The sequence below is a fragment of the Ranitomeya variabilis genome, chromosome 4 (assembly GCF_051348905.1).
Source record: "Ranitomeya variabilis isolate aRanVar5 chromosome 4, aRanVar5.hap1, whole genome shotgun sequence".
NCBI classification, from domain to species: domain Eukaryota; kingdom Metazoa; phylum Chordata; class Amphibia; order Anura; family Dendrobatidae; genus Ranitomeya; species Ranitomeya variabilis.
In genome coordinates this window covers 274,602,840-274,747,018 of record NC_135235.1, presented here as the reverse complement: position 1 = coordinate 274,747,018, position 144,179 = coordinate 274,602,840, and the positions used below count along the sequence as shown (strand labels likewise).

The window sequence follows — 144,179 nt, the reverse complement described above, 5'->3', positions numbered from 1 at the left end:
GATGCTGCACAAGTATGCAGCATCCAACCCGCATCATTTACTTATTGTGTGCACCTACCCTTACTCTGGCTGAGGAAGAATGATTGGTACAGATAGTCCACGATACAGTACAATGCAGTTTCCATATAATACATATAGTAAAATGCACTCCCCATGGTCCTCTATAGAGTATAATGTAGCCCGCCTCAGAGTGTAATGTAGTCCCCACAGAGAATAATGCAGCTCCTCTTAGAGTATAATAGAACCCTCAGAGTATAATGCAGCCCCCTCAGACTGTAATGCAGTCCCCCACACAGTATAATGCAGCCCTTTCAGAGTATAATGCTGCCCCCTCAGAGTATAATGCAGCCCCACACACAGTATAATTCATCCCCCCAGCAAACACACACACAGAACAGTACAATCCCCTCACACACAGTATAATGCAGCCACCCTTACACAGAATAATGCAGCCCCCCACTCCAAATACAATGCAGCCCTTTCAGAGTATAATGTGGCCCCTTCAGAGTTTAATGCAACCCCCTCAAAGTATAATGCAGCCCCCTCAGTATAATGCAGGCCCACCACACACAGTAAAATGCAGCCCCTGCACAAACACACACAGTATAGCACAGATATGGTGAATGCATGATGGGGGGGTGCGCCGGGTCCCTCTTATTCAGGGGCCCCATAGCGGCTGCGTGATCAGCTGCTATTTTCGGCACGCTAATACTTAAACCTCCCACCAGTAAAATATAAAAGTTTAAAATCATCCACCTTCTCCTTTATTGCAAATAGCAAGTTAAAACTAGATGGGTATTTCCTGAAGGAACTACAGATAGTGCTTTGGAATGGTGCCCGGGCTGCCCCTGCAAGACTTTCACACTTGGGTGCCCCTCAGGCGCTGGTTTGGTAGTTGTAGCCCCTCAGGATTGAGGCCACTCTGGGTCCGATTTGGTGGGCCGGGTCACTCTGGGTCCGATTTGGTGGGCCGGGTCACTCTGGGTCCGATTTGGTGGGCCAGGTCACTCTGGGTCCGATTTGGTGGGCCGGGTCACTCTGGGTCCGATTTGGTGGGCCGGGTCACTCTGGGTCCGATTTGGTGGCCCGGGTCACTCTGGGTCCGATTTGGTGGCCCGGGTCACTCTGGGTCCGATTTGGTGGCCCGGGTCACTCTGGGTCCGATTTGGAGGCCCGGGTCACTCTGGGTCCGATTTGATGGCCCGGGTCACTCTGGGTCCGATTTGGTGGCCCGGGTCACTCTGGGTCCGATTTGGTGGCCCGGGTCACTCTGGGTCCGATTTGGAGGCCCGGGTCACTCTGGGTCCGATTTGATGGCCCGGGTCACTCTGGGTCCGATTTGGTGGCCCGGGTCACTCTGGGTCCGATTTGGTGGCCCGGGTCACTCTGGGTCCGATTTGGTGGGCCGGGTCACTCTGGGTCCGATTTGGTGGCCCGGGTCACTCTGGGTCCGATTTGGTGGCCCGGGTCACTCTGGGTCCGATTTGGTGGCCCGGGTCACTCTGGGTCCGATTTGGTGGCCCGGGTCACTCCGGGTCCGATTGTGTGAGCGGCGCCACTCCGGGTCCGATTTGGTGGGCGGCGCCACTCCGGGTCCGATTTGGCGGGCGGCGCCACTCCGGGTCCGATTTGGCGGGCGGCGCCACTCCGGGTCCGATTTGGCGGGTGGCGCCACTCTGGGTTCGATTTGGCGAGCGGCGCCACTCTGGGTCCGATTTCGCGGGCGGCGCCACTCTGGGTCCGATTTGGCGGGCGGCGCCACTCGGTCCGATTTGGCGGGCGGCGCCACACTGGGTCCGATTTGGCGGGCGGCGCCACTCTGGGTCCGATTTGGTGGGCGGCGCCACTCTGGGTCCGATTTGGCGGGCGGCGCCAGTCTGGGTCCGATTTGGCGGGCGGCGCCAGTCTGGGTCCGATTTGGCGGGCGGCGCCACTCTGGGTCCGATTTGGCGGGCGGCGCCACTCTGGGTCCGATTTTGCGGGCGGCGCCACTCTGGGTCCGATTTGGCGGGCGGCGCCACTCTGGGTCCGATTTGGCGTTCGGCGCCACTCTGGGTCCGATTTGGCGGGCGGCGCCACTCTGAGTCCGATTTTGCGGGCGGCGCCACTCTGGTTCCGATTTTGCGGGCGGCGCCACTCTGGGTCCGATTTGGCAGGCGGCGCCACTCTGGGTCCGATTTGGTGAGCGGGGCAATAATTATAATAAGACTACAGATAGTGCTTTTAAATTGTGCTGTGCTATCACTTTAAGAGCTGATATTATCTGGCAAAACTGTGCTGGGGTCATGTACAGTTCGCAGGCGTTGGCATAGTAACTGGGCCTGACTGCACATATCAATGAGCTAATCAGCCAGGTGGCAGGTACATTTCAAATTGCCTCAGAAACCCGGCCATTATAACCTATGGGAAAATTTCCCTATTGAAATGCATTACAATGAGGGGAAAAAACATTTTCAAACGCAAATTGCGCCAAAACTACAAATCCGATCGACACGAAAAATACTTAGCACACCTCTTGGGGACGCTGGCTTCGAAATGACACCTCACTGGAGTCTGTGAGTGAAGCGGTTCGGGCCGCATTACGTGCGGACTGAATAATAATAATAACTAGATGGGTATTTCCTGAAGGAACTACAGATAGTGCTTTGGAATGGTGCCCGGGCTGCCCCTGCAAGACATTCACACTTGGGTGCCCCTCAGGCGCTGGTTTGGTAGTTGTAGCCCCTCAGGGTTGAGGCCACTCTGGGTCCGATTTGGTGGGCCGGGTCACTCTGGGTCCGATTTGGTGGCCCGGGTCACTCTGGGTCCGATTTGGTGGCCCGGGTCACTCTGGGTCCGATTTGGTGGCCCGGGTCACTCTGGGTCCGATTTGGTGGCCCGGGTCACTCTGGGTCCGATTTGGTGGCCCGGGTCACGCTGGGTCCGATTTGGTGGCCCGGGTCACTCTGGGTCCGATTTGGTGGCCCGGGTCACTCTGGGTCCGATTTGGTGGCCCGGATCACTCTGGGTCCGATTTGGTGGCCCGGGTCACTCTGGGTCCGATTTGGTGGCCCGGGTCACTCTGGGTCCGATTTGGTGGCCCGGGTCACTCTGGGTCCGATTTGGTGGCCCGGGTCACTCTGGGTCCGATTTGGTGGGCCGGGTCACTCTGGGTCCGATTTGGTGGGCCGGGTCACTCTGGGTCCGATTTGGTGGGCCGGGTCACTCTGGGTTCGATTTGGTGGGCCGGGTCACTGGGTCCGATTTGGTGGGCCGGGTCACTCTGGGTCCGATTTGGTGGGCCGGGTCACTCTGGGTCCGAGTTGGTGGCCCGGGTCACTCTGGGTCCGATTTGGTGGCCCGGGTCACTCTGGGTCCGAGTTGGTGGCCCGGGTCACTCTGGGTCCGATTTGGCGGGCGGCGTCACTCTGGGTCCGAGTTGGTGGCCCGGGTCACTCTGGGTCCGATTTGGCGGGCGGCGCCACTCTGGGTCCGATTTGGCGGGCGGCGCCACTCTGGGTCCGATTTGGCGGGCGGCGCCACTCTGGGTCCGATTTGGCGGGCGGCGCCACTCTGGGTCCGATTTGGCGGGCGGCGCCACTCTGGGTCCGATTTGGCGGGCGGCGCCACTCTGGGTCCGATTTGGCGGGCGGCGCCACTCTGGGTCCGATTTGGCGGGCGGCGCCACTCTGGGTCCGATTTGGCGGGCGGCGCCACTCTGGGTCCGATTTGGCGGGCGGCGCCACTCTGGGTCCGATTTGGCGGGCGGCGCCACTCTGAGTCCGATTTGGCGGGCGGCGCCACTCTGGGTCCGATTTGGCGGGCGGCGCCACTCTGGGTCCGATTTGGCGGGCGGCGCCACTCTGGGTTCGATTTGGCGGGCGGCGCCACTCTGGGTCCGATTTGGCGGGCGGCGCCACTCTGGGTCCGATTTGGCCGAACGGCGCCACTCTGGGTCCGATTTGGCAGGCGGCGCCACTCTGGGTCCGATTTGGCGGGCGGCGCCACTCTGGGTCCGATTTGGCGGGCGGCGGCACTCTGGGTCCGATTTGGCGGGCGGCGCCACTCTGGGTCCGATTTGGCGGGCGGCGCCACTCTGGGTCCGATTTGGCGGGCTGGGTCCGATTTGGTGAGCGGGGCAATAATTATAATAAGACTATAGATAGTGCTTTGAAATTGTGCTGTGCTATCACTTTAAGAGCTGATATTATCTGCCAAAACTGTCCTGCTAGGGTCATGTACAGTTCGCAGGCGTTGGCATAGTAACTGGGCCTGACTGAGCATATCAATGAGCTAATCAGCCAGGTGGCAGGTACATTTCAAATTGCCTCAGAAACCCGGCCATTATAACCTATGTGAAAATTTCCCTATTGAAAAGCATTACAATGAGGGGAAAAAACATTTTCAAACGCAAATTGCGCCAAAACTACAAATCTGATCGACACGAAAAATACTTAGCACACCTCTTGGGGACGCTGGCTTCGAAATGACACCTCACTGGAGTCTGTGAGTGAAGCGGTTCGGGCCGCATTACGTGCGGACTGAATAATAATAAGAATAAGAATAATAAGAAGAAGAAGTTATCCACGGTGGAATAACAGTATAGTGCTTTGTTCCAAAGCACTGTAATAAGAATAATAAGAAGAAGAAGTTATCCACGGTGGAATAACAGTATAGTGCTTTGTTCCAAAGCACTATAACTAGATGGGTATTTCCTGAAGGAACTACAGATAGTGCTTTGAAATTGTGCTGTGCTATCACTTTAAGAGCTGATATTATCTGCCAAAACTGTCCTGCTAGGGTCATGTACAGTTCGCAGGCGTTGGCATAGTAACTGGGCCTGACTGCACATATCAATGAGCTAATCAGCCAGGTGGCAGGTACATTTCAAATTGCCTCAGAAACCCGGCCATTATAACCTATGGGAAAATTTCCCTATTGAAATGCATTACAATGAGGGGAAAAAACATTTTCAAACGCAAATTGCGCCAAAACTACAAATCCGATCGACACGAAAAATACTTAGCACACCTCTTGGGGACGCTGGCTTCGAAATGACACCTCACTGGAGTCTGTGAGTGAAGCGGTTCGGGCCGCATTACGTGCGGACTGAATAATAATAATAACTAGATGGGTATTTCCTGAAGGAACTACAGATAGTGCTTTGGAATGGTGCCCGGGCTGCCCCTGCAAGACATTCACACTTGGGTGCCCCTCAGGCGCTGGTTTGGTAGTTGTAGCCCCTCAGGGTTGAGGCCACTCTGGGTCCGATTTGGTGGCCCGGGTCACTCTGGGTCCGATTTGGTGGCCCGGGTCACTCTGGGTCCGATTTGGTGGCCCGGGTCACTCTGGGTCCGATTTGGTGGCCCGGGTCACTCTGGGTCCGATTTGGTGGCCCGGGTCACTCTGGGTCCGATTTGGTGGCCCGGGTCACTCTGGGTCCGATTTGGTGGCCCGGGTCACTCTGGGTCCGATTTGGTGGCCCGGGTCACTCTGGGTCCGATTTGGTGGCCCGGGTCACTCTGGGTCCGATTTGGTGGCCCGGGTCACTCTGGGTCCGATTTGGTGGCCCGGGTCACTCTGGGTCCGATTTGGTGGCCCGGGTCACTCTGGGTCCGATTTGGTGGGCCGGGTCACTCTGGGTCCGATTTGGTGGGCCGGGTCACTCTGGGTTCGATTTGGTGGGCCGGGTCACTGGGTCCGATTTGGTGGGCCGGGTCACTCTGGGTCCGATTTGGTGGGCCGGGTCACTCTGGGTCCGAGTTGGTGGCCCGGGTCACTCTGGGTCCGATTTGGTGGCCCGGGTCACTCTGGGTCCGAGTTGGTGGCCCTGGTCACTCTGGGTCCGATTTGGCGGGCGGCGTCACTCTGGGTCCGAGTTGGTGGCCCGGGTCACTCTGTGTCCGATTTGGCGGGCGGCGCCACTCTGGGTCCGATTTGGCGGGCGGCGCCACTCTGGGTCCGATTTGGCGGGCGGCGCCACTCTGGGTCCGATTTGGCGGGCGGCGCCACTCTGGGTCCGATTTGGCGGGCGGCGCCACTCTGGGTCCGATTTGGCGGGCGGCGCCACTCTGGGTCCGATTTGGCGGGCGGCGCCACTCTGGGTCCGATTTGGCGGGCGGCGCCACTCTGGGTCCGATTTGGCGGGCGGCGCCACTCTGGGTCCGATTTGGCGGGCGGCGCCACTCTGGGTCCGATTTGGCGGGCGGCGCCACTCTGGGTCCGATTTGGCGGGCGGCGCCACTCTGAGTCCGATTTGGCGGGCGGCGCCACTCTGGGTCCGATTTGGCGGGCGGCGCCACTCTGGGTCCGATTTGGCGGGCGGCGCCACTCTGGGTTCGATTTGGCGGGCGGCGCCACTCTGGGTCCGATTTGGCGGGCGGCGCCACTCTGGGTCCGATTTGGCCGAACGGCGCCACTCTGGGTCCGATTTGGCGGGCGGCGCCACTCTGGGTCCGATTTGGCGGGCGGCGCCACTCTGGGTCCGATTTGGCGGGCGGCGCCACTCTGGGTCCGATTTGGCGGGCGGCGCCACTCTGGGTCCGATTTGGCGGGCGGCGCCACTCTGGGTCCGATTTGGCGGGCGGCGCCACTCTGGGTCCGATTTGGCGGGCGGCGCCACTCTGGGTCCGATTTGGCGGGCGGCGCCACTCTGGGTCCGATTTGGCGGGCTGGGCAATAATTATAATAAGACTATAGATAGTGCTTTGAAATTGTGCTGTGCTATCACTTTAAGAGCTGATATTATCTGCCAAAACTGTCCTGCTAGGGTCATGTACAGTTCGCAGGCGTTGGCATAGTAACTGGGCCTGACTGAGCATATCAATGAGCTAATCAGCCAGGTGGCAGGTACATTTCAAATTGCCTCAGAAACCCGGCCATTATAACCTATGTGAAAATTTCCCTATTGAAAAGCATTACAATGAGGGGAAAAAACATTTTCAAACGCAAATTGCGCCAAAACTACAAATCCGATCGACACGAAAAATACTTAGCACACCTCTTGGGGACGCTGGCTTCGAAATGACACCTCACTGGAGTCTGTGAGTGAAGCGGTTCGGGCCGCATTACGTGCGGACTGAATAATAATAAGAATAAGAATAATAAGAAGAAGAAGTTATCCACGGTGGAATAACAGTATAGTGCTTTGTTCCAAAGCACTATAACTAGATGGGTATTTCCTGAAGGAACTACAGATAGTGCTTTGGAATGGTGCCCGGGTTGCCCCAGCAAGACTTTCACACTTGGGATCCCCTCAGGCGGTCCGATTTGGCGGGCGGCGCCACTCTGGGTCCGATTTGGCGGGCGGCGCCACTCTGGGTCCGATTTGGCGGGCGGCGCCACTCTGAGTCCGATTTGGCGGGCGGCGCCACTCTGGGTCCGATTTGGCGGGCGGTGCCACTCTGGGTCCGATTTGGTGGGCGGCGCCACTCTGGGTCCGATTTGGCGGGCGGCGCCACTCTGGGTCCGATTTGGCGGGCGGCGCCACTCTGGGTCCGATTTGGCGGGCGGCGCCACTCTGGGTCCGATTTGGCGGGCGGCGCCACTCTGGGTCTGATTTGGCGGGCGGCGCCACTCTGGGTCCGATTTGGCGGGCGGCGCCACTCTGGGTCCGATTTGGTGGGCGGCGCCACTCTGGGTCCGATTTGGCGGGCGGCGCCACTCTGGGTCCGATTTGGCGGGCGGCGCCACTCTGGGTCCGATTTGGCGGGCGGCGCCACTCTGGGTTCGATTTGGCGGGCGGCGCCACTCTGGGTCCGATTTGGCGGGCGGCGCCACTCTGGGTCCGATTTAGCCGAACGGCGCCACTCTGGGTCCGATTTGGCGGGCGGCGCCACTCTGGGTCCGATTTGGCGGGCGGCGCCACTCTGGGTCCGATTTGGCGGGCGGCGCCACTCTGGGTCCGATTTGGCGGGTGGCGCCACTCTGGGTCCGATTTGGCGGGCGGCGCCACTCTGGGTCCGATTTGGCGGGCGGCGCCACTCTGGGTCCGATTTGGCGGGCGGCGCCACTCTGGGTCCGATTTGGCGGGCGGCGCCACTCTGGGTCCGATTTGGCGGGCGGCGCCACTCTGGGTCCGATTTGGCGGGCTGGGTCCGATTTGGTGAGCGGGGCAATAATTATAATAAGACTATAGATAGTGCTTTGAAATTGTGCTGTGCTATCACTTTAAGAGCTGATATTATCTGCCAAAACTGTCCTGCTAGGGTCATGTACAGTTCGCAGGCGTTGGCATAGTAACTGGGCCTGACTGAGCATATCAATGAGCTAATCAGCCAGGTGGCAGGTCCATTTCAAATTGCCTCAGAAACCCGGCCATTATAACCTATGTGAAAATTTCCCTATTGAAAAGCATTACAATGAGGGGAAAAAACATTTTCAAACGCAAATTGCGCCAAAACTACAAATCCGATCGACACGAAAAATACTTAGCACACCTCTTGGGGACGCTGGCTTCGAAATGACACCTCACTGGAGTCTGTGAGTGAAGCGGTTCGGGCCGCATTACGTGCGGACTGAATAATAATAAGAATAAGAATAATAATAAGAAGAAGTTATCCACGGTGGAATAACAGTATAGTGCTTTGTTCCAAAGCACTGTAATAAGAATAATAATAAGAAGAAGTTATCCACGGTGGAATAACAGTATAGTGCTTTGTTCCAAAGCACTATAACTAGATGGGTATTTCCTGAAGGAACTACAGATAGTGCTTTGAAATTGTGCTGTGCTATCACTTTAAGAGCTGATATTATCTGCCAAAACTGTCCTGCTAGGGTCATGTACAGTTCGCAGGCGTTGGCATAGTAACTGGGCCTGACTGCACATATCAATGAGCTAATCAGCCAGGTGGCAGGTACATTTCAAATTGCCTCAGAAACCCGGCCATTATAACCTATGGGAAAATTTCCCTATTGAAATGCATTACAATGAGGGGAAAAAACATTTTCAAACGCAAATTGCGCCAAAACTACAAATCCGATCGACACGAAAAATACTTAGCACACCTCTTGGGGACGCTGGCTTCGAAATGACACCTCACTGGAGTCTGTGAGTGAAGCGGTTCGGGCCGCATTACGTGCGGACTGAATAATAATAATAACTAGATGGGTATTTCCTGAAGGAACTACAGATAGTGCTTTGGAATGGTGCCCGGGCTGCCCCTGCAAGACATTCACACTTGGGTGCCCCTCAGGCGCTGGTTTGGTAGTTGTAGCCCCTCAGGGTTGAGGCCACTCTGGGTCCGATTTGGTGGCCCGGGTCACTCTGGGTCCGATTTGGTGGCCCGGGTCACTCTGGGTCCGATTTGGTGGCCCGGGTCACTCTGGGTCCGATTTGGTGGCCCGGGTCACTCTGGGTCCGATTTGGTGGCCCGGGTCACTCTGGGTCCGATTTGGTGGCCCGGGTCACTCTGGGTCCGATTTGGTGGGCCGGGTCACTCTGGGTTCGATTTGGTGGGCCGGGTCACTGGGTCCGATTTGGTGGGCCGGGTCACTCTGGGTCCGATTTGGTGGGCCGGGTCACTCTGGGTCCGAGTTGGTGGCCCGGGTCACTCTGGGTCCGATTTGGTGGCCCGGGTCACTCTGGGTCCGAGTTGGTGGCCCGGGTCACTCTGGGTCCGATTTGGCGGGCGGCGTCACTCTGGGTCCGAGTTGGTGGCCCGGGTCACTCTGTGTCCGATTTGGCGGGCGGCGCCACTCTGGGTCCGATTTGGCGGGCGGCGCCACTCTGGGTCCGATTTGGCGGGCGGCGCCACTCTGGGTCCGATTTGGCGGGCGGCGCCACTCTGGGTCCGATTTGGCGGGCGGCGCCACTCTGGGTCCGATTTGGCGGGCGGCGCCACTCTGGGTCCGATTTGGCGGGCGGCGCCACTCTGGGTCCGATTTGGCGGGCGGCGCCACTCTGGGTCCGATTTGGCGGGCGGCGCCACTCTGAGTCCGATTTGGCGGGCGGCGCCACTCTGGGTCCGATTTGGCGGGCGGCGCCACTCTGGGTCCGATTTGGCGGGCGGCGCCACTCTGGGTTCGATTTGGCGGGCGGCGCCACTCTGGGTCCGATTTGGCGGGCGGCGCCACTCTGGGTCCGATTTGGCCGAACGGCGCCACTCTGGGTCCGATTTGGCGGGCGGCGCCACTCTGGGTCCGATTTGGCGGGCGGCGCCACTCTGGGTCCGATTTGGCGGGCGGCGCCACTCTGGGTCCGATTTGGCGGGCGGCGCCACTCTGGGTCCGATTTGGCGGGCGGCGCCACTCTGGGTCCGATTTGGCGGGCGGCGCCACTCTGGGTCCGATTTGGCGGGCTGGGTCCGATTTGGTGAGCGGGGCAATAATTATAATAAGACTATAGATAGTGCTTTGAAATTGTGCTGTGCTATCACTTTAAGAGCTGATATTATCTGCCAAAACTGTCCTGCTAGGGTCATGTACAGTTCGCAGGCGTTGGCATAGTAACTGGGCCTGACTGAGCATATCAATGAGCTAATCAGCCAGGTGGCAGGTACATTTCAAATTGCCTCAGAAACCCGGCCATTATAACCTATGTGAAAATTTCCCTATTGAAAAGCATTACAATGAGGGGAAAAAACATTTTCAAACGCAAATTGCGCCAAAACTACAAATCCGATCGACACGAAAAATACTTAGCACACCTCTTGGGGACGCTGGCTTCGAAATGACACCTCACTGGAGTCTGTGAGTGAAGCGGTTCGGGCCGCATTACGTGCGGACTGAATAATAATAAGAATAAGAATAATAAGAAGAAGAAGTTATCCACGGTGGAATAACAGTATAGTGCTTTGTTCCAAAGCACTATAACTAGATGGGTATTTCCTGAAGGAACTACAGATAGTGCTTTGGAATGGTGCCCGGGTTGCCCCAGCAAGACTTTCACACTTGGGATCCCCTCAGGCGGTCCGATTTGGCGGGCGGCGCCACTCTGGGTCCGATTTGGCGGGCGGCGCCACTCTGGGTCCGATTTGGCGGGCGGCGCCACTCTGGGTCCGATTTTGCGGGCGGCGCCACTCTGGGTCCGATTTGGCGGGCGGCGCCACTCTGGGTCCGATTTGGCGGGCGGCGCCACTCTGGGTCCGATTTGGCGGGCGGCGCCACTCTGGGTCCGATTTGGCGGGCGGCGCCACTCTGGGTCCGATTTGGCGGGCGGCGCCACTCTGGGTCCGATTTGGCGGGCTGGGTCCGATTTGGTGAGCGGGGCAATAATTATAATAAGACTATAGATAGTGCTTTGAAATTGTGCTGTGCTATCACTTTAAGAGCTGATATTATCTGCCAAAACTGTCCTGCTAGGGTCATGTACAGTTCGCAGGCGTTGGCATAGTAACTGGGCCTGACTGAGCATATCAATGAGCTAATCAGCCAGGTGGCAGGTACATTTCAAATTGCCTCAGAAACCCGGCCATTATAACCTATGTGAAAATTTCCCTATTGAAAAGCATTACAATGAGGGGAAAAAACATTTTCAAACGCAAATTGCGCCAAAACTACAAATCCGATCGACACGAAAAATACTTAGCACACCTCTTGGGGACGCTGGCTTCGAAATGACACCTCACTGGAGTCTGTGAGTGAAGTGGTTCGGGCCGCATTACGTGCGGACTGAATAATAATAAGAACTAGATGGGTATTTCCTGAAGGAACTACAGATAGTGCTTTGGAATGGTGCCCGGGCTGCCCCTGCAAGACTTTCACACTTGGGTGCCCCTCAGGCGGTCCGATTTGGTGGGTTGGGTCAATCTGGGTCTGATTTTGTGGGCGGGGTAAATCTAGGTCCGATTCGGTGGGCGGGGTCACTTTTGGTCCGATTCTGTGGGCGCGGCCACTCTGGGTCCGATTCGGTGGGCGGAGCCACTCTGGGTCCGATTTGGTGGGCGGGGCACCTTAGGGACCAATTTGGTGGGTGGGGTCACTCGGTCCGATTTGGTGGGCTGGGCACCTCAGGGTCTGATTTGGTGGGCTGGGCACCTCAGGGTCCGATTTGGTGGGTGGGGTCACTCTGGGTCCGATTTGGTGGGCGGGGTCACTCTGGGCCCGATTTGGTGGAAGGGGTCACTCTGGGTCCGATTTGGTGGAAGGGGTCACTCTGGGTCTGATTTGGTGGAAGGGGTCACTCTGGGTCCGATTTGGTGGGCGGAGCCACTCTGGGTCCGATTTGGTGGGCGGGGTCACTCTGGGTCTGATTTAGGGGGCGGGGTCACTCTGGGTCCGATTTGGTGGGCCGGGCCCCTCGGGGTCCGATTTGGTGGGCCGGGCCTCTCGGGTTCCGAATTGGTGAGCGGGGTAATCTACTATCTAATTATCTAAGGGCACTTCCGTCTTTCTGTCTCACAACACCGCTACGTCATCATCTCGTGAGACCGCAATGCACTCTTGGGACCGGAGCGCGCAACAAGCATCGGGTACCGGCCACTCCAGGTGCAACAAGCATCGTGTACCGGCCGCTCTAGGAGGTGCAACAACCATCAGATACCGGCCGCTCCAGGAGGTGAGTATGTAACTTTTTTATTTTAATTCTTTTTTTTTTTAACAGGGATATGCAGTATACTATGTGACTGGACAATATACTACGTGACTGGGCAGTATAACTACGTGGCTCTGCGCTGTATACTGCGTGGCTCTGTGCTGTATACTGCGTGGCTCTGCGCTGTATACTACGCGGCTCTGCGCTGTATACTACGCGGCTCTGCGCTGTATACTGCGTGGCTCTGCGCTGTGTACTGCGCGGCTCTGCGCTGTGTACTGCACGGCTCTGCGCTGTGTACTGCGCGGCTCTGCACTGTGTACTGCGCGTTCTGCGCTGTATACTGCGCGGCTCTGCGCTGTATACTGCGCAGCTCTGCGCAGCTCTGCGCTTTGTACTGCGCGGCTCTGCGCTATATACTGCGTGGCTCTTCGCTGTATACTACGCGGCTCTGCGCTGTGTACTGCGCGGCTCTGCGCTGTGTACTGCGCTTGTCCGTGCTGTGTACTGCGCGTGTCTGTGCTGTATACTGCGGGGCTCTGCACTGTATACTGCGGGGCTCTGCGCTGTTTACTACGCGGCTCAGCGCTGTATACTGCGCGGCTCTGCTCTGCATACTGCGTGGCTCTACGCTGCGTACTGCGCGGCTCTGCGCTGTATACTGGGTGGCTCTGCGCTGTGTACTGCGCGGCTCTGTGCTGTGTACTGTGCGGCTCTGCACTGTGTACTGCGCGGCTCTGCGCTGTGTACTGCGCGGCTCTGCGCTGTGTACTGCGCGGCTCTGCGCTTTATACTGTGCGGCTCTGCGCTCAGTACTGCGCGGCTCTGCGCTGTGTACTGCGCAGCTCTGCGCTGTATACTGCGCGGCTCTGCGCTGTGTACTGCGCGGCTCTGCGCTGTGTACTGCGCGGCTCTGCGCTGTGTACTGCTCGGCTCTGCGCTGTGTACTGCGCGGCTCTGAGCTGTGTACTGCGCGGCTCTGCGCTGTGTACTGCGCGGCTCTGCGCTGTGTACTGCGCGGCTCTGCGCTGTGTACTGCACGGCTCTGCGCGGTATGCTGCGCGGCTCTGCGCTTTATACTGTGCGGCTCTGCGCTCTGTACTGCACGGCTCTGCGCTGTCTACTGCGCGGCTCTGCGCTGTGTACTGCTCGGCTCTGCGCTGTGTACTGCGCGGCTCTCCGCTTTATACTGCGCGGCTCTGCGCTTTATACTGCGCGGCTTTGCGCTGTGTACTGCATGGCTCTGCGCTGTGTACTGCGCGGCTCTGCGCTGTGTACTGCACGGCTCTGCGCTGTGTACTGCACGGCTCTGCGCTGTGTACTGCGCGGCTCTGCGCTGTGTACTGCACGGCTCTGCGCTGTGTACTGCGCGGCTCTGCGCTGTGTACTGCACGGCTCTGCGCTTTATACTGCGCCGCTCTGCGCTGTGTACTGCACGGCTCTGCGCTGTGTACTGCGCGGCTCTGCGCTGTGTACTGCGCGGCTCTGCGCTTTATACTGCGCGGCTCTGCGCTTTATACTGCGCGGCTCTGCGCTGTGTACTGCGCGGCTCTGTGCTGTGTACTGCGCGGCTCTGCGCTGTGTACTGCACGGCTCTGCGCTTTATACTGCGCGGCTCTGCGCTGTGTACTGCGCGGCTCTGCGCTGTGTACTGCGCGGCTCTGCGCTGTGTACTGCACGGCTCTGCGCTTTAAACTGCGCGGCTCTGCGCTGTGTACTGCGCGGCTCTGCGCTGTGTACTGCACGGCTCTGCGCTTTATACTGCGCGGCTCTGCGCTGTGTACTGCACGGCTCTGCGCTGTGTACTGCGCGGCTCTGCGTTGTGTACTGCACGGCTCTGCGCTTTATACTGCGCGGCTCTGCGCTGTGTACTGCACGGCTCTGCGCTGTGTACTGCGCGGCTCTGCGCTGTGTACTGCGCGGCTCTGCGCTTTATACTGCGCGGCTCTGCGCTGTGTACTGCGCGGCTCTGCGCTGTGTACTGCGCGGCTCTGCGCTGTGTACTGCACGGCTCTGCACTGTATACTGCGTGGCTGTGCAATATACTACGTGGACATGCATATTCTAGAATACCCGATGAGTTAGAATCGGGCCACAGTCTAATAATCATAAGACTACGGATAGTGGTTTGGAATTGTGCTGTACTGTCACTTTAAGAGCTGATATTATCTGACAAAACTTGTGACCTGGTGAGCTGATGTAGACTTCATAGGCGTTGGCATAGTAACTGTGTCTGACTGCGCATATCAATGAGCTAATCAGCCAGGTGGCAGTTATTTTTAGAAATTGCCTCAGAAACCAGCCCATTATAAACGTATAGGAAAATTTCTCCATTGAAACGCATTGAAAGACTTTTTTCAAACACAAATTGCGCAAAAACTACAAATCCGATCGACACGAAAAATACTTAGCACACCTCTCAGGAACGCTGGCTTCGAAATGACACCTCACTGGAGTCTGTGAGTTTAGCGGTTCGGGCTCCAGAGGAAGAGGCGTGGCTATTGAACAGAGGGTCGGCTGTGTGCTTGGCTGTGGACCGTGTGCTCCTGGGAAGGGAGATTTTTCATCTGGGACTTTTTGCCTGCCCCTTCCCAGGAAGCAAGGACTGTTCCTGGGACTGAGCTTCGGGGCTGAGCCCCTGGCTCCCACCCCCCGGTGCAAGCCGGCTGGGGGTGGGAGGCCTTGCATATCACCAAGAAGCCCCGTGTACCATCTAGCCAGTCCCAGGACCAAAAAGCCATGGGAAAAAGTGGCAAAAGCTCGGGGGGCCGCAGGCCCCAGAAGACGGGGACCCCTAAGGCCGTGGCTGTGGCGGTTCCTCCTCCCGGAGGAGGAGAGGCGGCCAGTGGAGGTGCGGCGGTGAGCCCCCAGATATGGGGCTCTAAGGCGGCAGGGGAGCCGACTACCACCTACGGCTCCCGAATACGCGCGCACGTCCACGAATACGAGGAGGCCGCCAAACAGCTGAGGATACTCCGGGAGGAGTTGAAGGGAGCCAGGGCAACTGCTAAGTGCAAGCTCCCTGCCTCAAGGAGAGCAGAGGTCGCCGCCACGGTGAAGAGGCTGAGGGGGTCTATAGTCTCCCTGGAAGACCGTAGAGCGGAGATCCTGGCGGGAAGCGGCCCCTTTGAGGAGAAGCTAAGAAATGACGACCGGTTTAGGGCCATGACCGGTGGGTCTCCTGAGGGGTCAGGAGACCCCGACCAGGTGGAGGAAGAGGAGGAAGATGGCGGTCCATCTGCGCCATATCCACCTGAAGGCCTGGGGAATAACAGCACCCAGGTATCGTATAGCGGGATAGCCCCTGAGCAAGTGGCCCTCCCGTCGGACTCCAGTAACTCGGAGGAAAGCGGGAGCGAGGGGGAGGATGGCGGTGGTACTAGCAGTCAGGGGGGCTGCCTCATCCTGCAGCAAGTGCGGCAGATCGAGTCCCCAGCACGGTTTGGCGAGCTGTTGTTTGGGGATGAGGTCTGCGAGGATGAGGCAACCGGGAGGGGGAAAAAGCGTAAGAAGGCAAAAGCATCAGTGGTGGAGAAGTTTGTCTACGCCCCCCTTCCTGGGGCTCCCCTGTCCCGTTGTGCGGAACCCGCTACCCACCCCGGCTCGGGCCCTGTTGTGGGTCCGCAGCGAGGGAGCGGGGAGAGGAAGGTCTGCCCGGATCGGGGCACCATGCCTGGTGGTGGTGTCTCGGATTCGGGCAGTGATATGGAGTGCGGTGCCGGCAGTGCCGGGGTTAATGGTGGTGGTGCTCGGGCTAAGTCCCCTGTGGCAGGGGGGGCTGGCCCGGCACCTGGTGTGTGGGCAGCCGGGGCCGCATCTCCGGCGGCGAGAGCTGGGGTGTCCGGGTCCCCCACATGCGGATCCGCTCAAAAGGCTGGATCTTTTTTGGGGACCCGGAGACCAGGAAAGGGCGCGATTAAAGTAAAGGCACAATGCAAAGTGCTGGTCGCTCCCCTGGCGGTGTCCGTGGCCAGGTCGGGTGCCCCTGTGCGCAGATCCAGCGATGGGTCTGTGCCGGAGGTCCCGCCGCCGCTGGACGCCGAGGGGGAGTGGCCTGTGCTGAGGGGGTCAGCGGTGGTGGCGGCTGGTGCGGGTGCCGTGCCCCTTGGCGTCAGTACCGCGGGGGGCCCTGGGCGAGCCCCGGGGTCTCCGGTGCGGGTGGCGTCGGGGGGCGTGGCTTCCCCAGCTGCGGCCCCAGTTGTCCCCTCCATGCCTGTGCCTGCGGTCCGTGAGGGGGGCGTGGCCTCCCCGTGTGTTGCCCGACCCGCTGTGGTTGTGGCATGCGGGGGGGGTGTGCCCTCCTCGGCTGCTGTCCCACCCGCCGCTGTGGTTGCGGCCGGCGGGGGGGGCGCAGCCTCGGTGGTCGCGGGACCCCCCGCTGTGATCGCGGCCGGCGGTGGGGGCGTGGCCTGTGCGGCTGCGGCCCCGCCTGCTGGTGCTGTGGTCGGCGGGGGGGGCGTGGCCTCGGCGGGTCCGCCGCGAGTGGCTCCGCCCACTCGAAAAAACAACAGTACAGTGGCAGCTAAAGCCGGCAAAGGGGTGCCGGAGTCCCCTGCCCACTTACCGTCATCTGGTGGTGCGGGGGCTCCGGTGCCTGAAGATAAAAGTCCTGACTGTGGTCCCGGTATGGAGCGGGGTCCGGTGGCAGAGTCCGGCCCTGCTCCAAGTAGTAATAAAGTTAAAAAAACGGCTGCCGCAGAGCGCTCAGGGGATGCTGCTGCTCCTGGGCTCAGGCGGGGCGGTGTGACTGTTGAGCACTGCTCTGCGGGCCTTAAAGGGGCAGCGGCACCCCTGGGGACGACAGTATGTGCTGCACCAGGAAGTGTGCAGCAGGAGCCCCCAGCAGGAAGGAAGGTTAGGGAAAAAAAAAACATCTGATTGTTAATAAAAATGATACTGGGATAAATGTGGCCGTGGCGAATGTGGAAATGAATGACGGTATGGATGGTGTGTTGTGTGCTGGGGATGTGGGGGAGGGTATGAATGGTGTCACAAGTGTTGCAAGTGCGAAAGGTGTGAATGGTGCGGATGGCGGTACGGATGTTGGTGGTATAGATGGCGGTGCGGGGGGTGGGGGGGAGGCTGGTCCATCTGCCCCCCCAGTCGCTCCCCTCCCCCTTTCTTTTGCGAGGGTGGTGGCTGGGGCTCCAGGGGGTTCACGGGGGGATCGGGGGGTCTCCTCGCCTCTGGGTTCCGGGGACGGCGTTTTGCAGCGCCGTTTTCTGGAAGCCCTAAAAAACGGAGAGCGGTCGATCATGGTAGAGGGAAGAGAGGTGGACCTGTCTTTCTGGCTGGAGAGACATGGCCTGGCCGCCTTCCAAGATAAAAGGGAAGGGGAAACTGTATGGTCCCTCCCGACAGCCGGGCAGGGGGTGGCGAGGAGGAATGTAGTCCGTCTTCGCTGGAGGGGCAGTGAAGCTTGCCCACCCAGGAGCAGGGTGGTGGAGCTCCTCATGAAGATGGGCTTTGGGGTAGTTGATATCTTTGCCCTGATTCATCCTGCGGCCACCCTCTTCTTTGACATCAGTTTCGTGCGGCCAGAGGGGCTTGAGCTCTTTTGGTCGAATTACGAGCTGGTGAAGGGGGAGCCCGGCTGGCGAGATTTCGCTGTCCAAGCGGTATCTCGCCAGAATGGCGTGAAGAGGGTGACCGTTGTAACATGTAACGAGTCACTCTCTGGTGTTGACATTCTGACGTGGCTTTCCCGCTATGGGGAAGTCACGGACGTCCCAAAAAAAAATCTGGACGAATTTGGTATTTGGTCAGGGGGCTGGACCTTCATGATGAAGTTGAAGGTCTCAGGGGGTACGGTCACCCACATCCCTTCCTCTGCGTTCATTGGAAGGGACCGGATCCTGATCTTCTATCAGGGGCAGCCGAAGGTCTGTCACAGGTGCGGTGATCCCCGCCACTTCAGCGCAAGCTGCAAGGTGCAGAAATGTGCCTTGTGTGGCGGGGTAGGCCATCTCGCTGCATCCTGTAAGGATATTCGGTGTAACCTGTGTGGTGATCTGGGTCACCCGTACAGCCGCTGCCCTCGCTCTTTCTCCAATTCTGCTGCTGGCCGGGTGGGGGGAGGCCGTGAGGGGGAAACCTCTGGCGGTTCGACCTCTGCCGCGGTAGGTGGTAGCGGCGGGGGAGGGGCTGAGGGGTCGGTGAAGAGAGACAGAGCCCGGAATCCTGCCTACCAAAGGAGGCAGGAAAGGCGCCGCGGGGGTGGGGGGCAGGGAGAGCCTCAGGCAACTGGGGTAATGTCTGCTCCCCCCTCTGAGGCATCGGCTGTTGTCACTGAGGCCCCGGGGGAGGCGGAAGTGTGCGAGGAGATCAGGAGGATGGAGAGGGAGGATAACAGGGCTGACTCCGACAACTCCTCCCAGTATGAAAGTGTGGATGAGGAGGTCACGGATCAGCCGACAGTAAAACAGGGTGAGAAACATCGTACCAAAAAAGGGGGGAAGAAGAAAAGGAAGGTTACTAAGCCTTCTGGTCCTTCGCCCCCTCCCCTGACCGTGGTTGTGCCAACGGAAGGGCTCACCGGCTCCCCTCTGATTGCCCTCTCCAACCGGTTCCAAGCCCTCGAGGACTCTGCTGAGCCGGAGGTCGGGGGTGAGGGACCGGGGGCGGCACCTGGGGGGCTTTCGGGGGGCGGCGCAGTCTGTCCTCCGGAGGACGTTGTTTCCTCTGGGGGGGGGACTGACCCGGAACCCAGAGGCGAGGATACCAAAAATAAAATGGATACCTCATCCTCTTTAAAGAGGAAGAACATGTCTGACCCAGTCCCTTCTTCGGGGGGGAGAGGTAAAGAGGATGGGGTGGGGAAGAAGAAGGCTGTCTAACTCAATCACCCATGATGGCTGAACTCTCCCCGTTGACTCTGGCGTCGATTAATGTCGCCAGCATAAAGTCTGATGCGGCTAGATTTGCGGCCTTTGATTTTTTCACCCGAATTGAGGCTGAAATTTTGTTTTTGCAGGAGACCAGACTAACGGACATGGGGGTCATCCACAAGGCAAAAAAGGAGTGGAGGTGTGGGCCCTCATACTGGTCTCTTGCGGCCGAGCCGTATAGCGGGGTGGCGGTCCTTTTTAAGACCGCTGAGGTGGAATGCCGACGGGTTATTGAGATAGAAATGGGGAGGTGCCTGGTCTTAGACATCTTCATGAGGGGACAGGAGCTTCGGCTCATAAACATCTATGGCCCACAATCTAAGTGGGACCGTAAATGTCTCTTCATGAAGATCAAGCCCTTTCTTTTTACGAGCCGGCAGGTGGTCTTCGGTGGGGATTTCAACACCATTACGAGATCCCGTGATAGGGGAGGTCCCGGAGGCCGCCTGGCTTATGATAGCATAGCCCTAAATAGTCTAGCTAGTGAAGCTCGCCTGGTGGATGTCCACATACGGCACACCCCAGGTCACGAGGGTTTCACCTTTCATAGAGGTAGCAGTAGGTCTAGAATAGACAGGTTTTTTTTGAAGGAGGACGCCATCTTTTCTGCAGTGTCCGCCGTTGAGGTGGAGTTCTCCGATCACTGTTTAATTTTCTTTTCTCTGAATGTTACAGAGACCCCCCGGATGGGAAGAGGGCTGTGGAAGCTGAATTCATCCCTTCTGGAAGAGGCGGAGGTGAGACAATCCTTTGAGGCTTTTCTTCAGAGCCAGGTACCGCTTTTGGATCTCTGTAGTACTAAGTCTGAGTGGTGGGAGATCTTCAAGAAAAGGGTGGCGGGGTTCTTCCGTCAGCTCTCGAGCCTCAGAAGTCTGAACAGGCATCGCTTGTATCAAGACCTGAGGAGGAAACTCGAGCAGCTCGTCTCGACTGGAGGTGACCGAGAGGAAATCTCCAGAGTGAAATCTTTGCTCAAGGGGTGTCAGTATGATAGGCACGCATCTTTGGTTTTTGAGAGGGATTTCGGGAAGTACCGCTCGCCCGACCCTTACAGAAACTGTAAGATGTCAGTGAATTGTAAGGTGGTGACAGGACTGATCGATAGTACGGGTTCCCTGAACAGATCCAAATCAGGGATCCTGGAGGTGGTCAGGTCCTTTTACTCACGCCTCTTGAGGAAGAGGGATCTGGATCGAGATGGGATGTCGGCTTTCCTGGCTGAAACTGTTCCTGAGCCAGGAGATGACCCCTCTCTTTATGTTTTGGCCGAGGTAATCAGGGAAGAGGAAGTGAGACTGGCCATTGATGGGCTCCGGCCCAAAAAATCGCCAGGTCCGGATGGCTTAACATCCGAGTTTTACAAGACTTTTAGGGACTCCTTGGTCCCCCTCTTGACTGAGGTGTTTAATGAGTGCCTCTCCTCGGGTGCTCTTCCCAGTTCAATGAGGAAGTCGGCCCTGATTATTTTGTCAAAGGGTAAGGACTCGTCCCGTATCGAGAATTGGCGTCCCATAGCGCTCCTCGATACGGACCGAAAGATTCTGGCAAAGGTGTTGTTTAATCGGCTGGTGAAGTTTGCACCCCGGCTCCTTTCGGGGGCTCAGCACTGTTCTGTTCCAGGCCGCAGTACTTTTAGTGCTGTGCTCGGTGTCCGAGAGGCAGTGGAGCAGGGCATTGCGGGTCGCTGGAAGGGGTACTTGCTGTCCTTAGACCAGGCAAAGGCTTTTGACCGGGTGGATCATGAGTACCTCTGGTCTGTCCTTCTGAGGTATGGTCTGCCGGGGAGGTTTGTCAATTGGTTAAAGACCTTGTATGAGGGGGCTGAGACTTTCCCGCTCGTGAACGGTTGGGTTGGTCACTCTTTTGAGGTGAGCTCCGGGGTCCGTCAGGGCTGTCCTCTGAGCCCACTTTTATACGTGTTCGCGATCGATCCCTTCTTAAGGAGGGTAGATCGTCGACCGTTGGTGGGAGTCGGGATGGACCGGGCGGAGCCGGGGGCCACTCTGAGGGTGGTAGCGTACGCCGATGATGTCTCCCTTTTTGTATCCTCGAGAGAGGAGGCGGATTGGGTCATGTCTGAGGTCGTGCGCTACTCGGAGGCATCCGGGTCCATGATCAACCGGGAAAAGTGCGAGAGTCTCTGGCTGGGAGGGGGAGATCCAAGTTTTGATCTCCCGGACACCCTTCCAGGGCCCCAGTCCTCCGCTAAGATCTTAGGCATCAATTTTGGCCCAGGGGACTATCCCCAACAAAATTGGGAAGGCAGGCTCAAGATTGCCGCCCAGAAGGTGGACCAGTGGAAGGGTTGGTCTTTAACCCTGAGGGAAAGGGTCAGCTTGGCCAAGGGTTATTTGCTTCCTTTGTTAATTTACTTGGGCAGTGTCTGCATCTTGCCGGAATCTCTCTGGACGCGGGTCTATAGCCTGTTCTTCCAACTGTTATGGGGGAACAGGCTTAACCTAATCAAGAGGGAGGTCACGTACCGCACGAGGAGACTAGGTGGGTTGGGTATGGTCAACCCAGTGGTGTTCTTAGTGAACACCTTTCTTAAGACCAACATTGCCAACCTCTGGACAGAGAGGGCTCCTCCGTGGGTATTCTCCTGCAGGGGATGGTTTCGGCCTTTCTTCCAGGAATGGGAGACAGGAGGGCAGGTGAAGGACCTACGAACACCACATGGACATCTCCCGGCTTATGCTACCCCGGCTCTGAAGGTGATCCGCCGGTGGGGTCTGGGAATGTGGGAAATCAGGACCATGTCGAGGAAATCCCTTGACAGTAGGGTCCTGTTGACCCATTTCCAGAAGCCCCTGGTGCTCAGAGATTGCCCAGGCCGGGATCTGGAGGGGGGGCTCGGGTTGTTAAATTCTCCACGGATCCCCTCGAAGTTTTGGGACTTGGCCTGGCGCTGCTTCCATGGGAGGCTGTATGTGAGGGACAATCTGAAGTTCAGGAACTCTGATGATCGGGGTTGTCCCCGTGAAGAGTGTGGCGACACGCTGGAAAGCATGGAGCACTTCCTCCTTCAGTGTCCCTTTAATACAGGGGTCTATAACCGGGTGGGTGCTTCCATAGGCTGGCCTAGGTTGGCATCCCTTTCCTATCCGGAGTGGGCTTATGGGGCATTCAGATCCCTTGGTGGCCGAGATCGGGGCACTTTATTCCTAGTTAGTGTAGTTGTTAGGTTCTACACCTGGAATGCACGGTGCCTAGTTTCAATACAGCATAAAACCCTCCCCCGGGATGAGGTGGTTAGTAACATCTTGGGTGACCTGGGTAAGGTGCGCTCTTTGGAGTTCGGGAGGCTGGGTGCGAGGAGGGCCTCTTGGCTTTGGAGGGGTCTCTCCTTTTAATACGTACCCGAGGGAAAGCTTGGTTGAGTGATTAGGGGCTTCCTAGGTGTTTGGGAGGCTGGGTGGGAAGAGGGCCTCTTCACTTTTGGAGGGGTTTCTCTTCTTACTCTAGGGACAGATTGGTTGTGTGACTGGGAGAGGGAAGGATAAGGTGGTGTGGGGTGTTGAGGGACAGTTATATAGGGATAGATAGGGACAGGGAGGGACAGTCTAGGGATAGGTAGATAGTTAGTATTGTTAAGTTAGGTAGAGTAGGGATAGGTAGGGGCATGTAGGGACAGATAGGGTCAGCTTTTTGAGGGGCAGTTTTAGTTGAGTAGGGACAGGGTGTTTGTGTCGGTGTTAGGGTCAGGGCCTCTTTAGACTCCTATTCCCTGGTGGTGGGCTGATGTGTGGCACGCTTAGTCTTTTTGTTTTGTTTCTGGTAGAATTAATGGATATCGGGCTTGAAGGTGCCGAACTTGGGCCTTACAGGTTAAAGCTGTTGTTTTGGTATTGTGGTATTTTGATGTTGTGTTAGTAAAGTTATGATCTGTAAATAAAATTTTGTATGTCTGTATTTTATCTTGTGGTATGTATAGTTAGTATGTTGTGGGGGGTGTAGTTTAGGTTGGGTGGGGGGTGTTTGTTGGGGGGTTGCATAAGGGCATATGGACCCTGGAAACAATATAAGGGCATGGAAACTTTCATGGACCCGGAGGAAAAAGTGTGGTGTATTTTTCAGAGGGCATGAACTTGCATGGACCCGTGGTGGCAGTGTGGGTGGAGGGAAAAAAAAAAAAAAAAATAAAAAATAAAAATTTAATTGCTGTGTTTAGAGTGTTATAGACTGTTTAGAGTGTTAAGTTTGTTTAGCTAGGTTGGCTTTTTCTTTTATTTTTTGGGCAGCATGGGCCAAATTTTCTTTTCTAGTTTTATATGTATATATGTATTAAATAGTGGGGAGTGTGAGTGTATGTGTGAGTGTATGTGCGAATGAATTTTTCTTTACTTTAAATTTTGTCTATTGGATAGGAAAAATGGATGTGATGATTTTCCTGCTGGGGGTTTCCTAAAGCTGCAAAGTTAAGAGACTCTGAGGCGTGGGAAAAAGAATTCTTAAATGCTGGTTTTATTTTTGTAAGATATGTTGTGTATTTCTGTTTTTGTTTGTGTTTTGTATTTTTTATAAATAAAAGAGATCCTGAAGGAACTACAGATAGTGCTTTGGAATGGTGCCCGGGCTGCCCCAGCAAGACTTTCACACTTGCGTGCCCCTCAGGCGGTCCGATTTGGTGGGTTGGGTCAATCTGGGTCTGATTTTGTGGGCGGGGTAAATCTAGGTCCGATTCGGTGGGCGGGGTCACTTTTGGTCCGATTCTGTGGGCGCGGCCACTCTGGGTCCGATTCGGTGGGCGGAGCCACTCTGGGTCCGATTTGGTGGGCGGGGCACCTTAGGGACCAATTTGGTGGGTGGGGTCACTCGGTCGGATTTGGTGGGCTGGGCACCTCAGGGTCTGATTTGGTGGGCTGGGCACCTCAGGGTCCGATTTGGTGGGTGGGGTCACTCTGGGTCCGATTTGGTGGGCGGGGTCACTCTGGGTCCGATTTGGTGGAAGGGGTCACTCTGGGTCTGATTTGGTGGAAGGGGTCACTCTGGGTCTGATTTGGTGGAAGGGGTCACTCTGGGTCCGATTTGGTGGGCGGAGCCACTCTGGGTCCGATTTGGTGGGCGGGGTCACTCTGGGTCCGATTTGGTGGGCGGGGTCACTCTGGGTCCGATTTGGTGGGCCGGGCCCCTCGGGGTCCGATTTGGTGGGCCGGGCCCCTCGGGTTCCGAATTGGTGAGCGGGGTAATCTACTTTATAATTGTCTAAGGGCACTTCCGTCTTTCTGTCTCACAACACCGCTACGTCATCATCTCGTGAGACCGCAATGCACTCTTGGGACCGGAGCGCGCAACAAGCATCGGGTACCGGCCACTCCAGGTGCAACAAGCATCGTGTACCGGCCGCTCTAGGAGGTGCAACAACCATCAGATACCGGCCGCTCCAGGAGGTGAGTATGTAACTTTTTTATTTTAATTCTTTTTTTTTTTTTTAACAGGGATATGCAGTATACTATGTGACTGGACAATATACTACGTGACTGGGCAGTATAACTACGTGGCTCTGCACTGTATACTGCGTGGCTCTGCGCTGTATACTGCGTGGCTCTGCGCTGTATACTACGCGGCTCTGCGCTGTATACTACGCGGCTCTGCGCTGTATACTGCGCGGCTCTGCGCTGTGTACTGCGCGGCTCTGCGCTGTGTACTGCGCGGCTCTGCGCTGTGTACTGCGCGGCTCTGCGCTGTGTACTGCGCGGCTCTGCGCTGTGTACTGTGCGTTCTGCGCTGTATACTGCGCGGCTCTGCGCTGTATACTGCGCGGCTCTGCGCTTTGTACTGTGCGGCTCTGCGCTATATACTGCGTGGCTCTTCGCTGTATACTACGCGGCTCTGCGCTGTGTACTGCGCGGCTCTGCGCTGTGTACTGCGCGTGTCCGTGCTGTGTACTGCGCGTGTCTGCGCTGTATATTGCGCGGCTCTGCGCTGTGTACTGCGCGGCTCTGCACTGTGTACTGTACGGCTCTGCGCTGTATACTGCGGGGCTCTGCACTGTATACTGCGGGGCTCTGCGCTGTATACTACGTGGCTCTGCGCAGTATACTGCGCGGCTCTGCGCTGTATACTGCGTGGCTCTGCGCTGTATACTGCGCGGCTCTGCGCTGTATACTGGGTGGCTCTGCGCTGTGTACTGCGCGGCTCTGCGCTGTATACTGCGCGGCTCTGCGCTGTATACTGCGCGGCTCTGCGCTTTGCACTGCGCCGCTCTGCGCTGTGTACTGCGCGGCTCTGCGCTGTGTACTGCGCGGCTCTGCGCTGTGTACTGCGCGGCTCTGCGCGGTATACTGCGTGGCTCTGCTCTTTATACTGTGCGGCTCTGCGCTCTGTACTGCGCGGCTCTGCGCTGTGTACTGCGCGGCTCTGCGCTGTGTACTGCGCGGCTCTGTGCTGTGTACTGCGCGGCTCTGCACGGCTCTGCACTGTGTACTGCACGGCTCTGCGCTGTGTACTGCACGGCTCTGCGCGGTATACTGCGCGGCTCTGCGCTGTGTACTTCACGGCTCTGCGCTTTATACTGCGCGGCTCTGCGCTGTGTACTGCGCGGCTCTGCGCTGTGTACTGCGCGGCTCTGCGCTGTGTACTGCGCGGCTCTGCGCTGTGTACTGCGCGGCTCTGCGCTGTGTACTGCGCGGCTCTGCGCTGTGTACTGCGCGGCTCTGCGCTGTATACTGCGCGGCTCTGCACTGTATACTGCACGGCTGTGCAATATACTACGTGGACATGCATATTCTAGAATACCCGATGAGTTAGAATCGGGCCACAGTCTAATAATCATAAGACTACGGATAGTGGTTTGGAATTGTGCTGTACTGTCACTTTAAGAGCTGATATTATCTGACAAAACTTGTGACCTGGTGAGCTGATGTAGAGTTCATAGGCGTTGGCATAGTAACTGTGTCTGACTGCGCATATCAATGAGCTAATCAGCCAGGTGGCAGTTATTTTTAGAAATTGCCTCAGAAACCAGCCCATTATAAACGTATTGGAAAATTTCTCTATTGAAATGCATTGAAACACTTTTTTCAAACACAAATTGCGCAAAAACTACAAATCCGATCAGCACGAAAAATACTTAGCACACCTCTCAGGAACGCTGGCTTCGAAATGACACCTCACTGGAGTCTGTGAGTGAAGCGGTTCGGGCCGCATTACGTGCGGACTGAATAATAATAATAACTAGATGGGTATTTCCTGAAGGAACTACAGATAGTGCTTTGGAATGGTGCCCGGGCTGCCCCTGCAAGACTTTCACACTTGGGTGCCCCTCAGGCGCTGGTTTGGTAGTTGTAGCCCCTCAGGGTTGAGGCCACTCTGGGTCCGATTTGGTGGGCCGGGTCACTCTGGGTCCGATTTGGTGGGCCGGGTCACTCTGGGTCCGATTTGGTGGCCCGGGTCACTCTGGGTCCGATTTGGTGGCCCGGGTCACTCTGGGTCCGATTTGGTGGCCCGGGTCACTCTGGGTCTGATTTGGTGGCCCGGGTCACTCTGGGTCCGATTTGGCGGGCGGCGCCACTCTGGGTCCGATTTGGCGGGCGGCGCCACTCTGGGTCCGATTTGGCGGGCGGCGCCACTCTGGGTCCGATTTGGCGGGCGGCGCCACTCTGGGTCCGATTTGGCGGGCGGCGCCACTCTGGGTCCGATTTGGCGGGCGGCGCCACTCTGGGTCCGATTTGGCGGGCGGCGCCACTCTGGGTCCGATTTGGCGGGCGGCGCCACTCTGGGTCCGATTTGGCGGGCGGCGCCACTCTGGGTCCGATTTGGCGGGCGGCGCCACTCTGGGTCCGATTTGGCGGGCGGCGCCACTCTGGGTCCGATTTGGCGGGCGGCGCCACTCTGGGTCCGATTTGGCGGGCGGCGCCACTCTGGGTCCGATTTGGTGGCCCGGGTCACTCTGGGTCCGATTTGGTGGCCCGGGTCACTCTGGGTCCGATTTGGCGGGCGGCGCCACTCTGGGTCTGATTTGGCGGGCGGCGCCACTCTGGGTCCGATTTGGCGGGCGGCGCCACTCTGGGTCCGATTTGGCGGGCGGCGCCACTCTGGGTCCGATTTGGCGGGCGGCGCCACTCTGGGTCCGATTTGGCGGGCGGCGCCACTCTGGGTCCGATTTGGCGGGCGGCGCCACTCTGGGTCCGATTTGGCGGGCGGCGCCACTCTGGGTCCGATTTGGCGGGCGGCGCCACTCTGGGTCCGATTTGGCGGGCGGCGCCACTCTGGGTCCGATTTGGCGGGCGGCGCCACTCTGGGTCCGATTTGGCGGGCGGCGCCACTCTGGGTCCGATTTGGCGGGCGGCGCCACTCTGGGTCCGATTTGGCGGGCGGCGCCACTCTGGGTCCGATTTGGTGGGCGGCGCCACTCTGGGTCCGATTTGGCGGGCGGCGCCACTCTGGATCCGATTTGGCGGGCGGCGCCACTCTGGGTCCGATTTGGCGGGCGGCGCCACTCTGGGTCCGATTTGGCGGGCGGCGCCACTCTGGGTCCGATTTGGCCGAACGGCGCCACTCTGGGTCCGATTTGGCGGGCGGCGCCACTCTGGGTCCGATTTGGCAGGCGGCGCCACTCTGGGTCCGATTTGGCGGGCGGCGCCACTCTGGGTCCGATTTGGCGGGCGGCACCACTCTGGGTCCGATTTGGCGGGCGGCGCCATTCTGGGTCCGATTTGGCGGGCGGCGCCACTCTGGGTCCGATTTGGCGGGCGGCGCCACTCTGGGTCCGATTTGGCGGGCGGCGCCACTCTGGGTCCGATTTGGCGGGCTGGGTCCGATTTGGCGGGCTGGGTCCGATTTGGTGAGCGGGGCAATAATTATAATAAGACTATAGATAGTGCTTTGAAATTGTGCTGTGCTATCACTTTAAGAGCTGATATTATCTGCCAAAACTGTCCTGCTAGGGTCATGTACAGTTCGCAGGCGTTGGCATAGTAACTGGGCCTGACTGAGCATATCAATGAGCTAATCAGCCAGGTGGCAGGTACATTTCAAATTGCCTCAGAAACCCGGCCATTATAACCTATGTGAAAATTTCCCTATTGAAAAGCATTACAATGAGGGGAAAAAACATTTTCAAACGCAAATTGCGCCAAAACTACAAATCCGATCGACACGAAAAATACTTAGCACACCTCTTGGGGACGCTGGCTTCGAAATGACACCTCACTGGAGTCTGTGAGTGAAGCGGTTCGGGCCGCATTACGTGCGGACTGAATAATAATAAGAACTAGATGGGTATTTCCTGAAGGAACTACAGATAGTGCTTTGGAATGGTGCCCGGGCTGCCCCTGCAAGACTTTCACACTTGGGTGCCCCTCAGGCGGTCCGATTTGGTGGGTTGGGTCAATCTGGGTCTGATTTTGTGGGCGGGGTAAATCTAGGTCCGATTCGGTGGGCGGGGTCACTTTTGGTCCGATTCTGTGGGCGCGGCCACTCTGGGTCCGATTCGGTGGGCGGGGCACCTTAGGGACCAATTTGGTGGGTGGGGTCACTCGGTCCGATTTGGTGGGCTGGGCACCTCACGGTCTCATTTGGTGGGCTGGGCACCTCAGGGTCCGATTTGGTGGGTGGGGTCACTCTGGGTCCGATTTGGTGGAAGGGGTCACTCTGGGTCCGATTTGGTGGAAGGGGTCACTCTGGGTCTGATTTGGTGGAAGGGGTCACTCTGGGTTCGATTTGGTGGGCGGAGCCACTCTGGGTCCGATTTGGTGGGCAGGGTCACTCTGGGTCCGATTTGGTGGGCGGGGTCACTCTGGGTCCGATTTGGTGAGCCGGGCCCCTCGGGGTCCGATTTGGTGAGCGGGGTAATCTACTATATAATTGTCTAAGGGCACTTCCGTCTTTCTGTCTCACAACACCGCTACGTCATCATCTCATGAGACCGCAATGCACTCTTGGGACCGGAGCGCGCAACAAGCATCGGGTACCGGCCACTCCAGGTGCAACAAGCATCGTGTACCGGCCGCTCTAGGAGGTGCAACAACCATCAGATACCGGCCGCTCCAGGAGGTGAGTATGTAACTTTTTTATTTTAATTCTTTTTTTTTTTTTAACAGGGATATGCAGTATACTATGTGACTGGACAATATACTACGTGACTGGGCAGTATAACTACGTGGCTCTGCGCTGTATACTGCGTGGCTCTGCGCTGTATACTGCGTGGCTCTGCGCTGTATACTACGCGGCTCTGCGCTGTATACTACGCGGCTCTGCGCTGTATACTGCGCGGCTCTGCGCTTTGTACTGCGCGGCTCTGCACTATATACTGCGTGGCTCTTCGCTGTATACTACGCGGCTCTGCGCTGTGTACTGCGCGGCTCTGCGCTGTGTACTGCGCGGCTCTGCGCTGTGTACTGCGCGGCTCTGCGCTGTGTACTGCGCGGCTCTGCGCTGTATACTGCGCGGCTCTGCGCTGTGTACTGCGCGGCTCTGCGCTGTGTACTGCGCGGCTCTGCGCTGTGTACTGCGCGGCTCTGCGCTTTATACTGCGCGACTCTGCGCTTTGTACTGCGCGGCTCTGCGCTGTGTACTGCGCGGCTCTGCGCTGTGTACTGCGCGGCTCTGCGCTGTGTACTGCGCGGCTCTGCGCTGTGTACTGAGCGGCTCTGCGCTGTATACTGCGCGGCTCTGCGCTGTGTACTGCGCGGCTCTGCGCTGTGTACTGCGCGGCTCTGCGCTGTGTACTGCGCGGCTCTGCGCTGTGTACTGCGCGGCTCTGCGCTTTATACTGCGCGACTCTGCGCTTTGTACTGCGCGGCTCTGCGCTGTGTACTGCGCGGCTCTGCGCTGTGTACTGCGCGGCTCTGCGCTGTGTACTGCGCGGCTCTGCGCTGTGTACTGCGCGGCTCTGCGCTGTGTACTGCGCGGCTCTGCGCTGTGTACTGCGCGGCTCTGCGCTGTGTACTGCGTGGCTCTGCGCTTTACACTGCGCGACTCTGCGCTTTGTACTGCGCGGCTCTGCGCTGTGTACTGCGCGGCTCTGCGCTGTGTACTGCGCGGCTCTGCGCTGTGTACTGCGCGGCTCTGCGCTTTATACTGCGCGACTCTGCGCTTTGTACTGCGCGGCTCTGCGCTGTGTACTGCGCGGCTCTGCGCTGTGTACTGCGCGGCTCTGCGCTGTGTACTGCGCGGCTCTGCGCTGTGTACTGCGCGGCTCTGCGCTGTGTACTGCGCGGCTCTGCACTGTATACTGCGCGGCTCTGCGCTGTGTACTGCGCGGCTCTGCGCTGTGTACTGCGCGGCTCTGCGCTGTGTACTGCGCGGCTCTGCGCTTTATACTGCGCGACTCTGCGCTTTGTACTGCGCGGCTCTGCGCTGTGTACTGCGCGGCTCTGCGCTGTGTACTGCGCGGCTCTGCGCTGTGTACTGCGCGGCTCTGCGCTTTATACTGCGCGACTCTGCGCTTTGTACTGCGCGGCTCTGCGCTGTGTACTGCGCGGCTCTGCGCTGTGTACTGCGCGGCTCTGCGCTGTGTACTGCGCGGCTCTGCGCTGTGTACTGCGCGGCTCTGCGCTGTGTACTGCGCGGCTCTGCGCTGTGTACTGCGTGGCTCTGCGCTGTGTACTGCGCGGCTCTGCGCTTTATACTGCGCGACTCTGCGCTTTGTACTGCGCGGCTCTGCGCTGTGTACTGCGCGGCTCTGCGCTGTGTACTGCGCGGCTCTGCGCTGTGTACTGCGCGGCTCTGCGCTGTGTACTGCGCGGCTCTGCGCTGTGTACTGCGCGGCTCTGCGCTGTGTACTGCGTGGCTCTGCGCTTTACACTGCGCGACTCTGCGCTTTGTACTGCGCGGCTCTGCGCTGTGTACTGCGCGGCTCTGCGCTGTGTACTGCGCGGCTCTGCGCTGTGTACTGCGCGGCTCTGCGCTGTGTACTGCGCGGCTCTGCGCTGTGTACTGCGCGGCTCTGCGCTGTGTACTGCGCGGCTCTGCGCGGCTCTGCACTGTATACTGCGTGGCTCTGCGCTGTGTACTGCTCGGCTCTGCGCTGTGTACTGCGCGGCTCTGCGCTGTGTACTGCGCGGCTCTGCGCTTTATACTGCGCGACTCTGCGCTTTGTACTGCGCGGCTCTGCGCTGTGTACTGCGCGGCTCTGCACTGTGTACTGCGCGGCTCTGCGCTGTGTACTGCGCGACTCTGCGCTGTGTACTGCGCGGCTCTGCGCTGTGTACTGCGCGGCTCTGCGCTGTGTACTGCGCGGCTCTGCGCTGTGTACTGCGCGGCTCTGCGCTGTGTACTGCGCGGCTCTGCGCTGTATACTGCGCGGCTCTGCTCTGTGTACTGCGCGGCTCTGCGCTGTGTACTGCGTGGCTCTGCGCTTTATACTGCGCGACTCTGCGCTTTGTACTGTGCGGCTCTGCGCTGTGTACTGCGCGGCTCTGCGCTGTGTACTGCGCGGCTCTGCGCTGTGTACTGCGCGGCTCTGCGCTTTATACTGCGCGACTCTGCGCTTTGTACTGCGCGGCTCTGCGCTGTGTACTGCGCGGCTCTGCGCTGTGTACTGCGCGGCTCTGCGCTGTGTACTGCGCGGCTCTGCGCTGTGTACTGCGCGGCTCTGCGCTGTGTACTGCGCGGCTCTGCGCTGTGTACTGCGCGGCTCTGCGCTGTGTACTGCGCGGCTCTGCGCTGTGTACTGCGCGGCTCTGCACTGTATACTGCGTGGCTGTGCAATATACTTCGTGGACATACATATTCTAGAATACCCGATGAGTTAGAATCGGGCCACAGTCTAATAATCATAAGACTACAGATAGTGGTTTGGAATTGTGCTGTACTGTCACTTTAAGAGCTGATATTATCTGACAAAACTTGTGACCTGGTGAGCTGATGTAGACTTCATAGGCGTTGGCATAGTAACTGTGTCTGACTGCGCATATCAATGAGCTAATCAGCCAGGTGGCAGTTATTTTTAGAAATTGCCTCAGAAACCAGCCCATTATAAACGTATAGGAAAATTTCTCCATTGAAACGCATTGAAAGACTTTTTTCAAACACAAATTGCGCAAAAACTACAAATCCGATCGACACGAAAAATACTTAGCACACATCTCAGGAACGCTGGCTTCGAAATGACACCTCACTGGAGTCTGTGAGTTTAGCGGTTCGGGCCGCATTACGTGCGGACTGAATAATAAGAATAAGAAGAAGTTTACCACGGTGGAATAACAGTATAGTGCTTTGTTCCAAAGCACTATAACTAGATGGGTATTTCCTGAAGGAACTACAGATAGTGCTTTGGAATGGTGCCCGGGCTGCCCCTGCAAGACTTTTACACTTGGGTGCCCCTCAGGCGGTCCGATTTGGTGGGTTGGGTCAATCTGGGTCTGATTTTGTGGGCGGGGTAAATCTAGGTCCGATTCGGTGGGCGGGGTCACTTTTGGTCCGATTCTGTGGGCGCGGCCACTCTGGGTCCGATTCGGTGGGCGGAGCCACTCTGGGTCCGATTTGGTGGGCGGGGCACCTTAGGGACCAATTTGGTGGGTGGGGTCACTCGGTCCGATTTGGTGGGCTGGGCACCTCAGGGTCTGATTTGGTGGGCTGGGCACCTCAGGGTCCGATTTGGTGGGTGGGGTCACTCTGGGTCCGATTTGGTGGGCGGGGTCACTCTGGGCCCGATTTGGTGGAAGGGGTCACTCTGGGTCCGATTTGGTGGAAGGGGTCACTCTGGGTCTGATTTGGTGGAAGGGGTCACTCTGGGTCCGATTTGGTGGGCGGAGCCACTCTGGGTCCGATTTGGTGGGCGGGGTCACTCTGGGTCTGATTTAGGGGGCGGGGTCACTCTGGGTCCGATTTGGTGGGCCGGGCCCCTCGGGGTCCGATTTGGTGGGCCGGGCCTCTCGGGTTCCGAATTGGTGAGCGGGGTAATCTACTATCTAATTATCTAAGGGCACTTCCGTCTTTCTGTCTCACAACACCGCTACGTCATCATCTCGTGAGACCGCAATGCACTCTTGGGACCGGAGCGCGCAACAAGCATCGGGTACCGGCCACTCCAGGTGCAACAAGCATCGTGTACCGGCCGCTCTAGGAGGTGCAACAACCATCAGATACCGGCCGCTCCAGGAGGTGAGTATGTAACTTTTTTATTTTAATTCTTTTTTTTTTTAACAGGGATATGCAGTATACTATGTGACTGGACAATATACTACGTGACTGGGCAGTATAACTACGTGGCTCTGCGCTGTATACTGCGTGGCTCTGTGCTGTATACTGCGTGGCTCTGCGCTGTATACTACGCGGCTCTGCACTGTATACTACGCGGCTCTGCGCTGTATACTGCGTGGCTCTGCGCTGTGTACTGCGCGGCTCTGCGCTGTGTACTGCGCGGCTCTGCACTGTGTACTGCGCGTTCTGCGCTGTATACTGCGCGGCTCTGCGCTGTATACTGCGCAGCTCTGCGCAGCTCTGCGCTTTGTACTGCGCGGCTCTGCGCTATATACTGCGTGGCTCTTCGCTGTATACTACGCGGCTCTGCGCTGTGTACTGCGCGGCTCTGCGCTGTGTACTGCGCGTGTCCGTGCTGTGTACTGCGCGTGTCTGCGCTGTATACTGCGGGGCTCTGCACTGTATACTGCGGGGCTCTGCGCTGTATACTACGCGGCTCAGCGCTGTATACTGCGCGGCTCTGCGCTGCATACTGCGTGGCTCTACGCTGCGTACTGCGCGGCTCTGCGCTGTATACTGGGTGGCTCTGCGCTGTGTACTGCGCGGCTCTGTGCTGTGTACTGTGCGGCTCTGCACTGTGTACTGCGCGGCTCTGCGCTGTGTACTGCGCGGCTCTGCGCTTTATACTGTGCGGCTCTGCGCTCTGTACTGCGCGGCTCTGCGCGGCTCTGCGCTGTGTACTGCGCAGCTCTGCGCTGTATACTGCGCGGCTCTGCGCTGTGTACTGCGCGGCTCTGCGCTGTGTACTGCGCGGCTCTGCGCTGTGTACTGCTCGGCTCTGCGCTGTGTACTGCGCGGCTCTGCGCTGTGTACTGCGCGGCTCTGCGCTGTGTACTGCGCGGCTCTGCGCTGTGTACTGCGCGGCTCTGCGCGGTATACTGCGCGGCTCTGCGCTTTATACTGTGCGGCTCTGCGCTCTGTACTGCACGGCTCTGCGCTGTCTACTGCGCGGCTCTGCGCTGTGTACTGCTCGGCTCTGCGCTGTGTACTGCGCGGCTCTCCGCTTTATACTGCGCGGCTCTGCGCTTTATACTGCGCGGCTTTGCGCTGTGTACTGCATGGCTCTGCGCTGTGTACTGCGCGGCTCTGCGCTGTGTACTGCTCGGCTCTGCGCTGTGTACTGCACGGCTCTGCGCTTTATACTGCGCGGCTCTGCGCTGTGTACTGCACGGCTCTGCGCTGTGTACTGCGCGGCTCTGCGCTGTGTACTGCACGGCTCTGCGCTTTATACTGCGCGGCTCTGCGCTGTGTACTGCACGGCTCTGCGCTGTGTACTGCGCTGCTCTGCGCTGTGTACTGCGCGGCTCTGCGCTTTATACTGCGCGGCTCTGCGCTTTATACTGCGCGGCTCTGCGCTGTGTACTGCGCGGCTCTGCGCTGTGTATTGCGCAGCTCTGCGCTGTGTACTGCTCGGCTCTGCACTGTGTACTGCGCGGCTCTGCGCTGTGTACTGCGCGGCTCTGCGCTGTGTACTGCACGGCTCTGCGCTTTATACTGCGCGGCTCTGCGCTGTGTACTGCACGGCTCTGCGCTGTGTACTGCGCGGCTCTGCGCTGTGTACTGCACGGCTCTGCGCTTTATACTGCGCGGCTCTGCGCTGTGTACTGCACGGCTCTGCGCTGTGTACTGCGCGGCTCTGCGCTGTGTACTGCGCGGCTCTGCGCTTTATACTGCGCGGCTCTGCGCTGTGTACTGCGCGGCTCTGCGCTGTGTACTGCGCGGCTCTGCGCTGTGTACTGCACGGCTCTGCACTGTATACTGCGTGGCTGTGCAATATACTACGTGGACATGCATATTCTAGAATACCCGATGAGTTAGAATCGGGCCACAGTCTAATAATCATAAGACTACGGATAGTGGTTTGGAATTGTGCTGTACTGTCACTTTAAGAGCTGATATTATCTGACAAAACTTGTGACCTGGTGAGCTGATGTAGATTTCATAGGAGTTGGCATAGTAACTGTGTCTGACTGCGCATATCAATGAGCTAATCAGCCAGGTGGCAGTTATTTTTAGAAATTGCCTCAGAAACCAGCCCATTATAAACGTATAGGAAAATTTCTCCATTGAAACGCATTGAAAGACTTTTTTCAAACACAAATTGCGCAAAAACTACAAATCCGATCGTCACGAAAAATACTTAGCACACCTCTCAGGAACGCTGGCTTCGAAATGACACCTCACTGGAGTCTGTGAGTTTAGCGGTTCGGGCCGCATTACGTGCGGACTGAATAATAAGAATAAGAAGAAGTTTACCACGGTGGAATAACAGTATAGTGCTTTGTTCCAAAGCACTATAACTAGATGGGTATTTCCTGAAGGAACTACAGATAGTGCTTTGGAATGGTGCCCGGGCTGCCCCTGCAAGACTTTCACACTTGGGTGCCCCTCAGGCGGTCCGATTTGGTGGGTTGGGTCAATCTGGGTCTGATTTTGTGGGCGGGGTAAATCTAGGTCCGATTCGGTGGGCGGGGTCACTTTTGGTCCGATTCTGTGGGCGCGGCCACTCTGGGTCCGATTCGGTGGGCGGAGCCACTCTGGGTCCGATTTGGTGGGCGGGGCACCTTAGGGACCAATTTGGTGGGTGGGGTCACTCGGTCCGATTTGGTGGGCTGGGCACCTCAGGGTCTCATTTGGTGGGCTGGGCACCTCAGGGTCCGATTTGGTGGGTGGGGTCACTCTGGGTCCGATTTGGTGGAAGGGGTCACTCTGGGTTTGATTTGGTGGAAGGGGTCACTCTGGGTTCGATTTGGTGGGCGGAGCCACTCTGGGTCCGATTTGGTGGGCGGGGTCACTCTGGGTCCGATTTGGTGGGCGGGGTCACTCTGGGTCCGATTTGGTGAGCCGGGCCCCTCGGGGTCCGATTTGGTGAGCGGGGTAATCTACTATATAATTGTCTAAGGGCACTTCCGTCTTTCTGTCTCACAACACCGCTACGTCATCATCTCATGAGACCGCAATGCACTCTTGGGACCGGAGCGCGCAACAAGCATCGGGTACCGGCCACTCCAGGTGCAACAAGCATCGTGTACCGGCCGCTCTAGGAGGTGCAACAACCATCAGATGCCGGCCGCTCCAGGAGGTGAGTATGTAACTTTTTTATTTTAATTCTTTTTTTTTTTTTTTAACAGGGATATGCAGTATACTATGTGACTGGACAATATACTACGTGACTGGGCAGTATAACTACGTGGCTCTGCGCTGTATACTGCGTGGCTCTGCGCTGTATACTGCGTGGCTCTGCGCTGTATACTACACGGCTCTGCGCTGTATACTACGCGGCTCTGCGCTGTATACTGCGCGGCTCTGCGCTTTGTACTGCGCGGCTCTGCGCTATATACTGCGTGGCTCTTCGCTGTATACTGCTCGGCTCTGCGCTGTGTACTGCGCGGCTCTGCGCTGTGTACTGCGCGTGTCCGTGCTGTGTACTGCGTGTGTCTGCGCTGTATACTGCGCGGCTCTGCGCTGTGTACTGCGCGGCTCTGCACTGTGTACTGCACGGCTCTGCGCTGTATACTGCGGGGCTCTGCACTGTATACTGCGGGGCTCTGCGCTGTATACTACGCGGCACTGCGCTGTATACTGCGCGGCTCTGCGCTGTATACTGCGTGGCTCTACGCTGTGTACTGCGCGGCTCTGCGCTGTATACTGCGCGGCTCTGCGCTGTATACTGGGCGGCTCTGCGCTGTGTACTGCGCGGCTCTGCGCTGTATACTGCGCGGCTCTGCGCTGTATACTGCGCGGCTCTGCGCTGTGTACTGCGCGGCTCTGCGCTGTGTACTGCGCGGCTCTGCGCTGTGTACTGCGCGGCTCTGCGCTGTGTACTGCGCGGCTCTGCGCTGTGTACTGCGCGGCTCTGCGCTGTGTACTGCGCGGCTCTGCGCTGTGTACTGCGCGGCTCTGCGCTTTATACTGCGCGGCTCTGCGCTGTGTACTGCGCGGCTCTGCGCTGTGCACTGCGCGGCTCTGCGCGGTATACTGCGCGGCTCTGCGCTTTATACTGCGCGGCTCTGCGCTTTATACTGCGCGGCTCTGCGCTGTGTACTGCGCGGCTCTGCGCTGTATACTGCGCGGCTCTGCGCTGTGTACTGCGCGGCTCTGCGCTGTGTACTGCGCGGCTCTCCGCTTTATACTGCGCGGCTCTGCGCTGTGTACTGCACGGCTCTGCGCTGTGTACTGCGCGGCTCTGCACTTTATACTGCGCGGCTCTGCGCTTTGTACTGCGCGGCTCTGCGCTGTGTACTGCGCGGCTCTGCGCTGTGTACTGCGCGGCTCTGCGCTGTGTACTGCGCGGCTCTGCGCTGTGTACTGCGCGGCTCTGCGCTGTGTACTGCGCGGCTCTGCGCTGTGTACTGCGCGGCTCTGCGCTGTGTACTGCGCGGCTCTGCGCTGTGTACTGCGCGGCTCTGCGCTTTATACTGCGCGACTCTGCGCTTTGTACTGCGCGGCTCTGCGCTGTGTACTGCGCGGCTCTGCGCTGTGTACTGCGCGGCTCTGTGCTGTGTACTGCGCGGCTCTGCGCTGTGTACTGCGCGGCTCTGCGCTGTGTACTGCGCGGCTCTGCGCTGTGTACTGCGCGGCTCTGCGCTGTATACTGCGTGGCTCTGCGCTGTGTACTGCGCGGCTCTGCGCTGTGTACTGCGTGGCTCTGCGCTGTGTACTGCGTGGCTCTGCGCTTTATACTGCGCGACTCTGCGCTATGTACTGCGCGGCTCTGCGCTGTGTACTGCGCGGCTCTGCGCTGTGTACTGCGCGGCTCTGCGTTGTGTACTGCGCGGCTCTGCGCTTTCTACTGCGCGACTCTGCGCTTTGTACTGCGCGGCTCTGCGCTGTGTACTGCGCGGCTCTGCGCTGTGTACTGCGCGGCTCTGCGCTGTGTACTGCGCGGCTCTGCGCTGTGTACTGCGCGGCTCTGCACTGTATACTGCGTGGCTCTGCGCTGTGTACTGCGCGGCTCTGCGCTGTGTACTGCGCGGCTCTGCGCTGTGTACTGCGCGGCTCTGCGCTGTGTACTGCGCGGCTCTGCGCTGTGTACTGCGCGGCTCTGCGCTGTATACTGCGTGGCTCTGCGCTGTGTACTGCGCGGCTCTGCGCTGTGTACTGCGTGGCTCTGCGCTTTATACTGCGCGACTCTGCGCTTTGTACTGCGCGGCTCTGCGCTGTGTACTGCGCGGCTCTGCGCTGTGTACTGCGCGGCTCTGCGCTTTATACTGCGCGACTCTGCGCTTTGTACTGCGCGGCTCTGCGCTGTGTACTGCGCGGCTCTGCGCTGTGTACTGCGCGGCTCTGCGCTGTGTACTGCGCGGCTCTGCACTGTATACTGCGTGGCTCTGCGCTGTGTACTGCGGGGCTCTGCGCTTTATACTGTGCGACTCTGCGCTTTGTACTGCGCGGCTCTGCGCTGTGTACTGCGCGGCTCTGCGCTGTGTACTGCGCGGCTCTGCGCTGTGTACTGCGCGGCTCTGCGCTGTGTACTGCACGGCTCTGCGCTTTATACTGCGCGACTCTGCGCTTTGTACTGCGCGGCTCTGCACTGTATACTGCGTGGCTCTGCGCTGTGTACTGCGCGGCTCTGCGCTGTGTACTGCGCGGCTCTGCGCTTTATACTGCGCGACTCTGCGCTTTGTACTGCGCGGCTCTGCGCTGTGTACTGCGCGGCTCTGCACTGTATACTGCGTGGCTCTGCGCTGTGTACTGCCCGGCTCTGCGCTGTGTACTGCGCGGCTCTGCGCTTTATACTGCGCGACTCTGCGCTTTGTACTGCGCGGCTCTGCGCTGTGTACTGCGCGGCTCTGCACTGTATACTGCGTGGCTCTGCGCTGTGTACTGCGCGGCTCTGCGCTGTGTACTGCGTGGCTCTGCGCTTTATACTGCGCGACTCTGCGCTTTGTACTGCGCGGCTCTGCGCTGTGTACTGCGTGGCTCTGCGCTGTGTACTGCGCGGCTCTGCGCGGCTCTGCGCTTTATACTGCGCGACTCTGCGCTTTGTACTGCGCGGCTCTGCGCTTTATACTGCGTGGCTCTGCGCTGTGTACTGCGTGGCTCTGCGCTGTGTACTGCGCGGCTCTGCGCTGTGTACTGCGCGGCTCTGCGCTTTATACTGCGCGACTCTGCGCTTTGTACTGCGCGGCTCTGCGCTGTGTACTGCGCGGCTCTGCGCTGTGTACTGCGCGGCTCTGCGCTGTGTACTGCGCGGCTCTGCACTGTATACTGCGTGGCTCTGCGCTGTGTACTGCGGGGCTCTGCGCTTTATACTGCGCGACTCTGCGCTTTGTACTGCGCGGCTCTGCACTGTATACTGCGTGGCTGTGCAATATACTACGTGGACATGCATATTCTAGAATACCCGATGAGTTAGAATCGGGCCACAGTCTAATAATCATAAGACTAAGGATAGTGGTTTGGAATTGTGCTGTACTGTCACTTTAAGAGCTGATATTATCTGACAAAACTTGTGACCTGGTGAGCTGATGTAGACTTCATAGGCGTTGGCATAGTAACTGTGTCTGACTGCGCATATCAATGAGCTAATCAGCCAGGTGGCAGTTATTTTTAGAAATTGCCTCAGAAACCAGCCCATTATAAATGTATGGGACAATTTCCCTATTGAAACGCATTGAAAGACTTTTTTCAAACACAAATTGCGCAAAAACTACAAATCCGATCGGCACTAAAAATACTTAGCACACCTCTTGGGGACGCTGGCTTCGAAATGACACCTCACTGGAGTCTGTGAGTTTAGCGGTTCGGGCCGCATTACGTGCGGACTGAATAATAAGAATAAGAAGAAGTTTACCACTGTGGAATAACAGTATAGTGCTTTGTTCCAAAGCACTATAATAATAATAAGAAGTTTACCACGGTGGAATAACAGTATAGTGCTTTGTTCCAAAGCACTATAATAACTAGATGGGTATTTCCTGAAGGAACTACAGGTAGTGCTTTGGAATGGTGCCCGGGCTGCCCCTGCAAGACTTTCACACTTGGATGCCCCTCAGGCGCTGGTTTGGTAGTTGTAGCCCCTCAGGGTTGAGGCCACTCTGGGTCCGATTTGGTGGGCCGGGTCACTCTGGGTCCGATTTGGTGGGCCGGGTCACTCTGGGTCCGATTTGGTGGCCCGGGTCACTCTGGGTCCGATTTGGTGGCCCGGGTCACTCTGGGTCCGATTTGGTGGCCCGGGTCACTCTGGGTCCGATTTGGTGGCCCGGGTCACTCTGGGTCCGATTTGGTGGCCCGGGTCACTCTGGGTCCGATTTGGTGGCCCGGGTCACTCTGGGTCGGATTTGGTGGCCCGGGTCACTCTGGGTCCGATTTGGTGGGCCGGGTCACTCTGGGTCCGATTTGGTGGCCCGGGTCACTCTGGGTCCGATTTGGTGGCCCGGGTCACTCTGGGTCCGATTTGGTGGCCCGGGTCACTCTGGGTCCGATTTGGTGGGCCGGGTCACTCTGGGTCCGATTTGGTGGGCCGGGTCACTCTGGGTCCGATTTGGTGGGCCGGGTCACTCTGGGTTCGATTTGGTGGGACGGGTCACTCTGGGTCCGATTTGGTGGGCCGGGTCACTCTGGGTCCGATTTGGTGGGCCGGGTCACTCTGGGTCCGAGTTGGTGGCCCGGGTCACTCTGGGTCCGATTTGGTGGCCCGGGTCACTCTGGGTCCGAGTTGGTGGCCCGGGTCACTCTGGGTCCGATTTGGCGGGCGGCGTCACTCTGGGTCCGAGCTGGTGGCCCGGGTCACTCTGGGTCCGATTTGGCGGGCGGCGCCACTCTGGGTCCGATTTGGCGGGCGGCGCCACTCTGGGTCCGATTTGGCGGGCGGCGCCACTCTGGGTCCGATTTGGCGGGCGGCGCCACTCTGGGTCCGATTTGGCGGGCGGCGCCACTCTGGGTCCGATTTGGCGGGCGGCGCCACTCTGGGTCCGATTTGGCGGGCGGCGCCACTCTGGGTCCGATTTGGCGGGCGGCGCCACTCTGGGTCCGATTTGGCGGGCGGCGCCACTCTGGGTCCGATTTGGCGGGCGGCGCCACTCTGGGTCCGATTTGGCGGGCGGCGCCACTCTGGGTTCGATTTGGCGGGCGGCGCCACTCTGGGTCCGATTTGGCGGGTGGCGCCACTCTGGGTCCGATTTGGCCGAACGGCACCACTCAGGGTCCGATTTGGCGGGCGGCGCCACTCTGGGTCCGATTTGGCGGGCGGCGCCACTCTGGGTCCGATTTGGCGGGCGGCGCCACTCTGGGTCCGATTTGGCGGGAGGCGCCACTCTGGGTCCGATTTGGCGGGCGGCGCCACTCTGGGTCCGATTTGGCGGGCGGCGCCACTCTGGGTCCGATTTGGCGGGCGGCGCCACTCTGGGTCCGATTTGGCGGGCTGGGTCCGATTTGGTGAGCGGGGCAATAATTATAATAAGACTATAGATAGTGCTTTGAAATTGTGCTGTGCTATCACTTTAAGAGCTGATATTATCTGCCAAAACTGTCCTGCTAGGGTCATGTACAGTTCGCAGGCGTTGGCATAGTAACTGGGCCTGACTGAGCATATAAATGAGCTAATCAGCCAGGTGGCAGGTACATTTCAAATTGCCTCAGAAACCCGGCCATTATAACCTATGTGAAAATTTCCCTATTGAAAAGCATTACAATGAGGGGAAAAAACATTTTCAAACGCAAATTGCGCCAAAACTACAAATCCGATCGACACGAAAAATACTTAGCACACCTCTTGGGGACGCTGGCTTCGAAATGACACCTCACTGGAGTCTGTGAGTGAAGCGGTTCGGGCCGCATTACGTGCGGACTGAATAATAATAAGAACTAGATGGGTATTTCCTGAAGGAACTACAGATAGTGCTTTGGAATGGTGCCCGGGCTGCCCCTGCAAGACTTTCACACTTGGGTGCCCCTCAGACCAGGTCACTCTGGGTCCGATTTGGTGGGCCGGGTCACTCTGGGTCCGATTTGGTGGGCCGGGTCACTCTGGGTCCGATTTGGTGGGCCGGGTTACTCTGGGTCCGATTTGGTGGGCCGGGTCACTCTGACTGACAGCAGGATAAGGGAATGGCTGATAACAGAGAATAGACTGACAGCAGGACAAGGGAATGGCTGATAACAGAGAGAATAGACTGACAGCAGGACAGGGGAATGGCTGATAACAGAGAGAAATAGACTGACAGCAGGACGGGGAATGGCTGATAACAGAGAGAAATAGACTGACAGCAGGACAGGGGAATGGCTGATAACAGAGAAAAAGACTGACAGCAGGATGGGGGAATGGCTGATAACAGAGAGAATAGACTGACAGCAGGACGGGGAATGGCTGATAACAGGGAGAATAGACTGACAGCAGGACAGGGGAATGGCTGATAACAGAGAGAAATAGATGGGTATTTCCTGAAGGAACTACAGATAGTGCTTTGGAATGGTGCCCGGGCTGCCCCTGCAAGACTTTCACACTTGGGTGCCCCTCAGGCGCTGGTTTGGTAGTTGTAGCCACTCAGGGTTGAGGCCACACTGGGTCCGATTTGGCGGGCGGGGTCACTCTGGGACCCATTTGGCGGGCGGCGCCACTCTGGGTCCCATTTGGCGGGCGGCGCCACTCTGGGTCCCATTTGGCGGCCGGCGCCACTCTGGGTCCCATTTGGCGGCCGGCGCCACTCTGGGTCCCATTTGGCGGCCGGCGCCACTCTGGGTCCCATTTGGCGGCCGGCGCCACTCTGGGTCCCATTTGGCGGCCGGCGCCACTCTGGGTCCCATTTGGCGGCCGGCGCCACTCTGGGTCCCATTTGGCGGCCGGCGCCACTCTGGGTCCCATTTGGCGGCCGGCGCCACTCTGGGTCCCATTTGGCGGCCGGCGCCACTCTGGGTCCCATTTGGTGGCCGGCGCCACTCTGGGTCCCATTTGGCGGCCGGCGCCACTCTGGGTCCCATTCGGCGGCCGGCGCCACTCTGGGTCCCATTCGGCGGCCGGCGCCACTCTGGGTCCCATTCGGCGGCCGGCGCCACTCTGGGTCCCATTCGGCGGCCGGCGCCACTCTGGGTCCCATTCGGCGGCCGGCGCCACTCTGGGTCCCATTCGGCGGCCGGCGCCACTCTGGGTCCCATTCGGCGGCCGGCGCCACTCTGGGTCCCATTCGGCGGCCGGCGCCACTCTGGGTCCCATTCGGCGGCCGGCGCCACTCTGGGTCCCATTCGGCGGCCGGCGCCACTCTGGGTCCCATTCGGCGGCCGGCGCCACTCTGGGTCCCATTCGGCGGCCGGCGCCACTCTGGGTCCCATTCGGCGGCCGGCGCCACTCTGGGTCCGATTCGGCGGCCGGCGCCACTCTGGGTCCGATTCGGCGGCCGGCGCCACTCCGGGTCCGATTTGGTGGGCTGCGCACCTCGGGATCCGATTTTGTGGGCGGGTCACTTTAAGAGTTGATATTATCTGGCAAAACTGTGTCTTGGTAGAGTTCGTAGGCGTTGGCATAGTAACTGAGTCTGACTGCGCATATCAATGAGCTAATCAGCCAGGTGGCAGTTGGCAGTTATTTTTAGAAATTGCCTCAGAAATCAGGCCCATTATAAACGTATGGGAAAATTTCCCTATTGAAATGCATTGAAACACTTTTTTCAAATGCAAATTGCGCCAAAACTACAAATCCGATCGACACGAAAAATACTTAGCACACCTCTTGGGGACGCTGGCTTCGAAATGACACCTCACTGGAGTCTGTGAGTGAAGCGGTTCGGGCCGCATTACGTGCGGACTGAATAATAATAATAAGAAGTTTACCACGATGGAATAACAGTATAGTGCTTTGTGCCAAAGCACTATAATAATAATAAGAAGAAGTTTACCACGGTGGAATAACAGTATAGTGCTTTGTTCCAAAGCACTATAATAAGAAGTTTACCACGATGGAATAACAGTATAGTGCTTTGTTCCAAAGCACTATAAATATGCTAAAAATCATAATAAATGTGATAAAAGTAAATAAAAACAAGTACGTGAAATCACTGTATGTGTAGTTGTCTAAACTAATAAAATATTTATCTCATATGGTGAAGACTGAAACAAAAAAAGTCGCAATAGCAGAAACACTGCTTATATATTTATATATTGTGTTTTTTTTATTGTAAACAAGTTGAAAAAATATACACCTATATATATATATATATATATATATATATATATATATATTTATCATATACGTATATATATACAGTGGGGCAAAAAAGTATTTAGTCATTCAGCAATAGTGCAAGTTCCACCACTTAAAAAGATGAGAGGCGTCTGTAATTTACATCATAGGTAGACCTCAACTATGGGAGACAAACTGAGAAAAAAAAATCCAGAAAATCACATTGTCTGTTTTTTTATCATTTTATTTGCATATTATGGTGGAAAATAAGTATTTGGTCAGAAACAAACAATCAAGATTTCTGGCTCTCACAGACCTGTAACTTCTTCTTTAAGAGTCTCCTCTTTCCTCCACTCATTACCTGTAGTAATGGCACCTGTTTAAACTTGTTATCAGTATAAAAAGACACCTGTGCACACCCTCAAACAGTCTGACTCCAAACTCCACTATGGTGAAGACCAAAGAGCTGTCAAAGGACACCAGAAACAAAATTGTAGCCCTGCACCAGGCTGGGAAGACTGAATCTGCAATAGCCAACCAGCTTGGAGTGAAGAAATCAACAGTGGGAGCAATAATTAGAAAATGGAAGACATTCAAGACCACTGATAATCTCCCTCGATCTGGGGCTCCACGCAAAATCCCACCCCGTGGGGTCAGAATGATCACAAGAACGGTGAGCAAAAATCCCAGAACCACACGGGGGGACCTAGTGAATGACCTGCAGAGAGCTGGGACCAATGTAACAAGGCCTACCATAAGTAACACACTACGCCACCATGGACTCAGATCCTGCAGTGCCAGACGTGTCCCACTGCTTAAGCCAGTACATGTCCGGGCCCGTCTGAAGTTTGCTAGAGAGCATTTGGATGATCCAGAGGAGTTTTGGGAGAATGTCCTATGGTCTGATGAAACCAAACTGGAACTGTTTGGTAGAAACACAACTTGTCGTGTTTGGAGGAAAAAGAATACTGAGTTGCATCCATCAAACACCATACCTACTGTAAAGCATGGTGGTGGAAACATCATGCTTTGGGGCTGTTTCTCTGCAAAGGGGCCAGGACGACTGATCCGGGTACATGAAAGAATGAATGGGGCCATGTATCGTGAGATTTTGAGTGCAAACCTCCTTCCATCAGCAAGGGCATTGAAGATGAAACGTGGCTGGGTCTTTCAACATGACAATGATCCAAAGCACACCGCCAGGGCAACGAAGGAGTGGCTTCGTAAGAAGCATTTCAAGGTCCTGGAGTGGCCTAGCCAGTCTCCAGATCTCAACCCTATAGGAAACCTTTGGAGGGAGTTGAAAGTCCGTGTTGCCAAGCGAAAAGCCAAAAACATCACTGCTCTAGAGGAGATCTGCATGGAGGAATGGGCCAACATACCAACAACAGTGTGTGGCAACCTTGTGAAGACTTACAGAAAACGTTTGACCTCTGTCATTGCCAACAAAGGATATATTACAAAGTATTGAGATGAAATTTTGTTTCTGACCAAATACTTATTTTCCACCATAATATGCAAATAAAATGATAAAAAAACAGACAATGTGATTTTCTGGATTTTTTTTTCTCAGTTTGTCTCCCATAGTTGAGGTCTACCTATGATGTAAATTACAGACGCCTCTCATCTTTTTAAGTGGTGGAACTTGCACTATTGCTGAATGACTAAATACTTTTTTTCCCCACTGTATATATATATATTCCTATATATTTTATATACTTTATATACACACATACAAAATATATACGTTTTTCCATTTTTTTGCTACTTTACAAAGTTATATAAAGTATATATATATATATATATATATATATATATAGTTTCTAACTTTGTAAAGCCGTAAGTAAAAAAATGTAAAAAAAAATTATATATGTATAATATATCTAATATATAAAGCTGAATGTGTGTGTGTGTGTGTGTGTGTCTGGGATTGGCATCTGCACCGTCGCAGCTTCAGCCACAACATTTTGCACAGTCACACGTCTGGACCCCAAGAGAGTCATAGGCTATGTTGTGTGGCGAAATTTTAACCCCGCGCGTTCCAATTCACCAAACAATTTTGCCCCTATCTACATAATGGGGAAAAAGTGAAAGGAAAAGTGTTGGAGGCAAATTGACAGCTGCCAGATGTGAACAAGGGGGACTTAAAGAATGAGAGCGATGGCGCCAAAGAGTATATACTGTATAGTTGCTAAGGTGGGGCCCCGACATGGGATACTCACCACACCACCACGGGGATATGAACACACACAAAAAATGCGCCACACACTACCACGTGCTTGAACACATATACCACCCTCAGCACACATTTCACCACACATACACCAACCTCGCCACATAAAAGTCGAAACACAAATGTCACCGCTCAAAAGTCGCCACATGCAAAACTCGCCACATGCAAAACTCGCCACACGCAAAACTTTCACACGTGGAAAAATTGCCACATGCACAAAAGTTGCAAAAGTTGCCTCACACAAAACTTGCACATACTCAAAACGCACCACACACAAAACTCACCACGCGCAAAACTCACCATGCGCAAAACTTGCTTCACACAACTTGCTACACTAACCTGTCACATGCAACTCGACACACAAAAAGTTGCTACACGCATGTCGCCACACAAAACTCATCTCACAAAAGTCGCTACATGCATGTCGCCACACGCAACTCAACACACACAACTTGACACATGAAACTCGCCCTAAAACACACACAAGTCTGGTATTATCCTTCAAAAATAAAAATCTGATTAATAAGCAGACAAACTATAAGAGCAACAACTGTACCATATAGGAAATACGGCAGCTGTCAGTCACATGACCTGTCTATTATGTGTATGTGTGAGCTAATATATACTGCCAAGTGGGAGGGCTTCCTGTTGGCTGGGGATTTATCAGGCTGCCAATTTAGCTTACAAATACTGAGGTAAAAATACTGAGCAAATAACGTGTGAACGAGGTCTAATACAGGAGGAGATGACACACAGATTTATACTATATACAGGGGAGATGACACACAGGTATATACTATATACAGGAGGAGATGACATACAGGTATATACTATATACAGGAGGAGATGACACACAGGTATATACTATATACAGGGGAGATGACACACAGGTATATACTATATACAAGAGGAGATGACTTACAGGTATATACAGGAGCAGATGACACACAGGTATATACTATATACAGGAGCAGATGACACACAGGTATATACTATGTACAGGAGATGACATACAGGTATATACTATATACAGGATGAGATGACACATATATACTATATACAGGAGGAGATGACATACAGGTATATACTATATACAGGGGAGATGACGCACAGATATATACTATATACAGGAGCAGATGACACACAGGTATATACTATATACAGAAGGATATGACGCACAGATATATACTATATACAGGAGGAGATGACATACATATATACTATATACAGGAGGAGATGACATACAGGTATATACTATATAAAAGAGGAGATGACACATAGGTATATAGGGGAGGAGATGACATACAGCAGGTATATACTACTATATACAGAAGAGATGACATACAGGTATATACTGTATATACTATATACAGGGGAGATGACATACAGGTATATACTATATACAGAGGAGATTACATACAGGTATATACTATATACAGGAGCAGATGACTTACAGGTATATACTATATACAGGAGGAGATGACACATGGGTATATACTATATACAGAAGAGATGACATACAGGTATATACTATATACAGGAGGAGATAACACATAGGTATATACAATATACAGGAGGAGATGACATACAGCAGGTATATACTATTTACAGGGGAGATGACATACAGGTATATACTATATACAGGAGGGATGACATACAGGTACCCCTACCTTCTGTCTCTTCCCCACTATCCCATAGAATGTAAGTCCGCAAGGACAGGGTCCTCTCCCCTCTGTACCAGTGTGTCACTGTAAACCTGTTTACTGTAAATGATATCTATAACTCTGTATGTAACCCCTTTCTCATGTACAGCACCATGGAATTAATGGTGCTATATAAATAAATAATAATGATAATACAGGTATATACTATATACAGGAGATGACATACAGGTGTATACTATATATAAGGGAGATGACAAACATGTACATACTGAGGTGAAAATGAAAAGGTGTGAGTGCAAAATGAGAGGAGTGAGGGAAAATAGTGGAGTGATCGGAGAATGACAGATGTGAGGTCGAAATGACAAGTGTTAGGGGGGAATGAGAGGAGTGAGGGGGGCATGAGAGAAGTGAGGGGGAAAATGAAAGATGTGAGGGGGAAAATGAGAGGCGTGATGGGAAAATAAGAGAAGTGAGGGGCTATAACTAACCACAGATATTTACTATCCCCAGGCAACACCGGGCTCTTCAGCTAGTTATATACAGTATATATGTGAAATGTGGCCTGATATCCGAGGCGTTAAATTACTCATAGTAATTCCTTATTATGCAGGTTGTGAAAAAAATAGGATTCTATTATTTTCATTTTATGGCCTATTTTATAATAAATGTTATACTGTAGCAAAATGATAGGTTATGGACATGGTTGCACTGAAAGCTATAATATTATATTGTTCTCCAGACACTGCAGATACATTTATTTATTAGTGTCCTTATGGTCATAAATCAAACTTTCGACATCTTATATTTAATGTGTTTAGTTTTCGGAGAGCGGATTTTCAACATTACGGATTTAGAGTTTAAATCTTGAGATTTAGGTAAAAAAGTTTCAGCTGAAGTATAAGAAACATTGGTAAATATTTACCATAAAGTAAATGAGGATATTGTTTTGCTCTTTTATAACAGCCTTATAATTACCAGGTATTACTGGTATGTGTTTGAGTCATGTACAGAAAATGCGAGATTATACTTGTACACCTCCGTATTCCTGAATGCTTAGTGCTGGGATGTAGTACTAGGGGTTGCAGAGACTATAATTATAACCATGCTTGTCTCTGTTGCAACCTATGAGTACTATAAGCAGACATTGCGAAGAATGTGCAGTAATTATACCACATGGAGAGATTTTCCTCAGCCTGACCCAAAACCGAAAGCAGATCCATAAGGAAGGAGAAATAGAAGTTATTTTTATAGTTTTTATTCCTTTGGAATCCATTTCTCACCAGCAGCACCAAAACTCCATTCATGAAACAGTGCCACACTTATCCCATGAAAAAAAGTAGAAAGTAGTCCATCCAGTAATGTGCACGAAATAGCCTTAAATTCCAAATACATACAAATACATTTAAAATAAATAGTGACTTCAGCATAAAAATTAAGTGGCACACACTGATCACAAAGCTCAACACTAGGTTTCGCTGTCACCAGCTTCTTCAGGAGCTTTGTTTCCTTTTTGCTCCTGGACATTCCATATTAGAAAGGGGCTTTGGATACTATTGTAATTCCGTCTGTAATAGTCAATATCCTGATCTTGTGCATACAGTTTATATGTTCTCTCCATTAGGGTTATTATAATAAGCAATCAATTACCAATCAATCTTTAGTGATTTGAATGCGTGAAGCCTTATTAGGCAAGAAAACATTTGAGTGCATTGTACTGTAGAAGTATATCCTTTTATGTGAAATAAAAAACCTTTAAATACAATAACTTAAAGAGCCATCCTGAAAAAAGGGCCTTCAACATAGAAATTCAGTAGCAAACACTGATCGCAAAGCCCTGCCCAGAGTTTTGTTGTCTCTTGCTTCTTCAGGGGCACAGTTTCCTTCATTCTTGTGGATCTTCCATATCAGAAAGGAGCTGGGAGAACATTTCATTATTAATTCAGTCTGTAATAGCCAATATCCTAGTCTTGTGCATACTGCTCGTCTGCTCTCCCCATATAGATGACCTGTTAGAGTTGCAACTACCAATTAATCTTTACTAATCTATTTGAAAATTGTATAGGCTTGCTTGACAACAGTCTTTGAGTGCATTGTAGAAGATTATTCAGTAATGTGAAATAAAAAGCCTTTAATTACAAAAACGTAAAAAAGCCATCATTAAAAAAGTGCCTTCAACATAAAAATTCATTGGCATACACTAGGCATAAGCGGACCTGTGTATGTTTGGGTTTCGAACAAGCTTTATTTGCGTACCATAACTATACCTGAACTTGATCCTGAACCGGATAGAAGTCAATGGGGACCCGAACTTTGGTTCTCTCTCTCGGGTACTCTTGGGTTATCTCATCTCTAGCGTAGACTGAACGCAAAGTCAGACACTGAGTTTCGCTGTTACCAGTTTCTTCAGGGGCACCACTTCTGTCATTCATTTGGATATTCCATATTAGAAATGAGCTGTGGATAGATTTTTTCATTAAATCTGTAAAAGCCAATATCCTTGACTTGTTATCTAAATGAAGAGAACATATGAAAGGTATGCACCTGTTAGGGCTATAAACAAATAGGGTGGCCAGTAGAACTCAGAAAGCTGGAAGTGAAACATGCTAAAATGTGTAGTTATTAACACTTACCAATTAATCTAACATGATCTATTTGAAAATCGTGGACACTTGCTTGACCCCCACAAGGTCTTTGAGTGCATTTTAGCCATACCTTGGCCACCCGTTGGCCAACCTCAACTGTTCATAACCTTATGAAAACAAAAACAAAGTAAAACTCTAAAATAAGAGAAAGTAACACAACCTCTTGTAAGATAAATAAACCGTGACTCATCTTTCTGTACTTCAAAGGTTTCCCCATGTAGGGATTAGAGAACTACTGCTGTTTTAATGGCTTCATTCTGTCCTGACATAACATACCTGAAGTTGTGAAACTGGTATATACAAGACACTATAGGACGGAATTCCACCTGCATTACACATTACACGTTCCCTCCCTCTCTGTGTAACGCCGTCATTCTCAATCCAGGAAGAGGAACTCTTTAAAAAATCTGAAGTTGCAGTCTGACACACGAGTCCTAACAAATGTGCCAGGAGGACACCTCAGTAACATGGCTGTGGACGGGGAAGAGAGAACTAGCAACCTGACTCAGTTTAAGAAGGAGGACTTTGAGAATGAGTGGATTCCTATAGCTCTGGGCGGATTTGGGAAAGTGTACAAAGTGAGGCACAAGAAGTGGTGGTCGGTCTATGCTGTGAAATGTTCAACCGCATTCTACGGAGATCCAGAACTTGAAAGGTATTTTATTACAACTCCTACTATATTTCCCAATATATATCTCATAGCTAGACAGGAGCGAGTGTCCTGAACTTTATTTAAGGCCGGAGACACACTGGTGCGAGATACGGCCGAGTCTCGCTGGTTAAAAGCAAGCTGTGGCACCGGCATTCCGGAGCGGAGCGTGCAGCTGCATAGCAATACATGGAGCCGCACGCTCCGCTCCGGAGTGCCGGTGCCACAGCTTGCTTTTAACCACCGAGACTCGGCCGTATCTCGCACCAGTGTGTCTCCGGCCTTAGGCAGATTTGATTCAGCCCGAATTAAATTTGGCCAATTCCAAAGTGCCCTGTTTTCAGTGAAAAGATGTTCTTATTCTGTGATGTCTCTTCAGACCAAAAGCATTATAAATGAAGGAGGAACACGGGGCTATAAAAGAAAATTTTAAAAGAGGTTAGTTGTAATATCCCTACTGATCTAGGACAGTTTTTTACTAGGGTTGATCAAAGCGCTATAGCTATTCGGATAAGCAGTTATCCAAAGCTATTCGATCAACCCAATTGTCTACATCCAAGGTTGTCAAAGGCAGAGTAGAGGTTATTAGTGCCAACCCTGAAGATCTAAGGAAGGGAAAAGGTTCTGGTTACAACCCTGGTGGTCTAGGACAGTGAAAAGGTTATTGGTAGGGTTGAGCGAAACGGGTCGATCATTTTCAAAAGTCGCCGACTTTTGGCTAAGTCGGCGTCTCATGAAACCCGATCCGACCCCTGTGCTTGTCGGCCATGCGGTACGCGACTTTCGCGCCAAAGTCGCGTTTCAATGACGCGAAAAGCGCCATTTCTCAGCCAATGAAGGTGAACGCAGAGTGTGGGCAGCGTGATGACATAGATCCTGGTCCCCACCATCTTAGAGAAGGGCATTGCAGTGATTGGCTTGCTGTCTGCGGCGTCACAGGGGCTATAAAGGGGCGTTCCCGCCGACCGCCATCTTACTGCTGCTGATCTGAGCTTAGGGAGAGGTTGCTGCCGCTTCGTCAGAAGCAGGGAGAGCGTTAGGCAGGGTCCACTAACCACCAAACCGCTTGTGCTGCAGCGATTTCCACTGTCCAACACCACCTTCGGTGTGCAGGGACTGTGGAAGCTATTTTTTTTTTTTTTCCCCTCAGCGCTGTAGCTCATTGGGCTGCCCTAGAAGGCTCCGTGATAGCTGTATTGCTGTGTGTACGCCACTGTGGAAACCAACTGCTTTTTTCAAAGCACATATCCTCTTGTTCCTTCCTTTCTGCACAGCTATCTTTTTTGTTTGTCCACACTTTTTATTTAATTTGTGCATCAGTCCACTCCTATTGCTGCCTGCCATACCTGGCTTACATTACTGCAGGGAGATAGTAATTGTAGGACAGTTTTTTTTTTTTTTTTTTTTTTTTTTTGTGGGAGATTAAGATTGGCATTTCTGCTACAGTGCCATCCCTGTGTGTGCCATCTCTCACTGAGTGGGCCATAGAAAGCCTATTTATTTTTTCCGTGATTTGTGTTCTAAAATCTACCTCAACACAAAAACACTACATCAATCAGTGGGAGAAAAATATTGGCCTCAGTCAGGGCTTGTGTGCCACTGCTGTGTGTGCTATCTCTCATTCAGTGGGCTATAGCAAGCCTATTTTTTTTTTTTTTTTTTAATATTATTTGGTTTCTAAAGTCTCCCTGAAAAAAAAAAAAAACCTAAAAAAACAGTGGGAGAGTAATATTGCCCTTTCAGCTTGTGTGCCAGTCTTGACTCCTGGGTGTGCCACCTCTCTCCCTCTCATTCAGTGGGCCATAGAAAGCCTATTTATTTTTTTTAAAAAATATTATTGGGTTTCTAAAGTCTCCCTGAAAAAACAAAAAATACATAAAAAAACAGTGGGAGAGTAATATTGCCCTTTCAGCTTGTGTGCCAGTCTTGACTCCTGGGTGTGCCACCTCTCTCCCTTTCATTCAGTGGGCCATAGAAAGCCTATTTATTTTTTCCGTGATTTGTGTTCTAAATTCTACCTCAACACAAAAACACTACATCAATCAGTGGGAGAAAAATATTGGCCTCAGTCAGGGCTTGTGTGCCACTGCTGTGTGTGCTATCTCTCATTCAGTGGGCTATAGCAAGCCTATTTTTTTTTTTTTTTTTTTTTTTTTTAATATTATTTGGTTTCTAAAGTCTCCCTGAAAAAAAAAAAAAAACCTAAAAAAACAGTGGGAGAGTAATATTGCCCTTTCAGCTTGTGTGCCAGTCTTGACTCCTGGGTGTGCCACCTCTCTCCCTCTCATTCAGTGGGCCATAGAAAGCCTATTTATTTTTTTTTTTTAATATTATTTGGTTTCTAATTCTCCCTGAAAAAAAAAAAAAAAACCTAAAAAAACAGTGGGAGAATAATATTGCCCTTTCAGCTTGTGTGCCAGTCTTGACTCCTGGGTGTGCCACCTCTCTCCCTCTCATTCAGCGGGCCATAGAAAGCCTATTTATTTTTTTTTAAAAATATTATTGGGTTTCTAAAGTCTCCCTGAAAAAACAAAAAATACATAAAAAAACAGTGGGAGAGTAATATTGCCCTTTCAGCTTGTGTGCCAGTCTTGACTCCTGGGTGTGCCACCTCTCTCCCTTTCATTCAGTGGGCCATAGAAAGCCTATTTATTTTTTTTTTTAAATATTATTGGGTTTCTAAAGTCTCCCTGAAAAAAAAAAAAAAACCTAAAAAAACAGTGGGAGAGTAATATTGCCCTTTCAGCTTGTGTGCCAGTCTTGACTCCTGGGTGTGCCACCTCTCTCCCTCTCATTCAGTGGGCCATAGAAAGCCTATTTATTTTTTTTTTAAAATATTATTGGGTTTCTAAAGTCTCCCTGAAAAAAAAAAAAAAAACCTAAAAAAACAGTGGGAGAGTAATATTGCCCTTTCAGCTTGTGTGCCAGTCTTGACTCCTGGGTGTGCCACCTCTCTCCCTCTCATTCAGTGGGCCATAGAAAGCCTATTTATTTTTTTTTTTAAATATTATTGGGTTTCTAAAGTCTCCCTGAAAAAAAAAAAAAACCTAAAAAAACAGTGGGAGAGTAATATTGCCCTTTCAGCTTGTGTGCCAGTCTTGACTCCTGGGTGTGCCACCTCTCTCCCTCTCATTCAGTGGGCCATAGAAAGCCTATTTATTTTTTTAAAAAAATATTATTGGGTTTCTAAAGTCTCCCTGAAAAAACAAAAAATACATAAAAAAACAGTGGGAGAGTAATATTGCCCTCTCAGCTTGTGTGCCAGTCTTGACTCCTGGGTGTGCCACCTCTCTCTCTCTAATTGTGGGCCATAGAAAGCCTTTTTTTTTTTTTTTTTTTAATATTATTTGGTTTCTAAAGTCTCCCTGAGAAAAAAAAAAAAATAAATTAGGTGGGAGATTAATATTGACATTAGTGCTTGAGTGACAGTCCTGCGTGTGTGTCATCTCTGTGATTTTGTGCCACAGAAAACAGAGTGTGTAACATTGTGCCTGATTTTCCTTGTGGTCTCACCAACCTGTTAAGGGATATTGAAATCATACTGAAGTTATAGCTCACCGTGTAAGTTGTTTGACAGCAACAAATAAAGTTACTTTGGTTAAGATTTTAAAACAATGAGGAAGTCTGGTGCAAGAGGTCGTCGTGGGCGTTCATTGTCAGCTGGTAATGATGGTAGTGGTAGAGGAGCATCAGGTGGTCGTGGGGATAAAAATATTCCACCTAAGTCTGGAGCTGTGGAGCCAGTTTCGTCGTCAGGCTACACAAGGCCTCGAACGCTCTCTTTTCTGGGAGTAGGAAAACCGCTTTTAAAGGCGGAGCAGCAACAGCAAGTTTTGGCTTACATTGCAGACTCAGCCTCTAGCTCTTTTGCCTCCTCTTCCGAAACTGGTAAATGTAAAAGCAGCGCGTCGCTTGTGGATGTTCACGGTCAGGGACAAGTCGCTTCCTTGTCCTCCTCAGCAAAAACTACAACAAGAGAGAAGGATGCAGCAGGCGACACAACGGGTCACTCCATGGAGCTCTTTACACATACCGTCCCTGGCTTAGAAAGTGAAACATTTAACAGGCCATGCCCATTACAAGTATATTCTGACATGGAGTGCACTGATGCACAGCCACAGCCAGAGTACTATGCTGCTCCTTTGACTCAGACCACCACATTGCCCTCTCAGGGTACAGATCCACAATCAGACCCTGATGAGACTATGTTGCCCCGCCACGAACGCTATACCACCGACCGACACAGTGACACAGACGAAGTTGCACACGAGCTCGAAGAGGAGGTAATAGATGACCCAGTTATTGACCCCGATTGGCAGCCATTGGGGGAACAGGGTGCAGGCGGCAGTAGTTCAGAAGCGGAGGTGGAGGAGGGGCCGCAGCAGGCATCAACATCGCAACAGGTTACATCTGCCGGGCCCGTATCTGGCCCAAAACGCGTGTCAAAGCCAAAACCTGTTGGAGCACAGCGTTGCCATCCGGTTAAAGCTCAGTCTGCAATCCCTGAAAAGGGATCCGAGTCTAGGAAGAGTGCAGTCTGGCATTTTTTTAAACAACATCCAACTGATCAGCGCAAAGTCATCTGTCAAAAATGTTCAACTAGCTTAAGCAGAGGTCAGAATCTGAAAAGTCTAAATACTAGTTGCATGCATAGACACTTAACCACCATGCATTTTCAAGCCTGGACTAACTACCAAACGTCCCTCAAGGTTGTAGCACCCTCGGCCAATGAAGCTAGTCAGCAACGCAACATCCCTTCCGTCACTGTAAGGCCACCATTTTCCGCACCACAGGCAGTATCTGTGCAGGTTTCTTTGCCAGCCAAAAGCAGTCAGGGTCAGGGAATCACCAGTTTTGTAGGAGGAAATATTGCATCTAGGGCACCGGCGGAAACAATACCGTCTCCAACCGTCTCTCAGTCTGCCATGTACACCGGCACACCCGAAAGTTCCACGATCTCCAGCTCTCCAGTCCAGCTCACCCTACATGAGACTCTGGTTAGAAAAAGGAAGTACTTATCCTCGCATCCGCGTACACAGGGTTTTAACGCCCACATAGCTAGACTAATCTCGTTAGAGATGATGCCCTACCGGTTAGTTGAAAGCGAAGCTTTCAAAGCCCTGATGGAGTACGCTGAACCACGATACGAGCTACCCAGTCGACACTTTTTTTCCAGAAAAGCCATCCCAGCCCTGCACCAGCATGTTAAACAGCGCATCGTCCATGCACTCAGGCAATCTGTGAGTACAAAGGTGCACCTGACTACAGATGCATGGACCAGTAGGCATGGCCAGGGACGTTATGTGTCCATCACGGCACACTGGGTGAATGTGGTGGATGCAGGGTCCACAGGCGACATCAATTTAGGGACAGTTGTGCCTAGCCCACGGTCTAGGAAACAGTTGGCTGTAGGCGTTCGCACCCCCTCCTCCTCCTCCTCCTCGTCCTCCTGCAGAAGCTACAGCTCTTCCACAGAACGCAGTCTGCCAACCACTCCATCGGCAGATGACACTGTTGCACACCAGTTGTCCCATTATGGGCCAGCTACTGCCAAGCGTCAGCAGGCTGTATTGGCTATGAAGTGCTTGGGCGACAATAGACACACCGCGGAAGTTCTGTCCGAGTTCTTGCAACAAGAAACGCAGTCGTGGCTGGGCACAGTAGATCTTGAGGCAGGCAAGGTAGTGAGTGATAACGGAAGGAATTTCATGGCTGCCATCTCCCTTTCCCAACTGAAACACATTCCTTGCCTGGCTCACACCTTAAACCTGGTGGTGCAGTGCTTATTGAAAACTTATCCTGGGTTCTCCGACCTGCTCCTCAAAGTGCGTGCACTTTGCTCACATATCCGACGTTCGCCTGTACACGCCAGCCGTATGCAGACCTATCAGCGGTCTTTGAACCTTCCCCAGCATCGCCTAATCATAGACGTTGCAACAAGGTGGAACTCAACACTGCACATGCTTCAGAGACTGTGCGAACAGAGGCGTGCTGTTATTTATTTGTGGGAGGATACACGGGCAGGCAGTAGGATGGCAGACATGGAGTTGTCAGGTGTGCAGTGGTCTAAGATACAAGACATGTGTCAAGTCCTTCAGTGCTTTGAGGAATGCACACGGCTGGTTAGTGCAGACAACGCCGTAATAAGCATGAGCATCCCCCTAATGCGTCTGCTGATGCAAAGTTTGACGCACATAAAGGAGCAGGCGTCTGCACCAGAGGAAGAGGAAAGCCTTGATGACAGTCAGCCATTGTCTGGTCAGGGCAGTGTACAGGACGAGGTAGCGGGCGAAGAGGAGGTGGAGGACGAGGAGGATGATGGGGATGAGTATATTTTTAATGCCGAACCTTTCCCGGGGGCACAGGAATTTGGTTGCGTGTCACGGCCGGGTTCTGGTTTTTTGAGGGACACAAGTGACGTAGATTTGCCTGCAACTGCCCCTCAACCAATCACAACCGGAGATTTGACAACTGGAACTTTGGCCCACATGGCGGATTATGCCTTACGTATCCTAAAAAGGGACACACGCATTACGAAAATGATGAACGATGACGATTACTGGTTGGCCTGCCTCCTTGATCCACGCTATAAAGGCAAATTGCAAAATATTATGCCACATGAGAACTTGGAACTAATATTAGCAACCAAACAATCAACTCTTGTTGACCGTTTGCTTCAGGCATTCCCAGCACACAGCGCACGTGATCGTTCTCACACGAGCTCCAGGGGGCAGCAGACTAGGAGTGTTAGGGGTGCACACATCAGAAGTGGCATTGGACAGAGGGGTTTTCTGACCAGGTTGTGGAGTGATTTTGCTATGACCGCAGACAGGACAGGTACTGCTGCATCAATTGAAAGTGACAGGAGACAACATTTGTCCAGTATGGTTACTAACTATTTTTCATCCCTTATCGATGTTCTCCCTCAACCGTCATTCCCATTTGATTACTGGGCCTCCAAATTAGACACCTGGCCAGAATTGGCAGAATATGCATTGCAGGAGCTTGCTTGCCCGGCAGCAAGTGTCCTATCAGAAAGAGTATTCAGTGCTGCAGGTTCAATATTAACCGAAAAAAGGACTCGTCTGGCTACCCAAAATGTTGACGATCTAACATTCATTAAAATGAACCACAACTGGATTTCGAAATCTTTTGCCCCACCTTGCCCGGCCGACACCTAGCTTTCCTATGAAAAGCTCTTGCCTGTGAATTACTTTTCTAATGTCTAATTTGCTGCAGCTGATTGTACAGCATACGACATGTTTACACCTCCCTAAATGGCAAAACTCCCCACACGGGGCCGTGGTATCGCGACTTGGCGCAAGCACCCGTGAGACTGCTGTTTGTCTGAAGAGGTGGGTGTGCTCGCTTTTGGTTGACGGCATTGCTACTGGGTCCCTCATAGTACAATGTAGTGTCTCTGGCGGTGGTGGTGCGCACCCAACGTCAGACACACCGTTGTAACATGAGGGGCCCTGGGGCGGTCCCGCCGGCCTCAAGAGAGTTCCCCCCTACCCCAGCTCAAAATGTGCTCTACCACGTGCAAAATTATGTCGCACAGCTCCACCAATCTTTAGTCTATTCGCTGACATCATTCAATGTCTGGCACTGACAATACAAATTTGTAGACATCTATGATGCAACTTAAAGTAGTCTGTGTCTGTGTCCTATATTGGCACCATTAAATAGTTACTGCCAAATTACTATGTCAGAAACTCAGTAGATGAGCCCACCCCTGTACCTAAGTATGCCACCTTTTTTTTTTGTTTTGGTTGTTTTGCGAGACATTAACATCTATTTATATTTTGGGAGTACTGGGACAGACACTCCTTGCACTACTCCTCCACTCACCACCAAGCTGCCTGTGTATCCATGTAACCGCTGTAAAACTGCCATGAGCCTATTGTTTGTTATTTTAGGCCTTTGATAGCCTGTCTGCGGCCCCTACTTGCAATACTCCTCCACTGACCACCAAGCTGCCTGCCCGTGTATCCATGTAACCGCTGTGAAACTGCCATGAGCCTATTGTTTGTTATTTTAGGCCTTTGATAGCCTGTCTGCGGTCCCTACTTTAAATACTCCTCCACTGACCAGACCACTGCTGCCCGTGTACCCCTGGAACCAATTATAAAGTGCCTACAGCCAGCCCATTTTCTTATGTTAGGCCTTTGAAGCCTGTCTGCGGTCCCTACTTTAAATACTCCTCCACTGACCACCAAGCTGCCTGCCCGTGTATCCATGTAACCGCTGTAAAACTGCCATGAGCCTATTGTTTGTTATTTTAGGCCTTTGATAGCCTGTCTGCGGCCCCTACTTGCAATACTCCTCCACTGACCACAATGCTGCCTGGAGTGCCTGCCTGTGTATCCATGTAACCGATGTAAAACTGCCATGACTGCCTACTGTTTGTTATTTTAGGCCTTTGATAGCCTGTCTGCAGCCCCTACTTGCAATACTCCTCCACTGACCACCAAGCTGCCTGCCCGTGTATCCATGTAACCGCTGTGAAACTGCCATGAGCCTATTGTTTGTTATGTTAGGCCTTTGATAGCCTGTCTGCGGTCCCTACTTTAAATACTCCTCCACTGACCAGACCACTGCTGCCCGTGTACCCCTGGAACCAATTATAAAGTGCCTACAGCCAGCCCATTTTCTTATGTTAGGCCTTTGAAGCCTGTCTGCGGTCCCTACTTTAAATACTCCTCCACTGACCACCAAGCTGCCTGCCCGTGTATCCATGTAACCGCTGTAAAACTGCCATGAGCCTATTGTTTGTTATTTTAGGCCTTTGATAGCCTGTCTGCGGCCCCTACTTGCAATACTCCTCCACTGACCACAATGCTGCCTGGAGTGCCTGCCTGTGTATCCATGTAACCGATGTAAAACTGCCATGACTGCCTACTGTTTGTTATTTTAGGCCTTTGATAGCCTGTCTGCAGCCCCTACTTGCAATACTCCTCCACTGACCACCAAGCTGCCTGCCCGTGTATCCATGTAACCGCTGTGAAACTGCCATGAGCCTATTGTTTGTTATGTTAGGCCTTTGATAGCCTGTCTGCGGTCCCTACTTTAAATACTCCTCCACTGACCAGACCACTGCTGCCCGTGTACCCCTGGAACCAATTATAAAGTGCCTACAGCCAGCCCATTTTCTTATGTTAGGCCTTTGAAGCCTGTCTGCGGTCCCTACTTTAAATACTCCTCCACTGACCACCAAGCTGCCTGCCCGTGTATCCATGTAACCGCTGTAAAACTGCCATGAGCCTATTGTTTGTTATTTTAGGCCTTTGATAGCCTGTCTGCGGCCCCTACTTGCAATACTCCTCCACTGACCACAATGCTGCCTGGAGTGCCTGCCTGTGTATCCATGTAACCGATGTAAAACTGCCATGACTGCCTACTGTTTGTTATTTTAGGCCTTTGATAGCCTGTCTGCAGCCCCTACTTGCAATACTCCTCCACTGACCACCAAGCTGCCTGCCCGTGTATCCATGTAACCGCTGTGAAACTGCCATGAGCCTATTGTTTGTTATGTTAGGCCTTTGATAGCCTGTCTGCGGTCCCTACTTTAAATACTCCTCCACTGACCAGACCACTGCTGCCCGTGTACCCCTGGAACCAATTATAAAGTGCCTACAGCCAGCCCATTTTCTTATGTTAGGCCTTTGAAGCCTGTCTGCGGTCCCTACTTTAAATACTCCTCCACTGACCACCAAGCTGCCTGCCCGTGTATCCATGTAACCGCTGTAAAACTGCCATGAGCCTATTGTTTGTTATTTTAGGCCTTTGATAGCCTGTCTGCGGCCCCTACTTGCAATACTCCTCCACTGACCACAATGCTGCCTGGAGTGCCTGCCTGTGTATCCATGTAACCGATGTAAAACTGCCATGACTGCCTACTGTTTGTTATTTTAGGCCTTTGATAGCCTGTCTGCAGCCCCTACTTGCAATACTCCTCCACTGACCACCAAGCTGCCTGCCCGTGTATCCATGTAACCGCTGTGAAACTGCCATGAGCCTATTGTTTGTTATGTTAGGCCTTTGATAGCCTGTCTGCGGTCCCTACTTTAAATACTCCTCCACTGACCAGACCACTGCTGCCCGTGTACCCCTGGAACCAATTATAAAGTGCCTACAGCCAGCCCATTTTCTTATGTTAGGCCTTTGAAGCCTGTCTGCGGTCCCTACTTTAAATACTCCTCCACTGACCACCAAGCTGCCTGCCCGTGTATCCATGTAACCGCTGTAAAACTGCCATGAGCCTATTGTTTGTTATTTTAGGCCTTTGATAGCCTGTCTGCGGCCCCTACTTGCAATACTCCTCCACTGACCACAATGCTGCCTGGAGTGCCTGCCTGTGTATCCATGTAACCGATGTAAAACTGCCATGACTGCCTACTGTTTGTTATTTTAGGCCTTTGATAGCCTGTCTGCAGCCCCTACTTGCAATACTCCTCCACTGACCACACCAATGCTGCCCGTGTACCCCTGGAACCTATTTAAAAGTTCATAGAGCCTAGTTATATATTTTATTTACTATTAATAAGGCCATGATGGACTACGCTGTACCACGCTACAAGCTAACCAGTCGACACTTCTTTTGCGAGAAAAGCCATCCCAACCCTCCACCAGCATGTAGAAGACCGCATTGTCCATGCACTCTGGCAATCTGTGAGTACAAAGGTGCACCTGACAACAGACGCATGGACCTGTAGGCATGGCCACGGAAGATTACGTGTCCATTACGGCGCAATGGGTTAATGTGGTGGATGCATGGTCCACAGGGGACAGCCTACTAAGTCTGTCTGCAGTCCCTAATTCAAATTGTCCTCCACTGTCTAAATCGGAACTTCCACCTTCTGGCTTTCGGCCTATAGTATCAGAAATTAAACTGCATTTGGCCTTCAACTTTGGTTAGGGCCTACTAACGGCTTCTGCCCCTCCCTGGTGTTGCCCTCAACTAAATAAAGCTGAGCTTCAACCTTCCGGCTCTCATTATGTGGTTTAAAAAAAAAAAATGGTGGTTAGGGCCTACTAACGGCTTCTGCCCCTCCCTGGTGTTGCCCTCAACTAAATAAAGCTGAGCTTCAACCTTCTGCTCCAAATTACCATTTTAAAAAATGCAATAGGCTTTTCAGGCCTACTAAAGGTGTCTGTCTGTGTGCCCCTCCCTGGTGTTGTCCTCAACTAAATAAAGCTGAGCTTCAACCTTCCGGCTCTCATTATGTGGTTTTAAAAAAAAAAATGGTGGTTAGGGCCTACTAACGGCTTCTGCCCCTCCCTGGTGTTGTCCTCAACTAAATAAAGCTGAGCTTCAACCTTCCGGCTCTCATTATGTGGTTTTAAAAAAAAAAATGGTGGTTAGGGCCTACTAACGGCTTCTGCCCCTCCCTGGTGTTGTCCTCAACTAAATAAAGCTGAGCTTCAACCTTCCGGCTCTCATTATGTGGTTTTAAAAAAAAAATGGTGGTTAGGGCCTACTAACGGCTTCTGCCCCTCCCTGGTGTTGCCCTCAACTAAATAAAGCTGAGCTTCAACCTTCTGCTCCAAATTACCATTTTGAAAAATGCAATAGGCTTTTCAGGCCTACTAAAGGTGTCTGTCTGTGTGCCCCTCCCTGGTGTTGTCCTCAACTAAATAAAGCAGAGCTTCAACCTTCCGGCTCTCATTATGTGGTTTAAAAAAAAAAAATGGTGGTTAGGGCCTACTAACGGCTTCTGCCCCTCCCTGGTGTTGTCCTCAACTAAATAAAGCTGAGCTTCAACCTTCCGGCTCTCATTATGTGGTTTTAAAAAAAAAATGGTGGTTAGGGCCTACTAACGGCTTCTGCCCCTCCCTGGTGTTGCCCTCAACTAAATAAAGCTGAGCTTCAACCTTCTGCTCCAAATTACCATTTTGAAAAATGCAATAGGCTTTTCAGGCCTACTAAAGGTGTCTGTCTGTGTGCCCCTCCCTGGTGTTGTCCTCAACTAAATAAAGCAGAGCTTCAACCTTCCGGCTCTCATTATGTGGTTTAAAAAAAAAAAATGGTGGTTAGGGCCTACTAACGGCTTCTGCCCCTCCCTGGTGTTGTCCTCAACTAAATAAAGCTGAGCTTCAACCTTCCGGCTCTCATTATGTGGTTTTAAAAAAAAAATGGTGGTTAGGGCCTACTAACGGCTTCTGCCCCTCCCTGGTGTTGCCCTCAACTAAATAAAGCTGAGCTTCAACCTTCTGCTCCAAATTACCATTTTGAAAAATGCAATAGGCTTTTCAGGCCTACTAAAGGTGTCTGTCTGTGTGCCCCTCCCTGGTGTTGTCCTCAACTAAATAAAGCTGAGCTTCAACCTTCCGGCTCTCATTATGTGGTTTAAAAAAAAAAAATGGTGGTTAGGGCCTACTAACGGCTTCTGCCCCTCCCTGGTGTTGTCCTCAACTAAATAAAGCTGAGCTTCAACCTTCCGGCTCTCATTATGTGGTTTTAAAAAAAAAATGGTGGTTAGGGCCTACTAACGGCTTCTGCCCCTCCCTGGTGTTGCCCTCAACTAAATAAAGCTGAGCTTCAACCTTCTGCTCCAAATTACCATTTTGAAAAATGCAATAGGCTTTTCAGGCCTACTAAAGGTGTCTGTCTGTGTGCCCCTCCCTGGTGTTGTCCTCAACTAAATAAAGCAGAGCTTCAACCTTCCGGCTCTCATTATGTGGTTTAAAAAAAAAAAATGGTGGTTAGGGCCTACTAACGGCTTCTGCCCCTCCCTGGTGTTGTCCTCAACTAAATAAAGCTGAGCTTCAACCTTCCGGCTCTCATTATGTGGTTTTAAAAAAAAAATGGTGGTTAGGGCCTACTAACGGCTTCTGCCCCTCCCTGGTGTTGCCCTCAAGTAAATAAAGCTGAGCTTCAACCTTCTGCTCCAAATTACCATTTTGAAAAATGCAATAGGCTTTTCAGGCCTACTAAAGGTGTCTGTCTGTGTGCCCCTCCCTGGTGTTGTCCTCAACTAAATAAAGCAGAGCTTCAACCTTCCGGCTCTCATTATGTGGTTTAAAAAAAAAAAATGGTGGTTAGGGCCTACTAACGGCTTCTGCCCCTCCCTGGTGTTGTCCTCAACTAAATAAAGCTGAGCTTCAACCTTCCGGCTCTCATTATGTGGTTTTAAAAAAAAAATGGTGGTTAGGGCCTACTAACGGCTTCTGCCCCTCCCTGGTGTTGCCCTCAACTAAATAAAGCTGAGCTTCAACCTTCTGCTCCAAATTACCATTTTGAAAAATGCAATAGGCTTTTCAGGCCTACTAAAGGTGTCTGTCTGTGTGCCCCTCCCTGGTGTTGTCCTCAACTAAATAAAGCTGAGCTTCAACCTTCCGGCTCTCATTATGTGGTTTAAAAAAAAAAAATGGTGGTTAGGGCCTACTAACGGCTTCTGCCCCTCCCTGGTGTTGCCCTCAAGTAAATAAAGCTGAGCTTCAACCTTCTGCTCCAAATTACCATTTTAAAAAATGCAATAGGCTTTTCCGGCCTACTAAAGGTGTCTGCCCCTCCCTGGTGTTGTCCTCAACTGAACAAAGCTGAGCTTCCACATTCTGGCTTTCGCCCTATACTATCAGATATTAAACTGCATTTGGCCTACTAGTGTGGTTAGGCCCTTGAAACAGTGTCTGCTGCTCTTGGGTTTGCTACTCCACTGAACAAAGCAATGCCGCCTGTTTAGTCCTGTTACCAATTTTGAACTGCATGTAGCCTACTTTATTCTTTGGCCCTATATCTGTTTCCTCCTCATCCTGCCCATTGCCCAGCCACTGCTAAATGAGTCTGCTGGTACATTGACCTAGACCACTACATTCCCCTTGTACTCTACACAGCCAGAATCTGTCCCTGCTGAAAGTAAGGTTCCCCTTCCCGCATGTTATACCACCTTACACAGGGACAAAGAGGAAGGTGCAGATGAAAGTGCAGGTTCCTTCATCAGGTGGGGGGGCATACTCGTTGGCGACGTCACTGGCACAGGGCCCCTCAGAGTACGCAAAAGTGTCGCTGCTGGTGGGAGGCGCCCCCGCCATGCAAACACACCGCCGTACTTTGAGGGGCCCTGTGCCAGTGGCAATGCGAACGAGTGGGCCCCCCCCCTGCTTGCTCAGGATCACAGCACTTGCAACTTTTAAATACTTACCTTTCCCTGCAACACCGCCGTGACGTAGTCCGCATTTCCTGGGCCCACGAAAAACTTGAGCCAGCCCTACTCCCCCCACAACTTTCACCCAATTCCCTATGCCCAACTATTATTATACAGTTAATTAAGATTGGCAAGCTTCAGAAACAAGAATGGATGTTTTTGGCATTAAAATGGGCACTGTAGGTGTTTTCCTGGCCTCCACTCACTGCCGACTATGCTTCCCCATTGACTTGCATTGGGTTTCGTGTTTCGGTCGATCCCCGACTTTTAGCGATAATCGGCCGACTGCACTCGACTCGACTCTGGACAAAATCGGGTTTCCCAAAACCCTACTCGATCTTAAAAAAATGAAAGTCGCTCAACCCTAGTTATTGGTATTAACCCTGGTGGTCTAGGACAGTGAAGGAATTTACTGAAAACATTCTTGGCGATCAAAAGCAGAGAAGAGGTTACTGGTAATATCCCTGGTTGTCTAGGACAGTGAAAAAGTTACCGGTAGAGGTTGGAAAAGTTGGGCTTGTTTAGCTTAGAAAAAAAGGCGCCTCAGAGGAGATCTCATTTACATGTATAAATATGTGTATGGTCAATGCAAAGGATGGCACATTACTTATTCCTTCCAAAGATCATACTAAAGGATCAGGGGGCACTTATTCCAGGTGGAAGAAAGGCGATTCCGGCAGCTATTTAGGAAAGGGTTCTTTACAGTTAGAACAGTCAGACTGTGGAATGCCAACCACAGGAGGTAGTAATGGCCGATAGCTTTTATACAAGGGCCGGATGAGTTCCTCAGTACACAGAACATTGTGGGTTATCGATAATGTAGGGGCAAAAAAATACAATTGGTGGAGAAAGGTTGAAGTTGATGGACCTTTTTTCAACCAATGCAAACAAGGTGCAGCCTCTGGTCCTTGAGATGTAGTAGATCTCAGTTTGATGAATAGCACGCTGTTATTTGTGTTTTCTACGCCTTGTCTCTGCTATTGTATCAGGATGTGCCGTGCCCGTGATTATTCTACCTCCGTCATATACAGGCACTAAGGTAAATATTATTTACATGTCCTTGTCTTGTTTACCGCATAACTGGACCTTCGTCTGCTTTGCGTCAGAGTATCCAGGGAACGATTGTCACTTTTAATACAATTAGAAGTGTATAGAGCAGTTGAATATGCAGCTTTTACACAATTCTTTTATTATCCATCAAGTACAAATGTTTCTCGCAGCTTCATTGTGTGTATAACTCGTATATTATTTGTCAAGAACACATTTTTCTGTTTTCACTGTTAACCAGCGCTACTCTGTATAAATATAAATGTGGCTGCTACAGAAATGGATTGTCATCATTTTGAGCTTTGCTACATCTTTATAATCTTTTGGGAGGAGGACAGAGTAGAGGACAAAATCACTCAAGTCATCAAAGCAGCGACTTGGTGGAATAAAGTGTGGACAGAGAAAGACAAAGTATCAGAAAATTGCTGAAAAGTAAATAAAACTATAAAAAAAATTGGATATGTTGTAGCCTGATGTTATTAGCCTTTACCGGAACGTGCACAGATCGGTGTATAGACTCACCGGTTTATGGGTTTGTACACGCTCAAGCATAAACTGTGAGCTTCTGCCGCTTAGGTATCATGCCAATGACCGTATGTTGGGTCATAGTGCGATCCGACAAAACATCAGATCGCACTTGGACCAATGTTATTCTATGGAGCTGTGCACATGGCCGATTTTTTCACTGGATCGAATCTGTTTGCATCTGCAAATGGGATCACACTTCGCCATACAAGATAATTGGTCTGTGGAAAAAAAAATCAGACTGCACTCGCAAGATATCCAAGTGCCGTCCGATTTTCACAGACTGACAAAAAGAAGATGGAGAATTTTTATTTTTCCATCTTCTCCACATGCGAGAAATTCATATCACACTCTCATCAAACTTTAATTAAAGTGAGATCAAAGTGTGATTAACATAATTGGAGCGATATTCTCAGATATGATCCCAACCTTAGTTTTAGCAATTGGTGGAGGATTCGGGATCAGGACATCTGCTGATCAACAGAGGCTACAACCTATCAAATGGTGCAAACTAGAAAAACAGCATTTACCATCAGAACTACAATTTTGGGGGGCTTCATGCAAATAAACAGAGTGATATGTAGGATACAGAAAGAGGATAGAGTGACACATTTTCACCAACATGGCATTCATAGTTTTCTAACATCTGTCTGCAGACTTCTTGAGAACCTCGTACAGGTCTCTTCCTCTTCCTGACCCAGTTTCACTGTGTCTTTAGGGTGATTATTAGGAATGAAATGCACCAGAATTTGCTGTGTATAACATCATCTTGCCTATTGTGTTACTAGCAATACATAAAACATTTTTTAAAGGTAGCACCTCCTTACAAACGTCCTCCTCCCATCAAAGTTTGTATCCTCTTAACATACTGCAGTCATATTATATAGCTCTGTGTACTTACAATTGCTCATTTTGCCCTTCTACCCAGCTAATTCTTCCCTTTTCCATTAGGTCTGTGGCATCACATGATTAAACACTGACTAGCAGAATACTTCTAAGCTCTATGTAGAAACAAGAGGTCAATTTTTCTTGCATGACTCATGAGTCACTGGAAAAGTCCCTGGCAGAGGGGAGGAGGGAGCAGCTGGGTCAGGAGTTGAAGAGGGGAATGACTTTTTTATGGAAAAGGGACTTCCTGTTTCTACATAGAACAGAGAAAAGAGAAGAATTAGCTGGGAAGAAAGGCAAAATGAGCAATTGTAAGTACACAATGCTGTATAATATGAAGACTGCAATATATTAAGAGGAACGTTTGCTGGGAGTGCTTCTTTAATGAGTGAGAGTTATTAGGAAGCAATTTTACATTAATTAAACCAAGTATTAATAGTCTTCATTAATCTGGTAATTGCTCAACAATGAATAATGAATAGTTAATTTTGCTAACAAAACTATATATGTATGTATGTATCTAAATTGGCTACACATTGTGAATGAATAAATAGATGACAGCTAGTTCTCTGATATTAGAATTGTAGATAGGATGTCTTTCTTCTTGGGCAAGAAATTAGTTTTGTTCCCTAACCGTGTGTAGCTAAATGCCATAGTCAAGTATTGGTTTGGTGGAGCCCACACACCGGGTATTATCCACACCAGCTCCACTCCAGCACAAATAGACTAACTCCTTCATATATTTTGTATTAGTATAGAGTTTTTCTTCAAACATATTTTAAAGAGCACTTCATCTGTATGTTTTGACCATATAGTGCTGCATGGTGTATAAAGAATAATGCAGAGGTTTTTGGGTGAAAAATATTTAGAATTGAGAGTCCTCAGTGGTTGATACCTTTTAATGGCGAACTGAAAAGATGGTAACAAATTGCAAGCTTTCCAGACTACTCAGGTCTCTTCCTCAGGCATAGAGGTTTTTGTGTGTATGGTGTACACCTGTCCACTCCTAACTGATGTGTGATTTCAAAGTTGATTCTTTATTCTTCTCTGAAATGGTCTTTGTAATTCTGAACACATCATAATGCATCTGGCCTTATGGAGAAGATGAAGTCTCATCATATTGCACTTGATCTTATCCTAGTGGCAGCAGTGATAGATCAGAGACATAGAGCTCTTATCTCCTGATGAATACAGCAGATTCTCAGTGTATCCTATGTGATGTATACAGCAGAGTCTCAGTGCATCCTATGTGATGTATACAGCAGAGCCTCAGTGTATCCTATGTGATGTATACAGCAGAGTCTCAGTGTATCCTATGTGATGTATACAGCAGATTCTCAGTGTATCCTATGTGATGTATACAGCAGAGTCTCAGTGTATCCTATGTGATGTATACAGCAGAGCCTCAGTGTATCCTATGTGATGTATACAGCAGAGTGTCAGTGTATCCTATGTGATGTATACAGCAGAGCCTCAGTGTATCCTATGTGATGCACACAGTAGATTTTCAATGTTTACAATGTGAAGTGTACAGCACAGTCTCAGTGTGTCCTATGTCCTGTATTCAACAGATTCTTAATGTTTTCAATGTGATGTATACAGCGGAGACTCAGAGTATCCTATATGATGTATACAGCAGATTTTCAATATTTTCCATATGATGTATACGGTTTAAGATCAGTCTATCCTATGTGACGTATACAGTAGAGTTTCAGTGTATATTCTATGTGATGTATACAGCAGTGTCACTGTATCCTGGGTGATATATAGAGCAGAGTCTCAGTGTACCCTGTGTGATGTATACAGCAGAGTCTCAGTGTATCCTGTTGTGAATTTGCTTTTTGGCTCCCTCTAGTGGTTACTAGTGTTTTGACTCTGGGTATGTCAGTCATCCCTTGTATGCTCACCTGGGCCGTTAGTTCAGGGGTGTTGCTATATAAGCTCCCTGGACCTTCAGTTCAATGCCTGGCAACGTTGTAATCAGAGCTAATCTGTTGTGCTCTTGTCTACTGATCCTGGTTCCTGCTAGATTAAGCTAAGTCTGCTTTCTTGCTTTTTGCTATTTGTTTTTGTTTGCATTTTTGTCCAGCTTGTACATAATCTGTATCCTAACCTTGCTGGAAGCTCTAGGGAGGCTGGAGTTCTCCCCCCGGGCCATTAGACGGTTCGGGGGTTCTTGAATTTCCAGTGTGGAATTTTGATAGGGTTTTCGTTGACCATATAAGTTATCTTACTACATTCTGCTATTAGTAAGTGGGCCTCTCTTTGCTAAACCTAGTTCATCTCTGTGTTTGTCATTTCCTCTTACCTCACCGTTATTATTTGTGGGGGGCTTGTATCCAACTTTTGGGGTCTATTATCTGGAGGCAAGAGAGGTCTTTGTTTTCCTCTTCTAGGGGTAGTTAGTCCTCCGGCTGGCGCGAGACATCTAGCGACCAACGTAGGCATGTTCCCCGGCTACTTCTAGTGTTGGCGTTAGGAGTAGATATATGGTCAACCCAGTTACCACTGCCCTATGAGCTGGATTTTTGTACTTCGCAGACTTACTTGTTCCTCTGAGACCCTCGCCATTGGGGTCATAACAGTTTGCCAGGCCAGTATTAAATGTTAAATGCATTGCAGAAGCGGGATTATAAGAAAGAAAATTCTGAGTTTTTTTTTTCTTTTTCTCATTTTTTTTTTCTTTTCCCCTTTACCTCTGAGTGGCTTGTGTTTGCTGCAGACATGAATGTCCAGACCTTGATTACAGGTGTGGACCAGCTTACTGCTCGTGTGCAGGGCATACAAGATTATGTTATCAGAAATCCTATGTCAGAACCTAAGATACCGATTCCTGAACTGTTTTCCGGAGACCGATTTAAATTTAGAAATTTCAGGAATAATTGTAAATTGTTTTTGTCCCTGAGACCCTGTTCATCTGGAGACTCCGCTCAGCAAGTGAAAATTGTTATTTCTTTTTTACGGGGCGACCCTCAGGATTGGGCCTTCTCGCTGGCGCCAGGAGATCCGGCATTGGCTGATATTGATGCGTTTTTTCTGGCGCTCGGTTTGCTTTATGAGGAACCCAATCTTGAGATTCAGGCAGAAAAAGCCTTGCTGGCTATGTCTCAGGGCCAGGACGAGGCTGAAGTGTATTGCCAAAAATTTCGGAAATGGTCCGTGCTGACCCAGTGGAACGAGTGTGCATTGGCTGCAAATTTCAGAAATGGCCTTTCTGAAGCCATTAAGAATGTGATGGTGGGTTTTCCCATTCCCACAGGTCTGAATGATTCCATGGCCCTGGCAATTCAAATCGACCGGCGGTTGCGGGAGCGCAAAACCGCAAATTCCCTCATGGTGTTGTCTGAACAGGCACCTGATTTAATGCTATGTGATAGAATCCTGACTAGAAATGAGCGGAAAATTCATAGACGCCAGAATGGCTTGTGTTACTACTGTGGTGATTCTACACATGTTATCTCAGCATGCTCTAAACTTCTTACTAGGGTTGTTAGTCCTGTCGCCATTGGTAATTTGCAACCTAAATTTATTCTATCTGTAACTTTGATTTGCTCACTGTCATCGTATCCTGTCATGGCGTTTGTAGACTCAGGTGCTGCCCTGAGTCTGATGGATCTGTCATTTGCCAAGCGCTGCGGTTTTGTTCTGGAGCCATTAGAAAATCCTATCCCTCTTAGGGGTATTGATGCTACGCCTTTGGCAAAAAACAAACCGCAGTTTTGGACACAGGTTACCATGTGCATGACTCCCGAACATCGGGAGGTGATACGTTTTCTTGTTCTGCATAAGATGCATGATTTGGTTGTTTTGGGTTTGCCATGGTTACAGACCCATAATCCAGTCTTGAACTGGAAGGCAATGTCGGTGTCAAGTTGGGGCTGCCATGGAATTCATGGAGATTCCCTGTCCTTGTCTATTGCTTCTTCTACGCCTTCGGAAGTTCCGGCGTATTTGTCTGATTATCAGGATGTCTTCAGCGAGTCTAAGTCCAGTGCACTGCCTCCTCATAGGGAATGTGACTGTGCAATAGATTTGATTCCTGGCAGTAAGTTTCCTAAGGGGAGACTGTGTAATTTGTCGGTACCTGAACATACCGCGATGCGTTCATATATCAAGGAGTCTCTTGAGAAGGGGCATATCCGTCCTTCTTCCCCTCTTGGTGCGGGATTCTTTTTTGTGGCCAAAAAGGACGGATCTTTGAGGCCTTGTATTGACTATCGGCTTTTAAACAAGATCACTGTCAAATTTCAGTATCCTTTGCCGCTGTTGTCAGACTTGTTTGCCCGGATTAAAGGTGCCAAGTGGTTCACCAAGATAGACCTTCGTGGTGCGTACAACCTTGTGCGCATTAAGCAAGGCGATGAATGGAAAACCGCATTCAATACGCCCGAAGGTCATTTTGAGTACTTGGTGATGCCATTTGGGCTCTCTAATGCACCTTCAGTTTTTCAGTCCTTCATGCATGACATTTTCCGGAAGTATCTGGATAAATTTTTGATTGTTTATCTGGATGATATTCTGGTTTTTTCTGATGATTGGGACTCGCATGTGGAGCAGGTCAGGATGGGTTTTTTTGCGTGAAAATTCTTTGTTTGTTAAAGGCTCAAAGTGTCTCTTTGGTGTACAGAGGGTTCCCTTTCTGGGGTTCATTTTTTCCCCTTCTGCTGTGGAGATGGACCCAGTCAAGGTCCGAGCTATTCATGATTGGACTCAACCCTCGTCAGTTAAGAGTCTTCAGAAGTTCTTGGGTTTTGCTAACTTCTACCGTCGTTTTATCGCAAATTTTTCTAGCGTTGTTAAACCATTGACGGATATGACCAAGAAAGGCTCTGATGTAGCTAACTGGGCTCCTGCTGCCGTGGAGGCTTTCCAGGAGTTGAAACGCCGGTTTACTTCGGCGCCTGTTTTGTGCCAACCTGACACCTCACTTCCCTTTCAGGTGGAGGTGGATGCTTCGGAGATTGGGGCAGGGGCCGTTTTGTCGCAGAGAGGCCCTGGTTGCTCTACTATGAGACCTTGTGCCTTTTTCTCCAGGAAGTTTTCGCCGGCAGAGCGAAATTATGATGTGGGCAATCGAGAGTTGTTGGCCATGAAGTGGGCATTTGAGGAGTGGCGTCATTGGCTCGAGGGTGCTAAGCATCGTGTGGTGGTCTTGACTGATCACAAAAATCTGATGTATCTCGAGTCTGCTAAACGCCTGAATCCTAGACAGGCCCGCTGGTCATTGTTTTTCTCCCGTTTTGACTTTGTGGTCTCGTATTTACCAGGTTCTAAGAATGTGAAGGCCGATGCTCTGTCTAGGAGCTTTGTGCCTGATGCTCCTGGAGTCGCTGAACCTGTGGGTATTCTTAAGGAAGGAGTTATCTTGTCAGCTATTTCTCCTGATCTGCGGCGTGTGTTGCAGAGATTTCAGGCTGGTAGGCCTGACTCTTGTCCATCTGACAGATTGTTTGTGCCTGCTAAATGGACCAGCAGAGTCATTTCCGAGGTTCATTCCTCAGTGTTGGCAGGGCACCCGGGAATTTTTGGCACCAGAGATCTGGTGGCCAGGTCCTTTTGGTGGCCTTCCTTGTCAAGGGATGTGCGGTCATTTGTGCAGTCCTGTGGAACTTGTGCTCGAGCTAAGCCTTGCTGTTCTCGTGCCAGCGGGTTGCTCTTGCCCTTGCCTGTCCCGAAGAGAACTTGGACACACATCTCTATGGATTTCATTTCTGATCTTCCGGTGTCTCAGGGCATGTCTGTCATCTGGGTGATATGTGATCGTTTCTCCAAGATGGTCCATTTGGTTCCTTTACCTAAGCTGCCCTCCTCTTCTGATCTGGTTCCTGTGTTCTTCCAGAACGTGGTTCGTTTGCACGGCATTCCTGAGAATATTGTGTCGGACAGAGGATCCCAGTTTGTTTCCAGGTTCTGGCGATCCTTTTGTGGTAGGATGGGCATTGATTTGTCGTTTTCGTCCGCTTTTCATCCCCAGACTAACGGACAAACGGAGCGAACTAATCAGACTCTGGAGGCTTATTTGAGGTGTTTTGTCTCTTCTGATCAGGATGATTGGGTGACCTTCTTGCCGTTGGCTGAATTTGCCCTTAATAATCAGGCTAGTTCCGCCACCTTGGTTTCGCCATTTTTCTGCAACTCTGGTTTCCATCCTCGTTTTTCCTCGGGACATGTGGAGCCTTCTGACTGTCCTGGGGTGGATTCTGTGGTGGATAGGTTGCAGCGGATCTGGAGTCATGTGGTGGACAACTTGAAGTTGTCACAGGAGAAGGCTCAGCGTTTTGCCAACCGCCGCCGCGGTGTGGGTCCCCGACTTCGCGTTGGGGATTTGGTATGGCTGTCTTCTCGATTTGTTCCTATGAAGGTCTCCTCTCCCAAATTTAAGCCTCGCTTCATTGGTCCTTACAAGATTTTGGAAATCCTTAATCCTGTATCCTTTCGCCTGGATCTTCCGGTGTCGTTTGCCATTCACAACGTATTTCATAGGTCCTTGTTGCGGCGGTACGTTGTGCCTGTGGTCCCTTCTGCGGAGCCTCCTGCTCCGGTGCTGGTTGAGGGCGAGTTGGAGTACGTGGTGGAGAAGATCTTAGATTCTCGTCTCTCCAGGCGGAGGCTTCAGTACCTGGTCAAGTGGAAGGGCTATGGTCAGGAGGATAATTCCTGGGTGGTCGCCTCTGATGTGCATGTGGCCGATTTGGTTCGTGCCTTTCACGCCGCTCATCCTGATCGCCCTGGTGGTCTTGGTGAGGGCTCTGTGACCCCTCACTAAGGGGGGGGGTACTGTTGTGAATTTGCTTTTTGGCTCCCTCTAGTGGTTACTAGTGTTTTGACTCTGGGTATGTCAGTCATCCCTTGTATGCTCACCTGGGCCGTTAGTTCAGGGGTGTTGCTATATAAGCTCCCTGGACCTTCAGTTCAATGCCTGGCAACGTTGTAATCAGAGCTAATCTGTTGTGCTCTTGTCTACTGATCCTTGTTCCTGCTAGATTAAGCTAAGTCTGCTTTCTTGCTTTTTGCTATTTGTTTTTGTTTGCATTTTTGTCCAGCTTGTACATAATCTGTATCCTAACCTTGCTGGAAGCTCTAGGGAGGCTGGAGTTCTCCCCCCGGGCCGTTAGACGGTTCGGGGGTTCTTGAATTTCCAGTGTGGAATTTTGATAGGGTTTTCGTTGACCATATAAGTTATCTTACTACATTCTGCTATTAGTAAGTGGGCCTCTCTTTGCTAAACCTAGTTCATCTCTGTGTTTGTCATTTCCTCTTACCTCACCGTTATTATTTGTGGGGGGCTTGTATCCAACTTTTGGGGTCTATTATCTGGAAGCAAGAGAGGTCTTTGTTTTCCTCTTCTAGGGGTAGTTAGTCCTCCGGCTGGCGCGAGACATCTAGCGACCAACGTAGGCATGTTCCCCGGCTACTTCTAGTGTTGGCGTTAGGAGTAGATATATGGTCAACCCAGTTACCACTGCCCTATGAGCTGGATTTTTGTACTTCGCAGACTTACTTGTTCCTCTGAGACCCTCGCCATTGGGGTCATAACAGTATCCTGTGTGATGTATACAGCAGAGTCTCAATGTATCCAATGGATTGAATACAACAGAGTCTCAGTGTATCCTATGTGATCTATACTGCAGAGCTTCAGTGTATCCTATGTGATGCATACACAGAGCCTCAGTTTATCGTATGTGATGAGAGAAAACATAGGTGGTATTCACCATAAGCTCCGATAAAAATTGCCCTTTATTCCAACAAACACATCAAAAAAGGCGGTAGGCAGAAGGTGGTCGGGAGTGTGGAAAACTGTACAAATCTCGCTTCTACAGGTCCACCTCAGGAGTTGGAATAAAGGACTATTTTTACTGGAGCTTATGTGATTTCTATTGTGAACAGGGCCGGCGTCAGCACCCGGCATACCCGGGCAAGTGCCGGGGCCCTGGCGAGATGGGGGGGCCCATTTATGGTGCGTAGCTGCAGCAGGAATACTCACCTCTAGGAGTCAGGACCGTCACCATGGAAACGCAGAGTGAGTCACTTCCAGGCCGGGCCTGGGTCTGAGTTTCACGCAGCTGCAATACTCACCAGTCACCGCCGGCGCCGCCATCACCATGGATACGAGTCACTTTCAGGCCGGAGGTCACTCTGTCCTGTCACTTCCGGTCGCGTGAGAGCTCGTCATCCTAAGAGCTCAGAGAAGAGGACCGGCTGCAGGCGCAGGCAGTGCCAAGCAGAAAGAGAGGCAGGAGCATCACCAGTCAGGTGCACAGATGATCCCAGGCTGTGTCCACAACGGAATGGAAGCAGCGGCAAAGTGAAGCAGTGAGTGAAGAGTGAGTCTTCCTCCAAGTTCCTGGTCCCAACACATTGCGGGGGCGGGTGGGGGTCGGATGCAGCCTGCTGTGAGCCTGGTTGTAGTCCTAGCCTAGACTGTCTGTAAATGGCTGGCTGAGTTACATACTACATACGTGGGCTGTGTTATATACTACGTCACGGCCCGGGCCTGTGCTATATACTACGTGGGTGGGTGGCTGTGTGTTATATACTATGTGGGCTGTCTGTGCTATATACTGCGTGGGCTGTGCTATATAGTGCATCTGCTTGGGCTGTGCTTTATACTGCGTGGGCTGTGTTTTATACTGCGTGGGCTGTGTTTTATACTGCGTGGGCTGTGTTTTATACTGCATGGGCTGTGTTATATAATGCGTGGCTGTGTTATGTACTATGTGGCTGTGCAATAAACTACGTGGCTGTGCAATATACTACGTGGCTGTGCTATATACTACATGGCTGTGTTATGTACTACGTGGCTGTGCTATATACTACGTGGCTGTGCAATATATTATGTGGCTGCATTATGCACTACGTGGGCAGTGTTATATACTACGTGGCTGTGCTATATACTACGTGGCTGTGTTATATACCAAGTGGCTGTGCAATATATTACGTGGCTGTGTTATATACTACGTGGGCAGTGTTATATACTACGTGGCTGTGTTATATACTACGTGGCTGTGTTATATACCAAGTGGCTGTGCAATATATTATGTGGCTGCATTATGCACTACGTGGGCAGTGTTATATACTACGTGGCTGTGCTATATACTACGTGGCTGTGTTATATACCAAGTGGCTGTGCAATATATTATGTGGCTGTGTTATATACTACGTGGGCAGTGTTATATACTACGTGGCTGTGCTATATACTACATGGCTGTGTTATGTACTATGAGGGCTGTGCTATATACTACATGGGCTTTCCTATATACTACGTGGGCTGTGCTATATACTACGTGGCTGTGTTATATACTGTGTGGGCTGTGCTTTATACTACATGGGCTGTGCTATATACTACATGGCTGTGTTATATACTACGTGGGCTGTTCTATATACTATGTGGCTGTGCAATATACGTGGCTGGGCAACATACTACGTGGCTGTGTTACATACTACATGGCCTGTGTTATATACTACGTGGCTGTGTTATATGCTATGTGGCTGTGCTATATGCTACGTGGGCTGTGCTATATACTGCGTGGGCTGTGCTATATACTTCGTGGCCTATGTTATATGCTACGTGGGCTGTGCAATATATTACGTGGCTGTGTTATATACTACGTGGATGTGCAGTATACTACTTGGCTGTGCTATATACTACATGGGCTGTGTTATATGCTACGTGGGCTGTTATATACTACGTGGCTGTGCTATATTTCTCTGCTGTATCTGTGCATCATGAATTGTGGTATGTGATAAAGAGGGAAGCCCACTGAGACTCTTTCGCCCGGAGCCCTCAAAAACCTGGAGCCGGCCCTGATTGTGAAGCACCACTAAATATAGCTGCAGGTAGTAATTGCATTGAAAAAAGGATTGCCAATAGCAATGTAATATAGAACTGTTGCCTACCAGCCTCACTTTCACAGTTATTTATCATACGTGATGTATACAGTAAAGTCTTAGTGTATCCTATGTGATCTCTACTGTAGATTCTCAATGTTTGCCATTTGATGTATACAGCTCAGGCATCTATGTGATCCAACTCCAGCCTATGTCCACTGACTCCTGCTGGTAAAAAGTTTCTTCCTGTCAACACGAAGCAATGTAAGGCTGTTGACATCTTATAGAAATGCATTGAAGATTAGGCACATAGCAAATATATAGAGATGAGCAAAACAATTTGTAGTGAATTAAATTTGAACCCTACAAATTCAAAAATATAATTTTACTGACTGCAAAAGATTTAATCAATTAAAAAAGAAGCATGTGATCTTGATCAAGGATGGACAGGTTTGCCCATAATGCCTCGCAGCTCACATCACATGGCACACATAACCAATCACGAAGGACTTTCATTGTCTGTATAAAAGCAGAAGCAGGAATTGCAGTGACCATATTGATGTGTATCTGGATGGTGAAAAGTAATCACAGCTCGTAGCTTAGCAATAGAGATAGTGAGGGAAAACCATAAAACACTAAATACACCGTACAGATAGTATGTGACAGCTCAGAACAGCCAATATCCACTTTCCCATCACCATATATGTTGAAGTTACTTTGATATTACTAAGGCTGGGTTTTCGTTATAGAGCTTGGACGGGATTGGGTGCAGTCCTACTGGACCTCAGAGTGTTGTACACATGTTTTCAGGGCAATTGTGCAGGCTTTAGCACCATTAAATACCATAACTATTTTGCGATATGTTTTCTTAGAGTTTTTTTGTTTATCATTTACCATAGAAATTGTTAGTTGTCAGTTTTGTGTATAGCATTGTAGATGCCCAGTAATTGGGCCACACTCAGTTTACAATGAACTTTGCAAAGTTGATTGATCTTTGCATATACTAGTTTCTGTGACTTGTAGTTTTGCTATAGAAAGGCCTGCAGGATTCCTTCCCTGTAAATAATGGCACGCATTTCCTTATACTCGAGTAGGCGAGATCTGCATTCAGATTCCCACAGTAGGCTCACTGCCAATTTTTTGTCTTTTGTCTTTCAACCTTTTTACATAACCATCTGAAAACCCTTGCATAAAAATGTAGCTTAAAGGGGTTGCTCACCTTTGGGGAACTATTGTCTTTGTGGAATCGGTTGGTGAATAAAGTTGCAGAATACAGTACTTCGAAAAAGTATTCATACCTCATGAACTTTTCCTAATTTTTTCACATTACAAACAAACTTAAATGTATTTTTAGGGACTCTATGTGATAAACCAACACAAAGTGACACATATTTGTGAAGTGTAAAGGAAATTATACATGGTTTTCTAAATATTTAAAAAATCTGAAAATTGTGATGTGCATTTGTATTCAACCACCTGTAGTCTCATGCCCCTAAATAAAATAATGGGTGACAAAATGCCTCCAGAAGTCATATAATTAATAAACTGAGTCTACCTATGTGTAATTTAGTCTTATTATAACTACAGCTATTCTGTGAAGGCCTCAGATGTTTGTATCAGAACATTATGGATCAAATTCTTTCATGAAAACCAAGGAACACACAAGACAGGTCAGGGATAAAGTTGTGGTGAAGAGTAAAGTGGAGTAAGGTTATAAAAAAAAATAGCCTCAAGCTCTGATCATCTCATGGAGGACTGCTCAATCCATCATCCAAAAATGGAAGGAGTATGGCACAACAGCAGTATTGACTCGGGAGCCGGAAAACACATGCACATCACAATTTTCAGATTTTGTTCTTTAAAATATTTTAAAAGCATGTATCATTTTGTTACACACCTGTCCAGGATCCTGGCTTTGCTCCCTTTCCCCCCGGTCTGCTAAATGTTCTTATTTTCCAAGTCAGGCTTTGCAAGTAATCCAGTGTGCTCCCAAGTTATAATCTAGCTAGGTTTATATAAGGCCTACCAAAACACACACCTGTATCTTGGGATTAAGACTTTTAGTTTGTGCACAGCAACCTGTCTGCGGTCTCCAGGACATCTCTTGTCCATTTCTATCCCTCAGTTTCTATCCCTCAGTTACCTGTCTGCGGCTTTTAGTACCACTGCTAACTGTCTTCAGTCTCCAGGACATTTCCTGTTTGCCTGCGGCTTTCAGTTCCTCTGCTACCTGTCTGCATTGTCTCCGGTCTGCCTGCGGCTTCCAGTACCAACGCGACCTGTTCCCGGTCTTACGGGACCTCTGCTAAGGGTTCGTGGTTTGCTGGTGGGTTCCAGTGCCTCTGCTACTGGTTTGCAGTATCCAGTACCTCTACTGCCTGTCTGCAGTCTCCAGAACATCTTCTGTCTACATGCGGCTTCCAATAACTTTGCTACCTGTCACCTGCGTCCTTCACCTTGCCTGCTGCTCTTTTGGCCTGTATGCCCACCTGGATCTTGGGTTTCAAGTATCCATCTCACCTAATGAGCCTAAAATATATCCTTTACACTTCACAAATTCTTGCTACTTTGTGTTGGTATTCCACATAAAATCCCAATAAAATACATTTAATTTTGAGGAAAACAATGTGGAAAAGTTCACGAGTGTGAATTCTTTTTCAAGGTACTTAACATATTTTTTACAGTATACCATAATACAATAATTTTTTCATCTAAACTCAATGTTAGTTTATGGAACATAAAAAATTGCTTTTCTTATCAATTCAAAGAGACAAGAAAAAAGCCTTTACTTGTGTATTTCCAGGGAAAAAATGAGGTCACTGAGGTCTAAAGTGTCCAAATGATAAATCTCATATACATGCTGTAAGCAAATTTTTTTTTCTTAGAAAGCTGTATTGTTTCTTGTTTCTGTATTAAAAAATGCAGCAGAAAGGGGAAACAGGTGAAATCCGGCAGAAAACACAGATGTTATCAATAAGGAACCGTTTTTCCCTAAACATACCACATACCACTTTGTATAGATTTCTGTGTTTAGAAACCTCTCACATAATTATTGAATTTTCAGACACTTTCTGAAAAATTTCTGTTTTCATTATGTATATAAAGCAAATACCCCTTAAAACCTTTGTTGTATTTTGACTATCTTCACATTATCATCTCGACTCTTCAGGAGTGTGAGAGTTTCTCCAGCTTACTCTTTATGGGAGCATTTTTCTTTATGAGCACACTCGTGATATGTTTATGGGTCACTGACATTGCTATAATGAGTAGAGGGGGTTCCTAAGAAGCAGTAAAAAATGAAAAATGCTACAGTGTATCAGGAGATGGCTGTGACCTCTGTGTTTTAGTATGTTTGTTTTTATAGAAGGTCAATAAAGAAAATAAAAATACCAGAAAATGTCAGGAATGTATCACTTAAACATAAGATTGTGCACTCATTAACGAAGTTTGCTAAGTTGGGACTAAACTTTTAAGTCTCAAAAAAAAAAGATAAATCAGTCATAAGTCAGGGATCACTTTTAGGGTATTGTCTCTTTCTTCTGGCTTCTGTAAATTAATATTTGCTCTCTGTCATCTGAGTGGGCTGTTTTTTTTTTCCTCTGGGATAGATAATTCCTCTTAGAATATATGCACATGATGCGTTTTGATGAATTTTTGGAGCTCAAAAAACACCTCAAACAATTTTAGGTTTTGAAAAACATCTGGAGAAAAAAAAAGAAAGAATACACATAATTTCTTTGAATCTAATCCTGATGGAATCTATTCCTAACTAGGCATTGTCCAATTAAAAGGTTGCAAAAACCTGTTCAAGAAAAAAAAGCTCTTCTAAAAAGCTCGTAAACCGCTTCTACAAGGAAATGCTTCAGGAAACAAAAGGCTAAGTTCAAAACTCAACAGGTATGCTGGCCTCGAAAAGAAGTTGTATCCACATACTCCAAAGGATTTGTTGGATACAGAAGTTTTTTCTAGGAGCTTTTGGAACAGAAACTCTCCAAATCTCAAAAAGTCCTTAAAAACTGCTCTAAAAACTCTACAAAAACACCTTGTTTCCACATTGCCTTTCAGACACAAAAAGGGAAAGCCTGCAGCTGCATCCCCCTCTGTTTTTTACTTTTTTTCTTATACTTGATTGATTTTTGGAAGAGCGTGGAGATTTCTAAATTCTTATAGAAAGCCAAAATCAAGGCTATATTAGAAATTAATTAAATATAGTACTAATTTAAAGAAACATAGATACATAGATTGATAGATTGTTAGTTAAGTAAATTAAATGTATACTATTTAGGGCTCATTCAGACGTCTGTGTATGAGAAAATCAAAATGATTATGGTGATGAGACTTTTGTCAGAGTGTGGTCCAAGTTTTTCTCATACATGGAGAAGAAAAAGTGAAAAAGTTTCACCACTTTTTCCTGTGTGACAATCTTTTTTCACAGATAATAAACTATTTTGATTGGACCCTTGGCTCAAAATCGGACCCGTCTCCCCAATTTTCAATGGACAGCTTTGTCAGCGGAAATTCAGGGACATGTGAATGGCCCCGTAGACTATCACAGGTATGACACCTCTGTGTGAAAACCACAGATAGCACTCAAATGCCAAAAACGGACTTCTGAATGAGGCCGCAAGAACATTTTTACTTAAAGACTTCTCCAAACCTGCTGATGTTTTAACTGTGCATGTATAATTTATCACTTTCTCTTTTTTTTTAATCTCCGCTTATAATTTTTGCCACACTTTATTCTTCAAGTAGTTTGCCATTAGCAGATTCCAAATATGATCTGAACCTGACAGAGGGCACAGAGGCTAATGGCTGCGAATATACAGCAACTAGTTAATTTTCCGGACATGTTATTCCTCACATCAACTGTATGTCTTCCCTTTGAGAAAATTACTTTTTTTTTGCCGTTGTCTTATTAGGACTTTATTAGGAATATAATCTGTATGCAAAATCCAGTCACGGTGTTCTGCTTGTCACCATTAGACTTATGTGTCATTAGATTTTATTATTAAGTCTTCGGTAATGGGCAAATTTTTTGTATTTTCAGACGTCTGTTACATAACGACTCATTTTAGGTCCGGAAGATAAATCATCAGAGCTGAGGCACTGTTGGAAATCGAGCTGAAACATAGCAATTATGTTAAATTTCAAAAGACTGGTTTAAGTTTCATTTGTTCTCTCTTCAATAGTCGGCGGTGATCCATGAAGAAGAATTCTGCAGTGTCTTATAGATTGATGTGGCCAAGTGCGGGAGGAAATACCGTAGCTCGTAAGAGTAGCCATTCTTCTTAAAAGGAGCGATTCATGCTGCCCAAACATGGACAGTATGAATAAGAGCCGGGCTGCAAGATTGGAGTTGGAGTCAGATATATTTTTTCTCTGAAATGCTCCAATATTTCAGAGAAAATATAGTTAGCAGTTTTGGACAATGACCATAGGTGGAGACCAGACTAATCCGTCCCCCGCAGAGCTTTGCATTAGACAATGTACCAGTGACTTTCTCAGTGCTGAAACACATAGCCATGTTTTCTCTCCATGTACCAATAAATGTTTTGAAAGGATACCACCTAGTTCTTCATATTCTTCAACAGAACTGCTGTTCTTCCTTTCTTATTCACTTTTAATAATTAATGGCAGCTGGAAAATGCTGATATCATCTTCCAGCTGATACCTCCATATCCCAAGACATTAAAACAGAGTTGTGCCTAATCGAAACACATCTTATATTTGATCATACTACCTTTAGGGCACGGTTTGTGCTTCTATGTATCATACACGTTTCAATTTACAGTGCAGCACTATGTAGTGTGTTTAGTTTTCCTTAATAGATAGAGAAGTGTAATCCATCACTGCACAGAACATATCTCCTCCAGAGTCCAGTGGTGGTGACTTTACACCACTACATCTGATGATTGGCATTGTGCTTAGTGATGTATGACTGCATGCAGGTGCTCGGCCATGAAGCTCCCGGAGGAGGCACAGTGTTTGTGTTGATGTTAATATCAGATGAGGTCTTGACTCTGCAGTTATGGGGTCAGCAGAGCAGTAGTGAATTTTCTGCCCTCTGCTCCTCAGCACATGGTGATCCCACTCTGTAACATTATGGGGTCTCCACTTTGTGACTGAGTTGCTGCAGTTTGTTTCTCAACAATATCACTCACAGGTGATGGAGGAATATTTAGGAGGAAGAAATGTCATGAATGGACTTGTTACGCTGGTGGCATTTACTTCAGGACCGTCCTGGTATCAGTGAGCTCTCCATTACCGGCCAGTCTGTCACATGGTAGTAAAGGCATATGGCATGTGGGGGCCATAGGTTATACACTCGGGGATTGAGGGACCAGATGTTATACACTTGGGGAGAGGGGATGGATATTATGCACCAGGGTGTGAGGGGTCCGATATTATGCACCAGGGGGCGAGGGACCGGAAGTTATGCACTGGGGGTGAGGGGCCGGATATTATACACTGAGGGCGAGGGGCCGGATGTTATGCACTGGATGGGTGAGGAACTAGATGCTATACATGGGGTAGCGAGAGACCAGTTGTTATACACTTGGGGGCAAGGGGCCGGATGTTATACACCTGAGACAAGGGGCAAGATGTTATATGCTGGGGTGCAAGGGTCAGGATGATATACGCTAGTGGGGCGAGGGGCTGCATGTTATACACTGGGCACAATGGGACCAGATGTTCTAATCTGGTGGCAATAGAGCTGGATGTTATAACCTGAGAGCAATTGTGGCACCCCAGGAGTCCGGATGCCACAATGGCATTGCCTTCCTCACGGGGAGGGTGATGCTATGCCTGGAAGCGAAAAGGATCCCCTTAACAGGTAGCACTAACATACAACACTTTTCTGACTCCAGGCCAGAAGGGGGAGCTCTAGACCACGTTTCAGGGTACCTATAAGTTCTGGTCTGGAGGAGGAGTTGGTTGTCAGTCTGTGTGAGACAGTGAAGGGAGAGAAAGCACAGGAGGAGAGAGAAACTGGAGTGGAGCTGCAATTGGGCTCACTCCAGGTTTGAGAGCAGAAAGCGGACACTGGAGTCCAAGGTTGTGTGGGAACTGTATGCCCCACAGCAGAAACCAGAGGGCAGGAGATTGCAGGTCTCCTGGCCACAATTGACACCCGAATGCACAGCAGCAGATTAGAGCCCGGAGTCACCATGAGAGAAGGGACTCCTGTTAAAAGAGAATTACTACAAGTTAACAGTTTGTTACCTGGTTAAGAATATATTTGCACTTTTGTTATTTGTAACATTAAAGCAAAGTAACCTCCCATAAAGGGAAGAAAAGTTCATATTACCTCTTTACCTGTTACAATTAGACTATGTTTCAAAAATTTTGTATGACCTGTTTATTGTTTGTGTTTTCCCTGTCCGGGAGTACTGGATTTAATGGGGGGGGGGAAAGGGGCACCCCAGGAGTCTGAATGCCACAATGGCGTTGCCTTCCTCATGGGGAGGGGGATGCTATGCCTGGAAGAGAGAAGGATCCCCTTAACAGGTAGCACTAACATACAACAATTTTCTGACTCCAGGCCAGAAGGGGGTGCCTTGTGATTTTTGCCCTTTCACTGTTTTTCCCTGCATAGTGCCATGGCATTTGGCCGGGCTTTGCTGCGAAAGAAGTGTGAAGGGTACTCAGAACTACTCAGATGTGGTCCCTTCTTTTTCTGAGCTGATGACTGTTTTATCTGCTAGACCCCACGCAATCATAAACCGATGGCATATCCACATGATTTTATGAAATAAGAAAATCTCTGAGCTGAACAATTATTTTGCAGATATTGTTATTCTCAGCAGATTCTGAACCATCAATATGCAATTAAGTTCTGAAATCGGCACAATTGTGAATGCAGCTCTGGAGAATAATACTGACTATACAACAGTTTTGGTACAAGATATGTAATGAGAAGTATTAGCAAAGCTACCCATCATTTACAGTAAATTAATATTTTACATAAACTGTGAAATGATGCAGACTAAAAGCAAGATCTAGATTTCCTTGGCAGAAGTTCTTGGTAATGAGAGGATAGCGCTCAGTCACGCTGATGTATTTATATGAGACACTCATGACTCCTCTCTATCCTTCACTACTTTGTTTTTGTTCTTCCCTCATACCTGAAATACTTCTTAAAATGGAATTAAGAAGATGACACTTGCCTAAGAAAGCTGGCTCGGCAGCTGGATAAACCGGTTAGGTGACATTGGTGAATAGTCACTTTAACGCTGCTGTTTTGTAAAATAGCTAATCTTCAGCATGACAAAGGGAAAGTCTAAACAGCTTACATTTCTGATTCAAGCCTGATGAGAGGAATTTACAGAGGAGCAGAGCACTTGACAACCCGTACCTCACTGTACTTACATTCCTTTCTTACATGTACTGAAAACACAACAAATGTAATCCCCGACCTCATTGTTTGTAAACAGTCGGTAACGTAAAACTGAACTCTTGAGAAATTTTTCAACAGTGTTTTAGTGCGAAAAGTCTACAGCATTTTACAGTCATGTATGAGAAATTGGAAATCTCACCTCCATGTTGAAGATATGTCTCATGCCAAAGCTTTTTTTATTCTAGAAAAATAAATTTTCTGCTGCATCTATTGCAAGTTTGTTGCCGAAATTTGTTGGGTCTGCGAAAAAACTCCGTAGAGTAAATATTTAAATAAAACTCTTAATGCTCATCGCTTCTGCATCTTTCGTCTTTTCTACATCTCTTCCCATGTTGGTAGCGGTGTTCCCAGCCAATCAGAGGCTGCAGAGGTCGTGTGTCACCAGAATGGCATGGAAAGGTTCGAAAGGGTGCATAATGTATTTTTTTTACTCTTCTTCACGTACCGTCAGAAGGGTTAAAGCAATATAATCTACTTTCATTTGCTAAACAGCTATAAAGTTTCAACATAGATTCTTTTTATGGGTGTTGACAAAATAAAGTAAGATTTTATAGCTTTATTCCTTTTGGCTCTGACTTGCTTATGATGATCCTTCTGAAAATCTACACGGGAGCGTAGTCCATTACCGGCATATCAGGCAAAGCTCAAATTTGCCTGTTAGTGTGGATTTTCCCAGGGAAATAAATTCTTGTCTGCCAATTGAATGTATGTTATTACACTCTGGGGTCTCTACAGACCCTAGAGCATAATAACTGTAAGATGTAAAACATGAATAGATCCTTTATCTCCCCTCAATGCTCATCTCTCAGACCCCCTTGCTACTCCCGTCACTTGTCCGGTCTTCTTATCGCTACCGCTCTAACTGAATCCCCAGCCCTTTATGAGACAGGCCTTCTGGCCATAAAGTGGTTTTGGACAGTTCTGCCCATGCATGCTCGAGGTCACTATGCACATCATGACAACATGAACTTGTACATGCCTACGCCTAACTGTCCAAGTCTCAATAGTGCTGATGCTAAATAATGGCTCTGTAAGTCTATGGCTTCTTGACGTTCTGTGCACTGTGACCTCATGCGCATGTGTAGAACCATCCTGGGCCTCTTCAGAGCCAGAAGTCCCTGTTTACCATGAAGAGGCCCAGGGATTCAGAGCGATAAAAATATACAAAAGGTGATGGTGAGGAGTGGAGGGGTGAGCAGCGAGAGGAGTATAAGAATTTGTGTTTATATATATACAGTATTTATATATATATATATATATATATATATATATATATATATATACACACAGATAGATAGATAGATAGACAGATACATAGATACATAGATAGATACTGTATATATATATTTACATTTTGATGGTCCTTTAGGCCTACATTTTGCTAAATCCTTGCAGAGGCGAATTGCATAAAAATCCATATTTTGGCCAATCCAGATTTTTGTAATACTGGGTTTAATTCAATTCCAGTTTAATATACTATATTTGATTCTCTCTAATATCTACTCATGGCAAGCTAGTTTCCCTATCTTATGGATTTTGTGTATAGATACTTTTATTGAATTAGGATATTTTAGCATTCCCCCTATAGACAGCTTTTTAGTGCTAGTTCGCTACATATTGGGACACAGAAATCATGTAGCCCCATAGTTTAACTCAGTTGTTTAAAAAGAGACTTTGATACATAAAATTGGATTTCTTTTCTAAAGTAAACTTCTAACTTGGAATAACGTTACATTTCTAGTCCACGTATGTAAAATACATAACTTTGCATTATCTGTTCATGGCCTTTTTGTCTTTTAGCTTAGTCTCTAGTCACATGTCCATTTGCCTGTTTTGTTTTAGGAGTAAATAGGCTCTGATTCATCAGTTTTTGCCAGAATTCTAGAGTAAAACAGTTTGAAAAAATAGCTAAATTTGTGCACAACTCGTGGTTGTCTAAAAATGCTAAAAAATGTGGACATCTTTACTCCAGTCTTGGCCAGCTCTGCCAAGTTTCTCAAAAACAAGTGGAATTTAGTTGCAGTTAGTCCTGAATGTTTATTTGCGATCAGGGCATCCATGGTTTATCTGTACTTTACTCATTTTAGCAAAAGTTATTCCCTACATTAAAGGGGTTACCCAGGCTTAAGAACTGCCGATTGTGCCTGGTGCAGACTTCTGACGAAACAGTGGTTACAGAGGCTTCCACCGACGTCATGCACACAGAGCGGCGGCTTTTCATCCGCTCTGCGTTATTGATGAGGAGTGACTGTTGACATCATTCTGATTGACACCTGTCTCCCTGCTGCCTAACTGCAGGATATCGGCTGACAATCAGTATGACATCAGCAGTCACACCCCATCAACAGAGCAGCCCAAAAGAGGAAGAAGAAGAGCTGCTCCGCTGACATAGCGCAGCTGAATCACACCCACAGCACTGATTGGACATTTTCAGATTTTGTAGTGACACCCCCTCCAACTATTTAATAACCATCTGTCAATTTATTCAGGAGGAATAAGAGAGGAACAACACAATTTAGAGATTTAAGAAAACTTTCTCAAAAATCAATCTTTTCTGCGGAATGCAAATATTTCTTAATAAAGACATGTAAGGCGTGAGATCACGTCCTCTCATCTAGAAAGTTTTCAAACATACAAGATATTTTCATGATAGCACAAAGATGCTTTTCTACAAAAGGAACAACTTATATTAAAGTCCCTATGGACGGATTAAGTTGTTATTGTGTTAGAAAAATCTAATTTGCATAAAAATCTCTTGATCACGTTGAGAATAGATTATGTTGATGAGTGGGAGATTAAATCTTCTGATTAGTTTAAAACGTTCATGTTTTTAATTATGTCTCAACTTCCATGGAGACTCGGGGGGCTTAAACCATACGAAATGAACATCATAAGAGTCATCTTGTCACCGGCGGGGATCAAGCACTAATATTCGAGAGTCATTTTATGTATTCATACTAAGATCGTCTTGAGGAGTGAAGTCAAAGTAATGTAACTTACCTTCCTCATAATAATGCGGCTGTCACCCCCTCTATTATATCACTGGCTAGTAAAGTCGATCAAAAAAAATGTCAAAAGACTTTGGTCTAGTGACCACGTTGATCTGGATTGGGCCAGAAGAAGTGCAGACTATAGTGAAACGGCTTTAGTCTTTGTGCTTCCTGCACTTCCTCGTCTGTTAGTGCACTATTGTTTTTGTTTTACCGGTGAGTACTATCCCTCCCATTCTCCCTGCATTGGACCATTTCTACTCCAGGGATTTGAGCACTTCCAATTTGAAACAATTTGACTTGGATTCCAGCAGCAATTTTTCAGCCTAATCTCCAAGTTTCAACGACAAGGTTTCTATGTTATGTTCCATTCTAAAATTAAGGCCGTCTCTGGCCAGTTATTTTCTGCCTGAGCCAGAAAAGTTGTGCACTTTGTGCTCTAGTTTGCAGCCTGCAACAGTGTTTGATCCGGATCTAGGACCATCCCCACCCCACAAACTTTCACACCCTCGCAGAAATCTTAAACATCTTGACCTACCGTATATACTCGAGTATAAGCCGACCCGAGTATAAGCCAACCCCCCTAATTTTGCCACAAAAAACTGGGAAAACTTATTGACTCGAGTATAAGCCTAGGGTAGGAAATGCAGCAACTACCGGTGCATTTCAAAAGTAAAAATAGATGCTCCATACCGTTCATTATTGCCCCATAAGATGCTCCATATAAAGCTGTGCCACATATAATGCTCCATACATTTCATTATGGCCCCATAGATGCTCCATATAAAACTGTGCCATATAGAATGCTCCATACATTTCATTATAGCCCCATAAGATGCTCCATATAAAACTGTGCCACATATAATGCTCCATACATTTCATTATTGCCCCATAAGATGCTCCATATAAAGCTGTGCCATATATAATGCTCCATACCGTTGATTATTGCCCCATAGATGATCCATACAAAACTGTGCCATATAGAATGCTCTGCACCGTTCATTATGGCCCCATAGATGCTCCATACAAAACTGTGCCATATAGAATGCTCTGCACCGTTCATTATGGCCCCATAGATGCTCCATATAAAGCTGTGCCATATAGAATGCTCTGCACCGTTCATTATGGCCCCATAGATGCTCCATATAAAGCAGTGCCATATAGAATGCTCTGCTCCATTCATTATTGCCCCATAGATGCTCCATATAAAGCTGTGCAATATATAATGCTGCTGCTGCAATAAAAAAAAAAATGACATACTCCCCTCTCTTGCTGCCCGCAGCTCCTCAGCGTCCCGTCTCGGCGTCGCTCCGCACTGACTGTTCAGGCAGAGGGTGGCATGCACACTAGTACGTCATCGCGCCCTCTGACCTGAACAGTCAGAGCAAGAGGACGGGAAGATGGAGCGGCGCCCGGCGTGTGGAACGTGGACAGGTAAATATGTAATACTCACCTGCTCCCGGCGTCCTTGGCTCCTTATCCCGGTCAGATGGTCTCCGGGTGCCGCAGCCTCTTCCTCTGTTAGCGGTCACCGTTACCACTCATTAGAGAAATGAATATGCGGCTCCACCCCTATGGGAGTGGAGTCCATATTCATAACTTTAATGAGCGGTCCCACGTGACCGCTGAACAGGGGAAGAGCTGCGGCACCCGAAGACCATGGGACAGGGAGGTGAGTATATGACAGACCTCTCTCCCCCTCACCCGCTGACCGTGACTCGAGTATAAGCCGAGAGGGGCACTTTCAGCCCAAAAATTTGTGCTGAAAATCTCGGCTTATACTCGAGTATATACGGTACATTCATTCTCTGAATCCCTCCTCCCTCTCACAGATATATAAGTTCCTTACACAATGCTGATGACGCTGCCGCTCTATATAACACCACAATAGCTGTAGCTTTGGAATCTACTGCCCCACTTACACAAACCAAAGCTCACAAAATCAACAGACAGCCCTGGCACACCAGCCTGACCAAAGAACTGAGGCGAGCTTCCAGAGCTGCTGAGCGCAGATGGAAAAGATCCCACTCCAACGAGCACTTCATCGCATTCAAACAGTCCCTCACTACTTTCAAGACCACACTCGCCACAGCTAAACAAACCTACTTCTCATCTATCATATCCTCCCTGTCTCACAATCCTAAACAGTTATTCAACACCTTCAATTCTCTCCTCCGTCCCCCAGCAACTCCTCCCTCCCCACTTATCTCAGCTGAAGACTTTGTCTCATTTTTCAAGCAGAAGATTGATAGCATCAGGGGCAGTTTTGGTCAACAACCCCCAAAGCCCTTCCTCCCTACTTCCCAGCCCTCCACCTCCAAAACCAACTAATCCACCATTACAGAAGATCAACTCTCCACTCTACTCTCAAGATCGCATCTCACCACCTGTGCACTTGACCCGCTCCCATCGCTTCATCCCAAACCTCACCACAGTCTTCATCCCAACCCTAACCCATCTCTTCAATCTATCACTAACAACTGGTGTTTTCCCCTCAAGCTTTAAACATGCCTCCATCACACCTATCCTCAAAAAGCCCTCTCTTGACCAATCCTCTGTATCTAGCTATTGCCCTATATCACTTCTCCCCTATGCCTCCAAACTACTGGAACAACACGTCTACCTTGAACTGTCCTCCCATCTCTCTTCTTGCTCCCTCTTTGACCGCTTACAATCTGGCTTCCGGTCACACCACTCCACTGAAACTGCCCTAACTAAGGTCACCAATGACCTCTTAACCGCCAAGAGCAAGCAACACTACTCTGTCCTCCTCCTCCTCGACCTGTCGGCTGCCTTTGACACAGTGGACCATTCCTTATTATTACAGACCCTCTCATCCCTTGGCATCACAGACTTGGCCCTCTCCTGGATCTCATCATACCTAACAGACCGGACATTCAGCGTCTCCCACTCACACACCACCTCCTCACCTCGCCCCCTATCTGTCAGAGTCTGTTATGGACTGGTGATTTAGGAACGACATGCGACTAGCTCTGAGCAGGTGGCAACTATACAGACCGCAGTTCCTGATCTTAACACAACACTAGCAGTAGCCGTGGGATGTTCCTGTCACTTCCTGGACACCTCGTCACAGCCGGAGAACTAGCTACCCCTAAAGGTAGAAACAGGAAAGCTATCTTGCCTCAGAGAGAATCCCCAAAGGATAGACAGCCCCCCACAAATAATGACTGTGAGTGGAGAAGGAAATGACATACATAGAATGAAACAAGATTTAGCAAAAGAGGCCACTTCTAGCTAGATAGATAGTACAGGACAGAACGCTGTGCGGTCCGTAATAAAAACTAGAAAAAGTCCACCGCAGAAAAATGCAAAAATCTCCACACCTGACTTAAGGTGTGGAGGGCAAAATCTGCTGCCCAGAGCTTCCAGCTTAGCTGAATAGAACCATACTGATAAGCTGGACAAACGAGCAAAACATAGAATGTGCTGAATAATAAAGTCCACAACAAGAGGACTGCAAAAGGACAAGCAAGGACTTATCTTTGCTGAACAGGTCAGAGTGTCAGGGAAATCCAAAAGAGCCGTGACTCCAAGCAGGAACAATTAACAACTGGCATTGATTGAGGGATAAGGCCAGACTAAAATAGCCGAGCCAGAAAGACAATCAGTGGAAGCAGCTGCTGATGCTAAATCCAAGAAGCAGCCATACCACTCAAAACCACCGGAGGGAGCCCAAGAGCAGAACTCACAAAAGTGCTACTTACAACCACCGGAGGGAGCCCAAGAGCGGAATTCAAAACAGTACCCCCCCCTTGAGGAGGGGTCACCGAACCCTCACCAGAGCCCCCAGGCCAATCAGGATGAGCCAAGTGAAAAGCATGAACCAAATCGGCGGCATGAACATCGGAGGCAACCACCCAAGAATTATCCTCCTGGCCATAACCCTTCCACTTGACAAGATACTGAAGCCTCCGCCTCGAAAAACGAGAATCCAATATTTTCTCAACCACATATTCCGACTCCCCCTCAACCAACACCGGGGCAGGAGGATCAACAGAGGGAACAACGGGTACAACATATCTCCGCAACAAAGATCTATGGAAAACATTGTGGATGGCAAAAGAGGCTGGAAGGGCCAAACGAAAAGACACTGGATTGATAATCTCAGAAATCTTATAAGGACCAATAAACGGAGGCTTGAACTTAGGGGAAGAAACCTTCATAGGAACATGACGAGAAGATAACCAAACTAAATCCCCCACCCGAAGCCGAGGACCAACACACAGACAGCGGTTAGCAAAACGCTGAGCCTTTTCCTGAGACAACGTCAAATTGTCTACCACATGAGTCCAAATCTGCTGTAACCTGTCCATCACAGAATCTACACCAGGACAATCAGAAGGCTCAACCTGCCCTGAAGAAAAACAAGGATGGAAACCAAAATTACAAAAAAAAGGCGAAACCAAAGTAGCCGAACTGGCCCGATTATTAAGGGCAAACTCGGCCAACGGCAAGAAAGCCACCCAATCATCCTGATCAGCAGACACAAAGCATCTCAAATAGGTTTCCAAGGCTTGATTAGTTCGCTCAGTTTGGCCATTTGTCTGAGGATGGAACGCTGAAGAAAAAGACAAATTAATGCCCATCCTAGCACAAAAGGCCCGCCAAAACCTGGAAACAAACTGGGAACCTCTGTCAGACACAATATTTTCCGGAATGCCATGCAAACGAACCACATGCTGAAAGAACAATGGAACCAAATCAGAGGAGGAAGGCAATTTAGGCAAAGGTACCAAATGGACCATTTTAGAGAACCGGTCACAAACCACCCAGATAACAGACATCCTCTGGGACACAGGAAGATCCGAAATAAAATCCATGGAAATATGCGTGCAGGGCCTCTCAGGGACAGGCAAAGGCAAAAGCAACCCACTAGCGCGGGAACAGCAAGGCTTAGCCCGGGCACAAGTCCCACAGGACTGCACAAAAGAACGCACATCCCGCGACAAGGAAGGCCACCAAAAGGACCTAGCAACCAAATCTCTGGTACCAAAAATCCCAGGATGACCGGCCAACACCGAACAATGGACCTCAGAAATTACCTTACTTGTCCATCTATCAGGAACAAACAGCTTCCCCATAGGACAGCGGTCAGGTTTATCAGACTGAAATTCCTGAAGCACCCGCCGTAAATCAGGGGAGATGGCAGAAAGAACCACCCCTTCCCTAAGAATGCCAACCGGCTCAAGAACTCCAGGAGAATCAGGCAAAAAACTCCTAGAGAGGGCATCCGCCTTAACATTCTTAGATCCTGGAAGATATGAGACCACAAAATCGAAACGGGAGAAAAACAGGGACCATCGAGCCTGTCTAGGGTTCAGCCGCTTGGCCGACTCGAGGTAAATCAGATTCTTATGATCGGTCAAGACCACAACGCAATGCCTGGCTCCCTCAAGCCAATGTCGCCACTCCTCGAATGCCCACTTCATAGCCAGCAACTCCCGATTACCGACATCATAATTGCGTTCCGCAGGCGAAAACTTTCGGGAAAAGAAGGCACATGGTTTCACCAAGGAACCATCAGAATTCCTCTGTGACAAAACGGCCCCTGCCCCAATCTCAGAAGCGTCAACCTCAACCTGAAAAGGAAGAGAAACATCCGGCTGACGCAACACAGGGGCAGAAGTAAATCAGCGTTTAAGCTCCTGGAAGGCCTCAACAGCTGCAGAGGACCAATTCGTCACATCAGCGCCTTTCTTCGTCAAATCGGTCAGGGGTTTAACCACACTGGAGAAGTTGGCAATGAAACGGCGATAAAAATTAGCAAAGCCCAGAAATTTCTGAAGGCTCTTCACAGATGTGGGCTGAATCCAGTCATGAATGGCTTGGACCTTAATAGGATCCATTTCTATAGACGAAGGAGAAAAAATAAACCCCAAAAAAGAGACCTTCTGAACTCCAAATAGGCACTTAGACCCCTTCACAAATAGGGCATTATCACGAAGGATCTGGAATACCATCCTGACCTGCTTCACATGAGACTCCCAATCATCAGAAAAAATCAAAATATCATCCAAATACACAATCAAGAATTTATCAAGATAATTGCGGAAAATATCATGCATGAAGGACTGAAATACAGAAGGAGCATTAGAAAGCCCGTAAGGCATCACAAGGTATTCAAAATGGCCTTCGGGCGTATTAAATGCAGTTTTCCATTTGTCACCCTGTTTAATACGAACAAGATTATATGCCCCTCGAAGGTCAATCTTGGTAAACCAACTAGCCCCCTTAATCCGAGCAAACAAATCTGAAAGCAAAGGTAAAGGGTATTGGAATTTGACCGTGATCTTATTAAGAAGGCGATAATCAATACAGGGTCTCAAGGAGCCATCCTTCTTGGCAACAAAAAAGAATCCCGCTCCCAATGGTGACGAAGACGGCCGAATATGCCCCTTCTCCAAAGACTCCTTCACATAGCTCCGCATGGCAGCATGCTCTGGCACAGATAGATTGAAAAGTCGGCCCTTAGGGAACTTGCAGCCAGGAATCAATTCAATAGCACAATCACAGTCCCTATGTGGAGGAAGGGAACTGGACTTGGGCTCATCGAATACATCCTGGAAATCTGACAAAAATTCAGGAACATCAGAAGAGGGGGAAGAGGAAATTGACATCAAAGGAACGTCACTATGTACCCCTTGACAACCCCAACTAGTCACAGACATAGATTTCCAATCCAGCACTGGATTGTGTACTTGTAACCATGGAAAACCCAATACAACAACATCATGTAAATTTTGCAACACCAGAAAACGGCAATCTTCCTGATGTGCTGCAGCCATGCACATAGTCAGCTGAGTCCAATACTGAGGTTTATTCTTGGCCAACGGTGTAGCATCAATACCCCTCAAATGAATAGGGCTCTGCAAAGGCTGCAAAGAAAAACCACAGCGCCTGGCGAATTCTAAGTCCATTAAGTTCAGGGCAGCACCTGAATCCACAAATGCCATGACAAAAAAGGATGACAATGAGCAAATCAGGGTCACAGACAGGAGAAATTTAGGCTGTACAGTACTGATGGTAACAGATCTAGCTACCCTCTTAATACGCTTAGGGCAAACAGAAATAGCATGAGCAGAATCACCACAGTAAAAACACAGCCCATTCTGACGTCTGTATCCCCTCTGTTCTGCTCTAGTCAAAATCTTATCACACTGCATAGGCTCAGGACTCTGTTCAGAGGATGCTGCCATATGGTGCACCACTTTGCGCTCGTGCAGGCGCTGATCAATCTGAATGGCTAGAGACATAGATTCGCTCAAACCAACCGGCGTGGGAAACCCCACCATAACATCTTTAAGGGCTTCAGAAAGACCCTTTCTGAAAATTGCTGCCAGAGTGTCCTCATTCCATTTAGTGAGCACAGACCATTTTCTAAATTTCTGGCAGTATAATTCTGCCGCTTCCTGACCCTGACACAGGGCCAACAAGGTTTTTTCCGCATGATCCACAGAGTTAGGTTCGTCATACAATAATCCAATAATAATGCATCTACAATTAAGCAATGCCGGATCCCCTGACTCAAGGGAGAATGCCCAGTCCTGAGGGTCACCACGCAGCAAAGAAAGAACTATTTTAACTTGCTGAATGGGATCACCAGAGGAACGGGGTTTCAGAGCAAAAAACAATTTGCAGTTATTTTTAAAGTTCAAAAACTTGGATCTATCCCCATAAAACAAATCTGGAGTAGGAATTCTAGGCTCTAAAACCAGAGTCTGAACAACATAATCTTGGATACTCTGTACTCTTGCAGCAAGCTGATCCACACGAGAAAACAAACCCTGAACATCCATGCCCGCGCCCAAATCCTGAACCACCCAGAGATTAAGAGGAAGGAAAAAGACAAAACAGACTAAAGAAAAAAAAATGTCTCAGAACTCTTTTTCTTTTCCTTCTTTTGAGATGCATTCAACTCATTTTTGGCCAGTTGTACTGTTATGGACTGGTGATTTAGGAACGACATGCGACTAGCTCTGAGCAGGTGGTAACTATATGGACCGCAGTTCCTGATCTTAACACAACACTAGCAGTAGCCGTGGGATGTTCCTGTCACTCCCTGGACACCTCGTCACAGCCGGAGAACTAGCTACCCCTAAAGGTAGAAACAGGAAAGCTATCTTGCCTCAGAGAGAATCCCCAAAGGATAGACAGCCCCCCACAAATAATGACTGTGAGTGGAGAAGGAAATGACATACATAGAATGAAACAAGATTTAGCAAAGGAGGCCACTTCTAGCTAGATAGATAGTACAGGACAGAACACTGTGCGGTCCGTAATAAAAACTAGAAAAAGTCCACCGCAGAAAAATGCAAAAATCTCCACACCTGACTAAAGGTGTGGAGGGCAAAATCTGCTGCCCAGAGCTTCCAGATTAGCTGAATAGATCCATACTGATAAGCTGGACAAATGAGCAAAACATAGAATGTGCTGAATAATAAAGTTCACAACAAGAGGACTGCAAAAGGACAAGCAAGGACTTATCTTTGCTGAACAGGTCAGAGTGTCAGGGAAATCCAAAAGAGCCGTGACTCCAAGCAGGAACAATTGACAACTGGCATTGATTGAGGGATAAGGCCAGACTAAAATAGCCGAGCCAGAAAGACGATCAGTGGAAGCAGCTGCTGATGCTAAATCCAAGAAGCAGCCATACCACTCAAAACCACCGGAGGGAGCCCAAGAGCAGAACTCACAAAAGTGCTACTTACAACCACCGGAGGGAGCCCAAGAGCGGAATTCACAACAGAGTCCCACAAGGTTCAGTCCTAGGGCCCCTGCTCTTCTCCATTTACACCTTTGGCCTGGGACAGCTCATAGAATCTCATGGCTTTCAGTATCACCTCTATGCTGATGACACACAGATCTACATCTCTGGACCAGATATCACCTCCCTACTAACCAGAATCCCTCAATGTCTGTCCACTATTTCATCCTTCTTCTCCGCTAGATTTCTGAAACTTAACATGGACAAAACAGAATTCATCATCTTTCCCCCATCTCACGCGACCCCCCCAACGAACCTATCCATTACAGTAAATGCTTGCTGCCTCGGGGTAATCCTTGACGTTGATCTCTCCTTCAAACCACATATCCAAGCCCTTTCCACTTCCTGCTGACTTCAACTCAAAAATATTTCACGAATCCGTACATTCCTCAACCAAGAATCTGCAAAAACCCTAGTCCATGCCCTCATCATCTCTCGCCTTGACTACTGCAACCTCCTGCCCTGTGGCCTCCCCTCTAACACTCTCGCACCCCTCCAATCTATTCTAAACTCTGCTGCCCGACTTATCCACCTGTCCCCCCGCTATTCCCCGGCCTCTCCCCTCTGTCAATCCCTTCACTGGCTCCCCATTGCCCAGAGACTTCAGTCCAAAACCCTAACCATGACATACAAAGCCATCCACAACCTGTCTCCTCCATACATCTGTGACCTCGTCTCCCGGTACTTACCTACACGCAACCTCCGATCCTCACAAGATCTCCTTCTCTACTCCCCTCTTATCTCCTCTTCCCACAATCGTATACAAGATTTCTCTCGCGTATCACCCCTACTCTGGAACCCTCTACCACAACACATCAGACTCTCGCCTACCATCGAAACCTTCAAAAAGAGCCTGAAGACCCACCTCTTCCGACAAGCCTACAACCTGCAGTAACCACCAATCGACCAAATCGCTGCATGACCAGCTCTATCCTTGCCTACTGTATTCTCACCCATCCCTTGTAGATTGTGAGCCTTCGCGGGCAGGGTCCTCTTTCCTCCTGTACCAGTTATGACTTGTATTCTTTAAGATTATTGTACTTGTTTTTATTATGTATACCCCTCCTCACATGTAAAGCGCCATGGAATAAATTGCGCTATAACAATAAATAATAATAATCTGGCGCACCGAATGACTGAAAGTGATCATGTAGATTCCCTTCAACAATTCATTACCATGCTAGAAGGGAAAAAAGACAAGGTGACCATGTAAAGGAAAATGAAATATGAAGGATTGAGTTTTTACATCCAGTATCTCTCATCTCTGTGAGTCATCGATAAACTGTTCATGGCAAAAACGATGCCAGGTGGCTGTAAGCAGTCATGGCAGATCGAAGAACGGATTTTGTGTGCCCAATGCCAGTTCTGTACCACTGCCAGTCGTATTCTCCATCTACTACCTAGTGTGGTTTATTGGACTTTTTGCTAGTCTGATGATTAAGTTGTTCTTTGACAATTTTTTTGGATCAACCCATTGATGCCAATTTTTGTTTGACCTCCGAATGTTCAATGCCTAGTTTGCCTGTATGCCTCTGATGGGTACTGCCCCAATGACTCCTGGTTTTACATTTGGGTTTTAATTCTTTCCTGGTCCATTGTTAGATTGATTAAAACTCCCAGGCCAACTCGCTCCACCAGCCACCGACTTTTCTACTAAAAAAAAACATGAAGTATTTGCAGCAAAGTCCAGAATGATGTGCGCCAAGTCTGGCTGTGAAGCTTGGATTGAGTTTATGGATTCATTATAGTGATTTAGAGCTCTACACATGCTCCGTAACTGAGCCCATTTAAACAATGAATTGTAAAACTCCAATGAATCATTGTTTTTTTTTCCCTTAGGATTCACCTTAGCAATTTTATTGCCTCTTCTCAAAACCGCACTCAGTCAATCTCCTCTTTAATAGCAAAACAAGCAAACAAATATTAAGCTTGAAATAAACATGTTAAGAAATAAGTAAATTGAAAAAATAAATGCAAACTGAAATAAATATAATAAATAAAATACATCTATTTTAATTGCTATAACAATATGTTGAAAAATATTCCTTTCGCTCTCCGTATACATTAGAGAATACTAGCATTTCTTTAAAATCTGACCTAATCTAAAATACAATAAATTTCGCTCTCCTGTTATTCTAGAGGACGGTAGGATTACTTTTTAAGTACCTAATTAAATTGCGATTGGATATGGTTGGTGGAGATATGAATACATTTTTAATACATCATGTAACCCAGAGTGCTTGAAAAGAAAATGGTATGACGCATTTGTAACACAATGTGATCTGGAATTAGAAAAAAAATAATAGAATCTAACAATATTATATATCTGTATATAAAATTATATTATATTTTTACAAAATGATTACTATTAGACTATATTATTATTAGTATTATATTATAGATATTTATTTTAATACAATATAATCTGTCCAATGATTATCCAAACTCATAGAATTCCAAGAAAGAGGCAGCACTCCATTGTTTCAGTGGGAAAATGTGCAGGATTTTAATCAACCCATGGTGCTAAAATCCCCTATTTTGCAATAGGGAATTACCAATATTACAAAAAGAATGCAATAGGTTATACAAAATAAAATACAAATATATAATAATATTAATAATACTACTAATAATTGTGTATTATTCTTATTGTTATTAATAATATACTAATAATAATCATACTAAATTTTGTATTATGAGTTTGGAGCGCCTGCTAGGACCATGGGGTACTCGGTACCGGGTCCAGCAATACTTAAAGTGGTGGTCACGGCTGCAGTGACCCGGTCCGTGGCCCTGGGCATCCAATTAAAGGGGGAAATAGAGTCTAAAGTTCGTGACGCCACCTGTGGTACTTCGCCAGGGGTGGCCGACAGTGCTTAAAGTGGTCCACTGGGGCTGATGGTATTGCAGCAGAGATGGTACAGCTCTCAACAGGTAGAGCTTGGTCCCCCTGGCTCCCGCTGTAGTTGGTAAGGGATAGTAGATGTGGAGATGCAGGAAAGAATTGGAGGACACAGGGTTGCAGTCTCTTTACCTTTTACTGGTGAAGTTCAGGTACTGGTTACAGGTGGTCTTTAAAATCTGGGCAGCCTGGAAGCGATTCAGAATCCCATTAGCCAGGTGGAAGCCTTCCTTTCTGTGCTGTATTCTCAGTCCCTTGCTGCCTGAGGCTTCACACAAGGTCCTCTCTCAATCTGTCCTTTTAGGTTTGCATGGCAGGCAACTCGAGCCTTTTTACAGGTGTCCCTTCTTGTGGTGACTCCGGGCTCTAATGTGCTGCTGTGCCTTCGGGTATAAATGTGGCCAGGAGACTTGGAATCTCCTGTTCACCGGTTTCTGCTATGGGGCATACAGTTTCCGCACAACTTTGGACTCCCAGCGTCCGGTTTCTTGCACTTAAACCTGGAGGGAGCTCTCTCACAGCTCCACTCCAGTTTCTCTCTCCTCACATGCTTCCTCTCCCTTCACTGTCTCCTACAATCTCCCTATCTCCTCCTCCAAGCCAGAACTTATAGGGAATCTACCCTGAAACCGGGTCTAGAGCTCCCCCTTCTGGCCTGGAGTCAGAAAAGTGTTGCATGCTAGTGTCACCTGTTAAGTGGATCCTTCTCGCTTCCAGGCATGGCATCACCCTCTCCATGAAGAAGGCAATACCACTGTGACAACCGGATTCCTGGGGTGTCACATTTATGTTATTACATTATTAAAAACAATAATAATTATAATTATACAACATTAATTTTGCATTATTATTGTCGTTATTAATAATGTAATAATAACAATAGTAGCAACAATAATAAATGTGTATTATTATGTTATTGTTACACTATTAATAACAACAATAATAATAATAATAATAATAATAATAATAATTATTATTAGTATAGTAATATCTGGTATAAGCTTTTGAAAATATTTTCTTGGTAAAGTTAGGATTTATAGCACCAGAAATTGAAAACAATTCTCAGACTAAAGAAACATTTATGGCACTGCTCTTTAATTGTATTGTTGATGGGGCTACTGGGGCTAATAGGAGCATGACCAGTATCTGTGGTGCTCTGCATTCTCTGACAACGAAGAAGAAATAACTGTGGCACTCACCAAATAGTGGAAAAAATAATCTTACATTACAGGTCAGTACATTGCAGCCCTGAATATTCTACAAGGGAAGAGAAGCATGGTGGGAAATTTCTTCTTTATTTTGTTGGTTAACCCCTTAATCCCATATGACGTACTATCCCGTCAAGGTGACCTGGGACTTAATTCCCAGTGACGGGATAGTACGTCATAGCCGATCGGCCGCGCTCACGGGGGGAGCGCGGCCGATCGCGGCCGGGTGTCAGCTGCCTATCGCAGCTGACATCCGGCACTATGTGCCAGGAGCGGTCACGGACCGCCCCTGGCACATTAACCCCCGGCACACCGCGATCAAACATGATTGCGGTGTACCGGAGGTACAGGGAAACATCGCGCAGGGAGGGGGCTCCCTGCGGGCTTCCCTGAGACGATCGGTACAAGGGAATGTACTCACCTTGTACCGAGCGTCTCCTCCCTGCAGGCCCTGGATCCAAAATGGCCGCGGGGCTGCATCCGGGTCCTGCAGGGAGTACTTCCGGGTCCGGAGCAGGCTGCAGATGAAAGCTGCAGCCTCCAGTGATGTGAGTGAGAGCGCCGATCTGATAGAGTGCTATGCAAACTATCAGATGGGCGATCTGTGATGTCCCCCCCTGGGACAAAGTAAAAAAGTTTTAAAAAAAATTTCCACATGTGTAAAAAAAAAAAAAAAAAAATCCTAAATAAAGAAGAAAAAAAAAATATTATTCCCATAAATACATTTCTTTATCTAAAAAAAAAACCCCAAAAACAATAAAAGTACACATATTTAGTATCGCCGCGTCCGTAACGACCCAACCTATAAAACTGTCCCACTAGTTAACCCCTTCAGTGAACACCGTAATAAAAAAAAACAAAACGAGCCAATAAACAACACTTTATTATCATACCACCGAACAAAAAGTGAAATAACACGCGATCAAAAAGACAGATATAAATAACCATGGTACGTCTGAAAACGTCATCTTGTCCCGCAAAAAACGAGCCACCAAATAGCATCATAACCAAAAAAATAAAAAAGTTATAGTCCTCAGAATAAATCGATGGCAAAATAATTATTTTTTCTATAAAATAGCTTTTATCGTATAAAAGCGCCAAAACATAAAAAAGTGATATAAATGAGATATCGCTGTAATTGTACTGACCCGATGAATAAAACTGCTTTATCAATTTTACCAAATGTGGAACGGTATAAACGTCTCCCCCAAAAGAAATTCATGAATAGCTGGTTTGTGGTCATTCTGCCTCACAAAAATCAGAATAAAAAGTGATCAAAAACTGTCACATGTCCGAAAATGTTACCAATAAAAACGTCAACTCGTCCCACAAAAAACAAGACCTCACATGACTCTGTGGACCAAAATACGGAAAAATTATAGGTCTCAAAATGTGGAGACGCAAAAACTTTTTTGCTATAAAAAGCGTCTTTTAGTGTGTGACAGCTGCCAATCATAAAAATCCAATATAAAAAACGCTATAAAAGTAAATCAAACCCCCCTTCATCACCCCCTTCGTTAGGGAAAAATAATAAAATTAAAAAAATGTATTTATTTCCATTTTCCCATTAGAGCTAGGGTTAGGGTTAGGGTTAGGGCTAGGGTTAGGGTTAGGGCTAGGGTTAGGGCTAGGGCTAGGGTTAGGGCTAGGGTTAGGGCTAGGGTTAGGGCTAGGGTTAGGGCTAGCGTTAGGGCTAGGGTTAGGGCTAGGGTTAGGGTTAGGGCTAGGGTTGGGGTTAGGGTTGGGGCTAGGGTTGGAGCTAAAGTTAGGGTTGGGCTAAAGTTAGGGATAGGGTTGGGGCTAAAGTTAGGGTTGGGGATAAAGTTAGGGTTAGGGTTTGGATTACATTTACGGTTGGGATTAGGGTTGGGATTAAAATTAGGGGTGTGTCAGGGTTAGGGGTGTGGTTAGGGTTACAGTTGGGATTAGGGTTAGGGGTGTGTTTGGATTAGTTTCAGGTAGAATTGGGGAGTTTCCACTGTTTAGGCACATCAGGGGCTCTCCAAACGTGACATGGCGTCCGATCTCAATTCCAGACAATTCTGCGTTGAAAAAGTAAAACAGTGCTCCTTCCCTTCCGAGCTCTCCCGTGCGCTCAAACAGGGGTTTACACCAACATTTGGGGCATCAGCATACTCGGGACAAATTGGACAACAACTTTTACGGTCCAAGTTCTCTTGTTATCTCTGGGAAAATAAAAATTTGGGGGGCTAAAAATCATTTTTGTGGGAAAAAAAGGATTTTTTATTTTCACGGCACTGCGTTGTAAACTGTAGTGAAACACTTGGGGGTTCAAAGTTCTCACAACACATCTAGATAAGTTCCTTTGGAGGTCTAGTTTCTAATATGGGGTCACTTATGGGGGGTTTATACTGTTTGGGTACATCGGGGGCTCTGCAAATGCAACATGACGCCTGCAGACCAATCTATCTAAGTCTGCATTCCAAATGGCGCTCCTTCCCTTCCGAGCTCTGCCATGCGCCCAAACAGTGGTTCCCCCCCACATATGGGGTATCAGCGTACTCAGAACAAATTGGACAACAACTTTTGGGGTCCAATTTATCCTGTTACCCTTGTGAAAATATAAAACTGGGGGCTAAAAAATCATTTTTCTGAAAAAAAAAAAGAATTTTTAGTTTCACGGCTCTGCGTTATAAACTGTAGTGAAACACTTGGGGGTTCAAAGCTCTCAAAACACATCTAGATAAGTTCCACGGGAGGTCTAGTTTCCAATATGGGGTAACTTGTGGGGGGTTGTACTGTTTGGGTACATCAGGGGCTCTGCAAATGTAACGTGACGCCTGCAGACCAATCCATCTAAGTCTGTATTCCAAATGGCGCTCCTTCCCTTCCGAGCTCTGCCATGCGCCCAAACAGTGGTTCCCCCCACATATGGGGTATCAGCGTACTCAGGACAAATTGGACAACAACTTTTGGGGTCCAATTTATCCTGTTACCCTTGTGAAAATATAAAACTGGGGGCTAAGAAATCATTTTTCTGAAAAAAAAAAAGAATTTTTAGTTTCACGGCTCTGCGTTATAAACTGTAGTGAAACACTTGGGGGTTCAAAGCTCTCAAAACACATCAAGATAAGTTCCTTAAGGGGTCTACTTTCCAAAATGGTGTCACTTGTGGGGGGTTTTAATGTTTAGGCACATCAGGGGCTCTCCAAACGCGACATGGTGTCCCATCTCAATTCCAGTCAATTTTGCATTGAAAAGTCAAATGGCGCTCCTTCCCTTCCGAGCTCTGCCATGCACCCAAACAATGGTTTACACCCACATATGGGGTATCAGCGTACTCAGGACAAATTGCACAACAATTTTTTGGGTCCAATTTCTTCTCTTACCCTTGGGAAAATAAAAAATTGGGGGCAAAAAGATAATTTTTGTGAAAAAATATGATTTTTTATTTTTACGGCTCTGCATTATAAACTTCTGTGAAGCACTTGTTGGGTCAAAGTGCTCACCACACATCTAGATAAGTTCCTTAAGGGGTCTACTTTCCAAAATGGTGTCACTTGTGGGGGGTTTCAATGTTTAGGCACATCAGGGGCTCTCCAAACGCAACATGGCGTCCCATCTCAATTCCAGTCAATTTTGCATTGAAAAGTCAAATGGTGCTCCTTCCCTTCCGAGCTCTGCCATGAACCCAAACAATGGTTTACACCCACATATGGGGTATCAGCGTACTCAGGACAAATTGCACAACAATTTTTGGGGTGCAATTTCTTCTCTTACCCTTGGGAAAATAAAAAATTGGGGGCGAAAAGATAATTTTTGTGAAAAAATATGATTTTTATTTTTACGGCTCTGCATTATAAACTTATGTGAAGCACTTGGTATGTTTAGGCACATCAGGGGCTCTCCAAATGCAACATGACGTCCCATCTCAATTCCAGTCAATTTTGCATTGAAAAGTCAAAAGGCGCTCCTTCGCTTCCGAGCTCTGTCATGTGCCGAAAAAGTGGTTTACCCCCACATATGGGGGGTCCATTTTCTCCTTTTACCCTTGGTAAAATAAAACAAATTGGAGCTGAAGTAAATTTTGTGTGAAAAAAAGTTAAATGTTCATTTTTATTTAAACATTCCAAAAATTCCTGTGAAACAACTGAAGGGTTAATAAACTTCTTGAATGTGGTTTTGAGCACCTTGAGGGGTGCAGTTTTTAGAATGGTGTAACACTTGGTTATTTTCTATCATATAGACCCCTCAAAATGACTTCAAATGAGATGTGGTCCCTAAAAAAAAATGGTGTTGTAAAAATGAGAAATTGCTGGTCAACTTTTAACCCTTATAACTCCCTAACAAAAAAAAATTTTGTTCCAAAATTGTGCTGATGTAAAGTAGACATGTGGCAAATGTTACTTATTAAGTATTTTGTGTGACGTATCTCTGTGATTTAAGGGCATAAAAATTCAAATTTGGAAAATTGTGAAATTTTCAAAATTTTTGCCAAATTTCCATTTTTTTCACAAATAAACACAAGTTATATCGAATAAATTTTACCACTATTATGAAGTACAATATCTCACGAGAAAACAGTGTCAGAATCGCCAAGATCCGTTGAAGCGTTCCAGAGTTATAACCTCATAAAGGGACAGTGGTCAGAATTGTAAAAATTGGCCCGGTCATTAACGTGCAAACCACCCTCGGGGCTTAAGGGGTTAAAGTAGGGAATTTTATCATGTATTTGGTTTAAGGTTTACTTTTGCGTTTCTGGTGCAATCACGCAGTGATCCACAAAGTCACAAACCCCAGTCCCTAATGAGATTGACAATCTAATTCTCTTATTACAGTAGAATGAATATCATATGGCACCAATAACTCCATGTAATGTGTCATTTATCTCATGGTATGATTCGACCAACATGCCCCAGGGCTACAAGTCTAGCCCTAGAGCCTACTCGATGCTGTGTGGGACTCACTTTTCCAAAATCATTAATAGCAGATTATTTTCCATGGAACCAGGGTACATAGTCTTAAAAGGGATTTATGGCTATAGATAATGTAACTTTCGAATTGGCAATCAATGTAAGATCAGTGGAGGTCTGACTCCCTTCACCTTCATCAGTCAGCTGGTTGAAATGGGGTTAACAATCTAATGAGTGCCCCACCACCTTCCTTGCTTACCAGGCACAACCTCTTACGTTTTGTAGTGAGTATACCTAGTATGACCTCTTATTTCTGTCCAGTTACATTAAAATATTTAAGAATAAGTTGGAATACTTCTACTCACAGCCACTACAAAACATATGGAGCCATATTTGCTTTAATCAGGAGATCGGTGGGGCTGTCTGGAGTCATAAAACATTTTTAAAAATGGTAACATGTCCTATATGTCACAGATTTTTTGTCCTATTGTTGTGCCTGTGCCTAATGTGTCAATCACTTCGATGTCTTGTCTTAATATATTTATCTAGAAAATTATTTATACAGAATCAAAGGGATTATAAATACTCGACTATATCTGGCCACACGTATGTGATATCTGCTGGTTCAGCCAACTTTTGAGCCAAATATTTATGTGATTTCAATGGTGCGGGTAGAGCACCCCCCCCCCCGTTTTTCTCTAGGAGAACCATACGGGTTGGGTGATTACATTCAAAATGCCTGAATATTCTTGCCCCAACATTATCTATTGGTAGAGAGTTTGAGAGGTCCCTACACACATTAGGTCAGTTGATCCCACCGATATCGTTGGGTTCGGTTGACTCTTACCTAATGCGTATGGCTCCATATGTCCCAATAGTTCTTGCAGTTGCACATATTGATGGAGAAAACTCATTCTACCTTGACCTACCTACTATGTTAATAATTATGGTCTTTACAATATGGCAGCTCAATAGGTCTGATTAATTCTGATATAATACATCAAGGGTTATAAATTAAGGTATAGTTATGTGAAACAAAATTCTCATTCAGTTTTGCTTCCTCTTTCACGCAGCACAACCTATAACAACTTGATGGAAGAAGCATCCAAGATGGAGAAGATAAAATTCCGATACATTGTACAAATTTATGGACTTTGTACAAATCCTTTGGGAATTGTGATGGAGTACATGGAGAATGGATCCCTTGAGAAACTTCTTCCCACACACACCCTCAGCTGGCAGCTAAAGTTCCGTTTCATTCATGAGATAGCCCTGGGAATGAACTTTCTCCATATTATGAGTCCTCCACTTCTCCACTTGGACTTAAAACCTGGGAACATTCTTCTGGATGAGCATTTGCATGTGAAGGTAAGTTGTCGATTAAAACTCAGTAAAAACAACTTTAAAAATACCTTACCATTATGTGTCTCCATGGCAACAGACTGCAATTGAACCCCGAGTAGTTTGATCCTACAATCATAATACATTACATCTGTTAGGAACATGTATCAGAAGTAGAAAATAGATATAAAGAAGCTTGACTGTAGGATCAGACTAGGCAATGTTTGAGGCTGTTGGTTACAAGTAGATAAAATAGAAAAGCAATTTTTTTTATTATACTTACAGTATAATCAAGTGAAAAAACAGAATGACATTGACTTTAGGAAGATACAATGTGCTAAATCAATTCTGCTTCAAATGAGTTTTGTATAAAAAGTGAGAATAGAACATAGAAGAATCTATGATGGTTATTATATACATAGTGAAGAAAGCCACTGCCCGACACCATGCTTAGTGGCCTAACTCATCAAAAAATAAAATTTCAACTCAACTGGCCAATACTTATTTCTCCTCAAATCATCTGTTGAAGGAGAAGTGGCGAGACCCACATACACATCAGATGGTCGGCCAGTTGAAATGGTTGTTTGGTGGATGTCAGCCCCACCGCTGGGTCTTTATGGATCACTAGAATGGAGGAACTGTGTAAATGAATCAGCATGCTCTTCTACTCCATGCAAAGTCTATTGGGCTAAGATAGAGGAACAGAATACAGTGCTCAGTTTTAGAGACTGAATAAAGCAGCAGTGCATATGGCCAACCATGGCGCCAATCAAATTGGACTTTTGTTCCCTTAACAGCCAAAGTAAAATGTATGACCTAATTTACAGCAATTTCAGGCATAAATTAATTATATATTATAGCTCTAGGTGCATCGTCTACCTTACACTTTCCAAATAGTTGGCAAGAGGAGTGTAAAGTAGCAAAAAGTTACCAATTAGTGGGCAAATGTGGCATGCACCATAAACTTTTTCAAGCCATTTTTCAGGCATACAGTTATTAATAAATTCTGCCGCAAAGTTTTTGGAGAGGCCATCATTTAGTCAAGGCCAGGAGTGGATAATAAAAGAAGAAAAAATACAGAGTAAGCACTTTACCTTTCTCCATATCAACTTCCCATGTTGGGTGGTGAGCTGGACCGGTGACGTTACGCCTACTGATTTCTGATGGATCACATGCCAAAATGGCAGGTATCATGCACCTGTCCTATTATAAAAAATTGTGCACTTGTCTTGTTCTAATGACGCAACTGTCTTATTCACTAGTTGCAGGTATCACGCACCGATCCTATTATAATGAGTAGGATAGGTGCGTGATACCATTAACCAGCCACACATATCCTAGTCTAAAGAGTATGGCGTGTGTAGTGCCTGCCGCTAACCCTCCACAACTGGCCTAGTCTAATGACTAGATGCGCTATATCTTTTGCTAATGAACGGGACACATGCAGGATACTTGCTGCACACTCAAGAGAGCCGATAGGTATTGAAGACATGTATAATAATGAGTTAACAGGACTCTTGTAGAAAGGATTGGGTGCTCATGAAGGATTTCACTCCGTAAAACCAAAACTTTAGAGGTAGTTGGCACTCCAACATGTAGAAAAAAACCCCAAATTTTTATTTTCGCAATACAACAAAAATTAGTTGTAACATTTCAGTCTGAAAGTATGGACCTTCATCAGACACAGATTGCGAATATGATCCAGGCAGACAAAGTAGAAATGAAGACAATGCTGTAGAAAAGCAATCTTAATTGCAATGTGCTAGGCGCTGGACTGACTGACGGAGCATCAGAAGACATGACATCTCATCTCCCAATGCAGGATTACCTTTTTAAGGCTACAGTATTGAGTATATGCGATAAGGACTTTGACTACACTGTCAATCTAAAGATCCACTTAAAAGAGAAATGACTGCACTGAAAAGTAGAAAAAATACATTTTCTATTCCTATTTGGTTGCATTGGTGCTTTCAGAATATTTCACTTTCATCTCTACTCCAGACCTGCTGTTTCTCATTTTTGCGTTATATCTCTAAATACCAGTTTCTTCAGATGTGTATGACAGTTGTATTCCCGTAAGTGCAGTGTGAAAAGTAGCTAAGTTTTCATACTGTTCCCAGATTTATTATTTTCTCGTCATCCTTGTATCTAATCTACATGTGCGGATGTCTGTGTCATGGAATCGTCCCCACGGAGCAGCTGTCGCCTTTGTAGTGATATTCTAAATATGTTTTACTTTAACTGATGGGTGTCCTAGTCCTGACATTGGAGTTTATACCACTGACGGATGATATTTTATGCATTTTTACTGCTTTAATGTACATGCTAGTTCTTCAGGCTATGGGAATGACACTGAATTTTAAATATGCTCATTCTTGAAATTTCAGGTAGAAGTAAGTATTGTTCACTATACCGGGAATGTGGTGACGCACAAACTAGACTCACACAATGCAATATACATGCTTGTCATACAATATGTCCATTATATTTAATTATACAGTGGTCAAAGATGGCTATGCTGCAGTACAATATAGATTGTCGATTGAAGTAATGTACTGCAACAACAACATAAAATGTTGTAGTACATTAATTCAATAAAATGTCACCGAGTCAGCATATGCTCATACCAAGATCTCTGATGCCATTTTATTGAAATTATGTGCTGCATCGTCATAGGCATAGTGGTGATAGCCGATGTATGTTCACTGCTATGTAGACTATGTAGTCGAATTATTCAATAGAGTCAGAATTCCAAGAAGGTAATGGATCATGACAAAAGGGCTAGGCAAACACAAGTTCAAAGGCAAATCCAAGGTCGAACAATAAAGATCAGAATGCAAGACTAATAGCACAGAGCACACATGTACTTTTTAGGCAAGGCTACAATTGACAGCAATCTAAGGCAGACAGCCAGCTAAATAGCCAGGTATTTATTCCAAACAAGAGACACATGGACACTTCCTGGCCCTGATTGGATGGCGACACTGTCATTCAACACACTGAAAGCTGAACATGCCCCAACTTCTGATTGGACAGCCATCACCATCCTGACAGCGCAGAACACCCCTGTCCTAGATTGAATGTCAGAATTGTCATTTACTGTGGACAAAAGATTGTGAATTTGTTTGTAAATTTCTTTAGGACAAGTAATTAAATGTTTTGGTTCAAGTCCTCATGAAAATATCTGGGGACTCATTAGCACTACTTGAGTTTGGCTTCATTGCAATGTATGTTGCAGTCTTGGGCATGACTCTCAATAGAATTGTGAGGTGCTGAGAGCCCCCCAACTGCGCATAGCCCTTGACTATTGCTTGGAGGAGCACACCACTAGTTGTGTGACAGACCCTCCTAATGCATGATGAGGGGCACTATTTAACAACCAGATACCAATTTCTTGAGCAGTTCAGTCATATCGATGTCATTGTGGGGTATACACATCCCCATCCTGGGTGTATTCCTGCAGTCTTCTGCATGTAACATAGTAACATAGTAACATAGTTAGGAAGGCCGAAAAAAGACATTTGTCCATTCAGTTCAGCCTATATTCCGTCAGAATAAATCCCCAGATCTACATCCTTCTAAAGATCCTAATAACTGTAAGATACAATATTGTTACACTCCAGGAAGACATCCAGGCCTCTCTTGAACCCCTCAACTGAGTTTGCCATCACCACCTCCTCAGGCAAGGAATTCCAGATTGTCACTGCCCTAACAGTAAAGAATTATTTTCTATGTTGGTGGAAAAACCTTCTCTCCTCCAGATGCAGAGAATTCCCCCTTGTGATCGTCACCTTCCTTGGTATAAACAGATGCTCGGAGAGATATTTGTATTGTCCGATTATATACTTATACACAGTTATTAGATCACCCCTCTTTTTTCTAGACTAAATAATCCTAATTTTGCTAATCCCTCTGGGTATTGTTCCCCCATCCCCTTTATTAATTTTGCTGCCCTCCTTTGTACTCACTCTGGTTCCATTATATTCTTCCTGAGCACCGGTGCCCAAAACGGTACGCAGTTGCATTTGTAGGAGTCCCTCCAACCTCTCAGGTGGGAGTGAGAGGGTAACTACTCGCGGTTTTAAAAGGTGCAAGAATGGAAAGGCCTGATGTGCTGCAGGAGGTGAAGGAAACACCAGCCTTTGATCCCTGAGGGGCTGATAAAGAAGAAACTGTCAATGCAATAAGCAATTAGGTGTCCCCTTGTTGCCATTGGGGATAGCTTAAAGGTGAATTACAGCTGGCTGAGGATGCATTCATTATAAGTCGGGGAGCGCTACAGTGTGGAGGCCTTATATGTGGAGATGGGAGGCTTCTCACCTGACACCACAAAGATGACCTGAGGTGTATGGAGATAAACTGCAAAAAGATACTGCAACACCTAAGGTTGAGCAGGAGTACAGAAGGCTCCAGGCTGACCAAGCCTGACAGACCGATGGACATGGGAGGAGAAGGAAGACAAAATGACAAACTAATTGGATGAGGATGAGATAAGGCATCTACTTGTCCTTCATGGACACTGGGAGACATTTATCATTGCATTTGCACCAATTTTTGCAAATTGGGACTTTCCATTAATGTAAACGTAAGCCAAATTTATCAATGTTTTACTCCACCATTTATTACGACCATCATAAAACCTAAAAATTACATGAAAACCGACCAGTTTATCCTTTAGCGTGAAGTGATGACGTATTCATTAATGCATTTCCATATAAAAGTCACATATTTGTGACTGGTCGTAGCGGACGATCTGAAAAACTACAAATACATTTCAATCTAAAGTCACGATTTGTGCAAAATTCAACATTAATGCGCAACATTTAACACATTAATCTCCTGCTTTTTTGTAACATTGGAAAGTGTACTAATTGACCTGCTTTAACCAGTCGCAATTTGCAAGAAAAAGTTTGGCATTCACTTGAGACTTTTGAGTCGGAGGTGACATTGATAAGTTTACTACTATGTTGCATCAAATTGATCATTAGGGTGCGTCATTTGGTAAATAAGAAGTGGAGCAGTTGGATTAAGTCTGCAAAAGATTTGGCATAAATTCTGTAATCTTTTATAAATGTAAATTTAATTTATTTATTTTATTCGCCTATGGAGTGACCTTAATTGCCACATAACTTTACAGACATCATCCATCATCACTGTCCCCACTGGGCTCACAATCTAAATTCCCTTTCAGTATGCCTTTAGAGGGCGGAAGGAATGAGCTGCAATACCAGCCACAGCCTTAGCCCAAGGGTGGAGCTCTTTCTGGAATTTAAATAACAGGCCTTTTTTAATCTAATTCAGGATATCCAGTTAAAAAGTAAATGATCTAAAATGTTTCATGAACAAGGAAAGGAAACTACAATGGGACGTATGCACCGTAGGTATCAGTCATTTATCAGTTTTGTCACAAGCTAAATAAAATGTTCCGGTTCTCTTGATTTTAATTTCATCTGACTAGTTGCTACATTACGCCCGCTGGTGGGGGAGCCACACGCATCCACTTTCGTTCGGTTGTTTATTACATCCCAGTGCGGGGAGTATTGATAAATGAGATTGATATTGATTAATTAAGTTATTTAACTTGCAGCGGCAAGAAAAATCCACACTCTTACTTTACAGTCTAAACACCAGCCTAATTAAATGGCCGGGCGGGCTTGAGTAATTGGAAAATGTAAAGAAAGAACAAATCATAAAAATATAAAATGTATTAATTCATACAATTTTTATTGTAGTCATGGTTTACTGCTTTTTATAAGCAAAAACAAAAGAAAAATAAATATATATATATTGAATAGCCCATTTAGGCAGGTCATGGAGCCGGTATGGTGGCCAACGAGGTTCCTAATGTAATTGCTCTGTGATGATAATTTATCTTAGAAGCAATGCTTAACTCTCTATATTTGGCTACCAATATTATGGCTAATGCATTTGCTTGTTTTAAGGCTTAATTAAAGTAAAGAACATTTCACTTGCCATAAATATGTCTTATTTTTACTTGATATAAGATCTGCTGTTCTCCTGAATCCGATGATGTTTTTCTCTTGTACCTGCTCCGCTCCGTTCCTGAGATATGGACCCCTCTACCACTCATATAAATCTAGTCTTGTTTCCAAGTGGGGGTGGTTCTTAAGGAGAGTTGACAACCCTTCCCACTTGGCTACCAAGACTAAATTTATCTACAGGGAAGAGGAGGCCATATCTCAGGAACAGAGAGGAGCAGGAAGGAAGAGACCCTACGGAGGATGCAGTATGCGAAACGCACGTCAGGGCGCTTCTTTGGCTGCCACGCAGGTTTTTCTACCTCCTTTCACTATACCAATGTTAGTTTGATCTCTTCCTTACAGCTCTTATCTGGTATGGCAAAGGGTTGTGCTCATTTTACTATATCCTGGTTCCCATTTATCATTCTTCCTGGAATTTATAATTAGGATATAGCATTATCTAATTTATGCATTGTCTTTGTACCAGTGACCACACTCCTGTGGCCAATAAACACCTATTCTATCATCAAATACTCAACTTGTTGATACTTCAAATTTTTTCAGCGAATAATTTTTCCATACTCCAAATGAGGGTTTTTTTGCATCTGTTTAATCTTTCTGAAGGATTTTATTCCACTTCATACTTGTTTTATTCCGATGAATACCTCTGCAGATTGATTATCGATTGCTGTGTTTTGGTGTTATTTTGTATATGACATTTTTAACGTGAATGTATTTATTATTATTACTGACTATTTATTGGCTGTATCTGGATTCTTCATGTGTAGTTATTCTATGTCTGACACTCTCCTTATAGATTTTTTTTAGCAGGTCTAGAAATTTTGTTAAAGGGAACCTGTCACCCCCCTCAGGCGTTTGTAACTAAAAGAGCCACCTTGTGCAGCACTAATGCTGCAGTCTGACAAGGTTGCTCTTTTAGTTATGATGCCTGCACACGCTGAAATAATCACTTATAAAATGTGCCCCTTCATACCGTGAAATCGTCCCGGGGGCAGGTCTTTCCCCCCTAATCAGACACCTCCCAGCCGTCACTCCGGGCCTGTGCGTGCCGGGCGCCGCCTCCTCTTGCTTCATTAGCGTCCCCGGCGCCTGCCCTGTAAGTATTTTTTCCGGGCATGCGCAGTTACGCTGCCCTTTGAACTTACAGCACATTGCATTAGTGCTGCACAAGGTGGCTCTTTTAGTTACAAACGCCTGAGGGGGGTGACAGGTTCCCTTTAAATTAAGATTTGTCCTTTTATGCTTGACTAATACTCCTGTGCTGATGTAGCTTTTTTTTGGTTATTATTATGGGAAAGCCCTTAATAATGTTACTCCAATAGGTAACTACACTCATATAAATCTAGCCTTGTTATTCAGGTGGGTGTGGTTATTAACCCCTTAACAGTTTTGCGTTTTCATTTTTCGCTCCCCTTCTAAGAGCCATAACTTTTTTTATTTTTCTGTCAATACGGCCACATGAGGGCTTGCTTTTTGCAGGACGAGTTGTACTTTTGAAAGTCACATTGGTTTGACCATGTCGTGTACTAGAAAACAGGAAAAAATTTTAAGTGCCGTGAAATTGCAAAAAAAGTACAATCCCACACTTGTTTTTTGTTTGACTTTTTTGCTAGGTTCACTAAATGCTAAATGTTACCCACTATTATGATTCTCCAGATCATTACGAGTTCATAGACACCAAACATGGCTAGGTTCTTTTTTATCTAAGTGGTGAAAAAAAATTCCAAACTGTTAAAATAAAAAATAAAAAAATTGCACCATTTTTTGATACCAGTAGCATCTCCATTTTTCGTGATCTCGGGTTGGGTGAAGGCTTATTTTTTGCATGCAGAACTGATGTTTTTAATGATACCATTTTGGTGCAGATACGTTCTTTTGATCACCCGTTATTGCATTTTAATGCAATGTTGCGGCGACCAAAACAACGTAATTCCGGACTTTTTGACTTTTTTCTCGCTACGCCGTTTAGCGATCAGATTAATTCTTTTTTTATTGATAGATTGGGCGATTCTGAACTCAGAGATACCAAATATTTGTATGTTTGATTTTTTTATTGCTTTATTTTGAATGGAGCGAAAGGGGGGTGATTTGAACATTTTTTTTTAAAATATTTTTAAAAACTTTTTTTTTTTTACTTTTGGCATGCTTCATCAATAGTCTCCACTAGACTAGAATCTGCCATAACCTGATCGGATCTTCTACATAGAGGTGATAATCAGATCGCCTCTATATAGCAGAATTGCTCACTTGCTCTGAGCGCCGACCACTGGGTGGCGCTCACAGCAATCCGACAGCCATAGAGGTCTCCAGGAGACCTCTGGTTGTCATGCCAACATACCGGTGACCCACGATCATGTGACGAGGGTCACCGGTGAGTGTATTTCTGGTGCGATTGCTGGAAGCGCTTGTTAAATGCCGCTGTCAGTGCTTGACCGCGGCATTTAACTGGTTAATAGCCGCGGGTGGATTGCAATTCCACCCGCAGCTATTGCGGGCACATGTCCGCTGTTCAAAACAGCTGACATGTCCTGGAAAAGATGAGGTGTCTGGCGTAAATGTACGCCCGATGTTGAAAAGGGGTTAAGGAGAAGCCACATTTTTCCTGGCACATGTCAGCTGTTTTGAACAGCTGACATGTGCCTTTACCAGCTGTGGGTGGAATCGCAATTACCTGCGGTTGTTAACTAGTTAAATGCCGCTGTCAAACTCTGACAGCGGCATTTAAAGCGTGCTCCCAGCAAGGGAATCAGAAATCCCACCCATCGGTGACCCCTTCAAGTGATCGCGAGTCACCGATTGGTTGGCATGACAAACCAGAGGACTCCAGCAGACCTCTATGGTAGTCACTGCCGGATTACTATGAGCATCGCCCGGTGGTCAGCACTCATAGCCAGTCAGCAATTCTGCTACATACAGGCGATCTGATCATCACCTGTATGTAGCAGAGCCAATCGGGTTTTGGCAGATTCTGGTCTCCCATGTTGTAGAGGTTAGAGTCTGACTGATTTATTGAGTCTGTGGTCAGGAGTTTTTTTTTTTATAAAGGTGACTATGTAAGACAGCTGTCTTTAAGGCAAGTAACAAGTTGAATGGGAGGGTCTAACTGATCTGTAGGAGCCAGAACTCTTGATGGTTGGTAGGAGATCAAATACTTATTTCTCTCTGCAAAATGCTAATAAATTTATATAATTTATACAATGTGATTTTCTGGATTTTATTTTTGATATTCTATCTCTCAATGTTAAAATTAACCTACCCTTAAAATTATAGACTGTTTATGTCTTTGTCAGTGGGGCAAACTTACAAAATCAGCAAGGGATCAAATACTTACTTCCCCCACTGTATAATACACATTTGGGGCACAGCAGCGGTGCTACAGTATATAAGATCTAGGGACATGATGTACAGTACCTTCAGGATACTCACAGCACTGGGCATGAACCTGAAATATCACCAATATTATAAAATATATTACTAAGTCAATTAAGGAGAAGGAACTCCTTCACAACCATTTATTTAAATTGTTTCAAAGCATCTTAAAAATATAAAATTGGGCAACTGTGAAAATAATTTTACCTAAACATTTCTTATCGATTCCTATACAGACAAATGTCAAAGAAGTAACAGATTACTATTTCCGTACTTCATGACCGTAGGATCACGTTACAGTGTTTTTTGTCTTTTACCATGGACAACAATAGGGAGGAGCTGAAGAAACAAAATGGCAGGGCATTTTTAAATTATTATTATTATTATTATTATTATTATTATTAACAAGATTATCAAGATTATCTCAGAAGCAGCTTCATTTCTTGTATTTTAGATGCTTTCAAAGTGAAACATTGAAAAAATAGTTCCAACTAACAGAACCCTAATCATAAAGATCCTCAATCAACAATAAAACAGCCTTCAGATTTCCAAATAAGACATTTGTGAAGAAATTAATGAATAGGTTATTTTTAGTGCAGAAATGTGACTACATCTATAATAATTCTGTTTTCAGATAACTTTCCACCACTTACATTCCTTTTTTTGGTATTGTGCAAATCCTCGTGATTCCTGAAAATACTAATCGCTCTATTTTCAGATTTATTATTCTACCCAAGTATGTTAAGTGACTGTTTTATGGTTTGGGTATAACTATATTGAGGATTTTTCTCTCTTCCAGATTTCTGATTTTGGCCTCTCTAAATGGAAAGAAAATTCAACTCGGAAGGAATATATAGAAAGATCAGCGATCAAAGGAACCCTAAGCTACATCCCTCCTGAAGTGTTCCTGGAGAGTAGTAGGGTGCCAGGAACTAAATATGATGTGTACAGGTATGATGCCCAGAGTAAAAGCTAAAGTCCAGAAAATAAAAGCTACATACAGTATTTATTAAAGACGTTGCCTGAAATTTTTTTTTTAAGTTTTCCCCGAGTACAGAAAAGTTGATAAGGTTGAAAAACACTCAAGACTCACTGTTTTTAAAATTCTAATGGCTTCAGTCTAGGTCTCCGGTGGTCCACACCAGTTTATGCTTACTTCAGTGCAATGATGACCTGTCACAGATGTTGGCGATCATTGGCCCTTGTGTTATGTCTGTATGTACGGCACAAAGCTGTTGAGGCCATTATTTGTCTGCATGTTGTCATGAAGGGACCAGGATAAAAAAAAACTCCTACTTTGGGGGTTTGAACAAGTCTTTATTGTCCCATAATCAACATATATCACTTACTAATGCTTATTGGGGGACTTATTACTGGGATTTCCTCTAATTGTGAAAATGGGGGTCCTAAAGTTCCCTCTGTGAACAGAGTGATAGTGAGCATGTGCGACCACTACTCTATTAACGGTCTACAGGATTGGTGGTCGCATATGTTCACTACCGCTCCACTCACACAGAAGACTTTGGGCCTCCAGTTCTCAGGATCTGTGGGGGTTTCAGCAGCGGGACCCCCAGTAATCATTTATCATGTATCCTTTGTAAAAGCGATAAATGGCAAAACCTCTTTACAGTACCTAAAGAACAATTTTGGGACTAAGATTAAAACAATTGAGGTCTTCTACTATGTTGCATGTTAGGATGAACACATTCCAATTGTAATCCTAGAACTGTAGATAAAAATGGTATTTCAGAAATGATATAATGGAATCCAGAATCTGGTTGTTGTGCTCAGGTTCTACCAGTATATTCTGCTTAAACAAGAAATTTTGGCAATAATATTTTCAGTGTAGGATTTCAGGAAAGAAGAAACAGACCTGGCCCGGCACCTGACACAATCTCACCTTGGGCATAATAATGTATACTTTAAACAAAAACATTTTAGACTTTTCAGAATCTGGGCTAATCTGGTCTTACCCTAAAGTTCTGCCAATTTCCACTGACCGCAATGCTGCTTTTTTTGGATGTCTGCTATTTTGATCAGAGAAAAAAAACTGCTAGATGGCGTGGGTGGATTTTTATTGCTGAGTAAACTTCAGGGACATTAGTGAGAATACTTTTCAAAATAATGAGTCAGAATGAATAGGGCCATAAGAATGGAATTGCCATTCTGTACAAATATTGCATTTTCCTCTAATAACAATTCAATGTTATGTGACATTGATGTAAGAAAATGCAAATGTGATGGATAACACAAATAGGGATGCACGGTGGCTGCAACATGGTGGCCCAGTAGTTAGCACTGTTACATTGCAGTGCTGCGGTCTTGAGTTCTAATCTCACCAAGGAAAACATCTGCAAGGAATTTGTATGTTCTCCCTGTGTTAGCGTGGGTTACCCTTGGGTTCTCCGATTTCTTCTCACACTTCAAAAACATATTGTCATGGCACCAATGCCATAATCTCACATAGAGTAAAGAAAAATGTACAAAACCTTTACCTGCTTTCTCCTCAAAGCAAAATAAGGCCCAAAACAAAATTAAATAGCACAGCAAATGGAACCCTATCAGTCAATAGTAATAGCAGCAAGGATGGATATTATTAGAAACACACATCATTGATTACACCTCCTACTGATGTGGTGACCATTGCCCACAGGCAGGTGTGCGGGGAATCCTTGTTGAGCCCGTTCACGTCATAGATTACACATCCTACTGATGCCAACTTCCGCCCACTATGCCAAGGTCTTACCGGCTCTTTCCAATGGATTCTTATTGTTAAACATTCAAAACAATATTCTGACTGGTCTATCGATAGGTAGACACTACAGGAAGTTTTCTGTTGCTCCTCAGAACATAAAGACTAATCATGTTTTCGGCAATCAGCATTGAGTGGACTCCCTCTCCGAACAACACGCATATCAGTGATCTCGCTGACAATGTTATCACTGCCTGGTATTTGGCTTCATTAGTTAGAGGCCTCACTGAGCCAGGTTTGGGCTCTGTGAATTTAGTCAAGGACTCCGCAATATAGCAGTGCTATGCTGCAGGTGAAGGCGTTTATTAGTAGAGAGGCTAGCACAATGCTAATGAGATGGTATACGATGGCCAAATATGATGGGACTGCTGTGAGACATTAGCAATCACTGGTGAGCATGAGGGAGGAGTGATGTCAGACTTCTCAAGTGTGGTCCACAGGATATTTAGATTCACATGGTATAGGGCTAGTGCCTCAACATTTACTCTGTTAAGCAGGCAGCATTCTGCCGACAGGGGAAGATATCTCTTAACCTGGGTTACTCCTCAGCACCTCGAGTCCTGTAACTCTGCTTTCTGGGTTCTATATTCTGGAACCATACATTCACTCCCAAGAATTACTAATGCTCCCCTGATGAGTCTACCTATACTGGTTGGCAAAATGCATCGGGAGGGAACTAAGAGACACTAGTGAGGGCAGGACCACACTTGGGTGCTGACCTTGTCAGGACATGAAACTTGCATGGGGCATGACAGGGTAGTATATAAGCAAAATAACCCCCCACTCCATCCATGCTGTCCTTTGGACATTGGATGGCTCATCAAAATGTGCTCTTTTTTTATTGAGCACTTTTTTGTATTTTCTCTGTTTAGCACCTGTGGTTAGTGTTGTATTTCTCCTCTTTTACATGATACATTTTAAAAGTTACGTTTTATTCTAATAATATCCATCCTTGCTGCTATTACCAAAACAAAATTAGCAACAGAGACTCCCAATTAGGATGTGTCATTTCTAGTAGAAAGCACAGTTGGAGTCAGTGGTTCAACCATGTCACTGGTCTGAACTGTCAGTCATCAAGAGCGCACTGTCCTCGAAAAGCGGGATGCACGGGAGCGGTGTGCTCCTGAAGGCACTAGGTGGGACATACTCATTAAGGCATTATTACCCATGTAATTGCCCCATTTATTTACTGTCTGTGGACTTCAATTGATCCATTATTGCTGCACATTCCCTTAAGGATTGCCAGTTTACTAAAGAACTCAGTTATTAGTTATAAATATTCTAAGTTTCAAATGTCGGCTTTGATAAAGGACAGGCAGCTGTTAGGAAAAAAAAACCTTAAAACAATGGGGGGTTTTTAACCTTAAAGGTTTAAGTTATAAAAAGTTTTTAAACATTTTGTTGCCCCTTTAATTCTTTGAAGATCTGTAGTGGTCTATGTTTTGAAACGCCCACTGATTGCTCAAAACATGAAAGAGTGCAAAAATGATCAGATCAACAGACAGAAGTGCTCAGCTCCGGAAATACAGTATGTGCGCTCATGCAGGAGCTGACCTTTACTGCCCGTTGTTGTGCACAATTGTTAGCAATCTCAGAAACCCGCTCCTCCTGACAAAAAAACAGGACATGAAATTTTAGCATTTAGCTCCATGTCTATGCTCATTAGTGTTCATGGGTGAACATTCAAAGGTGTTGTCCAGTGACATAAAATTACATGGTTTACAAATATACAGCTCTGGCAAAAATTAAGAAACCACTGCACAGTTTTATAAAAATCAGCTTCTCTACTTGTCTGACAGCCATCCCATTCCAGTGTCTGTTGAATTAAAACCAGAGTACACCTCATTCTACTTAATGTGCTTCTGATTAGGTGATCACCTGAACCAAATCTTATTTAACAAAGGAAAGTATAAAAAAAATCCCTGGTATGATGTTCACAATCCTCTTGCAGCAGGACAAGCTGGATGGCAAAACCAGTGCTAGTAATATCCCAAAACTAATCGGAATGAAAAAATTACTTTTAACCATGCCAAGGAAGTTGAAAATAAAAGTCTTGAATATGGAGAAGAAGGGCCTAATTCTGGCTTTACTAGCAGCGGGATACTGTGAGCGGCATGTTGCCTACCTCCGTAAAATTTCTAAGACGGCAGTCCATTACAACAAGGTCAAGTAGCAGACATTAGGGACAAAAAAACTACAGACCAGTAGAGGGTGAAAACGACTCTCCACTGACCAGGATGACAATCATCTTATTCAAATACCACTCAGCAACCGGAGGATGACATCAAGTGACCTACAAAAGGAATGGCAAATGGCAGCTGGGGTGAAGTGCATGGCAAGAACAGTTTGTAACAGGCTCCTAAAGGCAGGGCTCAAGTCATGTAGACCTACATAAAAGCCTTTCATCAATGAGAAGCAAAGGAGAGCCAATGTGAAATTTGCCAAAGACCATAAGGATTTTACCATAAAGGACTGGAGTAAGGTAATCTTTTCTGATGAGTCTAATTTTCAGCTTTGCCCAACACCTGGTCGTCTAATGGTTAGACGGAGACCTGGAGAGGCATTCAAGGCACAGTGCCTTGCACCCACTGTGAAATTTGATGGAGGATCCATGATGATCTGGGGATGCTTCAGCAATGCTGGAATTGGGCAGGTTAATCTTTGTGAAGGATGTATGAATCAAACAGCACACAAGGTTATCCTGGAAAAACAGTTGATTCCTTCTGCTCAGGCAATGTTCCCCAACTCTGAGGACTGTTTTTTCCAGCAGGACAATGTGCCATGCCAATAGGTCAATCAATGTGTGGATGAAGGACCACCACATCAAATCCCTGTCATGGCCAGCCCAATTTCCAGACCTGAACCCCATTGAAAATCTCTGGAATCTAATCAAGAGGGAGATCGATAGTTACAAGCCATCAAACAAAGGAATGCTTAAATTTTTGTTCCAGGAGTGGCATAAGGTCACCAAAAAGCAGTGTGAAAGACTGGTGGAAAGCATGCCAAGATGCATGAAATCTGTGATTAAAATAAATAAATGGTTATTCCACAAAATATTGATTTTTGAACTCTTCCTGAGTTAAAATATTAGTATTGTTGTTTCTTAATGATTATGAATTTGTTTTCTCAGCATTATTTGAGGTCTGCAAGCAATGCATTTTTTTGTTATTTTGACCAGTTCTCATTTTCTGAAATATAGATTAAAAGAGCAATTTACATTTTACTCAAAATTATACCTATAAAGAGAAAAATCAGACAAACTGAAAATTTTGCAGTGGTCTCTTAATTTTTGCCAGAGCTGCATAATAAACTTACCAAAATGCTTAGATATTCCAAGCTTGTCTGTGACGTAATGAAGGGATTGGATGTTAGGGTACTGTCACACAGTACCATTTTGATCGCTACGACGGCACGATCCGTGACGTCGCAGCGATCGTATGATTATCGCTCCAGCATCGTAGACTGCGGTCACACGTTGCAATCACGGCGCTGGAGCGATGCCGAAGTCCCCGGTAACCAGGGTAAACATCGGGTAACTAAGCGCAGGGCCGCGCTTAGTAACCCGATGTTTACCCTGGTTACCAGCGTAAACGTAAAAAAAACAAACAGTACATACTTACATTCCGGTGTCTGTCCCCGGCGTTCTGCTTCTCTCCACTGTGTAAGCGCCATAGCCGGCAAGCACAGCGGTGACGTCAGACGTCACCGCTGTGCTCGCTTTCCGGCCGGCAGACGCTCACACAGTGGAGAGAAGCAGAGACGCTGGAGGACAGACACCGGAATGTGAGTATGTACTGTTTGTTTTTTTTACGTTTACGCTGGTAACCACGGTAAACATCGGGTTACTAAGCGCGGCCCTGCGCTTAGTTACCCGATGTTTACCCTGGTTACAAGCGAACACATCGCTGGATCGCTGTCACACACAACGATCCAGCGATGTCAGCGGGTGATCAAGCGACGAAAGAAAGTTCCACACGATCTGCTACGACGTACGATTCTCAGCAGGATCCCTGATCGCTGCTGCGTGTCAGACACTGCGATATCGTAACGATATCGCTAGAACGTCACGAATCGTACCGTCGTAGCGATCAAAATGGTACTGTGTGACAGTACCCTAAGGCTAAATTTATTAGCCAAGATAGTCCTCTTTTCTGTCTTGGCAGACACCAAGACATCTTGAGAAGCCGGAGAGATCAGATTCCATCTTCTGAAGTCAGTCTTTCAGGGAAATTCAGAAAATGAAATATTAGTAATTTCACATAACTTAGATTTCGAACCGCTCGCAAATTTTTGATGTTGTAGAACAACTTCTTTCTCAAAAGCAACGCCAATGATTTAAGATGTTTAACACTAGTAGGCTAGTATTAAAAAGGTTTTCATTAGGAAAAAATCTCCCAAAGTTCTCCCACTTTGGAAAAAAATACATTTTACAATACAATTATCTTTAAATTCAGCAAAATGTCACAATGACTCACAGTGATGATTGGTCATTGTAGTCTTACGACGTCATTATGGCACAAAAGGAACCTAAAGAGTTCTGGCAGTTGAGGACTTGAGCTGAATTTATGGACAGTAATTACTTATAAATCTTAGATTTAGAACATGTTGAAATGTTTTTTTTCTGCCATACAGAACTCTATTACCTTATATTTCCATAATTTACGGAATTTTTTTCTCTAATGGTTCCACGCTTCCTGAAAATTGCCTTATTACCTTGCCTTCCTTTATCTGATAGCCTCCTTTGATCACACCTTACATGTCCCCTAAATCTGATCTCTTCATCGATGAATCACTAATTTGTATTTTGTGTCTCTGCTGGAAACACTTGGAATAGCTTAACTATTCCGAAAAGCATAAATCGGGCACAAAGCAGAAGAATCTTGTTTCTGTCAAACATGGAGTCTTTATTGTGTGTATTTGCTTTCTTTTCAGCTATTCAATTGTTATGTGGGAGCTTCTGACTCAGAAAAAGCCTTTCATAGGTAAATCTCTTTTTTAAGCCTATTATGTCAAAATTTAAATTTCTGCAATGTGTTTGCCTAAATGGAAATTGCATTGCATGTAAATATACAATGAATGCACAAAATGAAATATTTGGAAGGGGCACAAAGAAAAAACAAAATCAATGCTGTGTAATTATTTTAGGATTGGAAGGTACAGTGTGTAGAGAACAGGGGTGACAAAAATTCAGCATTTATTGTTTGGAGTATTGACTTAATTTAAGCCTTTCTGGATTTTTTTTGTTGATAGCAGCTCAACCCAATCATAAGGGCTCTGATGCACTCTTGGCATGGGCGAAAACTTCAGTGCCCCTTCCCATCTACTTATTTTCCATTTTGCCCCACCCTTCTCTGGCTGTTGTAAAGCCAGAGCTCTCAATCCAAGAAGAGGAGAAGAAAAGTAGGTGAGAAGGTGCACTTAGCTTGGAAATGCCAAGAGTGCACGCAGCCCCTATGCTTGTTTTCAATAAACAGTCATTTTGCGATGACAGACTGCCTTTAAAGGCACATAATTCCTTCAGTAAGTAATGGCTGCAAAGTACAGGGAATGTCATTGCCCAAGATTTCTTTATTGCTGGCAAAGAAGAGGGAAGAAAATAATGATAAATCGCCTCCACATGCCACGCCGTTCTAGTCATCTGGGCAGAGGCATCACACTTAGTAGTTAAAGTAGTACTAGAGATGGTGCCGTTATCAGCCCCATTGATGTTCCTCTCAGCTTCTGAATTTTTGGACTGATGTGAACACATTAGATGGTAGGCCGAGACCATGGAAAGCATTGGACTTGGCCAACTTTAATATCTACAAAGACTTTTATGTGTGTGAATTTGTTCATGTGAGCTCTAGTTCATTGCATAGTCATGTTACACAATGAGTTTTTTTAATCGATACTTTAGATAATTGATAAGTTATATTATCTATTAAGCTATCTGCTGTGGAAATGCTAAGAAATTATACCATGAATACTATTTATTGTTTTGTAAAGAGAGAAGTTGGCGGCTATATCCGGACCAAAATCCCAAGCAAAATCTGCATGTATCACCTTCATTTCTAAGCTGCCAAAGTATCGGCCACTTTGCATCATTATTTGGAGGTCAAAAGAGAAAATTAAAATTAAAATGGAACAATTTATTTTTAAGCCAATTTGATCTCCAAATATGGATTCAACATATTTTGTAAAAGTGGCTTTGTTCTTTTATTTCCATTCTTCTGCCCTCTATCTACTATTTTCTTCTCTTTCCAGTCCTCTGGCACTGCTGTCCTTCACTAGACCCCACAGCTGTTTTGTAGGGTGTGATGCACCTAATTAAGGTCAATGACATGCTTCCAGAGCACATGACTGCATGAAGTGTGACACATGTCATTACTTCACTGTAGATGGTGTAGAGTCTAGTGAAGTGGCGGAGTCCCGGAGAGAGGAGAAAATAGGAGGCAGAAGAAAGTAGACATAGGACCAGTGACAGCGCGAGCTATATGGAGAGGTGAGTATCAAATTTTTTTTTCTCCTTGCCCTGATCTGTTTGACCGACAGGTGTCTCCCTATGTAAAAAAAATATAGAGGAAAAACCCATCGATCAACTGTAATGGGGCGGTATAGTTCCTGGGTGGATTTCCAAAGTCTGTTTATTCTGAAACAACTCAACTTTCCATTCCAGACTAAAACATTTTTGGCTGCAATCACGAGGCATGGGACCAAGTCATTCAGGCAGCATGAATCTGATGACAGGTTCCCTTTCAGCACACTTATTCAATATGCCATCAATGACTTAAGAATAGTTTAATATTTTACTAAAATAATTGCAGTTGTTAGAGACTACTTTGGTTTGTTTAACCTATGAGAACATCAAAATCTAGAGTGCAACATTTTCTAACTTGATGTACCGATCTCTCTGTCTTGAGGTCAGAGCATGATGATTGTGATAGTAAAGGTAGCAGCGGGGCAGCGGCCTCCTGTGGAGGACATTTCTGAAGATGCACCTGTGGAATGTCAGCAGATGATTGACTTAATGAAGAGATGCTGGAACCAGGATGCCAATAAACGACCAAGTTTTTCTGGTTTGTATTCCCTTATTTTATGGCTAGTGGAGCACCTTATCCATATATATATGTGGTTAGCCATAAATTTACATGGATATCCCTACTGATAATACACGTGACCAAACTATCTGCAAATTTTGCTAGGGTTTCAATTTCTCACCAATCAAATTTTATGGATTATCCTAACATCCTAATGATTGAGTGACCACATACAGACACATTTCCCTGTAAAATATTACAACATAATTTCTTTCCATGATGGTAGAAAGTAGATAGAATTGTTTGATGATTTATTGATCAATGTTGTCTTTAGTATTCGCTGTAATAGTCTGGTTGTGTTGTCTAAAGTGCTCCCTTTTTTTCAGCGCTCGAGTGGTGCTTTTAATCTAAGGTCCCTGCCCCCGTCTTATACTCACCCTTCGACATCTTTACCTTTTTTCCGCGCCACTCTGGTTCTATAGTGCCATCTTGTGACCGCAACTTCTGACTGGCCAGAAGTCAGAAGTTACATCACAAGCTCCCCAATACAAATCTTTGAGAGACAGAATGTTGCTCTCGGAGACTTCTATTGAGTTGTAACCTCTGACTTGCTCTAGAAAACACTAGAAAGATCCAGCAGGTCACAAACTATTGGACAGTGACGGGAGCAGCGACGATAGAAGGGCAAGAAGGTGGCAGGTGATTATAAGAGTAGGGTCAAGGACCTTAGATTAGAAGCACCACTCCAGTGGTAAAATTAAAAAAAAAATACTGGAGTAGTGCTTTAAGAGGAGTCTAGCTGTGTATTCTGGACCACCTTTTGCGAACAGAGTTTGGCGTGGCCCCAGTTACAAATTTGAGAACTCATTGCTTCTTTTTCTCTATTTAGATATCATGGTTGAATCCCACATGTTACTCTGCTTAGTGCAAAGTCCTCTGCCAGAACATGAAGCATCTGTACCCAAAGCTGAACAAGTTCCTCTGAAGTCTTCAGCTGCAGTATTACGTAATGGATACAGTGATGTAAGTAAAGTCGTTAGGCCCCAATGAATGTCTATTGAGGTTAATCTTTTCCAAGAAACTTTGACTCCAATCAATAGTAACAGCAAAAATAAAAAAATAGAAACGCATATTAATCTTATCAAAAATATATGCTTCTTTCCCAACATATTAACCATTTCTCCATCCCTTTCCTCTCTCCGCCACCTGGAAAATAGCTAAACTAAGGGATAGGAATACAGCTGCACATATAAGTCTATTGAGATAAAGGGGCAATGAGACATACACGCAGAGGGTGCTGCTTTTTCTGTTATGGGTTTTAGGTCATGCATAACTGGATTCACAGCTACACTGCTCAGTACTGTTGTATAAAGTTGCAATTACTGTTGTAATTGAGATGCATTTCGGAGTTGAACCCACCTCTTCTTCAGGTATTAGGTATGTATAGAGAGAGTGCCTAAGGAGAGACCTGCCAGTCTATGGGAGCGAGGTAGGATGAAGCCACCAGGAATCTGCCTTGGACTACTCATCTAAGTTGAATAGTTACTGGTCAGCTTTTCAAAGTATGCCTCATCTGAAATGTTGTAGTGTTTAAGAGTACAACACCTATGGCTGCAACGGTGCATCCAATATCTGATTCAAGCTGCTGTGGTTTGGCCAGAAGTAATCTCTTGTCAGGCTCCCATTAAAGAGAGAGAGGAGATACCCTAAACCAAGGCAGTAATATCTCATATCTTCTGGTCGAAATCATAGCAATAGCATTATGCTCATATCCAAGCGCTGACTAGTTTGTCAATATGTGCCCCATTACTGGCAGGAAGGATATTCCTTGCCTCAGGTTCATTACCATTATGATATAGACATTATGACAATTAATCATGATGAAGAAGAATGACTTACTAATTATGTGTCTCATTATTACAGGACAGCCAGCAAGCATCATTTCCAAGCTCTTCATACAGCAGTAAGATTCTTTGCAATTTGTATAGCATAATTGAGAGGTGTAAGGGTTCGTTGAAATGAGTGCATTTATGGTTCATATCTGGAAATGTCCAGATGCCATGAGGACTTCATTCCATTTGTGTCTCTTGGGTAAAAGGGCCATGAATCCTCTGAGCCTCGTATAGTTACACCTTTGCAAATAGTGATGGTATTTACGGTACTCTACATAAAATAATAATTATATGAGGGTACAACCATTTGTATTTTTATTTACTCTGAAGGGGTCAGAAACAGTACAAATACCCAGCTGCCCCAATTTATCAAGAATGCCATTTTGTGCGCCAGTCTTGATGTAGACTGCTCTGAAGTAAGATGCACAAAATCTATTAAGAGGCATGCTCCTCTTAAAGGGAACCGGTCACTATGTTTTTCTCATGTATAGTACGGCTACCATGATTAAAACCTCTTTTACAGCATTCTCGAATACAGTAAAAAACATCCCCAATCCCCTCTGCAAAGCCCCCAAAAGATCTGCTATTATACTCACAAACTGTGCAGTCCGATCTGATGGGAATCTCTGGTCTTAATCCGGGGCCTCATCTCTTCTTACGATCGCCATCCTCCTGTTTTGCTTCGTGTGGATTACACATTCTACGTCATCCACACAGTTGGATGTCTTAGAATGCTTCATCCGCAAAGAGAGCTGATGACCCAGAAGTAAAACCGGCATATTTCCAACACAGTACTCTGCTCTGCCCTCAGCCTGGAGGACACTATGTGGATGACATAGAATGCTTCATCCGCAAAGAGAGCTGATGACCCAGAAGTAAAACCGGCATATTTCCAACACAGTACTTTGCTCTGCCCTCGGCCTGGAGGACACTATGTGCATGACATAGAATGCGTCATCCACACGAAGTAAGCAGGAAAACGGCAAGTAAAGGAAGAGAGGAGGCCCCAGATCGAGACCACAGACGCCCATTGGACCACATTGCATCGTCTGTGAGCATAATGAAAATTTTTTTAGATCTGCAGAGGGGATTGAAGACTTTTTTACAGCTTTATAGTATCCTGTAAAGGAGGTCTTAATTCTGGTGGCCATACTTTATATGGGGAAAACCTTGGAAATATATTAAGCTGTCATGCTCCAGTTTGGAAACTTGCGATTAATATGTGTATTGTTTGTGGCCCGTGATCGGGCCGATATCTATGGACATCTGGATGAGTCCTAAAGCATACACATCTTGAATAATATAGCCAGTAAATGATTCATAGTGTCAGATTCGGGCAGCATTAATTTGCTGTAAGGTTCCCTTTCAGAAAACTGCCCTAATGGTTTTCTGCTCAATGATGCAATCAATATTATGACATGAGGGATCTATATATGCCAATTGAAAGCAATACCTCAATGAAGTAACCATTGGTTTTAATTTCAGTTACAGACAGTTTCATTATGAAAATCCTAGAAAGCAGCGATATTTCTTGGACAGATGAAAATAATTTCACTTTGCTTCACTTTGCGGTGGCTGAAGGAAACTATGAGAGGGTGAACCATTTTCTCAGCTTGAATGCTAATGTTAATAGCCGCACGGTGAGTGGATCTACGCCTCTGATATTGGCAGTACAGAGAAAGCTACCAGACATATGTTCTTGCCTAATAGAGAATGGAGCCGATGTCAACATTACTGATGAAGACAGGTGGTCACCTTTGCATTTTGCAGCCCAAGGAGGAGATGATCGTATAGCTCGGTTACTCTTAGACCACGGAGCAGGCGTTGATGCATTGGAACGGGACAATTGGACACCACTGCATTTGGCTTCTCAAAATGGTTTAGAAAATGTTGCCCGTGTTCTTTTTACACGTCAATCCAACCCAAACAGTCAAGAAATAGATGGAAAAACTCCTCTCCATGTAGCTTCTTGCTATGGTCACTATAATATTGTCAAGCTTCTAATTGGCCAAGGAGCTGATCCAGACAGCAAGCAAAAAAATCAAAGAACTCCCCTCCACATTTCCGCTGATCGAGGTTACTTTCGAGTGGTTCAACACTTGATACAGAAAGGAGCCAATCTGAACTCTGTTGATGAGAGTCACTATACACCTTTACACATGGCGGTTGTGAAAGGCAAGAGCTTGATATGCAAACATCTTATTAAGCACGGTGCCCAAGTTAACCTGAAGACGAACCAGGGATGGACACCTTTACACCTTGCAATATTCAAAGGACACGCCGAAATAGTACATTTGCTTAAGGATAATGATGCCAAAGTAGATGCCGTTGGAGATATGTCATGGACTCCACTCCATTTGGCTGTTCGTTATGGCGATGACTCGGTTGTTTCCCTACTACTAGATATGGGAGCTGACCCAAATGTTGCTGAAATGTCTGGTTGGACACCCCTTCATTTTGCAGTTCAGAGAGGGTCTTTTTGTAGTGTCATTAAGCTTATTGAGAACAAAGCTGATGTAGATGCTCAAAACAAGTTTGGCTGGACATCATTACATGTGGCTGTCCTAAATGCTAATGCCGCTATTGTGAAGACTTTACTCCGGGCTAACGCCAAGAAGAACATAGAGGATACCAGTGGTTGTACCCCATTACAATTGGCAATAAGGAATCAAAAACACAGCATTATTACTTTACTAGAAGGAGGACCAGACACTTCTTCCAACAGCTCAACCGAAGAGGATTTAGGTCCTTACCTTAATTTCCAGGAATAATATGAAACCTGGAAACAATATGGTGTAAAGGATTTCAAAATCAGGAGGTCTTAAAGAGGTTTTTCCATCTGAAAAATGTATTGCATATTACTAGAATATGCCAAGCATTTTCATATATGGTCTCCAATCTCTAGGACCTCCAAAAATGCATTTTAAAGGGGTGGTCTCATCTAGATATTAAGGAGTGCACCGCATCTCTGCAAACTGGCTTCCTGTTTCCTGGGTGAAGGATTCCTCCTGATTGACAGGTCAGATGACACCAGAGGCACGATTGTGCCGCTGCCCCTGTGTTTCTTTCTCACTCAAGCGATGATTCTCTCTTTCAAGAGAATTGGATCGATTATGGTAATGACACTTGGCTCAAACTCTGATCAAAGTTTGAGCTGAGTGTCAGTTTACTGTGATCCGATTTTCTCTGTCGAGAGACTCTCTGGAGGCACAGATCTAGAAGGAACATGAGGGAATAACCAAGTCTTTGCAACAAATAAATCACTAGGAAATGAATCAATAACTAATACAGTATTAAACTATGAAAAATAAATTCAAATAAAATGAAGAAAACTAGGAACCACAGACTATGAGGGTTAAATAATGCTAAAAATGTATGTGATTGTAAAATATTCATTTTTTTTTGTAATATAGAGGGTGTTATAGAACGCTAAATATTTATATTAATTACTAATAGCAATGTGAAAATGATATCTAATAAAGTTCTATAAAAGTTGAAACAATGGTACCTGTAGACTTTGGTGGCATACAGACATTTTTTTCTGGTTAATCCTGATGGCATGGTCCATTGGTTGATATAGTACAAAAATACTCTCTTCTACAACTATTGCTTCTAGGTAGAACACCTCAATTACAATGTGCCATATGGAGGCAACATACAGTATTTTTTGAGGCGTCAGACAGATCAGAAGCATTATTTAAATTTCGACCAGTTGACTTATCAGCAATTATTTATCTATAGTGGGTATATGTAATGTATGACAACAACTTTCCATGTCTTGGGATAAGTACTGATCAACGAGAGGTGCCATTACAATTGCATTTGGACCCTAATTTCAGGTGTTCTCCTTGATTCTCCGAAAAATGGGATTTAGATAGAGTCCTTGATAGGGTTCGATGGAGTACAATGACAATTGGAGCTCAAATGGACTGTATGATTTATTTTTCAGTTCCACGGACATAAAAATCATAAAGGAAGCTTGAGGCGTTTCTGGTGCATCGACTAAAGATGCTTGACGCACCCAAAACGTTTTAGCGTTTTTTATTGTTCTAAGCCTATATGGGTGCTATTTGGAATTTTTAACAAGATTTTTATGACCGGCGAGCTGGATCTCTTCTCCTTGCTTTTGTTTTTGAGTGTTTTGGCACCGGTTGGTTTTTGTGCTGTGGACAGGACTAGAGTCAGAGATTACTGGTGAGCTGGACTGTTCACTTTTTTTTTTACTTAGCGGTGCCCATCTTTTCTGATAGGTACAATAAAGTAGTAGTTTTTTTTTATTTATCCATCTGAAAAAAATGCGAATGTAATCCATTCAAACTCCATTTGTGTCATCATACTCTATGGCGCTGTCAAGGGTTCTATCTGAATCTAGTCCGATTCCCATTTTTTTGGATTCGTAGTTGCTTAAAAAGCAATGAACAAGAAACTTATGATGAACATACATAGTGTGAATTTCAAGCCCTGCCAGGGTATTGCTCGTAAGTTTTTCATAAGGCTCTTGTTCCTTGTTTTTTTTTTGCAGGCCTCTGTACGTTGTTCTTCAAAAATGCACCTTAAAATATTTATGCTTTTTTACTTTTCTGTCCTTATAATATAATATGCTCTTTAGCCCCCTTTAGTTTTTCTTCAGCCCTTTATTGAGCTTTATTTTTTTTTTTTTTTGTGTTTTACATACTAATAAAGATTGTGATTTGGAGACATTTTTGCAGCACTTTTTCTTTGGGTCTAGTTATTTGCGTAATGTCTCGCGTCTTAATAATTTTGCCCACATAGTGTATAATATAATATAACTGAAGTTGTACAATAACTTTGCTTGTGCAGTTCATATTCTATTCCTTTAGGTTCTTTAAACCCATCTAATAGATATATAATAACATGCCTTAGTAGCCTTAATAGATATATAATAACTTCTTCCCATGCTGTAATCCATGCCTGGGGATGAACAGTTTTAAATCTGGACTGTGCAAAGATGTGACAGTCCAGGCGGAGAACCATTGGGAGGCAGCATCAGACACATGCGGTCATGTCATCGAGATCACCGCCAGTCACTGAGGCTGAGTCCCCAGCTGGGCCAAAGAACTGCGGTGACCTCCAGTGAGATCACCGCTTGCACAGTGAAAAAAAGTCTAATGGTGTAGGCGTCAGTTCACTGCAGTTCACCAGGAGAAATTTCTCTTACAATAGGAGATAAATTTGCAGTACTTGGCCACGACCAGTATCAGAAGACAGAGCAGCTCAACAATTGAGAATTTCCAGCTGGTAGCCAACGTCACAGAGAATATTTGATCAGTGGTGTCAGCAACAGCTACCGGCCGGAAATGTTAAATTACGGAGCTGCTCCGTCTTCTGTTAGTGGCCGTGGCAAGGTACTGCACATCCATCTCCTATTGAGTTGAATAGGAGGCAGACGTGTAGTACCCAGCCATGGCCACTATCAGAAGATGGAGAAACTCTGCAATTGAGCATTTCCAGCCAGTAGCCGCTGCCGACACCGAGATCAGATGATCGACAGGGGGGCCAGGTGTCAGATCCTGACCGATCAGACATTGATGACATATTCTAAGGATAGGTCATCAGTGATGAAGTAGAGGACAACCTCTTTAAAGGGGTTATCTGATGCACCTACAGCTGCTTACTTCTGCATCATAAGTGATGCCAATGATGTTACAACCTCACACACCTGCTGAGACCTGTGCACAATATGCAGGTATAGTGCATATCTCCCATTCTAATGAGCAGGACGTGTGTTGTGAATTAGACTTTTTTGGCTCCCTCTTGTGGTCACTAGTGATATGACTCTGGGATTGTCTTTCCTCAGTTTGGCACCCACCTGGGTCGTTAGTCCAGGGGTGTTGCTATATAAACTTCCTGGATCCTCAGTCCAGTGCCTGGCATCGTTGTAATCAGATCCTTTCTGTTTGCTCCTGTCTGCTGGTCTTGGTTCTTGCAAAATTAAGCTAAGTCCTGCTTCCTTGTTTTTTGGTTATCTGTATTGCTCTTATTTTCTGTCCAGCTTGTACTAAATGTGATTCCTGATTTTGCTGGAAGCTCTAGGGGGCTGGTATTCTCCCCCCGGGCCGTTAGAAGGTTCGGGGGTTCTTGAATATCCAGTGTGGAAATTTTGATAGGGTTTTTGCTGACCGTATAAGTCATCTTACTATATTCTGCTATTAGTCAGTGGGCCTCTCTTTGCTAAATATCTAGTTCATTCTTACGTTTGTCTTTTCTCCTTACCTCACCGTTATTATTTGTGGGGGGCTTGTATCCAACTTTTGGGGTCTTTTTCTCTGGAGGCAAGAAAGGTCTATCTTTTCCCTTCTAGGGTTAGTTAGTTCTCCGGCTGGCGCGAGACGTCTAGAACCAACGTAGGCACGTTCCCCGGCTGCTGCTATTTGTGGTGCTAGGATTAGATATACGGTTAGCCCAGTTACCACTGCCCTATGAGCTGGTTTTTTATGTTTGCAGACTTGGTATGTACTTTTCAGACCCTCTGCCATTGGGGTCATAACAGTATGCCAGGCCCAAGTTGAATGTTTAATGCATTGCAGAAGTGGGATAATAAGAAAGGAAATTCTGAGTTTTTTTTTTTTTCCTCTCTTTGTTCCTCCCCTTTACCTCTGAGTGGCTTGTGCTTGCTGCAGACATGAATGTCCAGACCTTGATTACAAGTGTGGATCAGATTGCTGCTCGTGAGCAGGGCATACAAGATTTTGTTACCAGTAGTCCAATGTCTGAACCTAAAATACCTATTCCTGAACTGTTCTCTGGAGACCGATTCAAGTTTAGGAATTTCAGGAATAATTGTAAATTGTTTCTATCTCTGAGACCCCGTTCATCTGGAGACTCAGCTCAGCAAGTTAAAATTGTTATCTCTTTCTTACGGGGCGACCCTTGGGATTGGGCCTTCTCGCTAGCGCCAGGAGATCCGGCATTGGCAAATATTGATGCGTTTTTTCTGGCGCTCGGATTGCTTTACGAGGAACCCAATCTTGAAATTCAGGCAGAAAAAGCCTTGCTGGCTATTTCTCAGGGCCAGGATGAAGCTGAAGTGTATTGCCAAAAATTTCGGAAATGGTCCGTGCTTACTCAGTGGAATGAGTGTGCTCTGGCCGCAAATTTCAGAAATGGCCTTTCTGAAGCCATTTAGAATGTGATGGTGGGGTTCTCCATTCCTACAAGTCTGAATGATTCCATGGCGCTGGCTATTCAAATTGACCGGCGTTTGCGGGAGCGCAAAACTGCTAATCCTCTGGTGGTGTTGTCTGAACAAACACCTGATTTAATGCAATGTGATAGAATTCAGACTAGAAATGAACGGAAAAATCATAGACGTCAGAATGGGTTGTGTTTTTACTGTGGTGATTCTACACATGTTATATCAGCATGCTCTAAACGCCTAACAAGGGTTGTTAGCCCTGTCGCCATTGGTAATTTGCAACCTAAATTTATTTTGTCTGTGACTTTAATTTGCTCATTGTCTTCCTACCCTGTTATGGCGTTTGTGGATTCAGGTGCTGCCCTGAGTCTTATGGATCTGTCATTTGCCAAGCGCTGTGGTTTTGTTCTTGAGCCTTTGGTAAATCCTATCCCTCTTAGAGGTATTGATGCTACGCCATTGGCGGAAAATAAACCGCAGTTTTGGACACAGGTAACCATGTGCATGACTCCTGAACATCGGGAGGTGATTCGTTTTCTTGTTCTGCATAAAATGCATGATTTGGTCGTTTTGGGTCTGCCATGGTTACAGACCCATAATCCAGTCTTGGATTGGAAGGCAATGTCTGTGTCAAGTTGGGGCTGTCAGGGAATTCATGCTGATTCCCCGCCGGTGTCTATTGCTTCCTCTACTCCTTCGGAAGTTCCTGAGTATTTGTCTGATTATCAGGATGTATTCAGCGAGTCCAGGTCCAGTGCTCTGCCTCCTCATAGGGACTGTGACTGCGCCATAGATTTGATACCAGGTAGTAAATTTCCTAAGGGAAGACTATTTAATCTGTCTGTACCTGAGCATACCGCAATGCGTTCATATATCAAGGAGTCTCTGGAGAAGGGGCATATCCGTCCATCCTCTTCCCCTCTTGGTGCGGGATTCTTTTTTGTGGCCAAAAAGGACGGATCTTTGAGACCTTGTATTGACTATCGGCTTCTGAATAAAATCACTGTTAAATTTCAGTATCCTTTGCCTCTGTTGTCGAACTTGTTTGCCTGGATTAAAGGTGCCAAGTGGTTCACCAAGATAGATCTTCGTGGTGCGTACAACCTTGTGCGCATTAAGCAAGGAGATGAATGGAAAACTGCATTTAATACGCCCGAAGGTCATTTTGAGTACTTGGTGATGCCTTTTGGGCTCTCTAATGCTCCTTCAGTGTTTCAGTCCTTTATGCATGATATTTTCCGGAAGTATCTGGATAAATTTATGATTGTTTATCTGGATGATATTCTGTTTTTTTCCGATGATTGGGACTCGCATGTAGAGCAGGTCAGGATGGTGTTTCAGGTTTTGCGTGAGCATGCTTTGTTTGTTAAGGGCTCAAAGTGTCTCTTTGGAGTACAGAAGGTTCCCTTTTTGGGTTTTATTTTTTCCCCTTCTGCGGTGGAGATGGACCCAGTCAAGGTCCGAGCTATTCATGATTGGACTCAGCCCACGTCAGTTAAAAGTCTTCAGAAGTTCTTGGGTTTTGCTAACTTCTACCGTCGTTTTATCGCTAATTTTTCTAGCGTTGTTAAACCTTTGACGGATATGACCAAGAAAGGTTCTGATGTTGCTAACTGGGCTCCTGCAGCCGTGGAAGCTTTCCAAGAGTTGAAGCGCCGGTTTACTTCGGCGCCTGTTTTGTGCCAGCCTGATGTCTCACTGCCCTTTCAGGTTGAAGTGGATGCTTCTGAGATTGGGGCAGGGGCCGTTTTGTCGCAGAGAGGCCCTGGTTGCTCTGTAATGAGACCATGTGCCTTTTTCTCTAGGAAGTTTTCGCCTGCTGAGCGGAATTATGATGTTGGCAATCGGGAGTTGTTGGCCATGAAGTGGGCATTTGAGGAGTGGCGTCATTGGCTCGAGGGTGCTAAGCATCGTGTGGTGGTCTTGACTGATCACAAAAATCTGATGTATCTCGAGTCTGCTAAATGCCTGAATCCTAGACAGGCCCGCTGGTCATTGTTTTTCTCCCGTATTGACTTTGTGGTCTCGTATTTACCAGGTTCAAAGAATGTGAAGGCTGATGCTCTTTCAAGGAGCTTTGTGCCTGACTCTCCTGGAGTCGTAGAACCAGTTGGTATTCTTAAAGAGGGAGTTATCTTGTCAGCCATTTCTCCGGATTTGCGACGTGTGTTGCAGAGATTTCAAGCTGGTAGACCTGACTCTTGTCCACCTGACATACTGTTTGTTCCTGATAAGTGGACCAGCAGAGTCATTTCCGAGGTTCATTCCTCGGTGTTGGCAGGGCATCCGGGAATTTTTGGCACCAGAGATCTGGTGGCTAGGTCCTTTTGGTGGCCTTCCTTGTCACGGGATGTGCGGTCATTTGTGCAGTCCTGTGGGACTTGTGCTCGAGCTAAGCCTTGCTGTTCTCGTGCCAGCGGGTTGCTCTTGCCCTTGCCTGTCCCGAAGAGGCCTTGGACACACATTTCCATGGATTTCATTTCAGATCTTCCGGTGTCTCAGGGCATGTCTGTCATCTGGGTGGTATGTGATCGCTTTTCCAAGATGGTCCATTTGGTATCTTTGCCTAAGCTGCCTTCCTCTTCCGATCTGGTTCCTTTGTTCTTTCAGAATGTGGTTCGTTTACACGGCATTCCTGAGAATATTGTGTCTGACAGAGGATCCCAGTTTGTTTCCAGGTTCTGGCGATCCTTTTGTGCTAAGATGGGCATTGATTTGTCGTTTTCGTCTGCCTTTCATCCTCAGACTAATGGACAAACGGAGCGAACTAATCAGACTCTGGAGGCTTATTTGAGGTGTTTTGTTTCTGCAGATCAGGATGATTGGGTGACCTTCTTGCCGTTGGCTGAGTTTGCCCTTAATAATCGGGCTAGTTCCGCTACTTTGGTTTCGCCTTTTTTTTGCAACTCTGGTTTCCATCCTCGTTTTTCCTCGGGACATGTGGAGCCTTCTGACTGTCCTGGGGTAGATTCCGTGGTGGATAGGTTGCAGCAGATCTGGAATCATGTGGTGGACAACTTGAAGTTGTCACAGGAGAAGGCTCAGCGTTTTGCCAACCGCCGCCGCGGTGTGGGTCCCCGACTTCGTGTTGGGGATTTGGTATGGCTGTCTTCTCGATTTGTTCCTATGAAGGTCTCCTCTCCTAAATTTAGGCCTCGCTTCATCGGTCCTTACAAGATATTGGAAATCCTTAATCCTGTGTCCTTTCGCTTGGATATTCCGGTGTCGTTTGCCATTCACAACGTGTTCCATAGGTCTTTGTTGCGGCGGTACGTTGTGCCTGTGGTTCCTTCTGTTGAGCCTCCTGCTCCGGTGTTGGTTGAGCGCGAGTTGGAGTACGTGGTGGAGAAGATCTTGGATTCTCGTCTCTCCAGACGGAGGCTTCAGTATCTGGTCAAGTGGAAGGGCTATGGCCAGGAGGATAATTCCTGGGTGGTTGCCTCTGATGTGCATGCTGCCGATTTAGTTCGTGCCTTTCACGCTGCTCATCCTGATCGCCCTGGTGGTCCTGGTGAGGGTTCGGTGACCCCTCCTTAAAGGGGGGGTACTGTTGTGAATTAGACTTTTTTGGCTCCCTCTTGTGGTCACTAGTGATATGACTCTGGGATTGTCTTTCCTCAGTTTGGCACCCACCTGGGTCGTTAGTCCAGGGGTGTTGCTATATAAACTTCCTGGATCCTCAGTCCAGTGCCTGGCATCGTTGTAATCAGATCCTTTCTGTTTGCTCCTGTCTGCTGGTCTTGGTTCTTGCAAAATTAAGCTAAGTCCTGCTTCCTTGTTTTTTGGTTATCTGTATTGCTCTTATTTTCTGTCCAGCTTGTACTAAATGTGATTCCTGATTTTGCTGGAAGCTCTAGGGGGCTGGTATTCTCCCCCCGGGCCGTTAGAAGGTTCGGGGGTTCTTGAATATCCAGTGTGGAAATTTTGATAGGGTTTTTGCTGACCGTATAAGTCATCTTACTATATTCTGCTATTAGTCAGTGGGCCTCTCTTTGCTAAATATCTAGTTCATTCTTACGTTTGTCTTTTCTCCTTACCTCACCGTTATTATTTGTGGGGGGCTTGTATCCAACTTTTGGGGTCTTTTTCTCTGGAGGCAAGAAAGGTCTATCTTTTCCCTTCTAGGGTTAGTTAGTTCTCCGGCTGGCGCGAGACGTCTAGAACCAACGTAGGCACGTTCCCCGGCTGCTGCTATTTGTGGTGCTAGGATTAGATATACAGTTAGCCCAGTTACCACTGCCCTATGAGCTGGTTTTTTATGTTTGCAGACTTGGTATGTACTTTTCAGACCCTCTGCCATTGGGGTCATAACAGACGTGTGCACGATATTTTATGATTGTGCATGCATCTACTTATGTGGAAGTGAGCGGCTTTATATAATCCCTTCGGTCATGATCAGGGGTTGCAACCTTTGGCACATATGTCACAGTCGACACTAGGGTTATGTTTTCTTGGTACACTGGGTAGCTTGGATATACAATTGCGAGGGCACTGTCATTACACAACTCTATTGGTCCAACCAGAAAAGAAGAAGATGAGACCTGGCTAGCGAGATAAAGTAGCAGCGGGGGATCAACAGGTGCGTAGTCGCTTTTTAGTAATTTGATACTTTAAAAAAAGGGGGTGCAAAACGCCTTTACAACATTACATAAATCAAAGGGTGCAAAGTCTTTCGAGTGTCAAAAAAAATACAGGAGCACCATTTACCAATCACAGGTGGTGACACAACTGCCCGCATAATTTTAACACAAGTAGACAGCTGGCTCCAAATTTCAAATTTCATATTGCATGGCACACAGAGTTCTTCTTTGATTTTTTTCTCTTTAATCACCACAAGGTTGCTGATCTTTGGTGTCAGCAGAATGCAAGTGACAAACCCTTTGGAATTTGCTAAATTATTTAATTAAGGACTGGGTTCGACCCTTTAAATATTAGGAATCACAGTGGTCTGTAGAGAGGAAGAACAGTTTTCCCGTCATAGATGAGATTCTTCAGCTGTAAAATCTCATTGAGCGGCTGAATACTCTCTGACATTTCCATATGACATGGAATCTAAGTTTCTCCCATTTACTGCAGTACATCACTATATCAGCTTCAAAATGCCTCATTTCCTTGGCTGGATAAGTGCACTGGTCTAAAACACAGTTTTAGACCGATAAATGCATATCTGTATGCTGTTTAAAAATATTCGCACCATCGTTTCATTGTTACATAGTTACATAGTTATTAAGGTTGAAGGAAAACTTTAAGTCCATCTAGTTCAACCCATAGCCTAAACTAACATGCCCTAACATGTTGATCCAGAGGAAGGCAAAAAAAAACCTTGTAGCAAAGAGTAAGCTCCACCTTGGGGAAACAAATTCCTTCCCGACCCCACATATGGCAATCAGACTAGTTCCCTGGATCAACGCCTTATCAAGGAATCTAGTGTATATACCCTGTAACATTACACTTTTCCAGAAAGGCATCCAGTCCCCTCTTAAATTTAAGTAATGAATCACTAAGTGCAACATCATACGGCAGAGAGTTCCATAGTCTCACTGCTCTTACAGTAAATAATCAGTGTCTGTTATTATGCTTAAACCTTCTTTCCCCCAGACGTAGAGGATGCCCCCTTGTCCCTGTCTCAGGTCTATGATTAAAAAGATCATCAGAAAGGTCTTAGTACTGTCCCCTCATATATTTATACATTAAAATAAGATCACCCCTTAGCCTTGGTTTTTGCAAACTAAATAGCCCCAAGTGTAATAATCTATCTCGGTATTGCAGACACCCCAGTCCTCTAATAACCTTGGTCGCTCTTCTCTGCACCCGCTCCAGTTCAGCTATGTCTTTCTTATACACCGGAGACCAGAACTGTGCACAGTATTCTAAGTGTGGTCGAACTAGTGACTTGTATAGAGGTAAAATTATGTTCTCCTCATGAGCATCTATGCCTCTTTTAATGCATCCCATTATTTTATTTGCCTTTGTAGCAGCTGCCTGACACTGGCCACTGAATATGAGTTTGTCATCCACCCATACACCCAGGTCTTTTTCATTGACGGTTTTTCCCAGAGTTTTAGAATGAAGCACATAGTTATACATTTTATTGCTTCTACCCAAGTGTATGACCTTACATTTATCCCCATTAAAGCTCATTTGCCATTTATCAGCCCAAGCTTCTAGTTTACATAAATCATCCTGTAATATAAAATTGTCCTCCCCTGTATTGATTACCCTGCAGAGTTTAGTGTCATCTGCAAATATTGAAATTCTGCTCTGAATGCCCCTTACAAGGTCATTAATAAATATGTTAAAAAGAAGAGGGCCCAATACTGACCCCTGTGGTACCCCACTGCTAACCGCGACCCAGTACGAGTGTGCTCCATTAATAACCACCCTTTGTTTCCTATCCCTGAGCCAGCTCTCAATCCACTTACACATATTTTCCCCTATCCCCATTATTCTCATTTTATATAACAACCTTTTGTGTGGCACCGTATCAAAAGCTTTTGAAAAGTCCATATACACTACATCCACTGGGCTCCCTTGGTCCAGTCTGGAACTTACCTCTTCATAGAAGCTGATCAAATTAGTCTGACATGAACGGTCCCTAGTAAACCCGTGCTGATACTGGGTCATAAGGTTATTCCTCTTCAGATACTCCAGTATAGCATCCCATAGAAAGCCCTCCAGGATTTTACCCACATACATTATATGTGATTGCAGTGGGTAGCCTATAAATTGACCAATTGATAAGGATTTTTCAATGTCAAAGTAAAAACAAATCTCTAAAATCAATGTACATTAGTTATGATCATTAAAGAACCCCAGACTAAACTGAGGCATAATGCCTGGGGAAGGTCTGAGGCACGGATTTATCTTAGCTGTACTGTATTTTGAATATTGTCATAACACAAGTGAAGAGGAGATGGGCGACGTGATATTACCTACTTTCAAATCTTAATGGCCAAGATGTATCCAGACTCACCATAAAATGGCTGCTGAATTCACTGCATCTGCTTTTATACAGGCTATGACAGTCCGTCCTGATTGGCTGTGCTATAATTGTGATATAATAGCTGCAAGTCATTATTAAGAAGCCTACTTAGCCATGCCTGATGTTATGTGAACCTCCTCTGGCACATGCAATCTACTGCAATGTGTAAAATGGTGGCAGTTAGCTTAAGTGATTTGCACAAAACAAATTGCAAATTGTTTCAACTTTGCTGGGTTTAGCAAATTCCTAAAAAATACCATGAATTTAATTTGCACAGTTATTTCACA

At 47.3% G+C, this 144,179-nt stretch overlaps 1 protein-coding gene across 2 annotated transcripts; it reads left to right on the top strand.

The window, feature by feature from the left end:
• The first annotated feature begins 51,537 nt into the window (after positions 1-51,537).
• On the top strand, positions 51,538-133,750 carry ANKK1 (ankyrin repeat and kinase domain containing 1). 2 transcript variants are annotated; one of them, XM_077249977.1, is made up of 8 exons: positions 51,538-51,796; positions 108,456-108,750; positions 118,894-119,045; positions 125,779-125,828; positions 127,746-127,901; positions 128,752-128,885; positions 129,786-129,825; positions 131,240-133,750. In XM_077249977.1, exons 1-8 carry the CDS (start codon positions 51,609-51,611, stop codon positions 132,523-132,525), a joined length of 2,301 nt encoding a protein of 766 aa, XP_077106092.1. In that variant the 5' UTR covers positions 51,538-51,608; the 3' UTR covers positions 132,526-133,750. The 2 variants fall into 2 exon arrangements, with proteins under 2 accessions (XP_077106092.1, XP_077106093.1); XM_077249978.1 differs by lacking the exon at positions 51,538-51,796 and adding an exon at positions 82,702-82,780.
• The last annotated feature ends 10,429 nt before the right edge of the window (positions 133,751-144,179 follow it).

Coding starts and splice junctions, on each gene's coding strand:
- ANKK1 (XM_077249977.1), top strand. CDS start 51,609: ATGGCTGTGGACGGGGAAGAGAGAACTAGCAACCTGACTCAGTTTAAG. Junction 51,797..108,455: donor GGAGATCCAGAACTTGAAAG/GTATTTTATTAC, acceptor TCTTTCACGCAG/CACAACCTATAACAACTTGA. Junction 129,826..131,239: donor TCCAAGCTCTTCATACAGCA/GTAAGATTCTTT, acceptor TTTTAATTTCAG/TTACAGACAGTTTCATTATG.